This window comes from Hylobates moloch, unplaced genomic scaffold (assembly GCF_009828535.3).
Source record: "Hylobates moloch isolate HMO894 unplaced genomic scaffold, HMol_V3 SCAFFOLD_28, whole genome shotgun sequence".
Taxonomy (NCBI): Eukaryota; Metazoa; Chordata; class Mammalia; order Primates; family Hylobatidae; genus Hylobates; species Hylobates moloch.
Genome location: NW_026652303.1, coordinates 4,145,812 through 4,289,990, shown reverse-complemented (window position 1 = coordinate 4,289,990; position 144,179 = coordinate 4,145,812). Strand labels below are relative to the sequence as shown.

General features: G+C 38.2%; 1 protein-coding gene and 1 pseudogene across 5 annotated transcripts; both read left to right on the top strand.

Annotated features, from left to right (window-relative positions):
* The first annotated feature begins 34,415 nt into the window (after nucleotides 1-34,415).
* LOC116463159 (TGF-beta-activated kinase 1 and MAP3K7-binding protein 2) lies at nucleotides 34,416-127,987 on the top strand. Of its 5 annotated transcripts, none has more exons than XM_058434483.1 (7): nucleotides 34,416-34,498; nucleotides 86,689-86,879; nucleotides 94,628-96,128; nucleotides 114,184-114,344; nucleotides 114,550-114,643; nucleotides 115,680-115,760; nucleotides 126,038-127,987. In XM_058434483.1, the coding sequence occupies exons 2-7, from the start codon at nucleotides 86,778-86,780 to the stop codon at nucleotides 126,178-126,180; spliced, it is 2,082 nt and encodes a 693-aa protein (XP_058290466.1). In that variant the 5' UTR covers nucleotides 34,416-34,498; nucleotides 86,689-86,777; the 3' UTR covers nucleotides 126,181-127,987. The 5 variants fall into 5 exon arrangements, with proteins under 5 accessions (XP_058290466.1, XP_058290467.1, XP_032002020.1 ...); XM_058434484.1 differs by lacking the exon at nucleotides 34,416-34,498 and adding an exon at nucleotides 59,178-59,230; XM_032146129.2 differs by lacking the exon at nucleotides 34,416-34,498 and adding an exon at nucleotides 82,992-83,018.
* On the top strand, nucleotides 116,183-117,253 carry LOC116463160 (small ubiquitin-related modifier 4-like; annotated as a pseudogene).
* Nucleotides 127,988-144,179: the final 16,192 nt, after the last annotated feature.

Genomic DNA, 144,179 nt, shown 5'->3' with positions numbered 1-144,179 from the left:
ATACCTATAACTAATAAATCACAAAGTAGGGACAGAAAATGTCATTTGACGGTATAGAAGAAACTACAAGAAGGGCCAGGCACGGTGGCTCACGCCTCTAATCCCAGCACTTTGGGAGGCTGAGGTAGGTGGATCACCTGAAGTCAGGAGTTGGAGACCAGCCTGGACAACATGGTGAAGCACTGTCTTTACTAAAAATACAAAAATTAGCCAGGCATGGTGGTGCCTGCCTGTAATCTCAGCTATTCAGGAGGCTGAGGCAGGAGAATCACTTGAACCTGGGAGGCGGAGGTTACAGTGAGCCGAGATCACTCCATTGTATTCCAGCCCAGGCGACAACAGCGGAATTCTGTCTAAAAAATAAACAAACAAAAAACAAACAAACAAAAAAACAAGCATACTACAAGAAGAAACAAGGAGAAGTGGTGACTTTTGGGAACAATACAGAGTTGAATAGGGCTGGGTAGGGGACTCTGGTTTATAATTACATGTGTGTATTACTTTAATTTTTTAAAAACATTTTTAAAGTATAATAAAAATCACTAAAATCAATGAGGTGAATAGTTCAAGATTTCAGGACACAAGTTATGACAATCTTGTAGGTGTATTAACAGTAGGCTCTAACCACCAATGATTAACTGCAACATCCTTCCCTCCCATTTGGTTTCCTCGAACTTACACTCCTTTGCCAGAGCATATACCTAAATTGCAAATTGACCTATGTATCTTCTCCTTTTAGAGCATTTAGTAGACTCCTATGGCCCAAAGCAGAAAACCAATGCTCTTAGACACAGGGTTTAAAAGTATCATACCTCTCCAGTGAAGTTTCTCACCACTCTGCATCCCCACCGGCTTTGTGCTGCAGCAACACCAAAAATGCTTTGTCCCCCACATACCCAGCCTGAGTGCCTCTTGCCAACCTCTCCCCGCTGACCTGTATCCATTTTTCAAGACTAAACCAATGGGTGACTTCCACCACCAGGAAACCATCCCAGACTTTCCCCAAGGTAGGCAACGTACCTCTCCTGTCTTTCTCATATTTCCCTGTGAATATTTCCATCAAGGTCCCAACAATGTTATAGTGTTCTGTCTCTAGAACCCCCACTAAATGGTGAGTTTCTTGAAGTCAATCTTTGTATCCACAGTGCCTATCACGAGCATATATTTAAGGTGCTCAATAAGAGTTTTTTTAGTTTTGAGGATGCTTTCAGGACTAAGAGGAGGTCACATCTAATAAAAAATTAGATCTAATTTTCACTCTGGGTAAATTCATATCTACCACAGAATGATCTCTTTACACACACACACACACACAAGAATATAAACAATCTATCCCAACTCATGGCAGTTGCCTGAAGGGCAACTTATCCATCTAGCTGCTATACTGCTAGAAAAACTACCCTAAATTAACATCTAAAGAACTGCCTCTTTAAGCCTTTATTTTTTTAAATAGAAGTAGCCCGGAGATTGGTTAAGTTGAATTATTGTCACTCTCCCTTTGGTGTGATTTCGCCACGTCCATCATTCCCACGCCCTAATGCCCACAGAGCCAGCAACCTCGAGGATGACAACCTCAGAGGTGCTGCAATGAGCAGGAGAGCGCTGTTTTGGAATCTGGGGCACTGTCACATAGAAATGAAAGATGCGCCTGCTACATACACATGTTTTGGGATCCCATGGTCTGGTTTCTGTTCAGCCACTGACTCATATCTCTGTGACACTGGGCAGGTTATTTGACCTCTCTAAGTCATGTTTTTAAGAGGCTACATTCTCCTGGTTTGTTGGAGGATTAAATGATGTCATCTCCACTGAGCTCTTCAACAGGGTATGCGGTAGTCTCCCAGGAAATATTAGTTACTACCAACAGTACCCTAATGGGCAGACCAAAAGCAGGGGACCCCTGGGGATAAAGCGAGAAAGCTAGAAGGCACCAAAGACAGCCCTCAAATACTTCACAATTGTGCCTGGAGGCTGGAGTTTTGTACATTTAACTCAGCTTTTCCTTAGAGGGGAGTGGTCTCCCATATCACCCAGAGGTAGGACTAAGCCCTTCCTCTGCAAAGTGATCTACCTCCTCCTCAGCTTTTTATACATTTCCACTTATTGCCCCTACTGACTCTGCATAATCTGGAAGCAACGAGGAATCCTTCCACCACATAAGGTGTGAAAGAGGGAGATAGTTCTGAAACTTGTGTGATAGTTACATACCCTCTTTGTCACATATGGCCATGTACTAGGTACACTGAGTGACTTCTCCAAACATGAGGATAAGGAAGGCTCGTAAGACAGAAAAACCCCTTCTATACCTCAACCTGGTTGCCAATGGCTTCAGGTGAAAGTGGCTGGGGTAGGTGGACAAACTGACTTGCTTGTAAATCTTAAATCAATGGTTTTCAAACAAGCATGCATCAGAAGCACCTGGAGGACTTGTTAAACATGGATTGCTGGCACCTCCCTGGAGTTTCTGATTCATGAGGCCACGGGGCCCGAGAATTTGCATTTCTAGCAAGTTCCCAGGTAATGCATCTACTGCCGCTCTGAGAACGCACGTTGAGAACCACTGCTCTAAAGAATACACTACAAAGTTCAAAACGACTAAATTTTACTTTTATTTTCAGGGAAAGAAAGGGACCACAAATATATTTTATAAATTATTTTAGTGTTTCTTTAAAATAATTTATTCTTTTTTAAAAATGAGGTATACACTACCAAAAAAAGTATCTTTTTATCAAGTAAGTAGTTCCAATCAAGTTTTTCAAACTTAATTACACACTGCTATTTAATAGTTACTAATGTCATGGTCTTTAGATTTGAGAGTTAGAAGAAATTCCAGTTGGTATCAATGGACTTCCATATGCAGTATATGCACAGAATAGGAAAAACTATTTTCAAATATTATTGATATGGTGCACATCTCCATGCAAGTTGTTTCTGTAGATCTAAGACAACTATTTTCTTTCTATGGTAATTTAATTTTTCTAGGTTACTAGTAATACTTGATATTATTCTACTTTGCTTCTTCAAACAGGATGAGGAAAGCATTTTATAAATCCCTTTAAAATTAAAGCCAGAGAGCCATTCATCTTTTGAAGCACTTCCACAGGTGCGAACTGGTTCAACCTTTTTGGAGAGAACTTTACCAATAGGTATCACAACCCCTAAAAGATTTCAAATGCTTTGACTCATTAATTCATCTTCCAGAAACCAGTCTGGAGGGAATAATCTGACAGAAGGTTTATGCACAAAAACGTTCATCACTGCATTATCTATAATAACAAAACCTGTAGACTCAGTTATCACAATAGGGGATTCATTGAGTATCAAGCTATGATTCGAATATACATTGGCGTATTTAGCAGCTGTTAAAAATGAAGAATTATTAGCAGCATGAGAAAATACTTATAATATTAAGGGGAAAAAAGGAGACAAAAAATTTAGATACTGGCTGGGCGCAGTAGCTCACACCTGTAATCCTAGCACTTTGGGAGGCTGAGGAGGGTGGATCACCTGAGGTCAGGAGTTCAAGCCTCGCCTGGCCAACATGGCAAAACCCCGTTCCTACTGAAAAATAAAAAAATTAGCCAAGAGTGGTGGTAAGCACCTGTAATCTCAGCTACTCGGGAGGCTCAGAGAGGAGAATCACTTGAACCTGGGAGGAAGAGGTTGCAGTGAGCCGAGACGGAGCCACTGCACTCCAGCCTGAGTGACAGAGCAAGACTCCATCTCAAAAACAAAACAAAAACAAAAAAATTTAGATATTGTTTACCTTCAACTCTGTAACCACAAAAAGTGTATACTGAAAAAAGACTGAAAGCAGAACAAAATATTGACATGAGTCAACAGGTGAAAGGATTATAGGTGAGTTTTGTTTGCTTCTTTATGTTTTTCCATATTGAGCATATATTACTTTTATAATAGAGAAACAATAAGCACTGTTTTAAAAACAAATAGATAAAGCTGGAGAAAGCCCTGAACTGTGTACATTTATGCCCAAACTAGAAATGCTCCCAGAAATATTAAATGGGTAGAAATAATAAGCTTCCCCTACACATAAAGTTACAAGGGAATATAACAAGCAAATTTTGTTTTCTGTGTTTTTTTTTTTTTTAAAGAAAGTATTAGAAAATTGTGACTTTTTCAAATGGTCAATAAATTCTGCTTTTTAAAAGTTGTTGTAAAGGCATTTCTTTGAATCCAAACTGCTGATGTATATATTAACTTCCTAGCCAGCAGACAAAACACAGGGCCGCTCTCAGTCAGTTTGTTACTGAACTTGTTTTCAATGTGGTACTGTGCCTAGTTTTATTTTTTACATGCGTTAAAAATAAAGACATTGTGCATGCTTAAACTGCCACATATCGCTATTCCCTGTGGAGAGAAATTCAGGAAAAGGCAGGTTAGTACTGAATATTTGCTCAAGTGGATTCATAAATAAAAGCCCTAAGCACCTATGCATGGAGCATGTTATTTATAAGGAGGTCTTAAGCATTAATCTCAATATGGCAAAGCTTCACTAAATCGTTTCTCACGATATAGTATTTGGAGCTTTGATTCACTCCTAAAAATGTGAAATGTTTAAATTCGATCATAAAATTATGTTAAGCAAAGAATTAAATTATGCTTATGATTTGTTAGTTAAATTTTTAAACACACAAGCAATAAAGAAATAGCATGATAACAGTAAATATTGTTAAGCCTTTACTATGGGCCTAGTACTATGCAAACTACCATATGCGGACCATCTTCTCAATGCTCAAGACACTTTACAAAGTGGTACTATCATCTCCAGATGATGAACCTGAGGTGCAAATATCCCAGTAAAATGGTCCTTATGTCACTCAGTCCCCACACCAGGATGTGCTTAGTAGAGTAGATGTTATCGTGGTTGCCTCTGCCTTTCCATTCACTTCAATGCAAAATAGCAGAGCACAGAGTTACAAGTTCACAGAGACTATGGGACTCCTGCCCCATTGTAGACTCTGCACCCCTCCAGGAGACGGCAGCAAGCAGACATCGCTCTTCTGTGGCCCCATCATCTGTCACCAGGTCCTTTTTCTCTGGTCCTGCCCATCTCCCAGACCCCTGAGATGTGAATGATAAGGGAGAGGGATGTGGCACTGCCACAACATCAGGAAAAGGGCCTTTTTCTCTTTGTTCCCCAAAACCTCACCAACTCCAACTACTGCAGAAAAAGTAAGTCCAATTAGTGAAAAGCTTAACTCCAGAACACTTCTCAAATACTGCAATTGTACTACGCATGAAGGAACTTGAAATACACTTTATAAGTACTAAGCAATAATTGATAGCAGGACTTACAGGATGTCTTATAATCATATTCTGCTGAGTCACTTGAACTAACATTAGTTCTTTGTAAGACTGCACACAAATAGCTTTATTTTAAAGCAATGGCTTCCCTGCTTCTGCTCTTGCCCCTCAACACATGACCAGGGTAATTTTTTTTTAATTTTTAATTTTTTTTGTTTTTTGAGACAGAGTCTCGCTCTGTCTCCCAGGCTGGAGTACAGTGGTGCAATCTCAGCTCACTGCAACCTCTGTCTCCTGGGTTCAAGCAATTCTCATGCCACCACCTCCAGAATAGCTGGGATTACAGGTACATGCTACCATGCCCAGCTAATTTTTTGTATTTTTAGTAGAGATGGGGTTTCGCTATGTTGGAAAGACTGCTCTCAAACTCCTGGCCTCAAGTGATCCACCCACCTCAGTCTCCCAAAGTGCTGAGATTACAGGTGTGAGCCACCATGCCTGGTCAATGTGATTCTTTTTAAAAGATAGATCATGTATCTGCTCAAAACCATCCAATGGCCTCCATCTAGCTCAAAATAAAAGGCAAAATCAGGCAGAGTGCAGTGGCTCATGCCTGTAATCCCAGCATTTTGGGAGGCAAGGGCAGGAGGATTGCTTGAGCCCAAGAGGAACAAGGTCATAGTGAGCTATGTTCATGCCACTGCACTCCAGCCTGAGTGACACAGCAAGACCCTGTCTCTAACAAAAAAAAAAAAAAAAAAAAGGGCCAAAGTCCTTACCATGGCCTAAAGTCCCTTGTAGATCACCAGGGAGACCTTTAAAGCCAGAGACTGTGAGTCAGGGCCTGGGCTAGAGTCCTTTAAAAGCTCCACAGGTGTTTCCTACGTGCAGCCATGTGAAGACTCACAGTCCTGCCTGATCTGACCTCATTTTCCAACTCTCTCTTTACCCAGTCCACTCCAGCCACTGGGCCCCTTGCTGGGCCTATGCCCGGAAACTACACACCTCGCTGCTGTTGATGAAAAGAGTCAAACTCCGTAAAATATTTGAAAAGATTTATTCTGAGCCAGATATGAGTAACCAATGGCCTGTGACACAACTCTCAGGAGGTCCTGAGAACATGTGCCTGAGTTGGTCGGGCTACAACTTGGTTGTATACATTTTAGGAAGACATAAGACATCAATCAATACATGTAAGATGGACATTGGTTCTGTCCAGAAAGAAGGAACAACTGGAAGCATGTGGGGTGTGGGCGTGGGGGGCACAGTGGCGGCAGGGAGTTCCAGGTCATAGGTGGTTGGCAGTTGGTTATTATCTAAAGGCCTAGAATCAAGAGAAAGGAATGTCTGGTTATGATAAGGGGTTATGGAGACCAAGATTTTATCATGCAGATGAAGCCTCCAGGTAGCAGGTTTCAGAGAGAAAAGATTGTAAATGTTTCTTATTAGACTTAAAAAGAGACTGTTCTGTCAGTCTTAAGTTCTCTGTGTTGATGTTAATGCTGGTCAGCTATGAGGCATGTCCAACTTCCACTTCCCACCATGGCCTGAACTAGTTTTTCAGGTTAACTTTGGAATTCCCTTGTCTGAGAGGAGAAGTCCATTCAGATGGTGGAGGGGCTTAACACTGCTTTTGCAGGAACCCATGGCTCATCCCTCACTCTTGCAGGTCTTTGCTCAAACGTCGTCTTTTCAGAGGATGCATACCTAACCACCTTCTGCACCCTTCACCCCGCATATTCTCTATTTTCCCTGTTTTTCTCAATAACAATTATCACCATCCTATAGATTTACTAATTTTTAATTACATTTCCTGCCCCACTCCACTAGAATGTAAACTCCACAAAGGCAGAAATCTTTGTCCCTTCTGCTTTCCTATATATCCCAAGAGTCTAGAAGAGCGTGTGGTATTTAGGCTGGGCATGGTGGCTCACGCCTGTAATACCAGCACTTTGGGAGGCCAAGGTGGGTGGATTGCTTGAGCACAGGAATTTGAGACCAGCCTGGACAACATGGCAAGATCCCGTCTCTACTAAAAATACAAAACAATAGCCAGGTGGCGTTGTGCACACCTGTGGTCCCAGCTACTCGGGAGGCTCAGGCGGGAGGATGGCTTGAACCTGGGAGGCAGAGGTTGCAGTGAGCTAAGATTGTGCCACTGCACTCCAGCCTGGGCAACAGGAGTGAAACCCTGTCTCAAAAATAAAAATAAAGAAGAAGAGTATATGGTAGTTAGTAGGGGCTAAATAACTGGCTGTTGAACGAATGAATTAAGTTTCTTCACCTTTACATTAAAAATTTACAGGGTAAACCCTATTTTCATAGCTAAAACAAAGTTATACTTCAGCCTACTCCCTGTTTGACAGTTTATCACAAAGTACAAAATAATGGGATGTAAATTGAAAAGTTTTTCTTCTATTTGGGGTTTTGTTCCAATTTGTTAAAATCAAACACAAGCCCTGAGTTCCTGCTTTAGGCAGAACACCACATAGTGAACTCTTGTTTATTTGGAATGACTGGGGAGAACATAATCTGGGATCTGAAAATGAGGACATACATTTATAATTCAAGATTGTTGAATTTCAAAAAATTGGACTACAGCATGAAACTCAGTTCACATTTTCTTTGATTATTCAGAAAACACTTCAGAATTTTACTGTGACTGGATGTTATCGGTAGAAATATTATTTTAAGCCGGGCACAGTGGTGCCTGCCTGTAGTCCCAGCTACTCCAGAGGCTAAGGTGAGAGGATCACTTGAGCACAAGAGATCTGGGCCATAGTGCTCTAAGCCAGTCAGGTGTCTGCACTAAGTTTGGCATCCATGTGGTGACCTCCCTGGAGCAGAGAACCACCAGGTTGCCTAAGGAGGAGTGAACCTGCCCAGGCTGGAAATGAAGCAGGTCAAAATTCTCACACCAGCCTGGGTGCAGTGGCTCACGCCTGTAATCCCAGCACTTTGGGAGGCCGAGGAGGGGAGATCACTTGAGGTCAGGAGTTCGAGATCAGCCTGGCCAACATGGCAAAACCCCGTCTCTACTAAAAATACAAAAATTAGCCAGGCGTGGTGGTGGGCACCTGTAATCCCAGCTACTCAGGTGGCTGAGGCAGGAGAATCACTTGAAGTGGGGAGGTGGAGGTTGCAGTGAGCCAAGATCACAGCACTGCACTCCAGCCTGGGTGACAATGTGTGACCCTGTCTCCAAAAGAAAAATAATAATAATAATCTATATATATTATTTTAGATTTCTAGGTGAATGAGTACTAATCACAGTGATGTTGCTGGTCACATAAATAGTAGAAGACATGCTGCCAACCCTTGAAAGTTTATAGTCTAGCTATGAAGACAGATCATAAGAACTAAATAATTAGAAAAGTTATAAAACAACATACCAATGAACATTCATTAAACTTCTTGCAAATTAAGACCTAAATGAGAAACTTTATAAAGGAGTAATCTTAGAAGCCTTCCAGAGATGTGATCAGGGACTGGGTTTGCAGAATGTAAGTATAAGAATGTTAAGCAGATTGATTCACTAGACAGAGGCATAATGCCTCTGATTAGTACAATGCTCTGTAAAGAGTAAATGGTTTAGTACATATTTTACAACAAAAACTGACTCCCCTCATTTTCCAGTGACTTGGAGCACCAGAAAAAAACTCTTTCATAATCAGGAGTGCATGTGAACTGAACAAGTCAAGATAAAAAGCACAATTTTAGAATGAGTGATTGATGCAATTAAAATTATTAGTAAGCAACAGACTGGCTGTAAAGTAACAAGTTTAAACAGCGAGACTACGCCAGCAAGCATTTCTAGAATTTCTCCTTACTTTGAAAAAGAGAATAAAATAAACTTTGAAAAAGGGAATAAAAGAAATTGTTTTAAATGGAAGAAGAACCAGTCATTAAATTTTATTTTTGAAAAAACACTGAACTATGTTGTTGACAGTATTCAAATAGGTAAATTAAGGAGCATAAAAATGACATATAAAGAAATCCAGCATATTTTTGATTTGGAACAAAAGCACCCCTGAAGTTTCTAAAATTAATATACTCTTAAGCAACAATGAGCTTTCTCGGGAGTTTTTTCATAGCTAACCGTATGACCAATTTCTTTAATGTTCTTAATCTTAATTAAATTCCTTTGTCTTTCATTAATAAAAGTACCATATAACCTAATCTAATTATAAAATTTTTTCATTGTTACTCAATATATGAGGACTGAATAAAAATTCTTTGGCCAGATGAATAAATTAACTTCTCTAGGTACATATCTTCACTAGTTTTCCTGATTGAAATGTTGGCAAGTTGGGAGTTTCCCATTGAGCTTTGCTTCCCGTGAAAACAACCATGAGAACTCCAGAAATGGCCTTCTCAGGCCAGGCTTCGTGACTTCGGGCCTTTGGTTAGAGGGGCCCAATAATGGCAATACATTAGAAAACTTCTGATTTCTTCCTCTTTTTGGAATTGTTGACAGAGAAATGTGGGGGGAAGTGTAAATGGAATTATTTCATTTAGAAAAAAATCATTGAGTATAAAATGTTCTGAAATTTTTTATTCTTTGTGATATAGTATAAATTTGTTTTATATAAATCTACCATCTGATTCAGGATGATTAGTAATCTACTTCTTTTTATCCTTGAGAGAAGGCTGGAAAGTGCAATTGAAATTTTTCTCTTTTTGAGTCATCTCCAGTAAGCTGTCATTAATTCACTTCTTATGTGTGTTGCTATTGTTTATTTGCATGGGTTTTCTGGTTTCAAAATAGAACTGGTCTCAGATGCAGCTGTCCTGGCTTGTTGTTTGAATCTTTGCACATTCCAATAGCATTTTCCGCTGGAATGTTGAATTTAATGAATGAAAGACCAAATGTTCCAGGTACATTCAGCCTGGGTAGAGAAGGGCACAAATGACAGGGTCCCAGTGCCTTTTCAGATAGTTAATAAATTAGCATTTATGTTAACTCTTCAAAAATATGTCCCCCTAAATGTAAGCTTAACATGTTCTGTTAAAGTGAAATTTATAATATCTTCCAAAATGGTGTTGGATCACTTCACAGATAATACAACCTCATTTACATCATCTGATAATATGAAAAGAACCATCATAGAAGTGGCTATTCTGCTATAACATAATAATTTAATTACTATGAAACCTCAATTGATCCAATATATAATGTTATAAAAAATTTGTTTCAATGGTGAAAAGGCAGATAGAGACTAGAGAGTATCAAAAACTCAGTAGCAAAGTTATTTTCCCTGAAAAAAAAATTAATAGGAGGTTTTTAAAGTTATAAGTGAAGAGCTAAAAAAAAAAAAAAAAAAAACCTAAGAATTGCTGTATAAATCCAGTATCTGATTATATCTGACTTTGCTAGAGAGTAATGGCCTTTCTTTTGTTTTAGTCAGTAGCTATGTTAGTTTGCTAGGGCTGCCATAACAGTACCACAGACTGGAATCACTTAAACAACAGAAATGTATTTTCTCACAGTCCTGGAGGCTGGAAGTCTGAGATCAGGGTATTGGTAGGATTGGTTCCTACTGAAGGCTTTGAGGAAAGGATGTGTTCCAGACCTCCTTCCTTGGCTTGTAGATGGCGTCTTCTCCCTGTATCTTCACTGGGTCTTCCCTCTGTGCCCATTTGTGTTCAAATTTTTTCTTCTCAGGACACCAATTATATGGATTAGGGTCTATTCTAATGGCCTCATTTTAATTTCACCTCTTTGAAAAGACCCTATCTTTAAGTATAGTCACATTCTGAGATACTGAAGGTTAGGACTTCAATCTATGAATTTTGGAGGAACACAATTTAGCCTATAACACCAGCGCTATAAATGGCTTCTAATATACTTTGAGCATCTGCTCTTTTCATAAGCAAAGTAAAACAGCTGCTTTGGTTAAGTTATAGTCTTCCTCCTATCTAATTCCACGGTCATGAATAGTTTTGTGTCACTTTATAACCAATAGCACATCACATAATGTAAATTATGTTCCCAAACAAATGGATTACTTTATGAACAACTGTCATTACATTGAATGCCATAGAAAGATACCTACAAATTGGAAAGGCACAGTAGACCTGGGTTCTGGTGCAAATTCTCCCACTGGCCAGCTTTGTGACTCAACTTCTTTGAACTTTAGTTCTCCTCACAGAATTGTGGCAATCAAATAAGATCATTATTGTAAGAGTGTCTTGAAAAACCGTAAAATGTTGTGAAAATATAAGGCTGTTAAAACATTTTTAGAGTGAAATATAACACACAGGTAAAGAAAAAGATACAGTCATATCATGTAAATTACAGTTTTGTTTCTTCTTTCCAGTCATTATACTTTTCTGTTTCCTTCTCACCTTCTGTACTGCCAAAACCTCCCAAACAAAGTTGAATAGAGTTTTCATCTTGAGTGGAGGTTAAAACAGGGTCAAGATTCTCTGGAAGAATTTGTGAGAGACCTGATTTCTTTCATAAATGTTTAGTAGAGCTGCCAGTGAGGCTATCTAGGCCTTTACTTGGCCCCATTATCTCTCCTTTGAAGATAATCTGTCTTTTTTTCTGTACTAAGACTTTTTTTGTCATTGGTTTTCTACTGTTTCACTACAGTGGGTTCTAAGTAAGGATTTCTTTTTTTCTTTTTTTTTTTTAATTTACCCAGCTTGAGATTTACTGGTCATCTGTAATCTGTGAATTGTTATCATTCATGGCTGGAAAATTCTCAGCCATTATCTCTTCAAATATTACTTTTTCCCTTGTCTCTGTCCCCTCCTTCTGGAACTCCAGTTAAACCTATGTTAGATCTTCACACAGTATCCTTTATGTTTATAATCCTCTTTCATATTGTTTCTATATGTTGTTTTCAGGATAATTTCTTCTGATATACTTTATAGTTCACTGATTTCATCTTTAGTTGCCTCTAATGTTAAAACTATCTGCTAAGTTCAAAACTTTTAGTTATGCTTTTAATTTGCTTTTGGTAGTTACATTTGATTATTTGAAATGTGTCATATTTACTCTTCTCAGTTATACTTATCTTTGTGCCTGGTTATCTTTTTTTCTCCTTCTTTTTTGAGACGGAGTCTTGCTCTGTTGCTTAGGCTGGAGTGCAGTGGCACGATCTCAGCTCACTGCAACCTCCGCTTCCTGGTTCAACCAATTCTCCTGCCTCCTGAGTAGCTGGAACTACAGGCGCATGCTACTACACCCGGCTAATTTTTGTGTTTTTAGTGGAAACGGGGTTTCACCATGTTGACCAGGCTTGTCTTGAACTCCTGACCTTGTGATCTGCCCACCTAGGCCTCCCAAAGTGCTGGATTACAGGCATAAGGCATTGCACCAGGCCATGCCTGGTTATCTTTGATGCATTACACATGCGTTTTTAAAAGGATTTATAGGAATAATTTGAGGCTTACAGTGAAGGAACTTTGCTCAAGAAAGGATCTGTGCTTGCTCCTGCCCATGAGGGTCAGACGCAATTCAAACTGACTAGGGGATTTGAACAGAGCTGGTTGTCTTGCTTGTGGTTGACCCCCAGGTTGTAGCCCTTTGAAGTCTCAGCTTACTGTGAGAGGCATCACTGGTTCAAACTCCACTCCGAGCAAGCTCTGGACTTTGATTTTTGTCTTCCAGGTCCTCAAGCCTGTCAAATGAGGGTTCTAATATTAAAGAATTATAAAATGACGTCAACACAAAAGTGACTTCTTTCTTGCTTTTCTCTGTGGGTTCTCATTTTCCTTCCATGTTTGGCCTAAAAATGTCTTACTGTCTTGTCATCTCTTCAATATTTCAAGAAATGTTTTAAAATGTTATATCCAGCCTTTTTAGTTGTCTTCAGCTGGGGGAAGGAGAGGAGAAATTGATTTGAATAATTTAGATTAACATTACTGTAAACAGAAAGTTCTCACATAAGTTATTATTAAAGAAAATGGGTGTTAGTTTAGAGGAAAGGAGAACCAATATGTATTGAGAATATTGTAGGTCAGGACTTCTTTCACACAATTCTTAAAAGAATGCTTCAAGGTAGATAGTACTTTTATTTTAAGGAGGTAAAGCTGAATTATTCAGAGGTTAACTAGCTAGGCCAAGGTCACCTGACTATTAAGTAATCCGTAGCCTGGAATTGAAGACAGATATTTCTAGCACCAAATAGCTATTTTCATTATAGCACATTGTTATGATATCTTCTATTTTTTTCCCTCTTGTTCTTTTTATTTTGAAAAATTTCAGACCATCAGAGAAGCTTCAAGAATAATACAATAAAATGTAGATATTCTTTACTTAGATTCACTAATTGGTAAAATTTCCACAGTTACTTTTTCCCTCATTCATCCTCTCTATCTCTCTCTCTCTCTCTTCTCCTCCTCCCTCTTTCCTTCTCTTCTTCTTTTCCTTTTTCCATCCCTTCCTCCTCCATTTGATGGTTAGACACAGACACCTTGACAGTTCAACCCAATACTTTATCACATATCTTCTAAAAACAAGGCTGTTCTTCTACATCACAATACAATTATCACTCTGAAGAAAGTGAATATTGATACAATGCCATTATCAATATAGAATCAATTTTAAATTCAGGATCCAATCCAGGATCACGCATTTCATTTATTAGTCATATCTGTGACTTCTCATTTTAAAAATGAATGATTAGAAAGATTTGACAAGATACATACACACAAATAATGATTTGGGTGAGAAGAGGATCTCAAACTTTTTAGTTCATACCCTGCGCCATTGTTTTAATTTTTTTCAATTAGCATGTTCAATTCATGTAATTTTTAAATACATATTTATGCACACTTTTTTTTCTCTTTTTGAGATTGGGTTTTGCTCTATTGTCTAACCTGGAGTGCAGTGACATGATCATAGCTCACTGCATCCTTGAACTCCTAGGCTCAAATGATCCTCCCAGTTCAGTCTGCTGAGTAGCTAGGACTACAGGGGTATGCCGCTACACTTGGATACTTTTTTTTATTTTTATTTTTTTGTAGAGACAAGGTCTCACTATGTTGCCCAGGCTGATCTCGAACTCCTGGCCTCAAGTGGTCCTCCCACCTCGGCCTCCCAAAGTGCTGGGATTACAAGGGTGAGCCACCATGCCTGGCCTTAAACCAATATATGTTTTAATGAAGGATCACTTTTAAAAATAATTTATGATGTTCATGAAATACTGATATTTCTGCTTAGTGTTTTTTCTGATTATACTGCAGGTTCCCTATTTGCTAAAAAATATTTTATTTTCTGGGACAATACATTGGATTATGAAAATTCTGAAAACAATTACTTTATATTTCACAATGTCATTATAAATTTAGTCTGTTTTGCCTAAAAAGTAGAGTCACCAACTTAAAATACTCAAAGAACCCATTAGTACTAAATCACAATTTAATTGAAAAAAAATTAAGCAATCTTAAAGGATTTCAGGAGATTATATTCAAAGCTACGATGGCATTTTGTAGTAAAGTGGCACTAGTCTAGGTATATGAAAATATGCATGCTATTCCTCAGAATGGCATTCTTTGGGAAAAGACATTTAGTTTTTAAATCATTAGAAGAAAAGGAGAAAGAAAAAAATAAAAATAAAATCAGAAAACATTATTTCAAATTAAGACTCCACTATTGGCCCAGCCCATGGCTCAGCCACATGTAATTCCAGCAATGGGGAGACCAAGGTGGGCAATGGCTTGAGCCTAGAGTTTGAGACCAGCCTGGCCAATATAGGGAGACCCCATCTCTACAAAAAATACAAAAACTTAACCAGGTGTGGTAGCGCACACCTGTAGCCCCAGCTACCCCAGAGGCTGAGGTGGGAGACTTGCTTGATCCCGGGAGGTCAAGGCTGTGTTGATCACACCACGATGACAGAGAGGGACCCTGTCTCAACAACCACAAAAAAAGACTCCACTATTTACTACACCTGTAACCTAAAACAGTCATTTAACCTTTTTGAGCTTCAGGTTTTTTTTCATTTATAAATTGGAGATTATAGTATTTACTCTTTAAGTTTATTCTAAGGAAGAATTAGAATGTGGAAGATATTTTACAAAATCTAAGACACACACACATGCACACGCACAAAGAAATGTTAATTTTTCTTATTTCAGACACTAATTCTACAAAATGATATTATATTCTCCCACTTGACAGAACCTGTTTGAAAATTTTGAAGATAATCTCAGCTAGAGGGATTAATTCCATAACTGGCAAAGTACATTCCTTCTGCTTATGTTAATTTTGAATTAAAAACATGCTTATCTCTATTATTACTATCAATCATAACTTTTGACTGGGGATTTGCTTAAAGAATCTTTTCATGCTAAATGAATATGGGAGTTATTTTTCTTCCTTGACTGCACAACTATTAACCTTTTTATGTATTTCATATATAGCAGAAAATGAAAGCATTACAGTGGAAGAGAAAAACTGTGTTAAGAATCTATCTGATTTTAGTAGAAAATTGTCATGGTATAGCATTGGCTTGAAATGTTTAATTCTGGTCAAGAGACTATAGTAATTACATTAGTGTCTATTGGCCGCTGGTTTTACCAGCAGCCATTATAATTCACATCAGAGGCCGGGTGCAATGGCTCACGCCTGTAATCCCAGCACTTTGGGAGGCTGAGGCGGGCAGATCACTTGAGGCCGGGAGATCAAAACCATCCTGGCCAACATGGTGAAACTCAGTCTCTACTAAAAACACAAAAATTAGCCAGGCGTGGTGGTGCAGGCCTGGAGTCCCAGCTACTCAGGAGGCTGAAGCAAGAGAATCACTTGAACCCTGGAGGGGGAGGTTGCAGTGAACTGAGATCGCTCCACTGCACTCCAGCCTGGGTGACAGAGAGAGATTCTGTCTCAAAAAATAATAACAATAATAATTCACATCAGAAAGAAAGTGAATACACCTGATAATGTGGTATAAATTAGGGCAAACCTATTCTATCCTGTACTCAGGTATTTGTTAGATTAAAATGAAGCTAAATAAAGCTAGATAAACTAGATAACATTTTCACTGCACCAGGGGCAGGGCTCACACCTGTAATCCCAACACTGGGAGGCAGGGGCAGGAGAATCACTTGAGACTAGGAGTTCGAGACTGACCTGGGCAACACAGCACAGTTCTACAGTTTTGTTTTGTTTTTTTTTTTTTTTTACTTAGCTGGCATGGCGGTTCGTACCTGTAGCCCCAGCTACTCTGGAGGTTGAAGCAGGAGGATCACTTGAGCCCAGGAATTTGAGGTTACAATGAGCTATGATTGTGCCACTGCACTCTGGGCAACAGAACTAGAACATGTCTCTAAAAAAGAAAAATTTTTTTAAATGTTGCTAGATAAAAGCTTCTGGATAAAGGTAGAAATATACATTTTTTCTTAGTATTTTTGAAGAATTTTTGTCTCTATGTATTAACAATATAGCAACAGTATCTTGTGTAGGACTGGGAAGATGGAAAACTAAAAATAGATCCCTGTAATCCTGCTGAATCCAGGTAAGGGATCCATCCTAAAATATCTATACATTGTTAACAGTTATTCTGATTTTAAAAATTTTTAAAGCTCTTGTTTGTATGTTTGATTCTAATAAAAGTAAGACTAGAACAGAGTGGTTTTGATTAATAAGATGTGTTTGCTGAATTTTGGGTGCGAGGTTGACAGGGTCAGATAATTTTGGTTATAGAACTGGTTCTGTCAATAACTCTGACCTTGAGCAAGTCACAACAGTTTCTGCACAGATGGAATAAGGGAGTTGGATGAAAAAGTCTTTAAAATCCCTTCCAGTTGTAAAATTACACAATTCTGTAAGGTATTTTAAAATTTAATATTGGACTGAAAATGACCCTTCGGGATCATTCTCTTTCCTTCAGCCTTTACCTGATTCAGTGTTAATCCTTGAGTATAGCTTAGTGTTATGCAACATAACCTTTTGTCAGTCATCAGTTAGGAACCATCTTTTTCCCCACCTTCACCTTCACCCTCCTCCCCAACACACACCTTCCACTGTGGTTAAAAGAAAGACCCAATGTCAGACTCAGGAAATTCATCCTAAGGAGGCAATGGCAGGGAAGAGTGGGCAGAAGGTCAGGAGAGCACTGGGGGGTGAAAGGAGTCCATACCATTGGTTCTTAGCTTCAAGACCTAAATCATGGAATTAAAGTATCCCAGTCTCTGCATCCTGCTTCCTGGAAAGAGAGAATCCTGACTCAGCTACTCAAGCGTATTGGATGCAACTTGGCAAAAATGAACCTATAGGCAAGTTGAAATTGCTATATCAGGTGCTATGCCATTCAAAGCTTGGGGAGTTTTGCTGTGGGAGAACCCTGGTAGAATTTGGATGACGACAAGAGGCCATCTTCCTTCTCACCCTTGGAATTATCATGAACTAGGCTAATAGGCAGAGGTCCACATTGGGATGGCTGGAGCCACATCTCTGCAGGAGAGTAAAGGCTCTTGGCAGGGTGGTCAGCAACAACTGAACATTACCAGGGACAAATCCCTCGCACTTAGGACAACCAAAACCAGAAGGCACAACAAGAAGCCAGCAGTTATCGAATTTAGCCTCAAGGGACATTTGAGTTCTTTTTCCACCAGCAGACGGTAACAGGGGAACTAAACAATGCTAAAAGAAAGCTGGAAAGCCTACCAGTCAAGCGGTGGGTGCTTGGGGCCATTATAAACTGGAGTATTAAGGGAATTATAATCTTATCTATACATTGAGGTTGTTGAAGCCTGCATATATATAGATTACATTTTCTACTATGAAAATTTCTTAAAGTGAAGGCCAGCAGGAAGTTAATAAGGGAATGAAATGGTCATTTCTGTACATTACACATATGCATTCATCAAGAAAGCTTGGTGGGGAGAAATAAGAACCCATCATTGTAGGTGCTAACCCAATGAATACCAGTTCACGTTTTCAAATCTTTTTGTTTATTTCATTTATGTAAAAGTTGTTTCATATCACAAGAACTGTATCTTCATTTGAATGTTTCCACACAACATTTCTTCTTTAGTCATGTGCATTGTGACTAAGAAGAGCTCCATGTATTTAACCACTACTTTTCAACAAACACTATTTACTGAACATGTTACAACCTTTAAAATCTTATTTTTATAATTTCAAAATAAATCACTTTTATAAAGCTATTGGCTTAGTCACTAAGCTACTACTTTGGAAAATAGAAGTAGACTTTGAAAGATTATGGCACATTTGCTCATTACATTCTTATATCATTTAATACAAAACTATATATACAATTTGTAAAATAACTTCGGTGAAGAGGTATAAAATTAAGCCTATCTCCAAAATCCAAGCAGAAAATCACTTCGGCAGATACAATGTCTTATCGCTGTATATGTTAAAAATCTCTCAATCAGCTTCTACGAACTTACAGCCTGTTCCGTTTCATATAGGTATTCAAAAATATGCCCAAGATAGACTAAAGAGTAGATACTGTCATTTTCCCAAATGCTAGAAAATTATGAACATATATATGTATTTATATTTTGTATTTATACAAATATATAAGCATATAACATTACATATATACACTTTAACCTGAAAAGGCACATATCGAAATGTTAACAGTGGGTAATTCTCGACTTAGACTTACTATAAATTTTATCTTCTTTCAGTTCATTTTCCAGGTTTTCTAAAATATCTATGTATTATTTTTGAAGCATAAATATTTATTGAAACCCTATATATGAATATTTTATGGCTTGGAAACATGGCCCTAATCAAAGGTAGTTAATTGGTAGTGCACTTCCAGCTACAGGGAGTATAATTGCCCAAAGGCCTCCGCTGCTGTTCTCCGAAAATCTGTCTCTGCATTCGTGCCAAGGCCACAGTGATTGAACCTGACAGAGTTACTATTGCAGTCTCCTTCATGGGAATTGTAGACTCTTCTGATAGCGGAGGAGTCCACGTCTCCCAGCTCCTCTACTAAAGTACTCCTCAAGGTCTTGCTGAACTTTCTCTGCACTACATGGCAGTCTAGGATATTACCACTCACCTTCCCATCTTTCTTTGCTTCACTTGGGGTCAGACTTATTTCCTCTATCTATCTATCTATCTATCTACCTATCTATCTATCTATCTATCTATCTCCCAGCTTCTCCCCATTTTTTCTCACAGATTCTTATCTTATCAGGGTCCCCAACTCCCAGGCCATGGACCAGTACTGATCTGGGGGCTGTTAGGAACTGGGCCACACAGCAGGAGGTGAGCAGCAGGTGAGCCAGTGAAGCTTCATCTGTATTTACAGCCACTCTCCATCGCTCCTATTACCTCCGGAGCTCTGCCTCCTGTCAGGTCAGTGGTAGCATTAAATTCTAATAGTAGCATGAACCCTATTGTGAACTGCACATGCAAGGGATCTAGGTTGTGTGCTCCTTACAAGAATCTAATGCCTTATGATCTGTCACTGTCTCCTACCAACCCCAGACAGGATTATCTAGGGTTGATAAGAGATTGTCTACTTGCAGAAAAACAAGCTCAGGGCTCCCACTGATTCTACATTATGGTGAGTTGTATAATTATTTCATTATATATTACAATGTAATAATAATAGAAATAAATGTAATGTTCTTGTGGCCTTGGCACAATAAATGTAATGCTCTTGAATCATCCCAGAACCATCCTTTCCACTGCCCCATAGTCTGTGGAAAAACTGTCTTCCACAAAACTGGTCCCTAGTGCTAAAAATGTTGGGGACTGTTGCATCTAATCATGTCTTGATGTCTGCTTGTCACAGAAGCTGAAATAACACAGGCTACAAAGCAGGATACCCCATTATTATATTTTGGTTGGAAAAATGTATGTGTGTGTTTGTGTTCACGTAATATATGTATGCGTATAAATATAAGCATACATGTATCTATGTATGTTTACAAATAGAAGAAAATACAGAAGAGTGGCTTTCTCTTGATAGAATAATTATATGTAATTTTTTACTGGCCTGTATTTTCTTAAAGTTCTGTAATAAATACATATTATTGTGCAATAAAAAAGTAAACTTTTACATGTATTGATTTCGTTCAATCCAAAAGAGATTTATTTGTACCTAACTTTGCATTTGGCTGGTATATTTAAAGAATCAATATATTCATTTACTTCTTCACTGAAATATTTGCTATGCCTACTATGGACGAGGTCCTGTGCAAGGAGCAATGGCAGATGGAAACGTAAAGGTGAATCAGTGAAGTCAGGGAAGTGGGGATCTAAATGGCAATGAGTGGTGAGTGCCACGAGGGAGGCGCAAAGCAAATGCTGAAGGTTCAAAAGATGAAAAAAGAGCATCTATCTGGAGGACTGGGAAGAGTGAGTACAGAGGTGGCATTTCAGCTGGACACTGAAGGAATGGGAAATTTTCTTTTTAATTTGGAATTTTGTTTAAACAACCTCTGCAGTTTGGATCACAGCTTAGGAGTCCTCAGGAGTTTGAGACTGAATGTGTTCATTCTCTCCCCTATATCTGAGCACAGGTAATATTGCTCACGGCACTTTCCACCCCCATCTTCTCACTCACCAACTTTCTCCCAGTGAGGTCTCCTTGTGATCCCAGTTCTGAACCTGAATGAGGGAGTCATTATCTAAGGTTACGGTACTCTTGATTTTATGGCCACCTGGTGTGGTTTCCTCACACTTATCTAGGTTTAAAAGCAATCTCATTATTTTTAAAGATGCTTTTCATTTTTATAGTGATCACATCTCCATTTCTACTGACGGTCACCGTGGGTTTTGCCAGGCAGCCCAGTTTCCTGCTGGCTCTCCTTATTCCTTCAGTAACAAAAGTCTGTGAATTCCATCTGAAAGTGCCTGCTTTAATTGGATCAGCTCTGTTTCTGGAGTTTCAGAAGTGGGACATGTCCGGGCTCACCAGAAGAAGACATGTTATGGAGCAGGTCCTATACTGATGGGTAAAAACAGAAGAAACGGCAGACACAACAGCAAAAGCCTAGGTCCCGACACACTGCCTTCACTTCACAAAGCAGTTGGCTTTACAAATATGCAACACATCCGATTTCTCTATGGAAAACAGCATAGGTACACCAGTATCAGGATTGCCTCTCATTTTATCTAAAGGACTAGAATCATTGGTTTAAAAGTGGCTTAGTACAGTCCTCCCACAGCATCCTGGGAGGATTGGTTCCAAGAATACCTCCACCTCCAGTCCCCATGGATACCAAAATCCTCAAATGCTCAAGTCCCTTATATAAAATGACATAGTATCTTCATGTCACACACATCCTCTCATATACTTTAATCATCTCTAGATTATTTATAATCTATGATTTATGATACCAAATACAATGTAAATGCTACCTACTGTATTTCTACTTGTATTAGTTTTTGTTATTATATTGTTACTTTTCATTGTTTTGTTATTGTTATTTTTATTATATATTTTCCATCTACAATTGGTTGGATCTGTGGATGTGGAACCCACAGATACAGAGGGCCAACTGTACTGCAGTCTTTCCAAGTTTGGAAACATCACTCAGAAAATGTTTTCAATTGTTTTGTCATGGATAGAATGTCTTTCTTCCTGTTCATATGCCTGTCTGATATACTGATTATTAGTATAAATGGGATAGAGTTGGGGTAGGAGTGTGCCTTATTAATATAATCTAATGTCAAATTCTGCTACATGAACCTATGTTACTGGGCTCACCACAAGCTTAAAATCCAAATCCTGCATTAGCTTTTCACTTTGAATGCATTTCCTTTTTCAAAGGGTCCTATCCAAATCTCACAAGACTGTTCAGACTAGGAACCATTAAATACATAAAAGCACCTCCTAATTACTTCCTTATCTCAAATGTCCTGCCTGTTCTTTGCTGTTAATAGATGAGTTGTTAGAAACTAAAAATCCTGACATTATCACATGGAAAGAAAAGTAGTTCAAAGGAAAAAAAAAAACAATAGAACACAAAGTTCTTTGGTGAAATGCTGACTTTGAGAGTAACATAGACAAAGCAGTTATTCATAAATCTGAGGTAATATTCTTTTCACTTTTATTAAAAGAAATGCTATAGTAGCTGAAACTGGAGTCTACAAATGTTTCCTTCACATGTCATTTTTTCCTCCAATTCAGATACACAGACTTATGATTATAAAGTTCTTCAGAATGCATAAGGTTTTCCATTTTACAATAGCAAGCATTTCCACATTTATTTTGGAAAAGAAATGTTTAGAAAATTTTGTGAATTCTTCTAGTCGGTAAAGCAATAATGAGGCCTAGGAACATGAAGATGACCAATGCCTCTCCTTCGCCCACCTTTAAGTACCACCACAATCAGTTTGTTTCCCTTTTTCTGTAATTCATGTGCGAATTTTGCTCTGAGAGAAACAAGATAAAGGGAAAGAAGTGGGTGGGCTGTTCTAAAGGGCTATACGATTTGGACTAAACAGTCTTGTTGAAAACTTGATTATGTGGCCAGACATGGTAGCTCACGCCTGTAATTCCAGCACTTTGGGAGGCCAAAGCGGGAGAGTCACTTGAGGTCAAGAGTTCGAGACCAGCCTGGCCAACACAGCAAAACCCCATCTCTACCAAAAATACAAAAATTGGCCCGGTGCGGTGGCTCACGCCTGTAATCCCAGCACTTTTGGAGGCCAAGGTGGGCGGATCACGAGGTCAGGAGATCGAGACCACCCTGGCTAACACGGTGAAACCCCATCTCTACTAAAAAATAGAAAAAATTAGCCGGGCATGGTGGCGGGCACCTGTAGTCCCAGCTACTTGGGAGGCTGAGGCAGGAGAATGGCATGAACCAGGAAGCAGAGCCTGCAGTGAGCCAAGATAGCGCCACTGCACTCCAACCTGAGCAACAGAGTAAGACTCCGTCTCAAAAATATATATATATATATACAAAAATTAGCTGGGTGTGGTGGCGCAGGCCTGTAGTCCCAGCTACTTGGGAAGCTGAGGCAGGAGAATCGCTTGAACCTGGGAGGCGGAGGTTGCAGTGAGCAGAGATCACACCACTGAACACCAGCCTGGGTGACAGAGTGAGACTTCGTCTCAAAAAAGAAAACTTTCTGTGTGCTGGGCATCCTGTCCCTGCTGGGTTCAGCAGGGCAGGAAAGTTGGGGGTGGGGATGGGGAGAGGGAAACTGCATGTACAGAGATACAAATATAGGAAAGACCATGCAGAGTTTATTTTCTTAATTTGTAGTTTGTAAACTTTTGAAAATAAGAACTCCTTTTTAATCTGTGTTTCAAAATGTAGGTCCCCACATGACAGTAATTGTCTTTTTGTCGATTTCGTTTTCTAAACTTGGGACCTATATGAAATCACAGATTCCTTACAATCACCCCATAGTCCCCAAAGGCTGCCCCTACTCCAGCCCCAAGATCTGGGGCTGAGACATCCTTGTTGTCTGTTCATGGATGGGTAGTGTTGTGAGTCACAGAGCAATTCTGTTGCAGATATGATCAGCATTAGGCCCCGAGTCTCACAAAAGACTGGGTTGAATTGGGAAATTTTTCTGCCACCTTAGCACAGTTGCAAAGCCAAGAGAACTCTATATCCAGATAATAAGGCAAATAAGATGAAATTCAACCAAGATGGGAGAAGAGTGACATGGACAAGGGGAGTAGTTCTCTTGCACCCTAAAGGCTACTATTTGGGAAAATTTATGAAGTTTGGGGAACAATAAGGCCAATAGCAAACCAAGGAAGACATGAAATCCTCATTTATCTTCCATTCCACCACACCCCCATCCCTGCCAAGGAACCGATTTCAGAGAAGTCAATGCTGCTCAGATTTTTTTGTCTGCTGCCCTCTCAAGATTTCTTTTTCTTCAATACTTTTAACCGTTGTGGAAATGAGGTCAGTACTCTGTGATTGTCATTTTGTTCCAAATTCTTGAAATATTTTATTATTTACAAAGGTTTCCCTACTGACTTAGGACAGGAAAAAATATAAATGTGCAAAACCTGAGAGTCTGAATAATAAAAATTTCAGTTATCATGGCTTTGGTTAAACCAAAGTTATTCCCAAAGAGTTTTTCAGAAATATTTAAGGAACAATTTTGAATAATTTTATTTTGACATATTAGTAATCTAGTCATTGCTAAAAATTCAGAAAATACGACCCAAAAGGTACAAAGAATAAAACAAAGATCACTCCTTATTTTACCACCCCAAAGCACTCTGTTATATTTTAGAATCTATCTTTCCAGACTTTTTTCTGTACATACCCACATTCAGACATACATCCACATTTTTTAAATGGGATCGTACTATTTTTGACAATGTCATGAAATCTACCTCCTTCCCGTAATATTATATTACGACATCTTTTCATGTCAATGTATATAGATCTACATTCTTTTTAACCACTACATCTTATTTTATTGTACCAATGCACCATAATTTAACTCATTACTTAGTAAGATGTATTAGGGTTGTTTTCTATTTTTTTACTATTATAAGGAAGGTTGAGGTAAGCATCCTTTGACACACATCTTCAAATATACATCCAGTTATTTCTTCCTAGGAGTAGAAGAGGTCAAACAGTTTGCATATTTAAAATTCCAATACATGTTGTCAAACAGCCTTGCAGGAAGCTTACACTGATTATACTCCCACTCCCAGGAATCAAGAATGCCTCTGTCTCCACCGTGCCAACACTGGAGTTTGGCTTTTTAAAAAAATCTTTACCATTAATAAACAAATGAAGAAAGAAATGTATATTATTTGTTTTGTTAGAGTAAAATTGACTATAGAGATTGAATTTATTTTCCTATATTTTTAACCATTAGTGATATTTTCTATTTATTTATTTATTTATTTATTTTTGAGATGGAGTCTCACTCTGTCACCCAGGCTGGAGTGCAGTGGTGCAATCTCAGCTCACTGTAACCTCCACCTCCCAGGTTCAAGCAATTCTCCTGCCTCAGCCTCCCGAGTAGCTGGGATTACAGGCATATGCCACCATGCCTGGCTAATTTTGTATTTTTAGTAGAGACAGGGTTTCACCACGTTGACCAGGATGGTCTTGAACTCCTGACCTCGTGATTCGCCCGCCTCAGCCTCCCAAAGTGCTAGGATTACAGGGGTAAGCCACCATGCCCAGCCGATATTTTCCTTTTAAAAAATTCTCTGTGCTCTATGGGGTTTTTCTCTCTTATGATTTTTAATAACCTTTTGCATATTAAGAATATTAACTCTTAGTTTCTGTAGACTATAAGTTCCATGAGGGCCAGGCCATCTTCTTAATCACCATGTATATAGCCAGCCTCTAGTGTAATGCCTGACCCAGGATAGATACTAAAAAAAATTTGTGGAATGACTGACCTTGCTCATCATATATGTTCTAAGTTTATTTTCCCCGTTTGCTGTGTTTCAGCTTATTTTTTTATTTTTTCCCTTCCAAAAGTTTTTAAACTTCATATAGTAAAAATCTATTGATATATTCCTTCATGATAGATGGCATTTAAGTCATATAGTACACATATCAAGATTATGACAATAATAGCAACAAATATTAGTGTGACACTTCATGTGCAAAGCCTTTACATATGCTGCTTTACATATACTTTACATATGCTTTACATATACTTTACATATGCTTTACATATACTTTTGCAAGCCCTTTACATACGTTCATTCATTTAATCCTTGTAACAAGTCTTTTGTGTGGTCAAGTATGTCATACCAATGCCTCCCCACCCCAACACCAATAATTCCTCTTTTTTTTTTTTTTTTTTTTTTGAGACAGAGTCTTGCTCTGTCACCCAGGCTGGAGTGCAGTGGCACGATCTCCGTTCACTGCAAGCTTCACCTCCCAGGTTCACACCTTTCTCCTGACTCAGCCTCCCAAGTAGCTGGGACTACAGGCGCCTGCCACCGCACCCGGCTAATTTTTTTGTATTTTTAGTAGAAATGGGGTTTCACCATGTTAGCCAGGATGGTCTGGATCTCCTGACTTCATGATCCACCTGCCTCGGCCTCCCAAAGTGCTGTGATTACAGGCGTGAGCCACGGCGCCTGGCCTCAATTATTCCTCTTTAAAAAAAATGGTCTAGCTATTCTTCATTGATTTCATTAATTTTGATATATAATGCGTTTACATTTTCAAATTCAGAAATAGGAAAGGGGACGAAATGAGATGTCTCTCCTTTAGTTGCCCATTTCCCTTCCCAGGACACACTCTGTGTGTGTGTGTGTGTGTGTGTGTGTGTGTGTGTGATTTTTCCTTTCTTTACAGCAATCATAGCATGCTATCTATACACATTGTTCTGCAACCTGGTTATTTTATTTCACTTAATAAAATATCCAGGTGCTTTTAAACTCATTTTGTCAACTTTTGATTGTGACTGAGTTAAGTTTATAATCATGGAGTGGGGCGCAGTGCCTCGTACCTGAAATCCCAGCACTTTAGGAGGCTGAGATGGGCCGACTGCTTGAGCCCAGGAGTTTGAGAACAGTCTGGGCAACATGGTGAAACCCCGTCTCTACCACAAATACAAAAAAATTAGCCAGGCATGACAGCACGTACCTGTGGTCCCAGCTACTCAGGAGGCCAAGGTGGGAGGATCACTTGAGCCTGGGAGGCAGAGGTTGCAGTAAAGGGAGATCATGCCACTGCACTCCAGCTTGGGTGAGAGTGAGGCCCCATCTCAAAACAAAAACAAAAACAAAAAACATAAATGTGGGGGCAATTTTCATTTTTAAAATATTAAAACTTTCTATTCAAGTATATGTTATTTCTATTTATCTCCAGCTTTGTCTTTCAATAGACTTTTTAGATTTCTTCTTACAAATCCCATATTTTTCTTAAATTTATTTCCGAGTAGTTTGTCTAATTTGTTTTCTCAACCTTATGTAATAGGCTGGAAAATAATATATTCTTTTAAAAAAAAAAAAAACCTGCATTTACATGATTACCAATGAGGCTGAAGTCTTTTGTACGTTGATTGACCATTTGCATTCTCTGTAAGTTTGGCCTCTCATCCTTTTACATCTGAATGACAGAGAAGGCTCAAGAAGGCCCCCAGGAGAACTAAAATTACTGTTCAATACATGAAAAAATCTAACTCATTATTCCCATCAAAAGCAATATCTCTACGTTACCTCACTGTTTTTGTTAATAGAGTAACAATTCTCCATTATTCAGTCTCAAAATCACATAGTCTTCTTTGATACCTTTCTCCCTCACTCCGTATTTTCCTTCATTTGTCTAAAGTGATAAAAAGGAAAAATCTACCATGGAAATTTATCTTGCTTCTCACTCTTCCTTTTATTGCCACAAGTGTGTTTGCGTTCCCCATACCTTTGCCGAGTGATGACTGACTCCATGGTCTCCCTACTTCCTCTCTCTTCCTTCTCCACCTGAATTGAGGGTAGATCAAGCATAGATCTAATTATGATCTAATTATGTTCCATCGTTCACTAAACTTGAATGGTACACCTCCACCTACCAAATTTAGTTCACATTGCTACCTGCTTTGTCTTGTCTCCCACCACTATCCTACATTTTTCCTACAGTTCTGCAAAATCAGCTACTTCATGTTCCCTAAATATGCTCTATCTTTTCTGACTCTCTGGTCTTTTCTCCAGCTGTCACAGACACCTGAAATGCCCTCAGGTTTTTTCTGTCAATTGAAATTTCAACTCTTGTTCAAGGTTCATCTGGAATATCACCTCCAATAACCCTCTCCTGTGGTCTTCTCCTCTCGAAACTCCCAGAGTAACTTAGTTCCTCTTAAACTGTCTACCTGTTTTATTATTGCCATTAATAGTTGTTTGAAAATTGTTAAAGCACAGAGAATATGTCTTGCATGGTGGTATGGTGAAGGGACCCACTGTATGGGGTCAGAAGATCTATTCAAAGCCCCACTGTTCATTTACTAGTTGTTTTAGATTATGTAAGTTATTTAACCTCTTAAACCTCCCTGTCTTTAGTTGTGAATTGGTAGTAGTAATAGTAATGGTACCACTATCAATGCTAGTGGTAGTAACTGGCTTATAATTAGTAAATTTTTTATGCCCCAAATTCCTATCACATTTGGGCTTTACATCCACGTATCAATATGCCATGTTCTACATTTAGCAATATTTTCTAATATCTTATATTGGAACCTAGTCTCAAAAATGGAAACCATCATTGTTGGCCAGTTGGGAAGATAACAGAATTTTTAAATAACAGTTTGATAGCTATCCAAAGGTGAAGAAGAATCTTAAATGTATTGAGCACCCAAGTTCAGCTTAAAGATAGGTGATGTTATGACAGATTGTAAATAATTGCCAATTATGCTGACCAACACCATTCTGATTTTTATGAAAGAGACTACAATATGTCATGAAAGGAAGGGAGAGATGAGAAGATTAGCTCATTCTAATTCCTTCTGTTTTCAAGTCTAGTCCTGGTTCAAAGGGTAACTGAGTAGATGAACAGGACTGCTGATTTCTCATGGACCCCACTGTTAGTATTCTCTGAAATAAAATTTTTAATTGTTCATAACAACTTCGGGTGCTTCCTCCCACAGTGGCATCACACAACACATACATACCACATTTTGTGCACATAAGAGCATGCACACATAAATTACCTCATTTATGTTAAAGAAATAAGATAAAAATGAATGAATGATGCACTTCCTTCACATCACATCAGTTGATATCTCCTTTCCATGTGTGTTTTTTTTTGTATTTATTTATTTATTGAGACGGAGTCTCACTTGTCACCCAGGCTGGAGTACAGTGGCACAATCTCAGCTCACTGCAACCTCAGCCTCCCGGGTTCAAGCGATTCTCATGCCTCAGCCTCCTGAGTAGCTGGGATTACAGGTGTGTGCCACCACACCTGACTAATTTTTGTACTTTTAGTAGAGATGGCGTTTCTCCATGTTGGCCAGGCTGGCCTCAAACTTCTGACCTTAAGTGATCCACCTGCCTCAGCCTCCCAAAGTGCTAGAATTACAGGCATGAGCCACTGTGCCCTGCCTCCATGTGTTTTGAAACCCCTAAAATTCTTTGCTTTTCACATATTTGAGAGGATGGAGGCCACCACAACCTCTCTACTGCTGTGTGAAAAATTCTATATATTGATCATGTACAACACGATATCTTGTACAACACAAGCTTGTGAAATGGCTGAATTGTGCTAATTAACATATCACCTTACATAGTTATTTTTTGTGGTGAGAACACTTAAAATCTAGTCTCTGATTTTCAAGAGTACAATATTGTAGTCACCATGTTGCACAATAAATCTCTTGAACTTATTCCTCTTATTTAACTGAAATTTTGTATCCATTATCTCATCCTTTTGTACTCGTAATCTTTCACCTTTGAATTTTACTCTCAGCCTAAAAACATGGCCGTGGCTTCTTATTTCCTGCCTAAACAGACGTTTTTTAACCTTACACTTCCATCAGATTACCATCCTCAATCTTTGCCACCTAATATTTTAAAATACATGCAGATATATTTTAATTATTATTTTTATTTATTTATTTATTTATTTTGAGACAGGGTCTCACTCTGTCACCCAGGCTGGAATGCAGTGGTGCAATCATGGCTCACTGTAGCCTTAAATTCCCACACTCAAGAGATCCTCCCACCTCAGCCTCTCTCTCCACAGCTCCTAACACTGTTGGCCTTCCTGAAACTCTATCTGTTGCCCCTGATTTCTGTACAATACATGGCCCAGGTTTGCCTAGCTTGCTGACCATGCCTTCCCTGTTTGCACCTCTCCCTCCAGGGTTGCTTTGTGGGCCCTGGTCACCCTTCCTCTCCTTTGGCAATCTCATGGCTTTATTTATTCTCTTTCTGCAGATGACTTCCAATGTACATCCTCAACTTTGATCGTCATTCTCAGCTTCAGTGCCATGTTTTCACCTGCTGGTCACATGCAGCTGGACATTTCTTTAGCATCTCAAACTGAGGACTGTTACAAAAATCATCTTCTTTCCTCCCATAACTTGTTCCCTAGTCATTTGGCTCAAACCCTCAGAGTCATCTTTAACTCTTACTTCTCCATCTTTGACTCCCTGACACTTGTTCCACCATGTAGACCAGGGACTGATTCAGGAATGAGCATGCGATCCAACTAACGCCTAGGAGATGCGAGAGGAAGGGAAGGGAATTTAGTCAGGAGGTATGGGGAGCAGTTCTGGGAAACATTTTCCCTCTCTTAAGATGATCTCTCTTCTTCTGGACATTATGGCTTGGATGCTTGGAATGACCACTACCATCTTCCATCTTACTATTAACCAGACAATGATGCCTGCACCCAAGATAGCAAAGCAGAAATGGAAAGGACCTGGTCCTTGATGATATCATTGAGTTTCTCAGTCTTTCAGACCTGAAGTCTATGCTACTTTGGAATTTCCAAATTTGTGAGATATCAAATTCTTCATTACTTAAGCCATTACAGATTGGGATTTAACTTTAAAGTTAAACACATGCAATAGACCACACTATATCAACTCTCCATTATCTCTCATTTGGGCTATTACAGTGCTATCTGGTCTTTGTGCCTTCGAACCGAATCTATTTCATGTACCTGCTAGATTATCCTTCCTAAGGAATCATTTGTTCATGTTGTCTTGTCCAAAGACCTTTATAAACTTCCTATTGCCTAGAGAACAGTCCAGGCTCAGCAGCTCAGCATTTGTGGTTTCATACAGCCCTACCCTCCCTCCTCTACCTACCTTCTGTTAACAGATACACAGAATGAAGTGCTCTCACAGATATCCGTCCCTTTTCTGCTACGTGCACGTTTTCTCTGCCTGGAATACTCTTGCTTTTTGCTTCACTTTCAACTGTTTATATGCAATCTTCTTGTAACTTTCCCTGATATCTCTTCCACTTCCACCCTGTGCAAAGTAATCCCTCTTCCCCTAAGTTTCAATGGTATTTATTGCTAGCTACCTTGCATCAATGCTATTTATATAGTGCAGTCTGTTCTACTACAAGCCCTGTTCGACAGAACAGATGGAACACATGGTTTATTGAGCACTTGAAATGTGGCTAGTGCAACTGGAGGTCTGAATTTTAATTTTGTTTAACTAATTTAAATTCAAACAGCCCCAGGTAGCAAGTGGCTACTGTATCAGGACCATACTAGACTAAAAAGCTCTTGAACGTAGTCCAGGATCTTTTTTTTTCCTGTAATGACTACAGAGAGCACCTGAAAGCCACAGTCTTGTTTTTTCCTTTTTATTTTCTCCAGTCTTGAGGATAAAAGCCATCGAATATTTACTGAATCAATAAATACAGAAATCACATTTACCAAATACACAAAGATTCCTAACTATTTTTGTCCCAAATTCAAATAGATTAAATAAGGAAGAAGAAAAGGTTGAATGACCAAAATTCTGGTTACTCAGAACAGACGGACAGTTCCATTTAAAAGGATCTATCATCTCTCCATCTCATAACAGTCCTCCTCTTAGTGAGATAAAGGAACTCTCTGAAGTTTAAAGCTCTTGGGCTTTAAAAACTATTTACTTAGCGATAATTTCACGCTTATCAAAAATTGCAAGAACGGTACAAATACATCCGGATTCACCAATTTTTTATTTTAAAAATAACCCAGATTCACCAACAAGGTTTAAATTGTATCAATCTCTTCTTTCTGTATATGTGTATAACAGAGATGTGTGTATGTGTGTATATGTATGTACCTTATTTTTTTCTGAACCATTTGGGAGAAAATCATATATATCATGTTATTTTACCCCTTAATATATCAGTGTGTTTGCTTATAAACAAGGATATTCTCATGCAAAGATGTTCAGGAAATTTAACATTGATACAATTCTTTAATCTACAGCCCATATTCCAATTTCACCAATTATCCCAATAATGTCCTATATAACATTTTTCTCCTCCAGTAAAGGATCCAGTTCAGGGTCACATGTTGCATTTCGTTACCATGTCTTTAGTTTCTTCTAGTCTGCAGTCTTTGTCTTTTATGACATTGGTCATGATTTAAAATACAGGCTAGTTATTTTATATTTTATTTTCCTCTACTTGGGTTTGTCTGATGCTTCCTCATGACTAGATAGATCACTGCTGGTGCAAGGATGTATTTGTTATACATACCTTCTTTGCCCCCCACTGGTTTTTAGACTTGACCTACTCACACCTATAATCTATAAAGCATTATATTTCTATTAAAATACGTACATGTACATTCCATAAAATTTTTTAAAAATTTGCGTAAAATACATTATCCTACCATTTCAAAAGCAATTGTTGGCTCTGTACTTTCTAATGGTTTCAAAGACAAGTGAAATTTACTTAATGGATTCAGTTAATCTAAAATTATTTAATCAATTATTTTATCATTGAGTATGGAAATAATTCCTCAGAGAACTGCTATAAAGTATTAATGATTTCTTCTCGCCAGTAAAACTAGAATCTTTCCAATTTTGTAAATCCTAATTTTACTTTTGCTTCTCTTAATGATATCACCAATGGAGAATAATTAAATTCCGATATTGTAAATCCTAAGTTCTTTCAGCTTTTGAAGTGGCAAAGTATTTGAATTGGTGCTATAGCCCAGACTTCAGGTATTTTTAAAGGATGAATGAGGAAAAAGGAACTGGGGAGAAAGAACTTTAACTGTGAGGAAGGCTCTACTATTTAAAAGATGCTTTAAAAAAATTCTCACTGTAGCTACAGTGCTCACACTGGAAATAAAAGTATAAAAATGGTCCTTTAGGATTTTTCTCGGGAGTAAGAATTGTTTCAAGGAAGAAACTGGCAGGGATATGGACATTTTGGACAGGGACAGAAAAATGCCCTAGTGTTTTGGACACCATGGAAGCGTTAGAATTTTTAAATAAATATTTTACATTGTGAGAAACGTCGGAGTGTTAAACACGCTTTTTTTTTTCCCTAGGGGGACACTAAACAAATATTTATTTAAGGAGATAGAAACTTGAAAGCCCCCCCTCTCCCCGCAAAGCTAGTCTTTGGCTCTGCTTCTAGGACTTCTAGGAACGTGCAATTAAAATAAAATCTAAACAACGAAACCCTCGCAGCATTTAGATTTCTTTTCTCCCCCTCAACTGCTCAAGAAAAGTCAGAAGCCGACACTTTTTTCAAGTCTCGAAGTTGCCAGTTGTGAGGCTCCCAAGACGTCTCCCGCACACTCCAGGGACGATTCCGCACGGGTCCCTCCCGTTAGCCAGCGGCCTCGGTGCGGTCGGGCTCCAAGGGGGTGTGTCCCGGCCCGCAGCGACCCGGCGCCCGCCTCCGCCTCCGCCTCCGCCGCGGGCCCACCTGCTCCTCTCGGCCGCCGCAGCGCCCCGGGGTCCAGCCGGGCCCCCGGACCCCACCCGCGCGGCGCCGCCGGCAGCCCCGCAAGTCCCGCCACCCGCTTCCGGACCCGGCCAGCCCCTCCGCGAGGTGCAGCTGGGACGCGAGCTCAGTTCCTTTCTTCCCTCAGCCCAAACTGCTAGCGGCCCCCGTGGCGGGAGGTGGAACCCGCACCCTACCCCCAAGGATGGGGGGCCCAGGCCGAGAAAGGGGTTCCCAGCCCTCCCCGGGCTGCCCGCACCGGCGCCCCCCTCGCACGGCCCCAGCGGCGGCCCGCGTCCTCCCTCCAGCCCTTGCCAGACGGGCGTAGAGAGTGCGAGTGTCGGGGGAGGGGTACAGGGCGGAGGAAGAGCATCCCCGGGCCGCCACCGCCGCCGCCGGCTGCTCCCCCGCCGTTCGGCTAGGGGAGGCCTCGTCACAGCCGCCGCCTCAGCCGCGGCTGCAGATCTCGCGGTGTTTGCCGGCCGCTGCGCCGCCATATTGTGTGACAGTATTTTGATTCGGACTGGGCTGGCGGAGCCGCGGCTAGAGCGAGCGAGAGCTGGGGGGGTGGGGGGAGGGCAGGCGAGCGCAAGGGGGGTGGGGGCAGAGGGAGGTGGGGAGGCCGAGCGATCCGGAGCCGAGGATCGGGGAGCGGCGACGCCGCCCAGCCGTCGTTTTTGATCTGCTGCAGCCGCCGGCGGGGCGACCCAGCCCGACCCCCTCCCCTCCCCCTCAGCCAGGAGTGGTGGCGGCGGCGGCGGCGGCCGGAGGGAGTTGGCGGCGGCGGGCGAGCGGAGGGGGCTGAGCGGGGAGGGAGGGAGGGCTGAGGTGTCCCCCCTGCCGGGTGGAACCGGAGGCGGCGGCGGCGCTGGCGGCGGCCGTGGTGGCGGAGGCGGCGGCGGCGACGGTGGAGACGGCTGCCCTAGTGGGAGAGGCGGCGGCGGCGGCCGAGGAGGAGGAGGGGGAAGCGGCGGCGGCAAAGGGTAAGCCGACAGCGCTGCCGGGCCTCGGCGGGATCCCCAACCGGGCTCTCCCCTCATCGCCCCGCACCCCCCTCCGTCTGGAAGGGGCTCTGCCGCCTCGCGAGGCCCGTGCGGGGCGTCCGCTTCTAACTTGCACTCTTCCTCCCTCCGCCTCTTTCCTTCCCCCAGTGGCGAGGCGGAGAGGGAGGCCCCCCGAGTCCCCCGGTCCGGTGGGGGGGTGGGGAGCATCGGGCCGGGCCTGGGCTCCGGGGCGTCCGTGCGGGGGGGAGGGGGAGCTTCATTGGAATCAAGCGCCTGGGAGAGCCCCGGGTGGGGGAGGGCGCAAGGGGCTCGGGAGGGCCCCTCCCTGCGTCGGCGCCCCCGACCTGCCCCCAGGCATGTGTGAGGTGGGGGCGGGGGAGGAAAAATCTCCTTTTGGGGAGCCGAGGTCTAGTTAAAGATGACTTAAGGGCGGGGGTTTTGGGGAGAGACACGGGGCAGTTATGTGGGGGGTCGGGCGTGGGGGAGAACATCGTTCCCTTGCCGATCTTGGTTTTCTGCAGCCGTCTTTGAAGTGGGGGGCAAGCCCTGCTATGAATATGTGGCCCCTTAGATCTCACTGGATGTTTCTAGTTTTCGGTCCCATCAACCTCAAACCCTGCGATTGTGGTTGAGTCAGGGAGGCTGCAAGGGTCTCTTGGCGGTGCTGAACAGGTGACAGGTGGATCTGTTGCTGATGCTGTGAGATGTTCAGGCAGAGTTGTACACCAAAGTGTCAGAGACTGTGTGAGTTTGTATTTATGTGTTTGGCCATGTTTCATTCCATATATAGTATATTTGAGATGTTAGGTTTCCATTCTTCAAGTCAGCTTAATTGTTGTGGATAAATTCTTCAAATGTTTCTGATAAGAGGGGTTTCCAGGAGAGTGGAGGGAATTTGCGGCTTCACAGAGGTTTCTCCGTAGTTCACGAAATTCAGGCCCCCAGTGCAGGCTGTTGAGTGCCCTTATTCATTGGAAAGTTCTTGAACGCTAAGATCGTATTCAGAGCAACTGTACGGCAATATAATTTTGCATCCATTTTGTCTGTTTTAGGTAAGTTTGTAAAGTGTCTAATTTTGGGGTCAGATTGATTCACATTTTAGAAAAGGAATTTCGTTTCCGCTTTAGCATACTCTAAAGATTATATGATCATTATGCAATTCCAGATTTGGCCGGGAATTTTGGTGGGCATGGAGTAGAATATTTGCTTTCAGTTTTTTCACTTCTGCTTACCACATTCTTCATACGGTAGCAGAGTATTGACACCTTTTAAAAAATATCTTTACATTCTTTGTAACAATGAAATCACGATTTTAAACTTTGACGGTTTGACACTTTAAATTTTGAAACCATGGCAGTTTCTAATGAAGACTTGCTCTTCTTTTGTTGTAGGCTTTGGCTGAGCATTTTAATTAGAAACAATGGGAAGAATTGTTAGATACATGAGCTATAGGCTAAATTAGGGTACAGTTAGTTTAAGGATTCTGCTGCTTTTAAAAAACATGTATGGAACGAATATGATGTACTATCAATGTGTTAACAGGAAATAGAACAAAAATTCCAGTGATTCAGAACTTCTGTTTGGGTTTTTCCCCCATAAGTCTAATCAGTTTCTAATAGAGGGTGCTTAAGTTTTAAATCTTTCAAGAATCAAACTGAAAGTTGAATACGTCAATTATAGATGAATAAGTTATCCCCTGAATATACTCCATTATTTCTTCTCTTGTGTGCATCGAATAACTTTTCCTGAGTTTAAAAGTATTCTCTTAAGGACGCTGATGAAATGCTACTATTGAACCCCCTTTAGTTAACTATTTCATAGTAGAACGTGTGCTTTAGTGACTCATTAAGAAGTTGATAAAATGATCAGAACCTCATCAAATACATGTTTTCTGAAAAATAAATTTTAACTTAATCCCGTTTGATTGAAATCACACCTACGCTTGGTCCTCTAGTGGAAAAAAGCACTTGCCTTCAGCTAAGGGTATTGCTAAGACTGGGAAACGATTTTTTTTTAAATTTTGTTTTTGTTTCCTTTGTTTTTTGTTTTGAGACAGTCTCGTTCTGTCACCCAGGCTATAGTGCAGTAGTATGATCTTGACTAATTGCAACCTCCACCTCCCGGGTTCAAGCGATTCTCCCGCCTCAGCCTCCCCAGTAGCTGGGATTACAGGCGCCCGCCACCACGCCCGGCTAATTTTTGTACTTTTAGTAGAGATGGGGTTTCACCATGACGGCCTGGCTGGTCTCGAACTCCTGACCTCAGGTGATCCACCCACCTCAGCCTCCCAAATGCCTAATGAAATGAGGTTTTTAAACTCCGCAGTTATGTGGGCAGATCCCCACTTAGGTCAATATTGAGAATTGCTTCTTCAGTATTAACAGCTTACACTTGGGTAAATGTCTTATTACATTTGTGTCTTGGCAGAAATAGAAGTTTATTCTACATCCGTAGTTTTCCCAGTAAGGAAAATTTCTTTTCACAAAATACTGTTTAGAGTGAAATGTACATATGTGTATCTGTGAACTTACTGCATTTTGAAAAATAAGTATAATGTAGGCTGTTTTACTCTATGAGTTACTTGCAAAAAAAGTCCTTGAGGAATGTGTATTTTCTAAAACAGCATTTTTTTGAGTTATATAAACAGATCAAGACTAAAAGTTTATTTTTTATCATCATACTTCAGAATTTTTGCCTTCTTGTAGATATTTTGGGGAAAAGTTCCTGATAATCTTTACAATATATAAAGTTCATAAATTAAACTGTAATTGAAAAATCGAAATTATAATTCCATTATATCTCTCTCTGGCCAGGTTCCCATGACCCAGAGAACACTAGTAGCACTTTTCCTTTGTTTCACTTATGTCATCTTTATTTGATCTAATATTGGGTCTCTCTAGAATAGAAGGATTATGAGGTAATAACAGAGGCACATGTGAAGATTGGGCAAAACAGTAATAAGGAGGAGAGACAGAGGATAAGATGCTAGCAGAGAATTAGATGAAAAGTTTTAGGCAGCTAGGAATGTGGACATGTGGGTAGTGGTGGCTGCCAAGCACAGGAAAACGATCATGCTGAACTCTACGAAGGAGATTGTCTCTGAACCTTTTCATAGGTTCTGACGCTCTATATATGTCATCTTATTTAAAACCCTCTGTATTAAAATGATAAGAATTTGGAGACATTGAAATCATATAGAATTTAAATGTATGCATGTTCATATGTTTTTGCCTCTGGCTCATATTTCCAGAATACTTAACAGTATTTTAACATTTTGTTTCATATGATTCTGGTCCTAAAAAATCAAGGACGCTCCTTACTCAGAAAGCTAAAAAACCTGAGTAAGTACTCTTAGGAGTTATACTTTTTATGTTTTCTTTAGTTAATCACTAAACTTGACTGATCTTGATAAAACTAAGGAATTAGAGATTGCTAAGAGGGTGCTATCTTTTTCTAAGTATCCCATCTCTCAAAACAGCCTGTTTACTAGTAAGTGGTACTTAACCTACGTTCATTCAGCCTCCTAGGAAAAGAAAAAGATGCCAGAATAATGATCGCACAGCTCCTACATTGAGGTTATGCGTTTCACTTGGATTTTCACTTGGATTTTTATTGACTCATTTTACAGAATATGTTTACTTTATTTCCTATTCCTTAGAAAAGGAGTGAGCACAGTGAGAAGTGTCAGCTGACAAGTGATGTTTCAGGACATCCAAGTCAGAATTATCACCAAGTAAAATTGTGTATGTTTATATGAATAAAAGATGTCTATGAAAATTGATTAAAGTTTTGGCACTTAAAAGTGCATTTATTCAAAATTTAATTTACATACACCCCCTTACCTTTATGCTTCATAAGTGAGGTTTTGCTGAATGTGACTTTTTGATTTGCCTTACTCATGTGTAATGTAAAACTTTAATAAGAAATTTTATTTCATTTCTAATCATGTATTCCAGTTCAGAATATGGTACCCAGGGAGTGATATCCTGCATAATAAAGAGAAAGGAACTAATATTTGTTGAATGCCTACTGTGTGCCAAGCTTTTCTTCATTTCAGAAATATTTATTGAGCACTTATTATATGCTAGGGACTCTTCCAGATGCTGGAGGTGCCGTATTGAAGAACAGACAAAAATAGCTGTTTTCATATAGTTTACATTTAGTGGTAAAAGACTTAATAAATGAGTACAGTGTAATATGCCTGGGACAAAACAGTACTGTGCAGGAAAATAAAACAGAAAAGGGAGTTAGGGAATGAACATTGCTTATTGATCTTTTTAAAAACTGTGTAATGGGTATTATCCTTGATTTCAAAAAGCAAAACCTATCCCATCCATAAAATTTTTCCTTTAAGAATACACTTCAAATTTCAGAACACAATTGTATTTGTACTTCAAAGTCACAGAGTTTCAACAGCGATTTCCTATTGTTAGTATTTCAGAAAGCTGTTTTATGGCTGGATAGAAAATTGGAGTTTTGAATCCTGGTTTCGCCACTTAGTAGCTTTGCCACTAGATTTGGGACCAGCTACAATTCGTTAGCTTCTCTGAGCTTGTTTTCTTCTGTGTAAAATGGATACGATACCTTTCTTTTTCTGGTGAAGGAACATCGTGTCATATCTTGTTGAATAGGTTGATGAGCTGGATCTCAGCATTTTAACAAGGAAACAACAAATTGTGTATAAAATTCCAATTCATGTAAATACTTTTAAAATATTTAGTACAGTGCCTGGCACATAGTAAGTATAGAGTAAATGTTTGCTTTTTGTCATTATTTTGCTTGTTAATTCAAAGAATCTGTCATACAAATTATTAAGAGAAGTTTTTGCAAAGATAAAATAACTCAAATTGTGAATGGGATTTTTAAGGGAAAAGTGGAATAACCATGCAAGTTGCAATACTTATTTTCATTTTTAGACTGGGAGATCACGAAACAGCACCTCAAGGGCAGAACATGTCTTCCTTTCAGTCTTTACTTCACATTATTTTCAGTGGTTGGCCTGTAGTTAAGAGCTCAAGAAATACTGTGTGTTAAATGTCGAATAGTTCTTAATGATATTTTTCTGTAAATTACAGCTCTTTTTGTAGTAAACTCCTGAGTCTGAAAGGTGACTGCACTGGAATCTCTACTTTTAATTTTAAGCACTGAATAAGATATCATTATGCAAAGTCTTTTAAATGCTATTTTTTGAATCTAGCCAAAAGTTCAAAAAAATTCTAGAAATTGAGAGGAAGAAATCAATTATTTGTAGCTAGATTAGTCTTCATTAACCTATTTCTATGACGTTGTTGGCATCAAAGTGAAAAAGTAATATAGCAGTTTTTAAAAGTAGAAGAAAATTTATGAATAATTATTTGCTCTTAACTGTTAAAGAACAAGTTTACCTTATCTTTTTAAGATAATTTCAATGAAAGTGTAGGTTTGTCCTGGTTTTATGGATTAAATAGCTTGGTCATTTACTTACATTTCTGTGATACAGGAAATACTGGTGTTTTCACTGAAAAGTGAAAACATCCCACCAGCATCCCACCTCCCATCTTCACAGTAACTATTCTTCAAATGCTTAAATCTTAGTACCAGTCAACTCTTTCCTGTTCTGTTGTAAGTTATCCTGTACCTAAAGAATAATAATTTTAGCTTTCCCCAAGCTTAAGACTTCTGTCAGGTTATGAGGCTTTCAGTCATTTATCCAAAATATTTCTTGGATTTTTAAAAAGTTCTCCACAAAGCATGTATTGTGTGCTTTATATTCAAATATGAACAAATAGGAGGAAAAGTATTTCATTTTAGTATTTGGTGTGCCACAGTACTACTTTAGAAATGAGATAGAAATACATACAACTGAATATTTTATACTCTTGTAATTTTTTTGTTTCTTTGCTTGTTTTGAACAATAACTGTCTACTACAGGACAGAAATAATTCCTGCAAGGTGTCAGTTTGAGTAGCTTCAGAAAGGAAGTCTGATTTACCTACAAACAAGTACAAGAGACAAGAGCAGTATAAGAATTTGTAGTATTTTAATTGCCTTGTTAAAAGAAAATGGAATTCTTGTTTCACTTAAGAAGAAAAACAAAAACCGGCCTAGTACCAGTGCTCCTAGTACAAGTCACAGAAGCCAGATAATAAAGTAGAGGTTGGAAAGGTCCTGCAGAGAGAGAGAGAGAAGCAGCAAGAGTATAGGAATGGAGATTTTAGCAGAGATTCTGGTAGAAATATGTGAATGCCGATTGTTAATAATAGACTTGTCTAAAATAATCCATTAAAGTGTATGGGAAAGAGTAATTTTTGATCTATAAATTTTTATTCCCCAGTTTATTAACCATCATCTGAATCATTAAATAATATTAATATTATTTTGAATTTTAGCTTAAAGTTTTACTCTCACATTGATATTAAGGAAAATTATTTTTGACCTTTAATATCTTAATGTTTACCTTTTTAATGTTAGCAAAATTGACCACATCACAAGTTTGCTTCCTGTCAGTTTGCCAGTGAAGCAGGCCAGAGATATTGCTTGGCTCATCAGTATAGAGCCAGTGGCAGTTCAGGGCAGTGACTTTCCATTCCTCATCAATGAGAGAAAATACTTGCCAATGCAGATGAAAACTTGAACTCAGCAACTTGACCTTGCAGAACATTGTCCTCAGGCTAGGCAACTTTTGTTTAGTCAGAGAAATCAACGAAAGCAGTAATTCTGATATGAACTGGGGCCATAGGGGTAGAAGAGACTTTACCTGGCTTTAAACTGTGGAAAATATTACTTTTTTTTTTTTTTTTTTTTTTTTGGAGTGCAGTGACAATCATAGCTCACTGCAACCTCAAACTCCTGGGCACAAGCCTTCCTCCCACCTCAGCCTCCTGAATAGCTGGGACTACAAGTGTGCGTAACTACATCCAGCTGATTTCTAAAAATTTTTTGTAGAGACAGGATCTCCCTTTATTGCCCAGGCTAGGAAAATACTGCTTTTGATTTTGAGTTGATCTCTTTGTTAATTTTTCAGCTTCTCAGCCCCCACCTCTTTAACTAAATATCTTAATTTTACCATGTTGGGAGTCAATGAAGTATAATAAGAAAAGTTCTGGGCTTTAAAATCAGATGAGCCCAAGTTCAAATCTGAGTTCTGTTGCTGACTGTAGCTATGTGGTTTTAGACATCATTCACACTCTCTGAGCCAAGGAGTTTTCTTCAGAAAAATGGATATAGTAATACCTACCTTACATAGAACAGGTGAATTCTTGTTCTAGTTACATTAGGATATGTAGCTTAAATAATGGGAAGTAATTTTACATTTGGAATTTTGCTTTGTTAGGTTTTTTCTTCAAGGTATCTGTCCACTTCATTTTTCCTCAACAAATAGAATGAAAAAGAATTTCTATACTTTTTAATTTACTGTAACTCCTTAGACCAAGATGAAACAAACAAAACATCATCATTTTTTTAACTACAAAATAAACATACGGATTATTAATTCTTTGTATTTTTCTTGCCTGTTCCTGTGGGAAAAGCTGCATTTTCAATTTGAAATTAGTCCACAAATCTATAATAATAGTTCTTTTGTAGGAAAAGCATTAGAAAATTGGCATGGATAAGATTTTGAAAACACCTTAAATATGAGGTTTAATATAATACTACAAAACTTGTGCCACTTTATCTGTGTAAAATGATCTTTGTACTTTTCTATTATGTTTATGTTTTAAGACAGTGTCTCGCTGTGTTGAACAGGCTGGAATGCGGTGGCACAACCACAGCTCACTGAAGCCTTGACCTCCCAGGCTCAAGCGATCCTCCCACCTCAGCCTTCCATACTTGGAAGCTGGGATTACAGATGCGCACCACAACGCTCAGCTTACTTTTTATTTTTCGTAGAGAAGGGTTCTTCCTATTTTGCTTAGGCTGGTATTGAGCTCCTAGGTTCAAGCAATCATCTTGCCTTGGCCTCCCACCTAAGTGTTGGGATTATAGGTGTGAGCTACCACACCCAGCCTGTTTTCACAGAAGCTATAGCAATGGTTTTGTATTTCGTTAATAAGTTATCTGTATTGCTATAGTACCAGGAAGAGTAAACAAATGGTATTATTATGTTAAAATATTAGTTATACAAATAGCATTCAATACTAATTATTACAGCAAAATATTCTACAATAGTTACACTGGTTTACTCGGTAGATTAAGACAAAAATTTTTAGCCTGGGTGACAAAGCAAGACCCCATCTCAAAAAAAAAAAAAAGACAGTTTAAAAAACTCATTGCATTTTATTAAGTTCATAGGCTTAGAACATTCTGTAGTGTATATACATGAGATCTCTTAGCCTAGAGGTAATAAATATGCTTTAATCTTACACGTGTGCAGTTTTTGTGCAATCTGTAAAATAAAACCAGAAGCACAAATAGGAGATTGAAACATTAATCATTGGATAAATGACATGTTATCATGGCAGAAGGAATTATAAGGTACATGTTGGCCTTTTCAGCCCTGTGTTTTTGTTGTTGTTGTTGTTGTTGTTGTTGTTGTTGTTGTTTTGAGACGGGGTCTTGCTCTGTTGTCCAGGCTAGAGTGTAGTGGCGCAATCTCAGCTCACTGCAACCTCCACCTCCTGGGTTCAAGCAGTTCTCCTGCCTCAGCCTCCTGAATAGCTGGGATTACAGGCACCCACCACCCTGCCTGGCTAATTTTTGTATTTTTAGTAAAGATGGGGTTTCACCATGTTGGCCAGGCTGGTCTCGAACTCCTGACCTCAGGTGATCCACCTATCCTCAGCCTTGTTTTTTAAAGCGGTTTTTAGCTTTTGCTGTTGGAAAAGTCAACATGTAGAGTGAAGTATTATGCACAGAAATTTGATTTTTGTTTTGATCAAATGCCATTATTTAGAAAACCTAACATTTTCAAATCCTTTTGAATAGGTCACTTAATATCAGTAATAATTAGGTCAGCAAATTAATTTTGCTTTTTTGTAGTTTGCAATAGTTTATCTTGTGTTCAGCAAAGCTAATAATTGCATAAAAATGTAAGTGGGAGAAACTGCCCTTTAAATATTAATATTCAGATCTGTGGTATAAAGCCTATTATATAGATATTTGCTTCCACATTCTTGTTCTCCTATGGACTATTTTGTCTTTTACGCTTTTCTTTTATACTAGCATTTCCTGATTATAGGTTTCTATTAGGGTTGTCATCATTATAATATATAGGCAAGATGGTTGTTTTTTAAAAATTTAAGGCAGATCAAATGTTCCATTTAATTGTTGAGCACAAATTATGGCATAGTTGCTTGGTTAATTTTATTGATTTATTATTTGTTTATTTAGAAATGGGGGTTTCGTTACGTTGCCTAGGCCAGTCTCGATTCCTAGGCCCAAGCCATCCTCTTGCTTCAGCTTCCCAAGTAGCTAGGACTATGTATGGCATGCCACTGAGCCTGGCAACTTGGTTAATTTTTAAAAGGCAATTAGTGACCTGATAAACAGCGTCTGCTCTTCAGAAGTTAAGCAGCTGTATGTTGCAGATGTATGTAGGTGTCACAGTTAAGTAGTTACTAGAATTGTGAGAAAATGTGCTCAAGGAAGCATCCAAGGGATCCGTGTCAAATAAAAGTTGCTAGAAATACAGATATTTTATAATTTGCATTGAGAGTGACTACTGTTTACCCCATGATTAGCATGTACCTGAATTGTACTTGGCTAAAGTACTGTTTGCCACTCTTAGGATGATTTTATAGGAAATGGAAAAATAAGCACATGGAAATGGGGATTTCAGAAGAAAATTCCCACTTCCGCATATGGCGATTCTGCTTTTTTGCATGTAAAAGTGCATTGACACATGTTGAATGCCCTTTGAGATTTGTCTAGCTAAGGTAATTGTTTGGCCTGCATGAGACATACTCGTTCTCTTCATGAGATTTTTCCCCTCATGAACAATGCCATACATTTAAAGGATGACAGAGCCATTGCTGTAATTTTGCAAGTGGAACAAGAAGTGCTCTTGTTGAAGGTAATTAGTTCATTACCTAATTGAAGTTAGTTCATTACCTAGTTGAAGTAATTAGGTAGAAGATTGAAGTGGTGATCTTAACCAAACCAAGCTATCTATCAGTATATCAACTTTTGTAGAATATCACATAATCGAAAGAACAGAAACTCCATAGAGCATATTTCATATGTCCTGTATGACATGCTTGTGCAGAATAGCTGGCTAACCCAAGAAATCTTGCCTTACTCATTCTTCTATTGTGTCTCATCCCTACATTCTGTTTGTTTTGTTTGAGATGGAGTCTGCCCTGTCCCCCAGGGTGGAGTACAGTGGTGCAATCTCAGCTCACTGCAACCTCCACCTCCCAGGTTCAAGCAATTCTCCTGCCTCAGCCTCCCAAGTAGCTGGGACTGTGGGCGCGTGCCACCACGCCTGGCTAATTTTTTGTATGTTTAGTAGAGACGGGGTTTCACCGTATTAGCCAGGATGGTCTCAATCTCCTGACCTCGTGATCGGCCCACCTCGGCCTACCAAAGTGCTGGGATTACAGGCATGAGCCACCGCACCCAGCCTCTACATTCTTTATTATTCAAACTACCTTACTTATCCAATAGTTTTGAGTTCCTGCTGTGTGCCTGTACTTTGCTAGGTCAAAGGGATGGACAGATATGTAAGATAGAGTTCTTGTCCTTAAGAGACATATATACAAACACATGTGATATACCGTGACAAATGCTGTGACGGGGTTAAACATAAAATACTTTAGGAATCTATAGGAGGTAGTGTCTCCTATGGATAAGGATTAGGCAGTATCTCCTATTCAGTAAGGGATGAAAGGTTATGACAGGGAAATCTAGGAAAGGTGACAAGGCAAGGAAGAGAGTTACAGGCTGCAGATAGGTCTTTTTAGACAGAAACACCATGCATGGAAGATGGAGGTAGGAAAGTCCCCATGTACACAGTAACTGTGAGTAGTTCTGCAGTGCGTTGGGTACCAGTGGTGGGTTAGCTGGAAGTTGAGGTGGAAAATTAGAAAAAAGAGCATCAAGATACCTGTATACTCCATAAAGGAGATTTAACTTCATCCTTCAAATGATGGAAGACAAGTTCTTAAATTAACATTCTAGAAAGATTCTCTGGCTGTAGTGCACAAAATACTTTTGAAAAGAGCCAGGCTTGGGAGGAAGAGGCAGGCATATAAGTATCTATTTGAGAATTGATTAGGACCCAAATTAAGGCACTGATGATGGGGTAATTAAGAATAGGTAATGTGTTTGAGAAGGAAATATTGAATGTGACGTAAAGCAGTGAAGATCACACATGCCCTGGGTGCATAGTTGTGATGGTGATGTTCACCAATACAGAACAGACCAGGGTTGCAACAGATGAGGAAGACATTTGAGTTCTGTTTGTTGATTTTAAGATTCTATGGAGGGAGAAAGAGGAAGACTTCACTTTATATGGAGGAGATGGAGAAGGCTTGTCTGATTAGATAACATTTGAGCAGGTACATGAATGAAAATGGAGGCAGTAGCAACTGCAGTGGCCTTTAAGTGGGATGTGCTTGCCATCTTCTAAGAGCAGGAAGACCAATATAATTGGAGCTGAGGGGGGTTGGGGGGTGGAAGTAGGATAGATGATATCCAACTGTATGCTGTTCATGTAGGGTGTTTAGACTGTGATAAGGACTTTAGATTTTACTCAGGATGGGGTAGGAAGTCACCAAAGGGCTTTAAGATAAAATCTAATTTGTATTTTCACCCCTCACTTCTTAGAACATTATTTATTTATTGGCATTTGTATGTGTGTGGTTCTGTAACATTATTATGTATATGTATAAATTCATGTGACTTTCACAATTAGGTTATAAAACTGTTTCATCATCATAAAGAGACTCCCTCGTTTTACCCCTTAAGTTTCACCTTTCCTTCCTGGCAACCACTTATCTGCTTCTGTTCTCTATCACTATAATTGTCACTTCAAGAATGTTACATAAATGAAATCAGACATGATGTTACCTTTGGAGATGGGCTTTTTTTTTTTTTCACCCAGTATAATCCCCTGGAGATCCTTCCAAATTGTTGCATTTATCAATAGTTTATTCCTTTTTAATGCTAAAGAGTTTACCATTGTATGGATATACCACAGTTTGACTTTGGAATTTCCACCTTTGGGTTGTAAAAATAAAACTGCTGTGAACAGGTTTTACAGGATTTTATGTGAAAATACGTTTTCATCTCTGTAGGATAAATTCCCAAAAGTGCAGTTGTTGGGTTGCGTGATAAATGTATGTTTAAATAAGAAACTGCCAGACTTTTCCAGAGTAGCTGTACCATTTTACATTCCCACCAGCAATATGTGAGAAACCTACAGTTTCTCTGCATCCTCCCCCGTATTAGTATTGTATTTCTTATTTCACCCAGTCTAATAGCATGTAGTGACCATTAATTTGCATATCCCTAATGGCTAATGATGTTGAACATATTTTCATGTGCTTCTTTGCTGTCTACATATCCTCTGTGGCAAAATGTGTTCAAGTCTTTTGCTCATATTCTAATTGAATTGTTTTGTTTTCTTGTTGAGTTTAGAGAGTTCTTTACAAATTCTGTATCCAAGTCCTTTGTTGAATACGTGATTTACAAATACTTTCTCCTAGTATGTGGCATGTCTTTATATTCTCTTAACAGGGTCTTTTGCAGAGCAAAAAATTAGCTTTAATGAAGTTCATTTTATGCATTTTTTCTTTTATGGATTGTGCCTTTCTTGTCAAGTCTGAGAACACTGGCTAACCTTAGGTCCCAAAGAAAAAAGACTGTCCTTCCTTTATTGAATTGCTTTTGTACCTTTGTCAAAAATCAGATAGCCGTAATTGTGAGGATCTGTTTCTGGATTCTCTGTTCTGTTCCATTGATCTTTGTGCCTGTCCCTTCACCACTACCACACTGTTTGATTGCTATTGCTATATAGTAAGTCTTAAAATTAGATAGTGAAATTCCTCCAACTTCATTCTCCTTTTTCAGAATTGCTTTAGCTATTCTAGTTCCTTTCCATGTAAAATTTAGAATCTATAAAAATGTCAGTTTTGGGGAAATTGACATTTTTATTTTGTTGAGTCTTCAATCCATGAACATGGTATGTCTCTTATTTAATTCTTTTATTTCTTTTGTCAGCATTTTTTAGTTTCTAGCATAAAAATCCCGTGCATGTTTTGTTAGATTTATACCTAGATATATATTTTTTAGAACAATTGTAAGTGATACTGTGTGTTTAATTCTGATTTCCAATTGTTCATGTCTAATATGTGGCAGTATGGTTGGTTGATTTCTGTGAGTGAATCTTATATTTTGAGACTTTGCTAAATTATCAGTTTTAGGAGGTTTATTTTGTAGATTCATTGGGTTTTCTGATGTGGCTGTGCATAGAGACAGTTATTTACATTTTTTTCTTCCCAGTCTGTATGCTTTTTATTTCCTTTTCTTGCTCTGCTACTTGCAATGCTGTTTCATAATAGTGGTGGTTGCTGACAAGCTTGTTTCTGATCTTAGTGGAAAAGCATTCAGTCTTTCACCATTAAGTATATGTTAGCTGTAGGTTTTTTGTAGATGCTGTTTATCAAGTTGAGAAAGTTCCCTTTTTATTTGTACTTTGTTAAGTGTTTTTATCATGAGTAGGTCTTCAGTTTTGTCAAATGCTTTTTTGTACATCAATTGATATGGTCATATGGCTTTTCTTTAAGGTGGTAGCTAGTATTAACTTACCTTTTTAAATATTCACTCTGCTGTGTGTGGAGTAGACTTTGGAGATAGAGCAAAGATTTAAACAGGGAAAATACATTAGAAATTATTGTCATACTTAAAGAGATGATGGTGGCTGGCACCAGGACAGTAATAGGAAAGGGTGAGAACAGATCAGATTTTGGATATGTTTCAAACTCTGTGTGGGAAGGAATTGCTGATGAATTGGATCTGAGGCATAAAAGAGAATTCAAGGATGACAAGGGATTTTTGGCACAAGCCATTGGAAGTATGGAGTTGCTATTGACTCAGTTTGGGACCGTGGTAAAGTAGCAAGTTTAGACTGAGCAATCAGGAGCCTTTTTTTTGGACGTGTTAACTTTGAAATGCCTTTTAGACATATAACCAGTGATATCAGCTAGGCAATTCATTCAATATAATGGAATTCAGGCAAGAGATTCAGAATAGAAATATGAATTTGGGAGTATCAGTGGAGTTGATGTGAAAGAAGTTATAGTGGCATTTGTTTAAAACTATACCCGTGACTGCTTTCTAGTTACTGTAATTTCAGATTTATTAGCAAAAAGCCAGACTCTTCTAACATGTGAAAGAGCTTTGTGAAAATTTGGATTAATTCTGCTGTGTATGTGACATGAAATGCAACAGAAATTTTGTGATTGGGAGGTGATTTGGGGATGGATATTTAATATGTACTTAATCATACTTATTTGATAGGTAAATGGCTGTTAACAGTGGTCATCTAATAGTGTCTTACTAATTTTTAGAGCTTTGCTCTAAATCTTTATAAAATGAAGTAACTACATGTTGTGGAAAGGGTTTGACACAGATATTAAGTGCCCGAATGACTTTCTGTGGCAACATTTATCTTACAGATAAAAACAGCCAGAGAGATAAGTGAAAAATAAAGATGAAAAACAGGAATGTAAAATAGCTAGCAAGGAGAGGCTTAGAGCCAGAAATACATCAGTAAAGGGAGCAGGTCACTCTTAGTCACAGAGAATTTGTAGAAAGACATATCTTCTCAGTCCCACTCTGATCATGTTTACTTTAAATTCATGTAATTTGGAAAATTTTTTAAATGCTACAAGTTTTTTCTGTCGTAACTGATTATTAGCTCCAATAATATTTCCTTATTGATAATTTATATCTTTCTAGCACTTTGTTTTATTTACCCCCATTGCAAGATTACCATGTTGTCTTATAATTATCTGTTTACTTTTCAGTTTCTCCCACCAAATGTCAGTTTTTATAGCATGAGTACGATACCTTGGCACTTGAGTGCTCAGTAAATATTTGTGAATGAATGGACACAGACTATTAGAGTTTAAAGCTAGTAAACTTGATTGTTTTAGAAAGTAAATGAGCTTTTGGGATTCTGGAGTACAGGTTGTGGTTGAATGTCTTTCTGATGCTTCCAAACAAGCATTCTAGCCCTAGAGATTGCACCCGTACGTAGCATTGTCACCAACCCAAGGTTAGTGAGGCGTACCTTTTGCCTCCTTTTTTCTCTTTTCCCTATGGATTTCTGCAAATTCGTCTAAACTTTGGCCCAGACTTCTTGTGTTGAATGGAGTACACATTGCAAATGGTAGGCTAGGTTTAGAGTTGGGTCCATAATAGCATGTCTCCTAGGAAATTTCTTGTGCACATTTTAAAAGAAAGGAATGTTAATCTGTCTATCTTCTACGCAGTCCTTCTGCCCATTTTCAGGTAGATGGTAGATGTATAGGCCAAGTTTCTGTTCAGTATTTTTATATACCTTTCCACTTTTGAGCTTTACAAGACAAAAATACCCTTAGCCCTTACTATTCCAATGCAGATTTAAATATTAGGAGATTGGGTATTTTTAAAACCATATATTCTTTTATTTCCAGATTCATTGTGTGTGTGTGTGTGTGTGTGTGTGTGTGTGTGTGTCCATATGTCTGTATGTGTGTACAGATACATATATTGTGTTAGTCCATGGCAAATTAGTAAAGTTTGTAAGAAGAATGTCTTTCTCTGGTATTATTGACACCAACATAGTAAGAATGTTTAAGTGCTTTGCATTAAGCATCTCAGGGAATAAGGAAAGGGAGCTGTATAAAATAATTCTTTGTCTAGTAGGACAGAACTGTGTAGTTAACTGTGTCTCATATAGAGGTACCTGCCCCACATGATTATTGGGAGCGTTAAATGAGTTTATGCATTATAAGTCATTTGACCTAGTGCCTAGCACTTAGTAAATGTAAGCTATTAATAGAAAATTTATTGCTATAAAATTATAAAAATAATAAACTTTAAACTTTATAATCATTTTTGTTACAACTCTTCACTTGGCTTTCTTGATACCATTCTTCCCAACATTTTCTCTGCCTGATTTTTCTGACTTATTCTAAATTCTTCATCCTCAGGTCTCCTCTCTCTTGCCTTTTTTTCATTATTCCCTACGTCAGTGTCAGCACCTTCTGCTGAAACTCACTACAGCATATCTCTACAAAATCTCTTCCCTTTCTTAGGGAGGAAAGTGACATGATTCAGCCAGTTTTTAGGAAGCTAGCCAAGTTTGTTACCACTGTATAATACAGTTTAGAAAGGCTTAGCCAGGCATGAGGCCTGTAATACCAGTGCCTTGAGAGGCCGAGGCAAGAGGATTGCTGAAGCCAGGAGTTTGAGACCAGCCTGGGCAACATAGCAAGACCCCATCTCTAATAAAAATAAAAAACTAGCTGGGCAGGTAAAGTGCACCTGTAGTCCTGCCTGCTCAAGAGGCTGAGTTGAGAGGATCACTTGAGCCCAGGAGTTTGAGGCTGCATATCTATGATTACACGACAGCACTCCAGCCTGGAAAACAGAGCAAGACCTTGTCTCTTAAAAAAAAAAAAAAGAAAACCTTAAGAGTAGAACAAGCAGTCAAACTAGAGGTCATGGTGTTAGGTGATTGCCCAGATAACACATACTTGAACAAGGACATTGTGGTGGAATAGAGAAATTTTTGTGAGAGTAATCAGTGAAACTTTGCCATTGATTATATGTGGAGAGGAAAAGAATTGAGAACTCTGAGGTTTCTAGCTTCAGAAGCATGTCATTTATAATTAACAGAGAAATACATTAGTGAGTAGGAGGCAGTGAGTTGAGTTTTGGACAAGGTGACTTTAGGTTGCCAGCATGGTATTGTCAGGCTATTAGTTTACTTGTTCCAGTCCCACCCCTCCCTTCCGCCTCCCTCCTTCCCTCACTCGCTCACTGAATTCCATTGCTATTAGTCTAAGAACTTCCCTTTAGGAAAATTAATTTTTTTTTAGTCACAGTCAGCAGTAGAGCTTGAAATTTGTGGAGACCAATTCCCCATTTCCTACCCGCATTCTCATTATCCTCTTTTGGTCTGTTTCCCCAGGGAAAAAGATTAAGATTATTTAGAATAATATCTACTACCATCATTACTACCACCCCACCCTACCTCGCCTCCAGGAGATTGGTAGAAAAGTTTATATATAGATATGTATGTATGTATTATATATATAAAATATATATGTGTATATACATAACATATATGTTTACATACATATATTTGAGACAGGGTATTACTCTGTCACCCAGGCTGGAGGGCAGTGGTACAGTCATAGCTCACTGCAGCCTTAACTTCCTGGGCTCAGTTTACCTCCCATCTTAGCCTCCCAAGTAGCTGGGACTATAGGCACCAGCCACCATGCCTGGCTAATTTTTTTTTTCTAATTTTTCGTAGAGGCAGGGTTTTGCTGTGTTGCACAGGCTAGTCTCGAACTCCTTGGCTCAAGTGATCCTCTTGCTTTGGCCTCCCAAAGTACTGGGATTACAGGTATGAGCCACTATACCTGGCCTAGTTTTTTATTTTTATATCAAATAAATGAAGCAACTTGGCAGGGCTCTTTGAAGAAAAATACAATTTTATGAAGTGTTTGTGATTAAAATACTAATAAGCAGAGTAACACCTCATTCATCTAGTAGTCTTAGGTAGTAAGTACATAAAATGATTGAAACTTACTCCTAAATCTATTTTAGAGATTTTATAGAGATTTTACAATATATCATATATATCGTGTGTAGATAAATGTAGATATTCATACCTCCAAATCTATTTCTTTATAATGTTTCACATACTTTGCTGCTTTCTGAAATAGTAAGACCTCCTCCCCTCCCCCACTTTTACCTTGCATACTAAACCTTTTCTGGAAGATAGAAATAACTTTTTGTTTCAGAGCTTTAGAATGAGTCAGGAACCCCAGGTTCTAGTCCAAGGCCTGGCACTAAGTTGCTATATGAGAACTGAATCATAGACTCTAGAACAGTGCCTGGCATGTAGTAGTGCTTAACCAATATGTTTGGAATGAATCATTGTCTTGTGCTGACTTTAGTGCTCCTTCCTTAATTTATTACTTGGAATTCATTGCTGCCTAGTAAATAAGCTTCTGGGTTCTTAATTAAATAGGAGTATCTAGGTTCTGATAGAGGTGAACTATAAGCCTAATTTATGTCTGTTTTAACTCCTTAGTGGAACTTTGGCTTATCTTGATGTATTTTCTGGTACTCGAAGTTGCCAAACAGATGATCTTCTGTGCTTGATTTATTGGGGGCACTTGCTGAGTAGTTTATATGTGCCTATATTATGTATACGCAGTGTTCTATGTGTAAGCACATAGCACATGTCTCCAGGGATCTTATAACTTAGATGAAGAGACACAGAAGTAGACTATGTAAGAGAATAATTAAATGTTGAATCATAAAGCATTGACCTACAGCTACATTAGTAGTTCTAGGAAAAGGTCATGTGGGCTGAAGCAGGATAAAAAGAATTCAAGTAGAAGGTGAAATTGGAATTGGTTTTGAAGAGGTAGTTAAGATTTTGATAAGCCTCAAGGTGAAGACAACATTCTAAGCAAGGGCAGTAGTGTAGTAAGCAAAGAAAGGAAAGTGTGGGTTGAACATGTTCAGACAGGCCTGCCCAGATTCCTAAGGGTGTGGGGACTGCTGGGAAATAGAAGCAGGTGAATTTAATAGAGTAGTTTTAATCTGCATGACCCTGAAGGGATCCAGGGATAGAATTTAGAGGGCTACATGCATTTAGATTAAAAAAAAAAAGTGACATCTTTATATTTTTATGAACTTTGAACTGAAATTTAGCATTTCCTTTTAATAAGATTTTAAGCGGCAGACTACAGTAGTATCAGCAGTACCTGTATCTTTTATTACTAATAGAAAAAGCACAGATATTTCAGATTACAGTTGTCGATATCTCTATAATTTATGCATATTACTACTTCAGAATTATGGTTTTTATTAGACTCCCACTAGATTTTATTATATTATTACTAAAGAAGCATATGTATGAATATATCACACAAGGTTTTTAAAAACACTTGATAACTGTTTCAGTATAATTGGTTTTCTTGGTAATGTGTATTTTATGCATTTAAAACCATATTTTCAAAAACAATTAACTATATTTTAGTAAAACTGGCCTTTTTTATAATCCTACATATTGTATTTTATGCATTTAAAACCACTCTGAGGGGGGGACTCTGTAGCTTTCTGCAGACTGCCAGAGGGATTCATGACCCCTGATCTAGTGGAACCAAACTGGAGAAGGCATTGAAAACCGCACTGAGGGGTTTTAGCCGAAGTGATAAACAGGAAAGGAGACTTGCCAATTTTGTTCATTTGTTTGTTTTGTTTCAGTTACAGAATAGATATGTTAATATAGAAAATTTCAAAGTTTCAACCAGTTTAGAAAAAAGGGTCAAACTCTTCTTAGCTCACAATTGTAGATAAACTGTTTAAAAAGATAACAGAAACTCAACTTGTAATACCACAGTCACTATCCTTTCTCTTTATTATTTATCTGTTTCAGTTTATTAAATTCCTCTGCAATTGAGTGAAATATTTAAAGTGGTTATATAGGAAACTTTCTTAATCTCTTATACTATACTTACACAGAGGGTGGGAAGACTGGCAGGGAGCTAAGCAGTGGGTCTGGTCATTTATATGTTAGATGATAGGGATAGGGTGGTAAGCAGTTAGAGACAGTAGAATTGCAGGAGACACTGGAAAGAAAAATAATAGAACTTGGTGGTATGGGAGCTGAGATGCATGGAGTCAGGTAAGAGAGAGTATCAGGAAGAAAGTTAAGTACAGGATGCCTAAATTAGGATTCCTAGAATAATATTATACAGGTCCACAATGCCTTATCTGAAACTCTGAGGCCAGCTGTGTTTTTGGGATTCAAACATTTTTGGATTTGGGAAAGGTAACGTGTATATTGTATATTACATAACTCTCCCAGCAAGGTCTGAGGTATCATCCTGTAACTAGACACTAATATCTCTGCAGTGAAGGTGAAAATATTCACAGTAAGTGGGCTAAATCAAGCCTGTAAATAACCTTACATCAGTTCAACTCAGATTTTTGCCACCACCAAATGAGTTTCCATATGAAGCTTCATGGAAAAATCTTGTCCTAACATTTTATTTCAGAACTATGGAAGTAATTGTGGACTGTATTGACTGTAATAACCATTGAGGAGAGTCTTAGAAGTTGTATTTTAAGGAATGTTAATTACAAAATGGATGAGATTTCAAGGAGTTGGATAAAGGTAAAGAAAGAGAAGAGAGAAGAGTTAAGGTAACTTCACTTTTCAGGCTGAAAAGAAATTGCTACTTCTGACAAAAATGGAAAGTTGAGGAAGGAAACTAGTTTTGGAAGAGTTTAAGTTTAAACATAAGTACAATTAAGAAGAAACAACATATTTTTGCTTCACATGAAAGCTTGGAAGTTGTTGGAGTGTAAAATTTCCTTTTAAAATGAAACCTAGAAGGAGCTTAACAGCAACCTACAAGGAGCCTAACAGACTGATGTTGAGATCTTGAAGTGTTTCTGAATTGATAACAGAAATTATCAATTGGAAAGGTGTGCCTAAATAAGTGAGGGTTGTGATCCTACTCATGGAACCAAACCTGGAAAACAGAATAAAAGGGGTAGAGTGAGATAATTCACCTTGTAGCAGGATTCTTTTCTGTATGGTTGAATCATTCCTATGGCTATATTTATTATAATGTGAATATATTTAGAGTAGTAATTGTTTAGCAGCAATGGGAGCTGCCATGTGCCAGGCACTGTTCTAAGTGCTGTAGCAAGCAGTCCATGCTGTTTCTGTCTTTTGGACTGGGTCAAGACATCAACTCACGTGGGAAGCACAGATAACGTAATTTTGTTAGTAAATCTAGGATATGGCCAGGCGCGGTGGCTCACGCCTGTAAGCCCAGCCCTTTGGGAGGCCGAGACGGGTGGATCACGAGATCAGGAGATCAAGATCATCCTGGCCAACATGGTGAAACTTGGCTCTACTAAAAATACAAAACTTAGCTGGGTGTGGTGGCACGCACCTGTAGTCCCAGCTACTTGGGAGGCTGAGGCAGGAGAATCACTTGAAGTGGGGTTGCAGAAGCGGAGGTTGCAGTGAGCCAAGATCACACCACTGCACTCCAGCTGGGTGACAGAGTGAGACTCCATTTCAAAAAAAAATGAAAAGAAAAAAAAGAAAATCTAGGATATAATTAATGCATAAATATGTAGGATTAAGTAGGTTTTAACTTTTTTTGTCTGCCATTCTGTAATTTTTAAATCCACTTTAATAAATGGACTCATACATTGACACTGTCATATAAGTAAAGTCTCTTAGAAGTAGGAATAAGTATTTTTTAACAGGAAAGAAGCATGGCCCAATAATTAATCTTTTTTTTTTTTTTTTTTGAGACGTAATCTCTGTTGCCCAGGCCAGAGTGTAGTGGTGCAATCTCGGCCCACTGCAACCTCCACCTCCCAGGTTCAAGCGATTCTTCTGCCTCAGCCTCCCTAGTAGCTGGGACTACAGGTGTGCACCACCATGCCTAGCTAATTTTTGTACTTTTTAGTAGAGACGGGGTTTTACCATGTTGGCCAAGCTGGTCTCAAACTCCTGACCTCAGGTGATCCACCCGCCTCGGCCTCCCAAAGTGCTGGGATTATAGGCGTGAGCCACCATGCCCGGCCTCAATAATGACTCTTGAAATTTGTTTAATTGCTTTGTTTATATTTATTGTATGTAAATGTGGGCATTTACTTTACGATTCATAAGTAATTGCTAATTTTTTTCTGTGTTAAACTTTTATTCAGATTCTACTGACATATTATTTGAACTTTATGTTTTTCTTCTATTAAATAAGGGTGTTGGACTAGATAATCTATAAGGCTCCTTTCAACATCAAATCTGTGATTCAGAATCTTTTAAGTTTCATCAAGTAGAATAAAAGCTTAAACTACAATTTAAAGGAGATTCTCCTTAGATTATGCTGTGAGTGTAAATAAGATGCCAGAGGAACAAGAGAGAGAATGAATGTTATAACTTTACACCTACATCCTTTTGGCAAACATTAATAAGAGGCATAGAAATAAGAATTCTAAGAAACTAGAATGCACAGTGTTGACCGGAAAAGAAGTTTTCAGAAAGAAAATTATTAGTAGTGTCAAGCTAGTACAATAAAGAAGGAACCTCGGACATGAGATTAGACAGCTACAGATACATTTCTGGTTTTAACTCTGCTGCTTATTGGAGTTTTGATAATAAGTAAAAATTACTTAATATGTTTTTTTAAAAGAGTAAAAGCAAATTCATTATAATTTGTAAATAACATTGTATACCTGGAAAAGCCAAGAGAATCAACTGAAATATACTATAAGTAATGAGATTTCAGTATGATGACTAGTTAAAAAATTTAAAAAGTAGTGGTTTATCTGAAGTGGTTTTTTTTATTTGATGGTCTTTAAACTGAAAGCCTATTCATATGGGTTACTGAATGGAAATCCTCAAACTTAAATACCCTTTCCCCTTCTTTCTGAAGAATACAGTAATTCAGTGTTATCATCTAAGTTTTAGTATATTTTGAATAAGACACTTCCATGTTAACTTTTTAAAACTATTTTAAAATAAAGTTGTGGTAGAGAATACACTTAAAACGACTATAAGGAAATCATTTTTTAAAATTCCTTGTGGCTTGTGATACTTGCTCTATTACTTGGTAATTTTAGAGAGGGTGTAATCTGATCTTTGAGCCATATTTGGTAAATAATAATTTTGTGTGGAACCCACTGTTCTATCAGTAAGAGGAAAATTATTGCCCATATATACGGCTTTTCTTTACCCTGAAAACATTTCCTAACTTAAGGACCAAATTATATCATGCATTGATTGCTCTTATGTTTTTTTAAAAAGCATTATACCAGATCTATATATAACTTTTTAACAAGAGATGTGTTGACAGAAGTGTTTTATACTTAGAGAAGAATTACATGTCTTCTTGTTTACTAATTCTTTTTATATCCTAAATATAAATTGTTATATTTTTATTTATCATCAGCTCTCAAAATTGACCTCTCTCATATACTCAATTTGTGGCTATTCAGGAAGATAATTAGTTACATGTCTTAGAATGCGATTATGGTTGAATTATTTAAACCGAAAGCCTGCTACCTAGTTGTTGCTTTAGCATTTGTGAAAATGAAAACTTAAGTATACCCACGTTTGGAACAAGAAAATGTGTTACATTCTTTAATAATGCAGAAAAATATATTGAATGCCTACATGTGCCACACTGTTAGGTGCTTTACATACACTTTAGCTAAATCTCATGGACAGTACATCAGGGTGGGTAGTGATATTCCATTTAATAAAAGGGAGATTTCTGCAGTTTAAATTCAAGGCCATACTGAAGTCAGATCTGAACTTAGACTTCTCTCTCACAGAATTCTTTGTCCTACAATGTGCCATCACAATAGATGGAAAATTTACATTTTTCGCAAAAACTACTTTTACTCTGTTTTGCTGTTTATATTGCTAGTTACTGGAAATGCAGGGAATTCAGTTTTTGGATCTTCGTCTTCACTACTTTTTTTTGTCCTATTACAATTTTCACAATATCTATGATAATTTCAGAGCAGCAGAAAATTCTATTTATTTTGACTCCTGTGGGATTAGTTTCTTAGAGAAATTCCTAAGGGTACCGGCCTACCAAGCATAAGGACATCATTTCCAGGTTTTAGTAATCAAAATAGTACAACATTCTACCATTCATAATATCCTATTATTTCTGTAACCTTCGTAGTTGCAAGTTTGTTTTTGGTTTTTGTTTTATATGGCCCTAACAAAAATTTTTTTTTTTTAAATCATTGAATCTATTTTGGTAATGGAAAAAAAGATTTTCCAGTGTGGTTAAGAACCACATCTTATGAGCTGTTCTTTGCCTCCCTCTTTAAGAATTACCAAGTATTTTTAAAAATTGGAACTTAACATTCAGTTCATTGCTTGGATATATCTAAAGCATTTCTTAAGAAACCCTTGGGAATTGATCATAGGAAATTAGGGGAGCGTTTAGAAGATGATTGGAAATATGATAGTGAAAGGGAAGAGCAAAATGACCTGAAAATGAGGACTTTACATTTCCAATTTTGGATTTTGTTGTTGTTTTTCTCTTTCTGTTAGAGTTACTCTGTGGTCTCCTGTTGGACCGTCTGTTGCTAAAAGACATTAGAGATTTCATAAAAACTACTGTGTTGAGTTCCTGGAATTGACAGTCCAGAATAGTGTTGGGTAGGTTAAAAGAATGACTTAACCAAAGTAAACAGCATCCTTTGGTTACTTGCAATTTAAGAGACCCATTTTCCCTTCAGAATATTTTATGTGAGAGACTTTGGGCACTACCTTACTGCTATTACATCTCATAATGTTATCTGGTCACATTTCTTGTTCTGCCTACCTCTAGTTTACTCTAGTTTCTCTTCTGCTTTCAAGGCTCCAGACCCAGTTCCTGGACCTGCCCTGGAAAAGAAGTATCCTGTAGAGATGAGCTCACTGCAGTTACTTAATTAACAATTTGTAAGCTGCAGAAATGGCAATGGGCCAACCAAGAACAGCTACAATTTGAATTTTTCTATTTCCAGGTATGCTAAAGTCCATGGCACCAGTCAAGCTTAGCCTGTGTAACTGCCTTATTATTAAATCTATAGTAACTAAAACTTGACTTTCAAAACTTATAGTCATCTTGCTTTAAAGTATAGTAACACTAACATCTAGGTAACATGCAGCTAGTATTGAGTTTAACATACCTTTTGCCTGAATATTTCTAATTTAACTTGTTTGCTAGTAGTAGCAAACTAATGCAAAAACATAAACATTAATTTGAAATGCTATTGAGTGAAGCCCTATAAACATACAAAAAAAAATTGAAAAACAAACATCAACAACAACAAAACTGCCTTCCTTTAAAAGGTTTATATTGAGTACAAGCAGTATAGGGAATTCAATTAATGAAACTACTTCCCTCTTCCTGAGATCCTCAACTATTCTACACTACTAATGCCTTTACCTAAAAAGTTGATATATTCGTACATGGCAAAACCCTGCCTCCACTAAAAATGCAAAAAAATTAGGCAGGCATGATGGCGTGTGCCTGTAGTCCCAGCTGCTTGGGAGCCTGAAGCACGAGAATCACTTGAACTCAGGGAGTCGGAGGTTGCAGTGAGCTGAGATTGCGCCACTGCACTCCAGCCTGGGCAACAGAGTGAGACTCCGTCTCAAAAAAAAAAAAAGGATAATATATTCTTCAGTAATTGGAAATTAGACGTATTATTTCTGGATAGAACCGAGCAATGTATTATAGTACTTTACCTGAAGAATTTAGTTATATTTTTAAACTAAGTGTGTAACTAATATTTGCTATTTTTTTTACTTGATTACCCAAAAGAAACCAGCCAAGGAAGTTACAAATAGTCGGAGTCATCCTGGAGTGTAACAGCAAAACCAAAAACTGAGGTTTCCTAATGCCTTAGATTTTAACCAAGAGAAAGCTACTCATGAATGGTTAGAGGGCCAAGATCAATTGGCTTTTAAGGATATTTGTTCCTTTTACCAATTTATATAGATGTAGAAACAGAATTAATCCCTGAAAGATGAGTTTATTTACTAAATGGGTAGATAATCATACATGTCTTTTGATTTTAAAGTTCAGTTCATCTAGGTTAGAGATTACCCAAAACTGAAGAGGAATTTTGTGTCCCAATTGTGAATTTAAAAGGCAATCCTAATACTCTAGCATGTGCTTAACTCCTTCCTTACATCCCTTCCTGCGGTATTAATGCATAATGAATTTAATGTCTGGCAATTTAGTCAGCATTAGGTCACTGATTATGTGCCACATTATTTGATTGGTGTTTAAAGAATTATGTGTCACTGAGTGTTGAATTAGAGCTGGAAAGGGAGCTACCAGTTAGGGTCATTACCACTGTTACGTGAATTGAAGTAGAAATTAAAGAAGGAATTACATATGAATATCAAATCTTAGTTATTTTCAGTGGTGCTATTAATGGTGAAATTTTTCTCCATTATTCAATGTAAATGGACACAGCAGGGATGTAGAAATTAATAAACCTTGTTTTACTGAGCTTACAGACAAGTAATATGAAAGTATCATAATAGAGATGCATACAACACACTTAAGAGTACTGGAGAGAATCAGCTTTGTGGAGAAGGTAATGTTTCTACTGAACCATGAAGGATAGATAGAATTCTTTAGAGAAAGCAGCAAGAGTATTTCTAAGTTATGGAGATGTAAATATTTAATATAGAAATTGTGAGCAGTCCAGTGTGCATAGAGAATAGTTGGATAGGGAGGGGTGTGATGGGAGATGGAGCTATGTCATGTTTTTTTGAATGTCAGATGAAGGAGTTTGGACTTTATTAGGCAATGAGAATCTGTTCAAGATTTCTCAGAACTGGTATGTGTTAAGTCAGTGAATCTTTTGAAAAGCTGACTACCGTAGAGTGAGGGTTGAATTGATGAAGTTAGAGGTTAGGCAGTAGTAATCCCTGATAAGGGACATTTACTCTGTCAGGCATTGTGTAAAGAGTTTTACCTGCAATTTCTCACTTAATCCTCACTACAGGAATATTATAAAAAGTAACTGAAATAATACATGTTTAAGGCATTTAGCACAGGACTTGGCTCATAGTGTTGAACCAAAGTGATTATATACTCTAGGCTCAGAGAAAACAGTGTGTCTTGTCCACCTTTGTGTATGATAGTCCAATAACTTTCCATAAAGATATTTGTTTATTGGGAGACTCTTACATTTAATAGTAACAATAAGCCTACTTCTTTTTCTATCACCCCTTACCTCTTTCCTTTAATTAATTAAACCATCTCGTTGGTAGATGTGTAATACTTAGTCAGTTTGAGTGCTTGAGTAATAAATAGTTCACCTTGAGTTAGCCTTTAGGTAAAAAAAAAAAAAAAAAAAGTCACCTGGCTTCGTTTTAACCAAGTATTACAAATTATGACACTAAGCTTAGACATGGTTAATCATGGATGGACCTACATATATAAATTCATAAGTAACATTTAAGTTAGAAAGTAACTGTAAATCTCATCTATCAAGCATCCTGATAATTGGTCAGTGCTGCAGCTGTGAACTGCACATCCATAACAGTTTCAGCATAGACAACACAGGCTTTGAGTTATTTGAAAGTACCTGTGGTTGGCTAATACAGGTACTTTCAAATAACTCATTCTGTTCTATTCTTACTCCATCTACATATCAGAATACAAGTAATGTTATGGAGAAATATATAAGGAATAACTTTATAGTAATGCATGAATATGTGTTATTATAAAAATTGGGACAGATGACTAAACCTCCTTGGAATACCTTCCATCCATGTGTGCTTCTACTCAGCCCCCTCTCCAGAATAATTAGTGTGTGTATACTTCCAGAATCTTTCCCATACAATCATATAAAAATATCCGTTTAAAATACGTCTGTTTTCAGCATCATAGGAAAGGACAAAACATTTTTTAACAGCTTTTTAATATAATGCATCTTTTGTGTATCTTTATTTTTACACAAAAGCTATTATACATGGAATCTGCATCTTGATTTTTTTTCAATCAGTAATGTCTTATAGGTCCATATAATTATTTGGATATATTTGTCCATATAATTATTTTGATATATTCCACTAAACAACAACAACAACAAAAAGCTGCATGGTGTTCCTTAGTGTGGCTATGCAATAATGTACTTATTTATTCCTCCTAGATGGCCACTGAGGTTGTTTTTAGAAGCACACGCTGGGGTGACCATTCTTGTTTATACCACTTTAAACACATGTGTGTTTTTTCTAGATTAGATGCTTTAATTCATATAGCTGGATAGAAGAAGAGAGGGAGGAAGGGGTGGATGGATAGATGGATAGAAAGCTAGAACTCTGGTACTTTATTAGTAGTAGCAAATATCCGTGTACAGTTTGTCTAACTTGTGAACTTAATTATCATACTCCTAGTGCACACACACACACACACACACACACACACACACACACCCCTCTCCCTTAGCAGCTGGCCAGTAGTCCCCTATGGGAAAAAGTCAGCTGAGGGCCATGACATTAGAAAGAACATGAGCAGAGTTATATGAGATCAACAGGAAAAACCATGGGACCGAGTAAGGGATTGAAACTGCATGGGGATCAGATCAGTTGGTGAAACTTTTTTTTTTTTGAGACAGAGTTTTACTCTTGTTGCCCAGGCTGGAGTGCAATGGTGCGATCTCAGCTCATTGCAACCTCCGCCTCCTGAGTTGAAGCGATTCTCCTGCCTCACCCTCCCGAATAGCTGGGATTACAGGTGCCTGCCACCACGCCCAGCTAATTTTTGTATTTTTAGTAGAGATGGGGTTTCACCATATTGGTCAGGCTGGTCTTGAACTCCTGACCTCAGGTGATTCGCCTGCCTCGACCTCCCAAAGTGCTGGGATTATAGACGTAAGCCACCATGCCCAGCCAGTGATACTTCTTATAACTTTCTCTGAATATTAAGGTGCCATTTAAAATTAATATTTAACCAACTTACTAAAATTTCTACACATCATTCAGTGAATTGGTTTGTTATAAATGTTTATGGTTGGTGTAAGATGAAAATTGGTTCCTTAAGTGCTTTTATTCTCTTTTATCCTCTTTCCCTTTTACCCATAAATAGGAACTTATTATCATACTTAGCTCTTGTTTTCTTTTGTAGATGATATTTATGCACAGGATAGATTATCCAAAAATTAGAGTGAAAGAGGGCAGTGAATGATAATGTATTGCAAAACAATAGGTATAAATTATAAAATGCACAAAAGGTAGTCAGTTATATAATATGTTTTGATGAAGTATAACCATTCCGTCTTAGATTTATTGCACTTTTCTCGATCCTTAGAAAATGTAGTACCTACCACAAAACCACAGTACATAAATTGCCAAGTGTGGCCGACTTGCACATTCCTTTTAGAAGAACTTATAACTGGTAAGCCTGTTAACCATCAGAAATTGTCAGCATTCATGGCCTTGAGGCAGTGCATTAAATGACAAAATGGGAAATTTTCTCTTTAAGAGGAAGTAGTGTGGATTATTATGCTACTTTATTTATTAATGTTTATTGTTATTCTTTAGAAAGTAAATTATTGTAGGCTTATAAAATTAAGAAATCTAGTTTTTAGTAACATAATCATTTGCTCCCTTTAAATTTTAAATCACTCTAAATCTGAACATAATAGCTAACTTAAAATAAGTAGCATTTGGATTATATTATTTTTGCAGATAACTGGTTATCTGTGTGAAATGATTTAGTATTATAACTGTTTTGTGATAAAGTTTATGGTAAAAATTGATTATAGTTATCTCATTTTTATCTTAAATGGAGATTAAGTTTGCTTTGCCTAGATAGAGTTGTAACATCATGCTCCAAGAAATATAATTCCAGTAATTTACTATAAAAAGTAAACTTTAAAACTTTATGTTAAATTAACATTTATAAATTCTTTTAAAGTTAATTAAATCTGAAGTGCACCAAGTATTACCTAACTGGTATATGATATGATACTTGTATAATATGTCAATAACGTAAAAGGTATTTAAATAGTGTATGTACTTAGGTAATATGATTCTTATTTTATGTTTAATTTTGAAATGTTCATTGAGGTCAAAAGGTTTTAAAATTTGCTTTAATTTTTAAAATTATAGCATCATCCAGCTATTCTGACTGCATTATCAACACTTCTTTCTGTGGTAAAGATATTATTTAAGAGTAATTCATGGCAGTGTGATAATGTCAGCCAATTCACAGGAGAGAGAAATTGTAATTAGTAATAAGAATCTGGGCCAGGCACAGTGGCTCACACCTGTAATCCCAGCACTTTGGGAGGCCAAGGTGGGAGGATCACTTGAGTCCAGGAGTTCAAGACCAGCCTTGGCAATATAGGGAGATCCTACCAAAAAATATATAATAATTAGCCAGTTGTGGGGTTGCACACCAGTAGTCCCTGCTACTCAGGAAGCTCAGGAGGGAAGATCCTTTGAGCCCAGGAGATTGAGGCTGCAATGAGCCATGATTGTGCCATTGCACTCCAACCTGGGTGACAGAACAAGACCCTGTCTCAGAAAGAGAGAGAAGGAAAGAGAAGGAGAAAGAAGGAAAGAAAGAAAAGGAAACTGTTAGCATCATATTGACAACTAAATAGGTCGAAACATTCTGCCATCCCATTTGGCATCCTGGAGAGGTTAATGTTAATAGTCAGTTGTTGAGCCAGAGGCATGTTCCTAAATATCACCATGCTATGCAAAGTCACACAAAAAAACACACAGGGCTTATGGGAAAAAAAAGGAATTATGGCTGTAACACTTGGAAACATCACCTGTGAACATTAAAAAAAAGATAAGGCCAGGCATGGTGGCTCATGCTTGTAATCCCAGCACTTTGGAAGGACGAGGCAGGTGGATCACCTGAGGTCAGGAGTTCGAGACCAGCCTAGCCAACATGATGAAACCCTGTCTCTACTAAAAATACAAAAAAATTAGCTGGGGGCGGTGGCAGGCACCTGTAATCCCAGCTTACTCAGGAGGCTGAGGCAGGAGAATCGCTTCAATCTGGGAGGCGGAGGTTGCAGTGAGCCGAGATCACACCATTGCACTCCAGCCTGGACAACAAGAGCAAAACTCCATCTCAAAAAAAAAAAAAAAAAATCTTAAAGATAACAATTTTATTCATGTTAAATAAATTAAGAAATATGTAAAATAAGAAATATGTAAATACTACAATGAATATTGTACTTTTCCCTGAATGAGACCTAAAGTTTGCTTATGGGAGGGAGCACAGGAAGAGTTGCAGCTTGTGAGTTATTGTAAAGTAGTTGAGGCCGGGCGCCATGTCTTACGCCTGTAATCCCAGTGCTTTGGGAGACCAAGGCGGGGTGATCACGAGGCCAGGAGATTGAGATGATCCTGGCTAACACAGTGAAACCCCATCTCTACTAAAAATACAAAAACTTAGCCAGGCATGGTGGCACGTGCCTGTAATCCTAGCTACTCGGGAGGCCGAGGCAGGAGAATCGCTTGAACCCACGAGGCGGAGGTTGCAGTGAGCTGAGATCGCGCCACTGCACTCCAGCCTGGGTGACAGAGCGATACTCCATCTCACAAAAAAAAAAAAAGTAGTAAAGAAAGAGTTTTCTGAAATCAGTAATGTGACTGGGTGTGATTAATGACGTGCAGATCTGTTAAGCTGTGATAGCTGGTAAATGTTTCAGGTATGTTCTTGTTTACTTTTTGTATATTCATATGCTGCTTGTTTTAGCTCAATATGGCTTTCCGTGTTCACCTAGTGTTTCTTACAAATGAAATTACAGCGAAATTCACTTAATGTTCAAATTGTTCTCTCATATCAATTGTGATGGAACATATTTACGTTTTCAAAACAGATACAGCAGCACTGACACATCTGAGGTTAAGGGAAACGCTTGAGTTTGGGGAGATAGATAACCACTTTTTACAGTAGTCTTTAAAAGCTATATGTATTCTGATGTTTATTTAGAGACTTACGGCAACAAATATTTACTGAGCATCCACTTGACATACACCAAGTAGTTAGGATACACCAGTGAAAAATAGTCTCTCTGCTTGGGAGCTAACATACATGCATGCATGCATTCATTCAGAGATGGAGTCTCACTCTGTCGCCCAGGCAAGAGTGCAGTGGCACAATCTCAGCTCACTGCAACCTCCGCCTCCTGGGTTCAAGCGATTCTCTTGCCTCAGCCTCCCAAGTAGCTGGGATTACAGGCGCCTGCCACCACGCCTGGCTAATTTTTGTATTTTTAGTAGAGACAGGGTTTCACCATGTTGGCTGGGCTGGTCTCAAACCCCTGACCTTAGGTGATCCACCCACCTCGGCCTCCCAAAGTGCTAGGATTACAGGCGTAGGCCACTGCACCCAGCTGGGAACTAGTATTTCTCACGTGAAGAATTTTCTTTGTGACCAGGGCTTGTTTTTAAGAGGTAAATAGGATTGGCTGGGAGAAGAGGGAGTCTAACAAGGAGACGACTGTGCAACAAGGCATTTTTCAGATCTCTTAAATTACACTTTTACAAGATAACTTCCTAGAATTCTGTCCAATTCAGGATTTTATGATTTACAGAAAAAATTATTACCTCTAGTGGTTACTTTGGAAACTGGAATTTGCTTTTAGCATATGCTGAAATGGAAAAATCTTCTCTTACATTCTTGTACACAAGCTGAGGAAGAATCCTAATGCGTTTGAGAAGTGAACTTTATGTATTTCTTCCTACTACTGTTTGATATTCGGCATGAACCATATTTTATGTCTTTTCTTTTTTTTTTTTAAGATCTCAGTCACCCAGGCTGGAGTGCAGTGGCACAATCATAGCTCACTGCATCCTTGAACTCCTGGGCTCAATGGATCCTCCTTCTTTAGCCTCCTGAGTAGCTGGGACTACAGGCATGTGCCACCATGCCCAGCTTACTTTGTTAACATAATTAAATTTGTTCCAGCAAAACTCATAATTATGTAAGAACAGGGCAAAGGTAAAATGATGTTTATATATATAGTTTGACATATATTAAAACCTTATTAGCATTAGCGTATCTCAAGGTCTTCTCGGATAAAGACCACTATATCTTGAAACCTTCATTCATCTTCTCGTCTTCTCCTGTAACTACCCCCCATCCTGAGTACCTTCTTCATAATCACCTTCTTTCTTCTTTGTCCCTCCTTTCTTCCTCCTGCAAGACAGGTGACACAATCCCCAGAATCTGCCTTACTTCTTTTATACTTTAAGTTGCTATGCTTCAGTACTTTCCCACTTCCTCCTCAGCCAAGAGAGATCCCTTTAAACACCTATTATAACACAGTTTATGCCACTTATCTAGCACTTTGCACAACCTAGTACTATTGAGTTTGTCATGTAGCTTTGTCAGATTTTCCCAACTGCAAGTTTTTTGTCCCATATACATTGAAAAAGAAGGCCTTAAAGGCTCAATCCACTCCTACAATATTCTGCAACCAGGGTAATATGCAGCCCTGTAAGGTTTTGTTCCTTTGCGCTTCGTGGAAGTTCATGATATTTAGAATAAATAATTACTACTACTACCAGTTTGTACTTTTTGCTGTAGGCAGGACAGATATAATGCAATTGGCTTTAATTATGTTGTCACTAATCCTTGAAGCTCTTTAAGTTGTTTTCTCCATTTTACGAAGAATGAAATGATAGTATTGATATTTTATTTACATGTGTACTTACTATGTGCTCTTTTTATTATCTTACATGGATTACTCATTTAATTCTCCTAACAATCCTATGAAGTAGCTACTCTATCATCACTATTTTATAGTTGAGGAAACTGAGGCACAGAAATTAAATGATTTGCCCAAGAAGTTACTGCAAGTAAGTAGCATATTAAACTTCATAAATGAACCCATGGAATCCTAGAATTTATACTTAACCAGCTATCACTATGTATCAAATACTGTTTTATATACATTATATCATAATTGTCTCATCTAGTTAGATAAGACAGTGTGCACTTATGGAACTGAGGTTGAATATTTAGGTTATCTCTGTTTTAAACTAGTAACATGTTCTTTCACCAGAAAATTTTAGAAGCATGCATGGCTAGGGTAGAATACTGGTTCTTTTAGTTCTACTCTTAAGAAACTACTCTTCAGGAAAGTTTATGCCTGTCTCAGAGTAACATTTTATTTAGTCATTGGTTCCTTTTCTTTGTTAAGATTTTAATAGTAAAGGCAATACTTTGTCAAGTTTAAATTATGTAAATTGAGTAGTTTATGTGAGATACATTACTAGTTATTCCTTTTATTTTTAAAAGTTAGATCTCTGGGAATTTAGCTTTGCTCCACCATTTACTTTGTATGGCACCTTCTTGATAGTAAAAGATTTTTCAGAAATTTACCTGCCCAAAAACAGCTTTTATTTTATAATAAGCTTCATTTTTAGCTGACCTATGGTGATCCATATGTGTTTATTGTACAACTGCATTTTCCTACACTCTTAAATATATAGTAGCTGCAGAACCTGTTTGTGTATACTTAATAGAGGTAATTTTTTCTTCCCCCAGTTATTTATTTCCCATTGAATCAAGTTACATACAAGTTTCTAACCATTCCTGTTACAGGCTTGTTGGTAATTGACTTCATTTTAATAATCTTTTTATTTCATTGCCTTTCACCCAGTTTTTTAAACTGATGAAATTCCACACCCCCTTCGTCTCTATTTTCCTTCCTTAAATCAGTACTTTACTATAAGCACCTCTTATATGTGATCCTTTGACCATAGTCATCTTGGTTTTTTATTAGTCCCTTCCCTGCCTTTCATTTACTGTGTTATCAACTAGAAGTCTTGTAGGAACTGGAGTAAACTTTACTTGAAGAAACATTCAGATAAGCAGTTGTCATGAGAGGGCTCATCACAGTGGATTCAAAGAGGAATCAGTGAACATACTTGGCCTTTATACTTAGGGACTTTGATTCCATAGGTCCAGGATGAAGCCCAGTGATTTTGTTTCAGGTGGTCCACAGACCAAACTAAAAAATGCTGGTCTAGGAAACACACCCTTTTCTTGATGAGGAAAGTTGCCGTTTTTGTACCATATCTTAAATCTTAAGGAGCTTTTAAGGTTTGGGCACCTTTTTTCCCTCCTGCTTACATACTGAACTTTGTTTGCTCTAAGATTTACCTGTTTTGAACATCATCAGCCTTGTAAAATGAAATTATTGATTCCATGGTTCTCTACCTTGACTTCCCATCACAGTTACTGGTGGAGTATCTTGTTTTTACTTTGAGTAACAGAGATGCGTGTGTAGGCCCTACATCCAGAAATTCTAAAACTCATTATCAGGTTTGAGTTACCTCCCCAACTTTGGACTGTGCGTTTCAAAGCTCTGTAGGTGCTGCTACTGCTGCTGGGTTGCTTTTGCTGCTGATGATGCTTTCTCCACCTTACTCCTTCCCCTTACTTCCCTCTTTTACTAGGTAACACAGGAATATAATACAGAATTCAACAAGCACAAAAAGATGTACAGTGAAGAGAAAGTCTCCTGTCTTCCTCCGCAGCCCCTATTCTCCCAGATTCCCTCTTCTTCCTCAGATAATCATTGTTATCAGTTTCTTCCCCAAGTGATTTAGATGTGCATCCAGAATGGAGAAACACTAATTTAGTGCTAGCAAGCAGGATATTACATAGGCATTAGGAAAAAATCAAGTGGGGAACGACCCCTTTAAGTCTTTGTAAAATAAAGATAAAATCTAAAGGCTAACCTTCATATTGTTGCCTTGACATTGTGAATATAAAGTCATATTCTGAGGAAATAATTTAAATATGGAAATGGTCCACGTACAAAAAACTGTGTAGCTTTCTAGAGAAAAATTCGAAACAACTTAGTTATTTGTTTACAAGACTGGCTAAATAGTGATATATTGACCTGATGGACTGTTATGCAGTCATTTAAAACAATGCTTATTTTCTAACTTTTCTTCAGGTGTATATTTTATTTCTCTATATATAAAGAGTGAGAGATTAAATATATATATTTATATATTTGTGTGTGTATACATATGTAAAAAGACATACATACACGTATATGTTTTTTAACCCCAAAATTTTTAACCCACTAAAACTTTGGAGTCCAAATTACATTTATGCATAAAAGTTAAATCCTGCTTCTCTATTTGCTTGCTTCTCAGTGTTGACAGATGTCTAGGTAAAATTTAACTAAATTTCTCTACAGTGTCCTTTACTGGATATTGGTTTCTTTATAACATTCATCAAAACCTCAATTACATGCATCTAATTGGTCCCAGCTTCTGCTATCCAAAGTGGAATCATGCCCTTTGAACACAAACACCTGCTTACCTTAATTAGTACATCTGTATGCCTTCTTATGTTACCACATCAGTTTATTTGATCCTGAAATCGAAAGAGAATTAGGTAAACAAGCACTCTGTAGAGCCTCATTTTGGATTGTGCAAATCTCAAAACTTTTTTTTTTTTTTTTTTTTTTTTTTTTTGAGATGGAGTCTCGCTGTCGCCCAGGCTGAAGTGCAGTGGCGCGATCTCGGCTCACTGCAGGCTCCGCCCCCCGGGGTTCACGCCATTCTCCTGCCTCAGCCTCCCGAGTAGCTGGGACTATAGGCGCGCGCCACCTCGCCTGGCTAATTTTTTTGTATTTTTAGTAGAGACGGGGTTTCACCGTGTTAGCCAGGATGGTCTCGATCTCCTGACCTCGTGATCCGCCCGCCTCGGCCTCCCAAAGTGCTAGGATTACAGGCGTGAGCCACCGCGCCCGGCCAAATCTCAAAACTTTTGATTAAGTCCTTAATATGTTAGAAAGGTAGATCATGTCACAAAATCATGTCATAAAATGTAATCTCAATTTTAGAACTTCAGGTAGTCTCGGACTACATGACACTTTGAAGCATCTTCATTTCCCCAAGTCTAAATTGTAAGATGAAATATAAAACACATTATTTTCACTTTTTATTGAATATTTTTTATTAGAGAAACAATATATTAAATAAAATAGGTTTTTAAAAATTTGTGTGTTTTCTATGAGATCAAGAAGGTGTATAATGAAGAGTAAATCTCCCTTAGTTGCGTTCCCTAGAGGCAGCCAGCGTTACCAGTTCTTGTGTATCCTTCCAAAGATATTCTGTGCATGTAAAAGTGTGTGCGTTCTTGTATGTAAGAGAATACAGAACACTGTTCTGCACTTAGTGGTGGTAGTTTGTTAACTGAGTATTGTATCTTGGGGATTATTCCATATTAGCATCTCATTCTTTTTAATGGCTATATAGTACATTATACTCTTGTGAATGACCATAGTTTACACATCACTATTAACAGATACTTAAGTAGTTTTTGGTTGTTTATCATTAGAAACATGCTTTGGTAAATATATATAGTTTTCTGTGTGACTGTATCTGCAAACAGATTCATAAAAATAGAATTGTGAAGTCAAAAAATAAATGCAGTTTTAATTTTGATAGAGATTGCCAAATTGACATCTATAGAGACTGCACTCTGAGGTGAGGATTCCCCTCACCAGGTGATGTGTTAACAGACATTTGGATGTTAATTAAAGATCATTATTGTTTAATAAATTAAAGCTCCCATGATGCGCCACCCCTATACTTTTTTGTTTGGTCTCCAATTTAAAATTTTCCCCAGTGAAAATTATTTACATGATAATGTCTTTCTGTTTTTGCCAAATATTACATGACTATTTCCTTGCATTTTCTGAGGTTTTAATAAGTGTTAATGTCTGCATAATAGTCAAGTATTAATAAATTACAGTTTGAAAAGCTGCTTTCCAAAAGTTAAGCTATTTGGTTCTTTTTTGTTTTTTACTGTTAGAAAACTATTTTAAACTTAGGCCAGGAGTGGTGGCTAACACCTGTAATCCCAGCACTTTGGGAGGCCGAGGTGGGTGGATCACCTGAGGTCAGGAGTTTGAGACCAGCCTGGCCAACGTGGAGAAACCCCCGTCTCTACTAAAAATGCAAAAATTAGCCGGGCATGGTGGCAGGGACATGTAATCCCAGCTTCACAGGAGGCTCAGACAGGAGAATCGCTTGAACCCAGGAGGTGGAGGTTGCAATGAGTCGAGATCACACCATTGCACTCCATCCTGGGTGACAAGAGCAAAACTCCATCTCAAAAAAAAAAAAAAAAAGCTATGTTAAACTTACGTTGAATTACTTCCTTAGCATAAATTCCTAAGAGAGAAAGGTACTGCTGTCTTTTGATTACGTTACTTACGTGACACTGTTTACCTGTGTGCTTCCTACCTCAAGATGCTTATGGATAAATAGGATCATGCCCAACTAAATTTGAGAAATATTGCATCTGCTGCCGCTACCCAAAGATTCACAGTGCATATTAAAGTCCAGAAATAAAGAAACCTCCTTAACTTTAAGTAACAGCATTTTTCAAACGTATTGCCACAAAAAAAAAAAAAAAACTTATTTTTCCATGTAACACTTAACAAATGCTATTGAAAGGCTCTTTGAGAAGTGATAAATGACAAAGTGATATATTGGGTTTTCAAATAGATTTCTTAAAATTTGAATTATTGAATCTGTTCTGATACCTCCTAACTTAATCGTATTTCCTAATGTCCTAGAGAATTCCAAATGCTTATTTCCTTCTAACTAAAGGTAATGGTAGTTCTACTTTAGCACATAGAAATGTAGGAGACTGCCATTCAACAGGTATTTGTAGAAAACTTAGTATGGCCTTATTAAAGGCAAGATTTCACAGTGCTTCTGTGACTAAAATTGGGGGTTAACTGAAAGTGAGACTCAACTTCATTTTATACACATAGATGTGGATTGTCAAAATGAGCAACCATTAAACAAGGTTACAGAAATAAGATGATAATCTTAGTTTATTCAGGCTGCTTTAACAAAATACTGTAAACTGGGTAGCTTATAAACAACAGAAGTTTATTTCTTACAGTTCTGGAGGCTAGGAAGTCCAAGATCAAGGCACCAGCAGACTGAATGTCTGGTGAGTTCCCACTCTCTGGTTCGTAGGTGGCACCTTTTAGCTATGTCCTCGCATGGTGGAAGGGGCAGCTCAGCTCCCTCGGGCCTCTTTTATAAGGCCACTAATCCCATTCATGTAGGTTCCACACTCAAACCTGATCACCTCCCAATACTGTCATCTTGGGGGATAGGATGTCACATATGAATTTTGAGGGGACCTGACCATTCACACCATAGCAGGTGAGGATGAATCTAAAGCAAAAAAATCTTCCCAGACTTCGTCTGTAGATCTTGACATCAGGTGTTGAGTATTCACTCTTGTAGTGTGGAATTTAGGAGTTTGTTTTTGTTTGGTTTGAAATGAATTACAGCATTAAAATCTCTTATATGATTAATTTACTACAAACAGACTTTCACCTATCCATAGAATTTTTTTACAGTAATTTATAAAAATGCACCTGTCATTTCAAAACAGCATATAGTATTTTTTACAGATACCTTGACTATTCAATTATTTCATTCACCAGCATTATGACATTTGTAACCGTCTAATGGCTGAAAACTGAAATAACCACTTCTTTATTATTTACTTTTAATTTATTTTTACTTTTTAAAAGTAGTGTGTTTTCAGTGTAAAACGTTTTAGCCGGGTGCAGTGGCTCATGCCTGTAATCCCAGCACTTTGGGAGGCTGAGGCAGGCAGATCACAAGGTCAGGAGTTCGAGAGCAGCCTGGCCAATATAGTGAAGCCCCATCTCTACTAAAAATACAAAAACTAACCAGGCGTGGTGGCACGCACCTGTAGTCCCAGCTACTCAGGAGGCTGAGGCAGGAGAATCACTTGAACTCAGGAGGCAGAGGTTGCAGTAAGCCAAGATTGTGCCACTACACTCCAGCCTGGACAATGGAGGGAGACTCCGTCTCAAGAAAACACACACACACACACACACACACATTTTAGCCTTGATGGGTGTAAAGTAATAGTAAAGACTCTGTATCAATATATAAATAGATTACATTATACATTGTTTAGTCATATGCTTCTACACCCTTGAACAGTGTTAATGAACATCTGTCCATGTCAGTACATTTAGATGAACTTAATACTTTACAACATTTAACTTGTTTCTAAATTTGTCATGTTATAAATTATATTCTAATAAACATCTTTTCATATGTATCTTTTCTTTTTCTTTTTTTTTTTTTGAGACAGAGTCTCGCTCTGTCACCCAGGCTGGAGTGCAATGGTGCGATCTTGGCTCACTGCAACCTCCGTCTCCCGGGTTCAAGTGATTCTCCTGTCTCAGCCTCCCAAGTAGCTAGAATTACAGGTTTCCACCCCTACACCCGGCTGATTTTTTGTATTTTTAGTAGAGACGAGGTTTCACCATGTTGGCCAGATAGGTTTCGAACTCCTGACCTCAAGTGATCCACCTGCCTTGGCTTCCCCAAGTGCTAGGATTACAGGCGTGAGCCACCATGCCCGGCCTTTTCATATATGTCTTTACATGATTGTCTGTTTTCTCAAGTTCCTAGAAGTGAAATTGCTGGGTCATAGGGTCTGCAAATTAAATTAGATCTGCAGTTATGTTCTCTCAGAAATGTGTATATATAAGTTGAGTATCCCTTATTAGAAATGCTTGGGACCAAAAGTGTTTCAGATTTTGGATTTTTTCAGATTTGGGGATATTTGTATATATATAATATCTTCAGGATGGGACCCACGTCTAAACACGATACTGATTTATATTTCATATCCACCTTAATACCCATAGCCTGAAGGTAATTTTATACAGTATTTTACATTATTCTGCACATGAAGCAAGTTTGTCTTAAGTACTTATGTGAAATTTTCCACTCATGGCATCCTGTTGAACTCAAAAATTGTTTCCAGTTTTGGAGTGTTTCATATCTTCAGATTAGGGATGCTCAACTTGTATTATTCTGTCTTCTGGCATCTACTGTGACTATTAGAAGTTCATCAATCTAGTTATTCCTTTGTAGATTATGGTTCTTTTCTCTCTGATTGTTTTAAAGATAAAATCTTTGTCTTTGGTACTCTGCAGTTTCACTACAATATATCTAGGTGCAGATTTCTTTTTATTTTTCTCTTCAGAACTCTGTGTGTGTGTGTGTTTTCAGTATATTATAAAGAAACATATTGTCAGCATCTCAACCATTATTTCTTTGAATTTTGCCTTTCCCTTATTCTTTCACATCATTCTTCAAGTCCTCTATTAGATGCAGTACGTATTTTCATTCTGTTTCTCATTTTCTCTTCCGTATATTCCATTGCTTTATAAGCTCTGCTGCTTTCTCGTTGCTATTCTCTTATCCATCTTCCAATTCACCTTTCTCTGTGGTCTCAAGTACCTTCTGCTGTTTAACCTATTCATTGATTGTTACATTTTATGATGGTATATTTTCTAGAAGTCTTAATTGATTCTTTTTCAAATTTTGCCTTTTCATTTTATATCTTGTGATTTCCTTTTATCTCCACAGTCATTTTAAATATTTTTATTTTATAGCTTCTTTCAGGTTCTGTTCTCTTACATTCTTAGATATTAATCATCTAATTCGTGTTCCTGATCTTTACTCATGGTGGATTATTTCTTCGTGCTTTTGAATTTTATTTAACACAAGCTCATTTTCAACATGATGTTATTTGTTTTTCATTTTTTACCTCTAGAAATCCTTTGCTTCCTGGGTTAAAGAAATAAGATTCCATAGCAGTTTTGCTTTTGTTTCTGCCAGGAATCCTATGGTATCACCAGCCTCAGACCAATTTTTTTGTTAATTTCTATTTTAAGTTTCTTTTCTACACCTGTAGTGTAAATTTGGATTCCACACCTGTGCATGGTGCAGGCTCGTGTCTTTAATTTTGTAAGGGAGATGTTTCCTTCCCATTCGTGGCTCTAGTGAATTTCAGTTCTTGTGGCTTCTATGTGGCAATGGATAGAGGTTTAGCTGCTTTTTTCTAGTAAGGAAGGACCTTCCAGAATCTAGGCTTTATGCAACTATTTCATTTAAATAAAATGTCTTTCTGGTGTGGTCCTATAATGTGTCTTCTTTCCACATAGCATTAAACAGCTCCAGTATGTCTAGTTCTGATAACTATCTCTCTCTCCTTCCAAACTCTTCTCCCCCACATATCACCACAGTATTTTAACTTAAACACTTATTATAGTGGCTTTTAATTCTGTCTTTGTTTCTGGCACCAGGGAATTTTTTTCTTGCAAGCTCTGCTGTTACAAAAGAAAGTCAATCATTTTTTCATTATTTCTGGTTTTTCATAACAGAAGAGGTTCTGAACTAGCTCAGTACACTATCATTCTGGAACTGAAGCCAAGTTTTTTTCTCCCAAAAGTCAGACTTAGATTTTCCTAAATGTGCTTTTGGTATCTATTGAGATAATAGTATAAGTAGTCTCCATTAACTATTAATATAATGGAAGTACATTAATAAGTTTATTTTAAACTGAGATACCAGTAATAAATCCAGCTCTATAGTTTGTACACTGGGTTTCCTAATCTTTTATTCAAAATTTTTGTGCCAGTTTTTTTAAAGTAAATACTCTTGGTATATAGGTATTTTGTTTGCTTTATTTGCATGTTAGATTTTTACATCAGATAATGATAGCCTTTTTTTTCTGAATTTTTTTTTATGTTAGCTTGTGTTAGTTTGTTCTTGCATTGGTATAAAGAAATACCCAAGACTGGGTAATTCAGAAAGAATAAGGGTTTAATTGGCTCCTAGTTCTGCAGGCTGTACAAGAAGTATGTTGCCAAGCATCTGCTCGCCTTTTGGCAAGACTTCAGGAAGCTTACAATCATGGCCGAAGGCACAGGGGAAGCCAGTGTGTCACATGGCAAGAGCAGAAGCAAGGGAGGAGGAAGTTTTAAACAGCCAGATCTCATGACAACTCAATCGTAAGAACAGTGCCAAGGCAGGTGGCACTAAACCATTCATAAGAAATCCACCCTCATGGTCCAGTCGCCTCCCACCAGGTCCCATCTCCAACACTGGGGATCATAATTCAACATGAGATTTAGAGAAGACAGCATCCAAACTATATTATTCCGCCCCACCTCTCAAAATCTCATGTTCTTCTCACATTTCAAAATATTCCTTCCTAATAGTCCTCCAAAAGTTTCAGCTCATTTCAGCCTCATTCAAAAGTCCAAAGTATCATCTGAGATAAGCTAAGTCCCCTTTACCTATGAGTCTGTAAAATCAAAACAAGTTATTCACTTTCAAGATACAGTGGGGGTACAGGCATGGGGTAAACATTCCCATTCCAGAAGGGAGAAATTGGCCAAAAGAAAGGGGCTACAGGCTTCATACAGGTTTAAAACCCAATAGGGCAGTCATTAAAGCTCCAAAATAATCTCCTTTGACTCCATGTCCCGCATACAGGCCTTTGAGCAGCCCTGCCTGTGTCTGCAGGGTTCAGCCACCACAGGTGTTCTCATGGGTTGGAGTTGAGTGTCTGCAGCTTTTTCTAGCACAAGATGTAAGCTGCTGGTGGACCTAACATTCTAGCATCTGGAGGACGGGGGTCCCTTTCCCCAGCCCTACTAGGCAGTGCCCCCATGGAGACTCTGTGGGGCCTCCAACTCCACATTTTCCTTCCATACAGCCCTAGTAGAGGTTTTTTGTGAGGGCCCTGCCCTGCTGCAGGCTTCTACCTGGCCACCCAGACTTTCTCATACTTCCTCTGAAATCTAGGTGGAGGCTGCCAAGCCTCCTTCACTCTTGCACTGTGCACACCTGTAGGCTTAACACCATAGACGCTGCCAAGGTTTAAGGTGGCATACATTCTCCAAAGCAGCAGCAGCCCAAGTTGTTCTTGGGGCCCTTTGAGCCACAGCTGGAGCGGCCTGGATTCAGGGAGCAGTGTCCTGAGCTGTGCAGGGCTGGGCCTGGCCACCTGAACCATTATTTCCTCCTGGTTTCTGAGCCTGTGATGGGAGGGGCTGCTGCAAAAATCTCTGAAATACCTTCGAGGCCTTTTTCCCATTGTCTTGGCTGTTCGCACTTGGCTCCTTTTCAGTTGGGCCAATCTCTAGCAAGTGGTTAGTCCACAGCCTGCTTGAATTCCTGTCCCGAAAAAGCCTTTTCTTTCTCTGCCACATGGCCAGACTGCATGTTTTCCAAACTTTTATAGTTCTACTTCCCCTTTAAATATAACTTCCAACATTAAGTCATTTCTTTGCTCCAACATCTGAGTATAGGTTGTTAGAAACATCCAGGCCACATCAGAAATTTCTTCTGTCAGATGCCCTAAATCATCACTCTTAAGTTGAAACTTCCACAGATCCCTAGGGCATGAACACAATACAGCCAAGCTCTTTGCTAAGGCATGACAAGGTTGACTTTGCTCTGGTTCCTATAAGTTCTTCATTTCCATCTTAGTTTTTATCACCTTGGCCTTCCCTGTCCATATCACTATCAAGATTTTGATTATAACCATTTAACCAGTCTCTAAGAATTTTCAGATTTTCCCTCATTTTCCTGTCTTCCTCTGAGTCCTGCAAACTCTTCTAACCTCTGCCTGTTACCCAGTTCCCAAGTTGCTTCCACATTTTCAAGTATCGTTATAGTAGTGCCCCATTCCGAGTACCAGTTTTCTGTGTTAGACCATTCTTGCATTGCTGTAAAGACATACCCGAGATTAGGTAATTCAGAAAGAAAAGAGGTTTAATCAGCTCATGGTTCTGCAGGCTGTATAGGAAGCATGGTGCTGGGCATCTGCTTCGCTTCTGGCGGGACCTCAGGAAGCTTACAGCTATGGCAGAAGGCAACGGGGGAACCTGGATATCACATAGAGCGGGTGCAAGAGACAGGAGGTGCCACACACTTTTGAAGAGCCATGTCTCACAAGAACTCACTATCGTGAGGACAGTGCTAAGGGGATGGCACTAAACCACTTACGAGAAATCCGCCTCCATGATTCATTCACCATCAGGCCCCACCTCCAACACTGGGGATCACAGTTCAGAATGAGATTTAAAGGAGATAATACCCAAACTATATTATAACCTTTTAAAGTAAATTGAAAACTGAAATTTGTCTGGACTTTGGAGCAATTTAAATTACACAAAAATTACCTTTTTTTGGAAAGTTTTAGAAAACTATTCCATCTGGCTTGGTGTACTGGGGAAGGGGAGACTAGTCAAGAGCAGTTAACTTCAATCTTTGACAGACTTTGCCATATTTTTATAGTCATTGTTTTGAGGTTTTGTTTTGTTTTTAATATCAAGGCAGCTTGTTTTCTAGAAAATAATTCATCTAATCTAAATCTACAACTTAAGCACAATAGTAATGTTTCTCCCTTGTCCCCTCCCTCCCATTTCTCCCCATTTTCCCTAGTGTTAGAATTGCAAGAGCTTTGTTATTTTATCAGACTTGGTTGAATACCGGCTTTGGTCACATATGATTAATATTCTACAGTTTTTTTAATTAAAATTATACTTTTCTTCCCTAAATACCACTACAGGAAGGAACCTTGGAGATTTAGTCCATCCCTCGTTATTGACTAAGTATCTAGGCTAACAGTATTTATAGGGGGGAGATGTAATATAAACATTGAATATTGATTAAACAAAAATTGTAAAATAAGTAACTGGGCAGAGGAGTATAGCAGTGGAGAAGTATGGTATATATATATATGGGGTAGGCACTGAGTTCTAAAGCTAAATCTTTATTTTCTCATAAATGGCACTAAACCATTTATGAGAAATTTGCCCCCATGATTCATTCACCACCAGGCCCCACCTCCAACAATAGGTAGGAATGTGGAAAAACAGCTCAGTCTTGACCATGGTTACCTCTACAGAGTAGGACTCAAAGATGTAGAGCCATGAGGCAGGGAAAGTTTCCCTAATGAGCTTCATAGCACTTGCTGGCTTTTTAAACTGTTTACATGTTTTCTTTCTTAAACATTTTTTAAAGTTTCATTACAGGATAATGCCACAGTAAAATATTTTCTGAACAAAAAATTCGTTAAGATGTTTGAAAATCCATCTTTAAACATGCTCTTCAGTTTTTTTGAGGATAGAAAGAATGTTGACCATTGTGAAAAAATAATTACTATATAATATTTTATCCATAATATAACTAATGATATATTTAAATTATATGGTAGGATTATCTCATTCACACTCAGGTTTTAATTAATGCCAGTACCACAGATGCCTCTCACATTTTTCTCTGCAGTTCAGATCTGTCCTTTGAGCGCTAGACCCATATATCACAACTCCCTGTATGATATCTCTATTTGGATGTTTTAAAGGTACCCTAGATTCCACAGGTTCAGAAACAAACCTGTCATCCTTCTCTTTGTTTCTACTCTTTGACTTTTCCCATTGTTTCCTAATTCAGAGATGAGACCACTATCCAGTTGAGCAAATCAGAAATCAACTTTGACACCTCCTTCGCTTTTGCCCCAATTTCTAATCCATCACCAAATTTCTATACATTTTTACTTCCTAAATATCCCTTAAGGTCTTCCACTTCTCTCTACCTAGTCTCCATTGCTATTCACCGTACAGGCTATTACCATTTCCTGGCTGAACTACAGCAGTGGTTTTCTGACTGGTCTTCTCATATATTCTTTTACCCTTTTTCCTTACAATAGCCGTTTTTTATGCACACATGATTTCTTGATCATGTCACCTTTCCTACCTCTGAGCTTTAAATCCTTCAGTGGCTTCCCATTGTTCTTAAGATAAAATCCCCAAATTTTAATGGGCTATAAGGCACTTCATGATTTGGGCCCTACCTATTTTGCTTGATCTTTCCTCTCTACAGTTTTTTCTAATGTTCCATGCTCCCATGCTCTGCTTTGGAATGATGTGAAAGAGATAAAAACAGTGGCTGTGATAGCCACAAGAGAGATGGCAGACAGCAGACCCAGTGCAGAAGAAAGCAGACAGAAGATAAAATAATGAGCAAGTTAAAATAGTTATCTAAATTATAAATGTGTATTTTTTGAGGATAGAAAGAATGTTGACCATTGTGAACCTAGCAGTTTCTGTGATCTGCAGGGCAAAAACATTGACTCTAATACTTGTACTATCTCCAGCATGGTATCTCCTGCATACTAGGCACTCATTAAATGTATGGTTGGTAGATAAATAGATGATGATAGTCCCAGTTTTAAATACTCTTATCTAGTTGCCTCATAAATGCCCAAATTTTCATAAGACCTATATATCCAGTTACATTCTTTGTTTTTGTTTGTTTTTTTAATCTGGAGATGTGGTCTCGTGTTAAACAGTTAGCTTTTGTATACTCTTATAGTCCTAGAAACATCCACTATGGTAAACTGCACTGAATATGAAGCATAACTTGCAGTCTGAGTGAGCCATTAACCAGTGCCTAGTACTCTTCACTGTAATAGTTACTAAGAAATCAAAAATTGTTTACATAATCTTTAAGAAAGGAAAGAATATGGCACATTTTATAAACCTTTCCAATATGTTTACTTATGTTTTGTGGTACTGTATATACTCTGCTACTATTTAGAAGGAATTAACCCTCCTAGATCATTTTAGCTGGTGGAAGTTTAGATGCCAGAACTTTATACCTATTGCTTCAAACATTTCATAAAGTATGATTTCTTTATTATTTTTCTCAGGAGAGGGTTTATTTTGCATCTTACCATAGGAAATGTGTCTCTGTTTATTATGAGAAATAATTTTACAGAGTAAATTTACAAGATATTTCTTGGTTTTTGTTTTGAAATTAAGTAAATACCAGTTGTTTCAGTAATATGTTTGGGTTGTGCTTACAAATGACTTACTGCTCTACAAAGGCTACATTTTCAAATAGTTATATTGCTTTCACTCTTAAAGTTTACTTTTGCTGGATATAGTATGTGGGTTGATTGACAGTTTGGTTTTTTCATCTTTCAGCACTTATGTCATTTCACTATCCTCTGATGCCTCCATTGTTTCTGATGAGAAGTCATCATTTAAATTATTGTCATTCTTATTGTTCATCCTCCTTTAAATAATAAAAATGTGTCTCCATCAGACTATTTGCCTCGCCCTCAAATTGTGTATAAATTATTTTTTTTCAAATCTAGATCATTTGAAATATGTTTTGGAAGCCTTATAGAAGGAAACTATAAAGAAACCTTATAATAAAATATTCACTTTGGCTGTTTTCAAGATTTTCTTTTTGGTTTTCAGCAGTTTGACTAACTCGTGCCTATGTATCGTCTGTTTCTTTCTATTCAGGATTTGCTGATATTTTAAATCTGTAAATTTATATATTTTACTAACAAAATTTTTAGCCATAATTTCTTCAGATATTTTTTCTACCTCATTCTTTCTCCCCTTTCCTTCTGAATCTCCAGTTACAAGTATGTTATGATACCTTGCCACAGGTCCCTAAGGTTCTATTTCTCTCCTCCCCCTTGCCCACAGTCACTTTTCTATTCATCCTTCAGATTGGATAATTTCTATTGCTGTGTCTTCAAGTTCACTGACTCTGTCATTTCCTATCCACAGTTAAGTCTGCCCAGTGAATTTTTTTCAGATATTTTATTTTTTAGTTCTTAAATTTTTATTTGCTTTATATATGTATAATTTCCATTTCTTTGCTGAGAGTTCCAAGCATATTTGCACTTAAATCCTTCAGCATAGTTAAAATAGCTGCTTTAAAATACTTATGTGCTAATTCTAGCAGCTGGCTCATCTTGGGCTTGGTCTCCATTGGTTGCCTTTTCTCTTGAGTATGGGTCAGTTTTTTTCTGTTTATGTGTAACAATTTTGGATTTTATTTAGGACATTATGAATGCCATGTGGAGACTCTGGATTCTATATTGCTCCAGTGAGTATTGATGTTTGGTTCGTTATCTGTTTCAAGCCAGATAACTTGACTACACTTAAAGTATAAGCTCTGAAATCTCAGTTCAGTTATTTTAACCTTAGCCTTGCTGCTTGAATGGAATCTGTCGCACATATGTATAGTTCCGAGATCAAAGATAAATACAGAGTTTATACACAGAATTTAGGGCTTCCTCTCTGTGGTTCTCTCCTTCCTGTGATTTACTCACTAAGCTTTCAGCTGTTGTGATCATGCCATCATCTGTCCTTTGGTTCCTCAAGCAAGTAAGACTGCAGGTTTTTTATCTGAGTTTTAGCTACCCAAACTAACTGGGACCTGCTCTCTGAGTAAAAGCCATTAAAAAATGGGAAGTTACCCTTGCTGTTTCCTTCTTCCAAGTGCTGACCCCTTTTTCTTCCTTCCCCCAATTTGTTTCTGCCTTCAGGTAGTTTTTTATGCATTTCTACTGTTTATAGTTGTTATTCATGAAAGATTTGGTCTGGTAGGCGTTACTCAGCCATTACAGGAAGTAGAACCCATAAAATAAAATTGTACAATTGAAGAATGTTATCATTTGTGTAGGTGATAGTCTTTATTAGAAAAGCAGGCAAGTATGGTGAGAGATTTCAGTATCTGTTTTAAGAATGAAATATGTTGAAATTTGTTTTCATGGTTCATCCTCCTTTAAATAATAAAAATGTGTCTCAATCAGACTATTTGCCTCTCCCTCAAATTGTGTATAAATTATTTTTTTTCAAATCTAGATCATTTGAAATATGTTTTGGAAGCCTTGTAGAAGGAAACTATAAAGAAACCTTATAATAAAATATTCACTTTATTCAACAAATGTGTTGCATCTTCTGTGAGCCAGGAATGATCTAGATCCTGGAGATAGAACCGTGAACTTCAGAGTCCTTGATCCCGTGGGGCTAATGTTTTGGGGATGGAGAGATAATAAAATGTATCTCAGGTGTTGATACATGTTATGAAGTAAAAGCAGTATGAGGGTGCAATGGTGGGAGATGGGGAAGAGTTATGGCATTATTTAGATAGAGGGATTGGTCAGGGAAACTGTCTCTGAAGAAGTGACATTTGATCAACATTCTTAATGATGTAAGAGAAGGGAACCATGCAGGTGGATCTAAGGGAAAACTATTCCAGTAGTAAAGGAGCAGCAAATTGGATAGTCCTAAGGGAAGAACAAGAGTGGCTTCTTTGAGAAATCACCAGACTGCCATTTTGAATTGAGGGAACAAGGAGAGGGTAGAAGATGAAGTTAGAGGGGTGGTAGATAGTCAGAGGCTTTGTTACGTTGCATTTTGAACAGGGAAAGTGAGGACTCTGATTTACTTTTCACAAAGATCACGCTGCTCAGTAAAGAAAATACTGGGGACGGGAAGAAGTGGTATGTTGGCAAAAAGAATGAAGGTGGGGAGACCTATTGAGGCCTTTGCAGTAGTAGTCTAGATGAATTATGATGGTGGCTTGGACAAGAGCAGTAACAAGTGGGAAAAATTGGTTAGATTCAGAATGCTTTTTATATATAAGCCAAGAAGTCTTGATGGTAGATTAGATGTGGGATGAGAGAAAGAACAACTGGATGAATGGTGGTACCATTTACTGACATGGAAAAGACTGGGAAAGGATTGATTTGGATGGGGGAGGAATTAAGAGTTTGATTTTGGACATACTGAGCTTGAAATAAGTTGATACACAAAAGGAGATGTCAGCCAGTTGGATATGTTAGTCTCAAGGAAGAGATTGGAGTTGGAGATAATAATTTGCCAAGCACCACTATATAGATATTATTTAAAGCAATACATTTGAATGAAATTACCTTGAAGACGAATGTAGATATAGTTGAAAGGAAACCATAGATCTGAACTCTACCAGCCACCAACATTCAGATGTCCAGAAAAGGAAAAGGATCCAGCAAAGTAAACTGAGAAGAATCTGCCAGTAAGTAGAAGGAAAGCCAGAGGAGTATAAACCTCAGAAGCCACATGAAGAAATTGTTTAAAGAATGAGGGAGTAGTGGTTGAATGGGTCCTGAGCTACAGAGAGATCTAGTAAGTTGAGGACTGAGAACTCACCACTGGGTTTCTTAAACTGAAAGTGTATAGTGGCTTTGATAAGTGTAGTTTCAGTGGAGAAAAACTATGAAAACCTGACTGGGGTAGGTTAAAAGAGATTAGAAAGGAGGGAGGCAGTGAAGACACTTACATATAAACAACCCTTTCCAGGAGTTTTAGCCCAAAATTGGGGGAAGGGGGAGAAATGAGCTGATAGGAGTCAAGGAAGACTTCCTTAAAATGAGCAGTTCTATAGCATGATTATCGCCACTTAAGTTATTTAAAATGTCCTTTACTAATTTCTAGTACTTTCTCTCCTGCAACCCATTTATAGAAACACTACTTTTGAATGCGAAAATTTGTGTGTGTGTGTATTTACATAGAAATACTTTTGGAAAATCTACAATGCAAATAACTTGATGTGGCAGTAATTTTATCCATGAGATGTAGCTAAGCTAAAGCCACATAAACAAAATAATTAAGTACAATTTAATCAAGTGATGATAAAAAACTAAAAGGCTTATTACTATATAAGTGAGCACTTATTTTATTGAGCACTGAGGAGTTCTATAAATCTCAAAACTATTTTAAATATCTACTGTTATGCTGAAGACTGTTTATAAAACGCTAGATACACAATAATAAAAGAGACCAAATTTCTGCATTCATGGAATATATAGACCTGTATTTTTAGGCTTATGTTAACGAGGTTAAAAAGAGAAATACCGCAGATAAGAAATTAGTTTTAAAGAGATTGTCTTCTTATGAAATTTGTCCTAATGAAAGGTATTTTCAAATAGCATGATTTTAAATGTCTTAATATTTTATTTAGGCTGATGTACTTATCTCCTATTTATATCCCCAAAAGATTTTTCAACATTAAACATGGTTTACATTAGAAACAATAGGAATAAAAATAAGGTGGGTAGTTTTCAACTTCGACCACACATTAGAATCACCTTGGGATCTTATAAAACTCCATATGCCCAGGCTGCTCACTCCTCAGCCAATTAAATCAAACCCCTTGGGAAATACTAGTATTTTAAAAATACTGATTTAATAGAAGCAGAGGGAATAAAATGCTACTCAGCTCCTGAGAATGAATTGATTGTGCATTTAAGGATTAAGTATATTTGAAAGATAAAGCAAAATATTGAATGCATTGGGTTTTGAATCATTAAGTTTTAGACAAAACAGAGTCATTTGTAGTACCAAATTTTTTCACTATCCAAACTTTAAGAATTTAGATTACTCACCTTGGGGTAATCATTAAGAAAAAAAATCAGTGATACTATTTCTTCTCCCTTTTTAAAAGAATCCGGGAAGACAACTTTGACAGTAATTTCTTACTTGAATGCTTTTTGGCTCAGCCATTATAGAGCATATAAATACATAGGAGTTAGACAATATAAAAGTTTACCATCAGAGTTTATACTAAAAAGATAGTATAACTATATGGAAAGCATTTTAGGTCTAAATATTTTTATAGTTTATAATGTTAAGTGCTAAAGCACATATTCTTTTGTACTGAAATTTTAAATCCACAACAATATTCCTTCTATAATCAGTTCTCATTAAAATTTTTTTTCTTTCTTTCACAGAAAATGCTTGGACAGAAGAGATGAGTACTATTTCCACTAAGGCCTAGAATTGCCTACTGTACAAATAGTCCTGATCAGGCAATATACGAATGGCCCAAGGAAGCCACCAAATTGATTTTCAGGTTTTACATGACCTGCGACAAAAATTCCCTGAAGTACCTGAAGTTGTTGTATCCAGGTGCATGTTACAGGTCAGTGTTCGATGATTTCTGAATTTGTTAATACAAACCTGGTATTTTTTTAAACATTGGAAGAAAAACTCTTTTAGGTTATCTTCTTGTTGGTGTTAGCGTATTATGATGAAAAGAGATAAGCTTTGGTGTCTGATAGTCATGTGGCCTTTAGCAAGATGGAGCTTTCTGTACCCATCTGTAGTATGGATAATACTTGACTTGTAGAGTAGATGTGTGAGTTAAATGAGATCTGAATATAAAGCATTGATAATATCTGTACTTACTAGATATGAGCTTTCTTAACTTTTCTCCCACCTGTTCTGCCAGGAGAGCTAATTTCAGATCTTAGTATGGAAGTGAGAAAAATGATTAAGGAGTCAGGAAACTTGGGTTATAATCCTAAATGGGCACCCCAATCATATCTCATAAAGAATATACCCTCTGTGCTTTAGGTTTTTTTAAGTTGTAAAATAAGAGTTTGACTAGACAATGCCTAAGGTCCCAATCCCAAAGGGGGGGAAAAAGTCTGTTCTTATATTTTTAAATTTAATTTGTAAGTTTTCCAATTAGTATCACTAATCCTCTAATTTGTACATTGTTCTTAGTATACACAATTTTAGAAATTCACAATTCCAAATATTGAGTGATAGTTGTGCCTTCCTATTTTATTAAACTGGAAATCTTTGTATCAGAAATGTATTTGGGGCCATGTGCTGTGGCTCACTCCTATAATCCCAGCACTTTGGGAGGTTGAGGCGGGTAGATTGCTTAAGGCCAGGAGTTCAAGAGCAGCCTGGCCAACATGGCAAAACCCTGTCTCTACTGAAAATACCCAAATTAGCCAGGTGTGGCGGCCCACACCTGTGGTCCCAGCTACTCCGGAGACTGAAGCACAAGAATTGCTTGAACCCAGGAGGCAGAGTTTGCAGTGAGCTGGGATCGCGCCACTGCACTCCAGCCTGGGAAACAGGAGAGACCCTATCTCAAAACAAAACAAAAAAAAAAGTGTCTGGGGCTCAGTCAAGCATACTTACTCTTGAAGTGATTTTTAAAGTTTGAAATTATATGAAATTTTTATCAAATCTATAATTTATAATAATGACTACATTTTGTTCACACCCTTATCACCATTATCACCTTTTAATTGGTCTACCTGCCTTTACCTAACCCAGTTTTGGTCTCTCCAATCTATCCTCTTCTGCCAGAGTGCAGAGCTGTTCACACACTTAAAACCTGTTGATTGTTCCCTGTGCCCTTCTGAATGAAGCTCATATAGCTTGACTAGGGCATACAAGGTCTGTGATCTGGAATCCTGGCTGTTTCTACACCCTGATCTTTGTCTGGTCCTTCCTGTTCATACCCTATGCTCTAGTCATCCTGAGCTGCATGGAATTCTCCCACCAGCAATGCCTTTTCTTATAGTATAATGGTTAAGAGCATATCTTTTGGTGATAAACCAAACTGAGTTCAAGTTTTGGCAGTTACTAGCAGTAACTTAATTGACTTCTCTGACCCTCATTTTCTGACCTTCATTTCCTCCACTGTACAGTGGGAATAAAAAAACTACACAGAGAGTTAAATTTGACAATGTAGATAAAACAAGCAATAGGGTAACTGATTCATAATGAGTATTCAATAAATGTTAGCAGCCAATACTAAAAGGAATAACAACAGCAGAAGACCCATAAGGTATATTTGGTAAATGAATTAGTAGTTTACATTTGTTAATATAGAATGTGAAAAAAATGAGAGAATAAAAACATGTAATAAAGATGGAGTCAGAAGTTAAAGTGTGGGAAAGGAGCAGAGATAGTGGGGAAAAATAATCTCAAGTAACTTCTCCCTAACTTTTCAAATAAAAGAGAATTTTGTGGTAAAATAAAGCTATGCTGTTCAGTAGGTTATTAAAAAACTAACAGAAAGATACTGTAAGTTCTTTGATAAATTTCTGTCGACTTCGTATTGAAAGAACTGTCCAGAGCATTTCCCTACATATAGTACAGATATAGAGATTTTGAAATACTCTAACTGGGAGTAAAACATAGAGCCTTTTGTAGAATTACTTTAAAATATTTTCAAAAAAAATAGAGCACTCTAATGTACTCTTAAAGTATAATCTCCAGTATGTGTTAAGAAAAACAAGATGCAGTGCAGAGTATATAGACAGAGCAAAGCAAATAAATATCTACGCATCCATGTTATTTGTCCCTGTTTGCATAAAGAAATACTGGAAGAATTAAAAACAAAATTAATAAAAGATGGTTATCCATAGTAGGCTAGAGGGAACAGGCCTGATGGAACAGAGTTAGGACTCAGACTTCTCAACAGGTATCTTTTTTTATTGTTTTAATCTGTGTCAATAAATTACCTGTTTAAAAATAAAATAATTGAGCTTTAACCCAAAATTTAAAAATGAATGGTTTTCCATTTCCTTTGGGCATCTAGTAATATCACCTTCCCTATGTTAATCTGGCTTTACAAAAGCAAACTCCTCTACTTAGCATGCTTTCCAACACCTGGTATTAACTAAAATGAAATATTTTGCTTGCCTGAAACAGACCACACTTTTTAAAAGTGAGTTGATAATAATTTAGGGTATCCAGGTAATGTGCTTTTTAGCTGATATAACAAGAAATCTGACAAGAAAGGAATAGGAAGAGCTCCTTCCTCTGTGGTTTCAAGTGGGGTGCAAGTTTTCCCAAATTTAGAGCAGTATTTTTAAACGGGCAAATTAAGCTACCTCTAAATGACAGCGTCTCTTTTGGGGCTGCTCTTCGTTTCTCAGTTGGGTGGGTTTCTGTACTTTCAACAGATCCTTCCTACAGTATACTGGTTCAGAACTTTTTTTTGTTTTGTTTTGTTCGTTTTTTTGTTTGTTTGTTTTTTGAGACAGAGTCTCGCTCTTTCGCCCAGGCCAGACTGCAGTGGCGGGATCTCGGCTCACTGCCAGCTCTGCCTCCCGGGTTGACGCCATTCTCCTGCCTCAGCCTCCCAAGTAGCTGGGACTATAGGCGCCTGTCACCGCGCCCGGCTAATTTTTTGTATTTTTTTAGTAGAGACGGAGTTTCACCATGTTAGCCGAGATGGTCTTGATCTCCTGATCTCGTGATCCACCCGCGTCGGCCTCCCAAAGTGCCAGGATTACAGGCGTGAGCCACTGCGCCCGGCCCAGAACTTTTTAAAATTAGTAAAGGGTCATGCCATGCTACCAATTCTGTGTACGTGTTCTTTTTAAACATCTTGCTTGTCAGGGAGAGAACAAAAGTGTCTATCGTCTGTTGTTCTCTTATCTGTTGCACAGTTCCCTCTTTTTGGAACTCATATCTTTTCCTTCTGCTGTGAATTCTGTAAGATAACTTAATAGCCAGCAGGTGTAATTTAAAGTTGATTTTTATATTTGGTAATTAAATCTTAAAACTTAGAAGAATATGAAAATATTGCGTAGTTTTCACTTTGATTTTTTAACTTAATTTTTTACTGTTTTTAAATTCTCAACATGACGATTGAATCTAAGTTTAAAATTGGTATTTCCTTTCAAAGTACTGCATTAAGTATTGTTCATTCAATATATGCAACACTTAATATTTAAGTGCCATGTACTTAGTAGAACCTTCTCAGATGACCTTCACCCATTGTCCTTATCCATATTTCTATGATAACACCTACCATGCTGCATTTCATTTGTGTTCACGTTATTCTCCTCCACTAGACTGTGAGATTCTTGCAATCAGCGATCATATTCCTTTCTCCTTGCCTAATGGATGCTCAGTAAATGTTGGTTAAAGGAGTGAATGAATGCCATAGGGTATCTGTAATTTCTGTGTCTGTGCAGGAATTTGGAGAAAAATGAAAGAGGAACTGGAATTCATGATTCGGACGTTTTTATAGCTTTGAGGAGAATGCAGATTTGTGGCTGTATACCAAAAAGCAGCGATTTTCCACCTTTTAAAAACTCACATCCCACCCCTTTTGATACACTTCAAGAGAGTCCTCTACCCTTTCTCACTAAAAGTAACCAGGGCTGCTTTGAGAAATGGCTGATTGCAAGTCTGGAGTAGATGTACATGATAAGCTGGAATATCTTGTCATACCAGAAAGCAGAGAAGCTTTGAAAAACTACTGGATTCATGTCATATACCGAGGAGCCAACTTGAAGCTGTTCCCAGTAACTTGAAGAGGGGACATAATGACCAAAACTGATTGAAACACATCAAAATATTAAAGATACATGAGTTTATAATGATACTAAAAATAAATCATAGTCACCTTTGGAGGTTGCTAGGGACCAAATTTATTATTCTGAAAACTGGTGAAAAGAATTTTTTTATCCTGCCTCTTCTGTGCAGAATGTAACCAAATAGTTGAAGAGAGCAAGTGTTCAAGGAAGAATTGCTGCTAAGAATGAAGATGAAATCCTTTTTATGTTTTTTGGAGACTGGGTCTTGCTCTCACCTAGGCTGGAATGCAGCAGTGGGATGATCATGGCTCACTGCAGTTCCTGGGTTCAAGTGATCCTGCTACTTAAGCCTTCTGAGTAGCTGGGGCTGCAGGTGTACTACTATACCTGGCTAATTAAAAACAAGATTTTTTTTTTAGAGACAGGGTCTCACTATGTTGCCCAGACTGGTGTCAAACTCCTGGGCCCAGCGATCATCCCGCCTTGGCCTCCCAAAATGCTGGGATTACAGGTGTGAGCCACTGCACCTGGCCAAAATCTTATAATTGGGACATTCCAGTATTACTGTTTAGCACCCCTAATGAAATAGTGTTTCTAAGCAGTGATCATCAATAGCTGCTAAAAATCATTAGTTGGATCAAGCTGACAACATCTGAATCTACCAGTCAGTTTTAAAATCACAAAAAGACAGGCAAACATCGCTGTGTCTCCTTGTATGATTTGACAGTGGACGTCTATGATGGTCACCAAAAATTCAAACATGGACTTGATCACATCCCTAGATATAGCTACTAGTTTACAATGAAATGCAGGGGAGATTGATTGACCACGGGGTGCAGTCCAGAATAGGGGAAATTCTACTACACAAATACCAAGTTTTCTCAACAAACAAATGGCTAGAAAAAATTTTAAAAGAGGGGAGGGGCTGCTTATTAGAAGAAACCTAAAAGGCTTATCAGCCAAATGAAATATGTAGGCCTTATTTAGATCCTGATTTAAACTAACTGTACAAAGACATTTTTATGCTTTAATTTAGTGCTATTTGCATATTAGGTGATGCTAAGAATTATTGATAATTTTAAGGTATGATCATGGCATTGTGGTTATGTTTTTAAGTCCCTGTCTCTTACAGTACATATTGAAGTATTTACAAATGAAAACGAGTTAATGTCTGAGACCTCATCTGGTTTGGTAGGGGGAGTAACTGAGGCATATACATCAGACGAACAAAGATGGGCGATAAGTATGTGGGAGTTTATCATATTTCCTCTCTCTTTTGTATATATATAAATTTTCTAAAATAAAAATTTTAATAAAAAGTACATTTCCTTTTGTCCTAATGTAACCTTATAAAACCCCTGTAAGTTCTTTTATGTTTTGCTGTTAAGAAAGTAATGTCTGTAGAGTGTAAATAATTTGAGTGCACATAAATTATGGCATAGCTGATCTAGAATATTGCTTTTTAATATGAACATATTGAATAATTACAGAGATTACAGAGGATTAAAGGAATTTTTGAGCACTCAAGAGAATTAAAGAGGAAGGCTAAATATGAGTATCAAGCTTTTACAAAGGAAATGTGGAATTGGATTTGGTAGGGAATGTAAATTTTAAATTCAGAATGATGACAGAGAGGAGGTGAGAGGAAGATAAAGTCTCCGGGCTTTGGCTTAGAAGGAAGAAGAATTTACTTGGAATGACAATAAATTTAACTTAAAGCAAAAAGCGCCAATCAGGTTTGGCAAAAGATAAGATCTAATTATAATAGGAATCGTTGATAAAGATTGTGATCAGTTTTTCAAGTTTATTTGAAAAATTAATATGTATCAATTCAGAGTTATTAGTAGGATAAAAGGATTTTTCTACCATGAGAGATTTAAGTTGTTGGTTTTAGGAAGGGGGAAGTCAAACCTTGCTCACTATCCTTTTATATTACCTGTTGAAACAATGTGAACTGTCATTTCCTTAACAAGGCATCAAGATGCCTTTTTAGTCCACTTCTTTCTTAATATGATTTTATCTCATATCAAACTGCCTGTGGACATTTTAACTTGGTTATTCATCTTTCTTAAGTCTAAAACTCTCCTTTCTGTCAGATTCTTAATCTTCCAGGCTTATTTGAATTATTTCTCTCTTGTGGCCAAATTGTGTTAACAATTTGTATTATTTTAAAATTTATTTCCATTATCAAACTCTCGTTACTTTATGCCTTCTAACTGGTCATCTTGCCAAAGGTTTTTCATCTTTTTATTCATCTTAAGTATCAATAGACTTCTCTTCCCTGAATACCCTTTGTCTTTACTTCTCTGTTCATCCACTTTCAGTAGCTCTCCTCATTGCTTATAATACAGTCAAACTCTAGCGTGACTCGTTTTTCAAAACTCCTTCGTTATTTAATTCCAATCTGCTTTTGCAACAATTTGTTCAACAATATTTTCAATACAAATCTTTAGCTCCAGCCAGATCTGTTCCAGCCATCTTGTTTGGAACATGCTTTTACTTAACTCTCACCTTTATGTTCTTCTTTACTCGTGCCATTGTCTTCACCAAGAATTGTTGTTGTTGTTGTTGTTGTTGTTGTTCAAGTTCTACATATTCTATGAAAACCATCAGGCCATACCTTCCTTATTAACCCAGTCCTTTCTTCAGTAGTCTACTATATTAATTCTCTGTTGAACTTCATTACCACTTAATATTTGGCATGTACTCATGTTACCTTTTCAGAAATCTGTGGTTTGTCTCCCTTTCTAGGGGAAAAGTTTGGTTTTATATGTCTTTGATTCTTCCACAGGCTCACAGTGCTATGCATATAGTATGTGTTTGGCAAACATTTTTGTGGATGATTTATGACTACTGGTTAGTCAGTGTCTTTTGAGAATTCTTTAAAAACAATCTGAGGGTTTTTTTTTCCCCCGCTCCGAAGTAAATTTTTATGATGTTATCTAAAGGCAGAGATAGGAACTAGTTCTTCTGGAGGCTACCTTGAGCCTCCAGAGAGAGAGAGAGAGAGAGAGAGATTACACAAGTTAAGAGGAAGCATGTGAAGGATTGAGATGACTGGCATGAATTTCAGAACTTTAAATGTTACAAATGTAACTTTTTAAACATTTATTAGTTTAAACAAATGTGTATAGCACTTGATACATTGTGCTATATATCAATCAAACAGTGATAGAATATTTTTCCATTTAGCTTTTTAAAAAATGTTTAGTACAGTATTATATACTTAATTAAACTTAATTATAAACTTGAATAATTATATTTTGTTCAACATTAAAATTGCCTTTTTAATTAGGTTATAATTTTACTATATCTGTCTGAATCCATTTTACTCCTTTTATCCATTGTAGCTGCTAAAGTGAAACAATGATTTGATTCACTTTGTTAGTCAGGGAGAGCTTTTCCATTACATTAGTAGTGAGGATTTTTAATTCAATCATTTGCATAAAAATACTTCTCAAATTTAAATATCCAAATATATGTTATAATTGTATTAGCCAGTCACTTGTTAATCATGTATTTGTAGAGATGCAGATATAAGCATTAGCTTCTGATTGTTAATATCAATCAATTTATTTTGTTTTCATAGAATAATAATAACCTGGATGCCTGCTGTGCTGTTCTCTCTCAGGAGAGTACAAGATATCTTTATGGTGAAGGAGACTTGAATTTTTCAGATGATTCTGGAATTTCTGGTCTACGCAATCACATGACTTCTCTCAACTTGGACTTGCAATCACAGAACATTTATCACCATGGAAGAGAAGGAAGTAGGATGAATGGAAGTAGGACTCTAACGCACAGCATTAGTGATGGACAACTTCAAGGTGGCCAGTCCAATAGTGAACTATTTCAGCAGGAGCCACAGACAGCACCAGCTCAAGTTCCTCAAGGCTTTAATGTTTTTGGAATGTCCAGTTCTTCTGGCGCTTCAAATTCAGCACCACATCTTGGATTTCACTTAGGCAGCAAAGGAACATCTAGCCTTTCTCAACAAACTCCCAGATTTAATCCCATTATGGTAACTTTAGCCCCAAATATCCAGACTGGTCGTAATACTCCTACATCTTTGCACATACATGGTGTACCTCCACCTGTACTTAACAGTCCACAGGGAAATTCTATCTATATTAGGCCTTACATTACAACTCCTGGTGGTACAACTCGACAGACACAACAGCATTCTGGCTGGGTATCTCAGTTTAATCCCATGAACCCTCAGCAAGTTTATCAACCTTCACAGCCTGGTCCCTGGACTACTTGTCCTGCATCTAATCCTCTGTCACATACCTCATCTCAACAGCCAAATCAGCAAGGCCACCAGACCTCTCATGTCTACATGCCAATCAGTTCACCTACTACTTCACAACCACCAACCATTCATTCATCTGGTAGCTCACAGTCTTCTGCCCATAGCCAATATAACATTCAGAATATTTCAACAGGACCTCGAAAAAACCAGATTGAAATCAAACTTGAACCCCCACAAAGAAATAATTCTTCAAAACTGCGTTCTTCTGGACCTCGAACCGCCAGCACTTCCTCTTCAGTCAACAGCCAGACCTTAAACAGAAATCAGCCCACTGTTTACATAGCTGCCAGCCCCCCAAATACGGATGAGCTGATGTCCCGTAGTCAACCTAAGGTCTATATTTCAGCTAATGCCACCACAGGAGATGAACAGGTCATGCGGAATCAGCCCACACTCTTCATATCCACAAACTCTGGAGCATCTGCTGCCTCTAGGAACATGTCTGGGCAAGTGAGCATGGGTCCTGCCTTTATTCATCACCATCCTCCCAAAAGTCGAGCAATAGGCACTAACTCTGCAACCTCTCCTCGAGTGGTAGTCACTCAGCCCAATACGAAATACACTTTCAAAATTACAGTTTCTCCCAATAAGCCCCCTGCAGTTTCACCAGGGGTGGTGTCCCCTACCTTTGAACTTACAAATCTTCTAAATCATCCTGATCATTATGTAGAAACCGAGAATATTCAGCACCTCACGGACCCTACGTTAGCACATGTGGATAGAATAAGTGAAACACGGAAACTGAGTATGGGATCTGATGATGCTGCCTACACACAAGGTAATATGAATACTAAAGGTGGGATGGTTTTCCATGCTGGGCTTGTTGGTGTACATTTGATTTCACAACAGAAATGGATGTTAGCATTATTATTTCATTGTTTAAATATTGCTCCAAATGATGTTATTGTAACATTTGAGAGTATTATATATATACATTTTAATTTTAATTTTATTTCATTATTATAAAACTGGAAGTTTGAGTAATTGGGTTATCACCTCTTCAGAGTAACCAGATCTGGTTTGTTGGTTTGTTAATGTTTATAACACTTTCTTTTCAGTTAATCTTATACCTGTGGTGATGCTGACTTTCTCTTTAAATTTTCTGTAAATAAAAATTCCTAGAAATACGTTTTAATAAGCGACTAGTTGACTCTCTTCACTAATATGGTAAATTTGCCTTCTTTGACCAGATATTTGAAGAATAAGTAATTCTTGGCCGGGATTGGTGGCTCACGCCTGTAATTCCAGTGCTTTGGGAGGCCAAGATGGGAGGATCATTTGAGCCCAGGAGTTTGAGACCAGCTGGGGCAACATAGGGAGACTCCGTCTCTACAAAAGGTTTTGAAATTATGCAGGCATGGTGGCACACACCTGTAGTCCCAGTTACTCGGTAGACTGAGGTAGGAGGATTGCTTGAGCCCAGGAGTTCAAAGGTTACAGTGAGCTATGACCATACCACTCTGCCCCAGCCTGGGCAACAGAGTGAGACCCTTCTCTGGGGTGGGGGGAAATTCTTCATTTTTCTAATACAACATTTTAGTCTTATTTTATATTAAGTCTATTGCTGCGTAAGTATTAGAATAATTTACCTCAAAGAGAAGTTTGAATCTTGTTCCTGATATTTGTCCCCTTCATTCTCCCTTAAATGTTGGTTAATATATTTCTTTTTATATGGAATTATAAGGACATTACTTTCAAATCTATTTCAATTGATTATCCTTTTCTGAAATAGACTATTTGATATTGGCATACTACATTATGTCTGTATTAATTCAAATAGAGAAATTTCTGTCATATGTTTTATCTAACCTCAAGTTATATAATTTTCGGTAGGACTGTTAAATAAATTCATTTAGATAAGAAGGTGGAGGTTATTCATTTTCTTGAATATTTATGCGGGTTTGTAGATGAACTGAGTCTTTTAGAGTAAGGGCATATCTTAGTCATATATGTATCTGCAGTGAATCATTTCATGTATCAGCTGTAGGTTGGAAAATACTATAACATCACCCTCAGGCAGCATGCAGCCCCTACTATCACTAATATCCTCATCCTTTTTTACATTTCTGGTATAGTGATTTTACTGCTGAGTCTCTTAGGGGGTCCTAATTGCTTTGCCTTATTTTATGTTTTAAACAGCTACACTAGTGATTCTTAATCCAAGCTGGGTTGTGGTCCTTTCAAATTCCATTATTTTTCATGGAGCTTTAAAAAATCAGCTGGGCGCAGTGGCACCCGCCTGTAGTCCTAGCTTCTCAGAAGCTAAAGTGGGAGGACTGCTTGAGCCCAGAAGTTTGAGGTTGCAGGGCACCACTGCACTCTAGCGTGGGCAACATATCGAGACCCCTATCTCAAAAATAAAGTACCCAGGGCTCTGCCCAGACTTAAGAAAGTGAATCCTAGGTGTGCGTGTGCATGTATCTGTGTGTGTGCATATTAGGGGTGCATGAGTGATTTCAATTGCCCTAGAAATTGTGTTAAAACTTTTATTTTCCATATATCTGTGATTAACTACAAACATTTTTGTTTAGTTTCAGCAGTTTATAAATGTTATATACTATTATTTTTTCCACTTATAACTTATTTCTCCTCTTCTCCCAAAGTTATCTTCTCTTCCAGTCCTTCCATCAAAACATCAGGTTTCCTATGGTTGGATAGTTGCTGATTCTTAAGTAGCAAATTTTAATGAAGATAATTTGATAAGGGAAATTTTCAAGTAAAGTAGGCATTCATATTTAGTGATATTAAAAAGATATTCATGTTTAACTAGAATGTGAAAATAAAGTGTTTCTTAAATTTGCTATCTTCAATTCCCCTCCTCCTATCCTTTTTTTTTTTTTTTTTTTTTTTTGAGACAGGGTCTCGCTCTTTCGTCCAAATTGGAGTGCAGTGGCATGTTCACGGCTCACTTCAGCCTCAACCTCCTGGGCTCAAGTGATCCTCCCACTTTAGCCTCCCTGGTAACTGGACTACAGGTACACACCACCACATCCAGCTAACTTTTTGTATTTTTTTGCAGACAAGGTCTCCCTATGTTGCCCAGGCTGGTCTTGAACCCCTGGGCTCAAGAGATCTGCCTGTCTCAGTCTCCCAAAGTGCTAGGATTACAGGCATGACCTCCACACCTGGCCTGTGACTTCTTACTTCCCCCATCATCACTACTATGGTCTCAACAATCATCACCTTTCGAATGGATTATTGCACTGACCTACCTGTTCTCGTCCTTGCCTCCTTGCAGTCTTCTTTCAACTCAGCATCCAGGGAGATACTGTTAAAAACATGCATCAGATCATATCACTTCTCTGCACATGATCACTATCTGTTGCACTCAGAGTAAAAGCTATGAAGCCCTACAGGATGAGCAGCTTCTCCCCCCAGCTCTTTTCCTTTTGCTTACCACCTGCTCACTGTGTTCCAGCCCTCCTGGCCTTCTTACTCTCTTCCTTAAACATAAAAGGCAAACCTTACGGCCCTTTTACTTGCACTAGTATTATTTTTTAGATTAAAACATTGAAGAACAGGTAGGTTAAGTAACTTGTCAAAGGACAAGCGGCAGAGTCAAAATTCTAACTAGAGGCTGGGCACGGTGGCTCACGCCTGTAGTCCCAGCACTTTGGGAGGCCGAGATGGGTGGATCACAAGGTCAGGAGTTCAAGACCAGCCTGGCCAACAGGGTGAAACCCCATCTCTACTAAAAATATAAAAATTAGCAGGGCGTGGTGGCAGACGCCTGTAATCCCAGCTGCTGGAGAGGCTGAGGCAGGAGAATCGCTTGAGCCCAGGAGGCAGAGGTTGCAGTGAGCCGAGATCACGCCATTGCACTCCAGCCTGGGCGACAGCAAGACTTTGTCTAAAGGAAAAAAAAAAATTCTAACTAGGAAGTTAGCGAAGCCCACGATCTTAACCCCTACGATATAATGTCTTTCTTTCCAGATTTTCATAATAAACCCTCTGAAAAGATATTTCAAGTGTATCTTGTAGCTTCACTTAGAGCCCATGGTACAACACTGTGGGGGCCACATGTGCCTCAATTTGAGAGGATGTAGCTAAAAAACCATTAATTTAAAAAAAAAGGCAACCATAGGGAAAGATAACACAGTAAATAGATAATAACAAGTAGAAATAACTTGAGGCTGGGCATGGTGGCTCACGCCTGAAATTCCAACACTTTGGAAGACCGAGACGGGTGGATCACAAGGTCAAAAGATCAAGACCATCCTGGCCAACATGGTGAAACAACATGGTCTGTATTAAAAATACAAAAATTAGCTGGGTGTGGTGGCATGCACCTGTAGTCCTAGCTTCTCAGGAGGCTGAGGCAGGAGAATTGCTTGAACCTGGGAGGCAGTGGTTGCAGTGAGCCAAGTTCGCACCACTGCACTTCAGCCTGGCAACACAGACTCCGTCTCAAAAAAAAAAAAACCTCCAAACAATAAAGTAACACCCTGGATAGAAGTAGAGAGCACTTTCGGAGGACACCTGAAAGTAAAAATAAAAAAACTTTCTGATGAGAAAAGTCTCTGGTTTGAGAGCTTAAATTAAAGCCTACCAAGAAAGCAGGTTTCTCCAGAATCTGCCACTCAAATTGCTTAACAGCCTTCAGACAGCTCTAACAACCTTGATAATCACCTCCTTTAAACATACCTATATACATACAGAATTTTATAACATTTGTTTGACTACATAGTTTTGCATTATCTGTGTGTGCACACTGTTTTGGGGTTGGTACTGTTCTCCAACTTTTCTTCTCCTTGTTTCTGTTTACTATGGAACTGGTATTGATCCAGATTGACCTATCACCCAGTGACAGTCTTTTTTTTCTGAGATGGAGTCTCACTGTCATCCAGGCTGGAGTGCAGTAGCGCAATCTCGGCTCACTGCAACCTTCACCTCCCGGATTCAAGCAATTCTCCTGCCACAGCCTCCTGGGTAGCTGGGATTACAGGCGCATGCCACCACACCCAGCTAGTTTTTGTATTTTTAGTAGAGACGTGGTTTCACCTTGTTGGCCAGGCTGGTCTCGAACTCCTGACCTCAGGCTATCCGCCCACCTCAGCCTCCCAAAGTGCTGGGGTTACAGACGTGAGCCACCGTGCCTGGCTCAGTGACACAATCTTGATCTAGTGTTTCATTCACTTAATTCAAGACAAAGGAGGCCTTTGCTGGAAAATGCATCTTTTCTGCTTTTACCCTACATAGTTCACAGACACTCTGTGCAGTTACTAAACGGGGTGGCCTGAGTAATCCTGATCTTTAAGCAAGGATCTTTTCTAAACTCTGAGTGGTATGGGTAAGAAAAAGAAAAGAAATATCTCTGTCTACTGCAGTGAAACTGATTTTTCTAATGCTCCTGGAAATACTGTTTTAGAGTAGAAAAATTAAGTGGAGCCAGGCACTAGAATCAATAGGAAAATATTTTTTCCAAATTGAGAAAGGAACATACATACATATATAAATTTGGTAACCAAAATGCATTTTTTCTTTTTTCTTTTAATCTACCATTTGAAATCTAAAATACTGTGATAAAAACTGTCAAAAGTGAAAATTTCTGTTTATGAAAGGTATATTGTTTGACACACCCTCTACTATAGAGTGATCAGAAACAAAAGAAGTAAATTAATGAAACATCAAACCCCACTCATCTCAGCACTAAGTCTGTCAGCACCACCATCCTTCCTAAAGGAAGTAAATTAAACTTGATTCCTTAAAGTACTACAGGAATCAGAGACAAAAGTGGAAAGAACAAATTAAGGTTGGAGAGAAATTTTCAGTTTAAAGTTTATAGGTATGAAGAAAATTCTTATTTTACCCATTAAAAACAAATACAGAAGTGAAATTTTCTTACTGGTAGTCAGTGGTCACATATAGCTACATTTTTTTCCCCTTAAGTCATACCACCCAACTCTAGCTTCCAAAAAATGTTGAAAACTATCATTCAGCATATTCTGAGACATTCTAGTGTCTTCATAGTGGTATACCTGCTATAACACTGGCAACTTTTATAGGTATGGAGGACAAAGCATTCCAACAAATTTTCATGGTGGAGAGAAAAAGGCCTACTTTCTTATTTTGTTACAGAAGCCAGAAACTCTTGAAAAACTAACATTGCTGCCAAATACAATTTCCACAGAACTCCATCTGTGGTATTGACTTAGCTGGTAAACTGTTTTTATTATTTAAAGAAAAAAAAATTACATATATAAAATCATAAATATCTTTAATGATACTTTAATATGGTTTTTCCTCAGTTATGTTTAAAGTCCTACCATAGTGTTAAGCAGTAGTCTTGACTTTGAACCTAAAATAGAAATACAAGTAAGAAAAATTATGAGTTGAAAATTAGCTTCTGGGACTTTGTGTTTCTCATTCCTTACCATTTTTCACTAGTACACCTATCCAAATCACAACGCATTTCTTTTTAATGAGGTTTAATAAAAAATGTTTATTGTGGGACAAATTCAGTGAGCAAGATACTCTTTTCAAAAGGAAGTATAATTTTACTTAGTTCAGATTCTAAAACTTGTACTTTGTTTAACTTTATGTATCTTTTGATTGGAAATGTCTTTTTGTTCTTTGTTGACATTGAAATCACATTATTAAATAAAAGCCTAGTGCAGTAGCATGTGCCTGTAGTTCCAGCTACTCGGGAGTCTGAGGCAGGAAGACTGCTTGAGTGCAGGAGTTCAAGACCAGCCAGGACAATGTAGCAAGACTTTGTCTCTAAAATAACAATAATAAACTCAGTAATTAAGATTAGTTGACATTGGACCACTCACAGAATATTTTTTTCAAATTAGCCCTACTACTTGTAGGTTCCTCCCAGTCTTAAGACTAAATACCTTTTTAATTTGGGTAAATGTCAGAATTGGAAGAGACTTTAAAGGGCATGAAGAATTCTACTCCAAAGGTTATCCAGTCCATGTACCCAGCCAGCCTATCAAGTGTAAATCCATTCTGTACTTTAAATTCTTATGAGACACAAACTGCCTCCTAAGGTAGCATATTCTGGTTTTGGAGAGCTCTACCTACTAGCTGGTTATTTCTTACATTAAATTAATACCTTTAAAAAGTATTATGAAAATAACACAGTAAAAGAAATTTTAAAAAACAGAAATGCAATAAAAATGTGTCTCCTTTCAACCTTTGACCTGTCACTTCCTCCAGCTTTTCCCTTATTTAACTGTGAGAGGTATTCTCCATTAGCAGTTACTTATCCCCTTCCCATTATATTCACTCAGTCCTCTTCCCATTATATTCCCCTTCCGATTACATTCATTTCCTTTATATTCACATACACATACGTGTGTGTATATATGTGTATACACACACTGTTCTTAAAGCAGGAACACACTATACACATGGGTCTATGAACACGTGGGATTATATAATATGTACATATTCTACAATATGTCTGACATTCACTAAATGTGAGAACAGTACACTTTTTAAAAATATATTAAGTTATGTAAATCTATTCTTTAAATTTTTTAAATGTTTAGTCATTATTTTAACAGCTTTATTGAGATATAGTTAATATACAGTGCAGTTGACTTATAGTGTACGTCAATTTTTAGTTTATTCACTGATATGTGCAACCATCACCCAGCCAGTAGAACACTTTCATCTCCTCTACAGGAAACCTCATATCCTGTAAGCTATCATCTCCCTATCCCATTACCCCCCACCCTCAGCACTAGGCAACCACTAATCTACTTTCTTTCTGGATAAATTTACATATTCTGGACACCTGATATAAAATGGAATCTGATCTTTCATGACTCATCTATGGTGTAGCAACATGTTCTTTCCTTTTTATGGCCAAATACACCATTATATAAATACACTGCATTTCGTTTATTCATTCATCAGTTAATAGACATTTTGTTTTTTTTCCGCCTTTTCAGCAGTGGAATTGTTGCCATACTGTTTTCCAAAGTGATTTGTATTCTCACCAGCTGTGTGTGAGGGTTTTCATTTCTCCACATTTTCAACAACGCTTTTATCTGACTTTGTGTTAGTTGCCATCCTAGTGGCTGCAAAGTATTTCATTGTGATTTTGATTTGCATTTCCCTATTGGCTAATGATGTCAAGCATCATTTCAATGTGCTTACTGGCCATTTGCATATTTTCTTTGGAGAAATGCCTATTCATATCCTTTGCCTACTTTTAAATTAGGTTATTCATCTTTATTGTTAAGTTGTATGAGTTCTCTATATATTCTAGAAATAAGTCCCTTTCATGATTTGCAATTTTCTCCCATTCTGTGTATTGTCTTTCACTTTCTTGATGGTGTCTTTTAAGCACAAGTTTTTTATTTGGCTGAAGTCCAAATTCTATGTATTTTTTCTTTTATTGCTCTTGCTTTTGGTGTCGTAAGAAACAGTTTCTAACTCTGAGGTGAGATCATGAAGATTTACCCCTAGCTTTTCTCCTAAGAGTTATATAATATTAGTTCTTATATTCTAGTCTTTGATCTTTCATCCATTCTGATGCAATTTCTATATCATGGCATGAAGTACGAATCCAACTTCATTCTTTTGCATGTGGCTATCCAAGTATCCCAGCACCATTTGTTGAAAAGACTTTTTCTCCTCATTGAGTGATTTTGGCACCCCTGTAAAAAACCAGTTGACCATAAACGTGTGGGTTCATTTCTGGACTCTCAGTTCTTTTCCATTGTTCTATATGATCTTTATGCCAATACCATATGGTCTTAATTACTATAATTATTTTATTATTAAATTGGGACATGTGAGTTCTCCTGCTTGGTTCTTTTTCAAGATAGGCTCTGCTGTTTAGAGTCTTTTGAAATTCTAAGTAAATTTTAGAATCAGTTTGTCAATTTCTACATAGAAGTCAACTGGAATTCTGATAGGAATTGCATTAAAATATTTTCCTACATAACTTGATTTTTTAAAAAACTGAAAACAGAATTAAAGGGTATATAATGAAAAATTCCCCTCACTAGAGATAACTAGTTTCTCAAACAGTTCATTTTGTATTCTTCTAGGATTATGTCTCTTTTTTTGTCTTTATCTCTTTGAGAGAATTCCATGTCAGCAGGATCTGCTTTTTAAGAAATGGCTGCATAGTATTGTGTACCATAATATCTAACCAGTCCATTCTTGATAGACCTTAAGTAGTTGCTAATCTTGTTTTTATGAACAGTGCTGCAATAAAAATCCTTGTGTACACATAGTTGTACCCATGTCCAAGTATCTTGGCAGACTGTGAGATTACTAGGAGTGAAACTGCTGTGTCCAAGGATATATGTGTTTTTAATTTTGATAGATGTATCATTTAGGCTTGGTTACGTTGCAGTAACAAACCATGTCTTAAAAACAACAAAGATTTATGTCTAGCTCACATTTCCTGTCCCATATAGATTAGCTGGTGGCCTCTGTTCTCCATCACCCTCACCAAGGGACCCAGGTTAAGGGAAGCTCCATCTCTGTGCTTCCATGACCAAGGAAACATAGCAGCGGCTCCTTAAGCCTCTGCCTCAACTTGAGCATGTTACTCTGTAGCTAAAACAAAGCACACAGCCACACCTTATTCGGCAGGAACAGGGAGGCACAGTTCTACCACACACCTGGGAGACAGAGAGCCAGAAGAATGTGGGGAAGGACACTAATGACTGCCAATAAATGTTACCAATTTCAGTTTTGAGGCTCTCTCTAAAGAGATTTTACCAGTTTATACTCCCATACTTATAAATGGGGAACATTTTGGGTAACATTTATAAGAATATTCTTTCCTCCTTCCCTTCCCCACTCATCATATTTTGTAGGTGGTTGAAAAAAGTATATCTAGTCAGTTTAATAGGTAAAAGTATATTGTTGCTTTGGGTTATTTAAATTTTCATCTTTTCTTGGGAGCTTAATTTGCATATTTAAATACGATTGAGGTTGAACATCTTTTCATGTGTTCTTTTTCCAGCCATTTGTATTTCTTACCTTATGAACTTGCCTATTTCTGTAAAATGCCTAGTCTATTCTTTCTACTTTGTTACTACCTTTTACTTAGTCAATAAAATTTTTCTGCCTTATAAATTTTTTACTTTTACATATTCAGACTTATCAGAATTTACTCTTATGGCTTCTGGGTTTTGTGTCTTATTTAGAAAGCCTTTCCATATTCCAAGATTTTGAAAAAAGAATAACAGAAATCTTTTTTTTTTTTTTTTTGAGATCGAGTCTCGCTCTGTCACCCAGGTTGGAGTGCAGTGGTGCAATCTCGGCTCACTGCAACCTCCACCTCCCGGATTCATGCAATTCCCCTGCCTCAGCCTCCCCAGTAGCTGGGACTACAGGCATGCGCCACCACGCCTGGCTAATTTTTGTATTTTTAGTAGAGACGGGGTTTCACCACGTTGGCCAGGATGGTCTCAATCTCTTGACCTTATAATCCACCTGCCTCGGCCTCCCAAAGTGCTGGGATTACAGCTGTGAGCCACTGCACCCAGCCCCAGAAATCTTACGGTATATTTTCTCTTTAGTATTACCTTGAAACCATATTGAACTGGTCTCATGGTATCCCTTCAAAACTTGAACATATCCTCTTTTAAAGTGTAAACCTGGCCAGGCATGGTGGCTCATGCCTGTAATCCCAGCACTTTGGGAGCCCAAGGCGGGTAGATCACCTGAGGTTGGGAGTTCGAGACCAGCCTGACCAACATGGAGAAACCCCGTCTTTACTAAAAATACAAAATTAGCTGGGCATGATGGCACATACCTGTAATCCCAGCTACTGGGGAGGCTGAGGCAGGAGAATCGCTTGAACCTGGGAGGTGGAGGTTTCGATGAGCCGAGATCATGCCATTGCACTCCAGCCTGGGCAACAAGAGTGAAACTCTGTGTCAAAAAAAAAAAAAAAAGATATAAACCTTTCTAAGCCATAAACGTTCCCACATCGCATAATGATTCATCCAGTTATATTGTTTTGAGGCTCTTTTGGTGCCTCTAGGCCTGTTTTCATTCTGTCTAAAAGTTTTAGATTATATCTTCATGCTGTAAGATTACATGCAGAATCTTAATTATGTAAAATAAAGGCCAGCAAATTATTATCTAGCAAGAGGTCTCACCAGTTATGCTAAAATGACTAAAATTCATCTCTTAGTAAGTTCTTAAAAATAATTATAGAGATTAAGCATCATTCCTCATACTTTTGTTTTACATCTATTGCCCAAATTATGGGCCCAATTGCAGCACTTTTACAAGATCTGATTTCAAATTGCCTTTAAAAATGACAAAATAGATTAAAAGTTTGCTTTAAAGTTATAATTGCCATCTTTGAATCTTTTATGACTCAGTCACCAAATAAGTGACTATGGTAATACAGTAATATATAAAACAGATGTGATTCCTGTTGTCAACAAAGTTACAGCCTAGAAAAATCTTGATTTATTTTAGAAGCTGACATTGTACTTTCCTAGGTACAATGACTTAAGTATGACTTAGGCTTGTACCTGATTTAGACATGTAAAATTGTCATTACAGACAAAAAACAAAAAGATACCAGAAGTAAGTAACTATTAGGTTTTTCAATAGCAAAATTTTTCTTTTTTCATTTAAACAAGCCTAAAATCTTTGTTATCTACAAGTCCCTAGTATATTTTCCAATGACATATGTCTTTTATCAGTAAGCAAATTCTCGTGTTTTTGTTTTTAAACTTCTGGAGAAATTTGACATTATTTACAGTAAAAAATAACTAAAATTAATAAAACTAACACCATCTGGAACTTAAGTGTGTTTTTTAAATTTCAAAATTGAGTAACGAAGAAATTTTCTCCATTGTTCATGAGCTGACAAAAGTTGGGTAAGTACTGAGCTTTCTGTATAAACCATTTTGAATGCTTATAGCAGTGGTTTAAAAGCCCTGGTGCTTGAATTCACTTAGTACTCACTTATTTTTAACAACAACCACAAGAGAGAGTTGCATGCTTAGATTACCTTTATCCATTAAAATTTAACTTTGAAAGAGGATTTAAAAGATACTGAATATTTTTTTCTTTACCTGTAATTCCTTCATCATCTGTTCACTGCAAAGCCCAGTCATTTATCTGTTTTCCTTGGAATTTTTAACTTTTGTTGCTGTTGTTCTCTGCGTTTATCATATCCTTTCAGCATCTCCAAGATACCATCTGTTCATTTTTCCTGGAGTCTTCTCTTCCCTGTTATAAATTAGAGTCACCATTCTTGGATCTTACATTATCTTCCTTCTTGGTTTGTGCCTTCAATTTGCTAAAACATGTCTTTAAGTATTTTCCTAATGAGACTTGGGAGGTAAATTCTCTTAAGTCCTTAAATATCTGGAAATCCCCTCATGTTTTTAGCTGGACATAGAATTCTTGGTTGAATATCATTTCTCCACAGAAAAATATAGTGATTTCCTTATCACTGAGGAAATCTGATGTCAGTATGATTCTTGTACCTTTGTATGTAATCTACTTTTTTTCTTTCTGGAAATTTTTAAGATCTTTCTTTGTCTTTAGTAGTCTGAAATGTTACAATGGTATAGGGGTTTTTTTTAATCATCCTGTCCCACATTTAGTGGACTCCTCCATTTTAGAGGCTAGTGTCTCCCTTCAGCCCTGGGAAATTCTTTTCTGATCCCCACTATGGTTTCTCCATTGTCTCTTTCTAGACCTCCTCTTGTTCAGCTATTTAATGTCCTGAACGAGCTTTCTATCTATCTCTCGTTACATCTTCAGTGTATTTCACGTCTCTGTCTTTCTTGGTTGTGTCAGTGTCAGGGGCAGGGTGTCACGGTTGCCCAGGCTGTGGAGTACAGTGGTGCTATCTCAGCTCACTGTAGCCTCGACCTCTCAGGCTCAAGTGATCCTCCCACCTCAGCGTCTCGAGTAGCTGAGACTACAGGCACGCGCCACCATGCCTGGCTAATTTTTTAGTTTTTTTGTAGAAACAGCATCTCCATTTGTTGCCCAGGCTGGTGAAACTCCTGGGCTGAAATGACTGTCCCTCCTAGGCCTCCAAAAGTGCTGGGATTACAGGCATGAGCTACCATACCCGGCCCCTCCTTGTCTTTCCATTCTACATTTTAGGAGATTTCCTTAAATTTTTTTCCAACTCAGATATGAAATTTTCATTTTGGCAGTGATGTTTTTAATTTCCGAGAGCTAGTTCTCTGATTCCTTTTCGAAGAAGATTGTTGTTTTATGGGTACAATAGTGTCTTAAATCTCTTAATGATATTAATCAGAATTTAAGTTCTGGTCTCTCCGCTATGTTGTCTTCACTTAATCTGGATTTAGTTTTTTTCTTTGTTTATGCAGACCTTTCACATTCATATCAGATTTTCTTCTTTTTTTGACAGGGGGCGGGGGGGGCGGGGGTGGACAGGGTCTCACTTTGTCACCCAGACTGGAGTGCAGTGGCGCGATGTCAGCTCACTGCTACATCCACCTCCCAGGTTCAAACGATTCTCCTGCCTCAGCCTCCTGAGTAGCTGAGATTACAGGCACGCGCCACTACCACCTGGCTGATTTTTGTATTTTTAGTAGAGATGGGGTTTCACCATGTTGGCCAGGCTGGTCTTGAACTCCTGACCTCAAATGATCCACCTGCCTTCATATCAGATTTTCTTCAACTATGAGGTGATCCTTAAACCTACAGCTACCTTTCCTTCAGGATGGGGAGAGGTTGACTCTTCCATATACAGATAGCTAATTAAGCCTCTGTGTTCTGGCCCTTTCCTAACTCCTGCCTTCTGTTGTTACCTGCATTTTCCGAAGTCAAGGTTTCTGCAGGGCTGATGAGCTGCCATTTTGTCTACAGCAGCCTCCTTGCCCATGAGGCTTCAGCTTTCTCCACTCCTTCATTCGGCTGTCATTTCATCTGCTTCTAGCCTTCCAGAAACGTGTTGACTTCTATTGTGAATTAATTGCCTTCTTTTTCTTAATTGTTGGTGGATTGTACCTTTTCCATTCAAACCTCATTTTTATGGGGTTTCAGGAGACAGAAGATGTTTTTATTTAGTAGAGGCTAATTAGAGCAAAAGTGTCTCTGCTATTTAATTATCTACTAACATTGTTTCATAATGAGTCTAATCACATTGTTTCATAATGGACAAATATTGGGTATTGTATACTCAAGGTTAAACTTGCAGACAAAACTCACAGCTAGAGAAGAATTTCGACTTTTGCTGAATTTTTACAGTGATTTTTAGAAATTCACTTTGACCCCTTTTTTCCCCTGTAATTCATCTTTCTCAGATTCCTATCTAAAAATCTCAAACCACAAATGAAAAGTGAACTAAACACATAAAAATTCAGCCACTTAGAAGAAAAAATTGCTAAGAAATAGAGAACCACTTTCCTAGTATATTCATAGCATTTTTAGCTTGTTTATAACAGCCATACCTAGACAAGTCAACCAACCAGGTATGTCATTTCTAAGTAATATAGTCATTATAACTCTAAAATTTTGTTTAAAGTGGAAAGAAATGCCTCATAAATAAGTTGTAAGTAATTGTAAATGGATTTGCAATATTTTACTTTAGAGCTTCAGACTAATCATAAGAGATACTTTGCCTTTACTCCCAAAGGTAAGCCACATCTTCAGCCATTGCAAAAACCCCTTTGTGAATTTCTAAGGATGCAATACTTATTCAGAAATATTATGAAGAATTTACTCTTTAACCTCAAAACACCTGACAACCATATGTGTAGCAACTGTGGCTCTTTCAAGTCTCCTAAATCATCATTGAATCAGATTTCTGCCTGCTGTTAAACTCTGTCTCCTACTAATATTGGCCTTCTGTGTATCTCTCAAACTCTATAATTTACTTTCTTGTTTTGATAGAAACATTAGGAATATGGGATTGGGGATTGCTGGTGGAGCTGTGACTGGGAGAATGCTCAACCTTATCCTGGAATGTATACTTTATGATGTATTCGTTGGAAAATAAATTAGATTTTTGTTTTTATTATGATGTAATAGATTTTATGATGTATTTGTTGGAAAATAAATTATTTTTATGATTTTCCATGCAGAGTTGTATACTAGCATTTTTTCCTTTTATCATTAAGTAAAGAACATCTTTATCTCGTATGTTTTGCCTTAAAGTCAGATTTTTTTTCTGAAATAATTATATGAAATTTTTCTAGCTGCCCTCAAGATTTTCTTTCTTTAGTTTTCAGCACTTTGACTGTGATGTGTCTAGGTGTTTTGTTTTAGCATTATTTGGTGATCTGTGGGCTTCTTAGATCTGTGATTTGTTGTATTTCATTAATGTTGGAAAATTTTTGGTCTTTATCGCCTCAGATATTTCTCCTGCCTTTTTTTCTCTTCTTTTGCCGATTACACATAGACTGTTTGATACTGTTCTGCAACTCTTAAGTTTATTTTGTTCTTTTTTTCACTTGTTTCTTGGTGTGTTCAGTTTGGGTAATTTTTGTTGTCAAGTTCACTGATTCTTCTATGTCCAGTGTGCTAAGTCTGTCCAAGGAATTCTTTATCTCTGATAAGAATTTTTTATTTCTAGCCACATTTTTTATTTCTAGCATTTGACCCTTTCATGATTTCCACCTCTCTCCTCAAATTGTGAATCTCTTTTTTGCATGCTGTCCACCTTTTAAACTAGATCCTTTAACATATTAATCATAGTTAAATCTTTAAGTTTTCTGTCAGGTAATTCCAGCTGCATCATCTTTGAGTATAGTTCTGTTGATCACTTTATCTCTTGATGATGAATTCCATTTTTCTCCTGCTTGTATGTCTCATAATTTTTTATTGAATGCCACACACTGTGTGTAAAGGAACAGAGGAGACTAAAGTAAATGGTATTTATATCCAGAAATGAGGACATCTCTTTTTCTTTCAGGTTATTATTATGAGGCATTGCATCAATTTAGTCAGGAGTGGAGCTGGGTTTGGGTTTTGTTGTTGCCTTCAGTGCACCACAGTCTTCAGATACTTCCAGCAATTGACTGCTATTACCTTATGCTTCTTAGAGTAGTGCCTGAAGTGCAAGATATTTATTTTACTTGAATCCTTTTATTTTGAACCTGTCTGTGCTATGATAGATCCCCATTTTATTCAGAGTCCTTAATATGGTCAGCAAGGCTCTACATGATCTGGTAGAGGGCCAGATAGTAAATCATTTAGGATTTTGTAGGCCACATAATCTGTCACAACTATTTAATTCTGCTGTTGTAAAATGGAAACAGCCATAGACAACAAGTAAACAAATGAGCAAGGCTGTATCCAGTAAAACTTTAATGACGAAACAGGCAGTGGGCTAGATTTGGCCCATGGACCATAGTTTGCCTACCTGTTTACCCTTTGTTTAGAGTCTTTCTCTTGCCCTACTCCCTGGCCCCAATCTCTGCTACCACGGTAATGTGAGCTCCGCAAGGGCAAGGATTTTTTCCTATTTTGTTCATGGACTTCCAAAATGCCTACAACAACATCTAACACATAGACCCTCAACTTATTAAAATAATAGATAAGTTAATTATGTTTTGACTGTTTTTTTATAAGCAGCATATAGCTGAGGTTTTACAATTCAGTCTACTGATCTCATCTCAACAGATACCTTTAATTAGGTTGCATTCATTGTGATTTCTAGTATATTTGGAATTATCCCTGTCGGGTTTTTGTTTTGTATTTCTTTCCTTTGTCCCCTCCTTTCCTGCTATCTAGGTTTAATTAAATTTCCCTCATTTCTCCTTAGGTTCTGTCTTTTAATTTAGAAACTGCACATTCTGTTTTAACTTCCTTTAGTACAGATCCCTAAATACTGAACATGTATATTTGGCTTAGCAACATTTAAGTGTATTCTTAAATATCTTCAAGACCTTAGAATACTTCACCTCTGATTTTTGCACTTCCAGTGTCTTGTTATTCTTTTCCAATATTTTATTTTCACTTTGTTTTGGACAATGTCTGCTGCTCCCCTGCCCTGCCATAGGCTTTTCCTTTGTTTTATTGTCAGACCTTTTTTTTTTTTTAGATTTACCCATCTTATTCCATTCTTTTGTATTTAATTTCCTTCTTATCAAAACATATATTTAATAGTTATTTCAGCAGCTATCTGTGATTGTTGAATTTCCCCAGACTTTGTCTGGAAATACCTTTATTCATTTGTATTCTTGGATAATTTAATTAGGTGAACAAATTATTTTATCTTCTAAAATTTGTTACTTCCTTTTTTCCCTTCAATTTTGAAACATTTTCAGCCAATATCTCTTCACATCTTGCCTCTTGTCTATTCTCTCTGTTGTCTCCTTCTGGAATTCTTTTCTCTCTCTGTCTCCCCCTACCCCCCCTTGAGATGGAGTCTCACTCTGTCATCCAGGCTGGAGTGCAGTGGTGTGATCTTGGCTTAGCGCAACCTCTGCCTCCCAGGTTCAAGCAATTCTCCTGCCTCAGCCTCCCAAGTAGCTGGGATTACAGGCATCCACCACCACGCCCAGCTACTTTTTGTATTTTTAGTAGAAACGAGGTTTCACCATGTTGGCCAGTCTGGTCTCGAACTCCTGACCTCAGGTGATCCACCCTTCTCGGCCTCCCCAAAGTGCTGGGGTTACAGGTGTGAGCCACCGCGCCCAGCCTGGAATTTTTTTCTTAGATGTATGTGAGACCTTTCAACTCTTTCATGTTTTCTGTCACATTATCTGTGCATTCTGGGTAACATTCTTACATCTATCTGACAGGTCACCAACTGTCTTTGTATGTAATCTACTGTAATCTGTTTGGCTTTTTCACTTCAGTGACTTTTATTTCTAGAGGTTGTTTAAAGTTCTTTTCCAAATCTGCCTTATTTTTCTCAAGATAGAATCATCCCATGTTGTTTCTTTATAAAAAGTAGATTCAAGTATTTTCACTTCCAGTCCAGTATCCTAAAGGGTGAAATACATGTCCAGGGATAGATCACAAAAACATATACCAGTATTTGTAGTTTATTATGGTTTCCCAAGTAGTTCATTCATGCTGCAGGATTGATTGCTTATTTTGTTTCTTTAAAGATCTTGGAAGATATTTTCACAAAATATAATCTGAATATACAAAAATATAAGTGGCAATTGGGATAATTTAATGTTAACATTTATGTGCATACATCAAAATGGATTCAACCCATTCTACATTCCCTTCTAAAGTATCTATAACATTTTCATATTAGAATGCTTCATTCATAGACCAAACATGACAAACTCTGAAATAAGAGAGCTTGTCCTTTCCAAGGGTAGATATGAATTAGATACAGTAAGTAGGCTAATTAAAAAGATGAAAACCTTTAGAGAAGCTGTGGCCTGAAAATGCTGTCTTCATTCATAAAGGGAATTTCTCCAAATCCTAGAAAACATTTAAAAAGTGGCGTTTGTTTAAATAACAAAAACAATTTTTCAGTTAAAATTTTTGGAATTTGGCCAGGCATGGCGGCACAAGCCTCTAATCCAGCACTTTGGTAGGCCAAGGCAGGCGGATCACCTGGGGTCCAGAGTTCAAGACCAGCCTGACCAACATGGTGAAACCTCATCTCTACTAAAAATACAAAATTAGTGGGGTGTGGTAGCAATTTCCCATAATCCCAGCTACTTGGGAGGCTGAGGCAGGAGAATCACTTGAACCCGGGAGGCAGTGGTTGCAATGAGCCAAGATCGCACCGTTGCACTCCAGCCTGGGCAGCGAGAGCAAAACTCCGTGTCAAAAAAAAAAAAAAATTGAAATTTTAAATGCCTAAACTTACAATATTTTGTTTTAATGTAGCTTTGGGATTTTTGACAAATTCTTGTTTGTTTTTCCAAGTCTGCTTAAAGGTTAGTTGATTAAAGTGGGTGGGTCCTCATGTTTACTAATATGTGTTGCAGCTCTTTTGGTACACCAGAAGGCCAGAATGGAACGACTTCAAAGAGAACTTGAGATTCAAAAGAAAAAGCTGGATAAATTAAAATCTGAGGTTAATGAAATGGAAAATAATCTAACTCGAAGGCGCCTGAAAAGATCAAATTCTATATCCCAGATACCTTCTGTAAGTCTTATGTAACTATTGTGATCTCTGTGCTTGAACATGAGTGTAGGCCATCTAACATAAGTGTAATATCTCTATCTAGTTTTCTTCAGATGTTCTTAACTCTTGTTTTTCCGTCCTTACTTTCTCCTGCCAAACTCCATTCTTTATTAACTAATGACTAAGAATTCAGTGCAAATCTTACTTACATAGAATTATTTTTCAGCTTGAAGAAATGCAGCAGTTGAGAAGTTGTAATAGACAACTCCAGATTGACATTGACTGCTTAACCAAAGAAATTGATCTTTTTCAAGCCCGAGGTAAAGTTCAGTGTATTCGTAGCTGAAATTCATCGTATTTAATTCACCAGCAGTTTTCCTGTGGCTAAAAACAGACTTATCAATCATAATCTTACTGTCTCAGAATATGTGGCTTTGGAGCCAGATAGACTTTTAAGAATATATTTAAAAAGTCACCCCCATCTCAATGGCACTATCTTAACTGATAAAATATAGAAGATAATAAAAATAAGGTTTATACATTCTTTAGACAATGATAGTTTCTTATACTTGAGCTATTAATGACAAGCAATGATTTCTTATAGTAAATAATGTTTACAATTTAATTCAGTTCCATAGAGAACTAAAAGGAAATGTTATCACTTAAACCTAGTTCTGAAGTTGGATAAATAATAAAAAGATATAAAATGGAAAAGACAGGAAGGGGAAGGAATCTAACCAAAAGAGAAGTCTTTAATCACACTTGGGACTGTGTCCGAGAATCTGTTCAACTGGAAGATGATTATTTTTATTCTTTTTAAATGTTGATTAAGCTATTTATCTTTAAACATTCATAGAAAAATGCCATAATTTAACTCTAAAGAGAAAAAGTTGGTGCTGTTCTAGACACTACAATCCTTGAACTACTCTTTTTGTGTAAAATTTTAACCATTCTATTACATTAGTGCAAGGTTTTTAAATTTACTTGAGGTAAAGCTGTTTTAGTTGCTTAAATCCGTGTTTGATCATTTAAAATTACATTTTAATTTTAAGTTATTTTAACTTGCCACATAGAACAGGGGTCTACTTCTACTTCTGTTAATGTCTTACCAGCATTAATTTGACTTCTTTCACAATTTACCACTTACCCATGTTTATGAGTATTACATTATACCTAAGATAATATATTTGAAATATGCTTTGAAATCTTACGTGTAATTCGAGATTAGAGGGGCAAAATAAATGAAAAGCATTTCTTATAGTGTGTTTTTTTTTTTTAGAAAGAAATACTTGTTTTAAAAAGTAAAGTTGTTTTTGAGCTATAAGCATTGATGTATTTACTTTTTATATATTTCAGGACCACATTTTAATCCCAGCGCTATTCATAACTTTTATGACAATATTGGATTTGTAGGTCCTGTGCCACCAAAACCCAAAGGTTAGTGTATCCATTAAATGTGAAAACTGTTACTTTTGAAAAGCAAAATTTTAGAAAATTTTTCCTGTTCAGCAACCTTCCTCTCTAGAATTGCTTCAAACTTTGGCATTCTTAAATGAATTCATTAAGAAGATGTTTGTTTATTTTCATTTACATGCTTGGGGTTGGGAAGGATGCAAAGATGTAATATTCTTACCTTTTTTTAAGTAGTATGCACGAGCTTAGGAATCACTGTGTACTCCCAACCAATAATAGCAAGTCTTGGTTAAAAAACAATTACTAAGTACAAAAATTTGTATCATTTAAAACTTTAGACAAATGATAAGGAAGATACCTTAGGGAAGTCCCCCCCCCAACCCATGAATATTTAGTTTAATTTATATATAACTTTAAGTAGTCAAAATACCCTAAATTCCAGATGAATAGTTTTCTACCTTCTATCATTTTACATCATTGATATTCTCAGAATATATGCACACCAAACTAAGACATGTCAAAGTATATCTGTGTGTTTTGATCCAGGCATTAAAATGTGTGTAGAAATGGAAACAGGTACATAAATATCACTGCTGAAGGTAAAAATATAGACATATTTACAGATTAACACTTAACTGTGGTATATAATTTACTTTCAAATCTAATAAGAAAGTTAAAAGGTAAAAATGTGTTATTGGATACATAATATTAAAAGAAGAAAACTGCAAGAGCACAAAAGTGTGGGAGGGTGGAGGTTGTGAAGATGCAGTAGTATTTTTGTATGCAATTGAAGTTAAGTTGTTATCAACTTAGAAGAGTATAACCAAATATAATCAAAGTAAATCACGATTAAACGTCATCGAATAACAAAGGAAGACAATAAGAGGAAAAGAGGAGCAAAACAGTTGTCAAATAGACAGGAAGCAACAAACTGGCAATATTAAGTCCTCACTTATTAGTAATTACTTTAACTGTAAATGGATTAAACTCACCACTCACAAGGAGTTGTATGAATGGATTTTAAAAACAGGATCTGGCAGCAGCCAATGGGAGGCCGCAGCAGCTCGTGCTGGCGCACACAGTGGGAGGGGAGGGAGCCCATTATGTGCACGCACCCTCTCCCTCATCCACCGCTGTCACCTCCTGCTGCTCCTCCTGCTGCTTGTGTACTCGTTAGGTGCGGACCCGCCACCTCTTTTGTGAAGCAGCAGCTGAGGAGACTGGTGCTCGCCATGGCCAACGAAAAGCCCGCAGAAGGAGTCAAGACTGAGAACAAGAATCATAATAATTTGAAGGTGGTGGGGACAGGATGATTCTGTGGTGCAGTTTAAGATTAAGAGGCAGACACCACTTAGTAAACTAATGAAAGCCTATTGTGAACAACGGGGATTGTCAGGCAGATCAGATTCCGATGTGATGGGCAACCAATCAGTGGAACAGACACACCTGCACAGTTGGAAATGGAAGATGAAGATACAATTGATGTGTTTCAACAGCCTGCGGGAGGTGTCTACTGAAAAAGGAACCTGCTTCTTTACTCCAGAACGCTGTTCTTTAAAGACCGAGATTATTACATTCTCAATTAGAAAACTGCAATTTGGTTCCACCACATTCTGACTACTACAGTATAGTTTTCTCTATTCTTTTGTTTCCCCCTTCCACATTCGTTTGTTATACGTGAAGTAACTGGTATATGTGCACAAGCATACTGCTTTTTTCTTCAAACCGAACAGCCAATGGTGTGTTTTGATTGACAGCAAGTGGAGACAGGATGCGAAAAAAATACTGATTCTGTGAAAATACCCCCTTTCTCCATTAGTGGCATGTTCATTCAGCTCTTTATATTCTAGTAAGTTATTTTGCTCTCACTGTTTTAACAACAAAAAAAAAATTACCACATACCTTGTTCAATTGGAGGATTTTCATGTTTTTCATTTATCACTGTAAAGCCAAGGACAATTTTATAACTTTTGTGTACATAGCCGTTACATGTAGGGCAATCTGTCTTTAAGTAGGGATAAATTACTCTAAAAAAAAGGAATCCTAGAAAGTTTTCCCTTCAAGTCAGGCTTCTTATTTAAATAAACTTTTTGTTTAAAATGAAATAAGAAAAATAAAAACAGGATCCAATAATACATTATCTACAAGAGACTCATGTTTAAAGACACACATAGGCAGAAAGTGAAGGGATGGAAAAAGATTTTATATAAATGGTAGCTAAAAGAAATCAAAAGTGGCTATAATTATATCAGAAACAATAGATTTTTAAGTCAAACTGTTGAGACAAAGGTTATTGTATAATGGTAAAAGGATCAATTCCACAGAAAAATATAAAAATTATAAATATATACACACCCCACATCAGACTACATTAATATGTAAAGCAAATATTGACAGATCTGAAGACAGAAATTGACAGCAATAGTAGGAGACTTCAATACCCTCCTTACAATAATAGAATATCCAGGCAGAAAATGAATAAAGAAGCAGCTGATTTGAACAAAATGTTAAACCAAGTGGATATAGCAAACACAGAACTCTCTCAACAGCAAAAAAATATACGTTCTTCCCAGGCACACACGGAACATTCTGTAGGATAGATCATATGTTAGTTCACAAAATGAGTTTAAACAAACCTAAGAAGATAAGAATCATTCCACGTATTTTTTCTAACCACAGTGGAATAAAACTAGAAATCAGTAACAGCAAGAAAACCATAAAATTTGTGGAAACTTAAACACAGTCTTGAATAATCATTGAGTCAAGAAGGAAATCAAAAGGGAATCTTAACAGTATCTTCAGACAAAAATGAAAACATAACATACTAGAACCTATGGGATGAAACAAAAGCAGTACTAAGAGAGAAGTTTGTAGAGATAATACATACATTAAAAAAGAAAAAGAAAGATCTCAGTTATACCTCAGGGTATCAGTAGAAGAACAACAAGCTAAGCCTAATGTTAGCATAGTGAAGAAAATAATAAGGATTAGAGCAAAAATAGAGAATTTAAAAACAACAGAAAAAAATAGTAAAACTAAGAGGTTTTTTTAAAAAATCAACAGGATTGACAAACCCTTAGCTAGATAAATTGAGAAAAAAAGACAAAATCAGAAATGAAGACAACAGATGCCTCAGAAATAAAAGGATCATAAGGGAATATTAGGAACAATTTTATGCCAACAGTCTAGATAGCCTAGAAAAAAATTGATACATTCCTATCCAAAAAATATCCACAAAAAATTGATACCACCTATTAAAGCTGAATCAAGAAGAATTAGAAAGCCTGAATAGGCCAATAACAAATAAGGAGGTTGAATCAGTAATCAAAAATCTCCCAACAAATATCCAGCATGGATTTAGAAATTTAAAAAAAAATTCCCAACAAAGAAAAGTCCAGAACCGGATGGCTTCATGAGTGAATTCTGTCAAATACTAAAACAAGAATTAATACCAACCCTTCTTAAGCTCTTCCAAAAATGAGAAAGGGGAACACTTCCAAACTCATCCTGAGGCCAGCCTCACCCTGGTACCAAAACCAGACAAAGACACTACAACTAAAGAAAACTACAGACCAATATTACTGATGAACATAGACGCAAAAAATCCTAAGTAAAATACTGGCAGACCAAACGGAGCACATTAAAAGGACCATACACCATGACCAAGTGGGGTTTATCTCTGGCACTTAAGGATGGTTCAACATACACAAATCAGTTAATGTGATACAGCACACACATTGAAGTAAAATGAAAGGAGTAACCATGTAGTCATCTTAATAGATGTATAAAAGGCATTTGAAAAAGTTCAGCATTTATTCATAATTAAAACTCTCAGGCTGGGCACAGTGGTTCACACCTGTAATCCCAGCACTTTGGGAGGCCGAGGCGGGTGGATCACCTGAGGTCGGGAGTTTGAGACCAGCCTGACCAACATGGAGAAACCCCATCTCTACTAAAAATACAAAATTAGCCTGGCTTAGCGGCCCATGCCTGTAATCCCAGGTACTCAGGAGGCTGAGGCAGGAGAATCGCTTGAATCCGGGAGGCAGAGGTTGCGGTAAGCCAAGATCACACCATTGCACTCCAGCCTGGGCAACAGGAGCGAAACTCTTGTCTAAAAAAAAAAATATATATATACACACACACACACACACACACACACACACACACACACACACATAGAAGGAACTTAACACAATAAAGGCCATATATAAAAACCCCATGGGTAATATAATCAATGGAGAAAACCGAAAGCTTTCCCACTAAGATCTGGCACAAGCAAGGGTGCCATTCTTGCCACTTATTTTCAACGTAGTACGGGAAGTTCTAATGTAGTATCCATTTTTGTGTTGCTGTAAAGGAATTCCTGAGGCTTGGTAATTTATAAAGAAAAAAGGTTTAATTGGCTCACAGTTCTGCAGAAAGCATGTCACCGATATCCACATGCTTTCTGTACAGGAAGCGTGTCACTGACATCTGCTCAGCTTCTGGAGAGGCTTCAGGGAACTTTTATTCATGGCAGAAAGTGAAGCAAGCAAGCAGAGGCATGTCACATGGTGAGCGAGACCGTGGAAAGTGCCAAACCTTTTAAAAAGCTAGATCTTGCATGAACTCAGAGCAATATCTCACTCATTATTGAGAAACCTGCACCAAGGTATTCATGAAGGATCCACCCCCATGACCCAAACACCTCCCACCAAGCCCCACTTCTAACACTGGGGATTACATTTCAATATAAGATTTGGAGAGGACAAACATCCAAACTATATCACTCAGCCAGAGCAATTAGACAAGAAAAATAAAGGTATCCAAATCAGAAAGGAGGAAGTAAAATTGTCTCTGTTTGCTGGTGACATGATCATATATGTTGAAAACCCTGAAGACTCCACCAAAAACTGCTAAAAGTAATAAATGAATTTAGTAAAATTGCAAGACACAAAAACAATGTACAAAAGTCAATTGTGTTTCTATACACAAGGAACTATCAAAAAAGGAGATCAAGAAAACAATCCCATTCACAATGGCAAGAAGAAGAGTACTTAGGAATACACTGAAAATTATAAAACATTGATGAAAGAAATTAAGACAGATAAATAGAAACATAGCCTGTGTTTATGGATTGGAAGACTTAATATTATTAAAATATCCTTATTACCCAAATTAGTCTACAGATTCAATGTAATCCCTGTCAAAATACCAGTGACATTCTTTACAGAAACAGAAAAAAATCCTAAAATTATATGGAACCAGAAAAGACCCTGAATAGCCAAAGCAATCTTGAGTAAGAACAACAGAGCTGGAGACATCACATTCCCTGATTTTTAAAAATATTACAAAGTTATAGTAAAACAGTATGGTACTGACATAAAAACAGACATATTGACCAGTGGAACAGAATAGAGAGCCAGAAATAAATCCATGCATCTATGGTCAACTTATCTTTGACAAGGGTGCCAAGAACACACAATGGGGAAAGGATAGTCTCTTCAGTAAATGGATATTCACATGCAGATGAATGAAATTGAATCATTACCTCACACTGTGTACAAAAATAAACTCAATGGATTAAAAATGTAAACATAAGACCTGAAACCATAAAATTCCTAGAAGAAAACATAGGTGAAAAGCTCCTTGACCTGGTCTGGGCAGTGATAGTTTTGATATGACACCAAAAGTACAGGTAACAAAAGCAAAAATAGGCAAGTGGGATTACATTAAACTAAAATGCATCTACACAGCAAAGGAAATAATCAGCAGTGAAAAGGCAACCTTCAGAAAGGGAGAAAATATTCACAAACTGTCTAACTCCTAAAGGGTTTATATTCAAAATGTATAAGGAACTCATGCAAATCAATAGTAATAGAAACCAATAACCAGATTTTAAAATGGGCAAAGGACCAGAATAGACATTTCTCAAAGTATACAGATAGCCAACAGGTATATTGAAAGGTACTCAACCTCACTAATCATCAGGGAAATGCACATTAAAACCCAGTGAGATACCACCTTACAAACTTATTGGAATGGTTACTGTGAGAAAGGTGAAAGATTACAAGCATTGATGAGGACATAGAGAAAAGAGAACCCTTGTACACTTTCATGGGAATGTAAGTTGGTGCAGCTATTATGAAAAACAGTGTGCAAGTTCAAAAACTTTAAAATTGTATGATCTCACAATCCCACTACTGAGCATATATCCAAAGGAAATGCAGTAAGTATCTCAAAGAGATATCTGCACTCATTTTCCTTTCAGTATTATTCACAATAGCCAAAATATGAAAACAACATAAATGTCTGTATATGGATAAAGAAAACGTGAGAGGTACACACACAGTGGAATATTATTCAGCCTTAAGAAAGAAGGAAATCCTGTCATTTGTGATAACATGGGTGAACCTGGAGGATGTCATGCTAAGTGACATAAGCCAGAGAAAGACAAATACTGCATAATCTCACCTGGAAACAGAAGAACGGTGGTTACCAGGGGCTGGGAGAAGAGGGTATGGGAAGATTATGGTCGAAGGGGCACAGAGTTTCAACTATATAAGATACACTCTGGAGATCTAGTGTACAACAATGTGACTGTAGTTAACAGTAGTTTATTATATAACTGAAATTTGCTAAAGGAGATCTTAAGTGTTCTCACCACAGTGGGGGGCAGGGAGATAAGCCATATGACATGGTGCTGAATATGTTAATTACTTGATTGTAGTAAGTTTTTCACAGTATATACATAAATCATCAAGTTGTACAGCTTATAATTTTTAACTGTCAACTATGTATCAATAAAGTTGTGGGGGAAACAAAACAAAGACAGCAAAACAAGTTTTCATTCACACAAATTCTGGAAGTCAGTGAACACGTGGTGAATCAGGTCAGCACTCATAGTGTTACATCATCCTCACTAGTGTGCTGCAACAAATACTCCAGACTTACAGTTTGTTCTACATATGTTTGTATTTTCAAATGTCTTCAGAGATAAAAATTATTTGGGTTACTTCTTCCTTCATAAGAAACATTAAGGTTTGTAGGACTAGGAAAGTATGAATTATGGATAGGAAAATGTACATTTTTCCTGTGAAGCTGAACAGGACACCCTAAAAAAAGTATGGTTATTAGTCATTGAGAAATTCAGTGCCTTACGTAGGGGAGGAAAAGGAGAGGTTGAGAAAAACAAAATTAAAACATTTTATGAATCAGGCAATTGTTCACATGCTTACATACTGGTAGGAATACCATGTTAAATTGGGTTTTAGACGAGCGGCTGGCAAACAGTGACCCATGGACCAAATCCAGCCTGCCATCTGTTTTTGTCAATAAAGTTTTATTGCAGGAAAAGAAAAAGAAATGGGAACAAAGAAGAACTAGTATATTACTGGTCTTCAGTTTGTTATAAGAATTTTCACATTCTCTTTTCACATTCTAATTTTTGTGCTCTCCTTCATTTTTGTTCGTTTGTTTATTTTTTTTTTTTTTTTTGAGACAGAGTTTCGCTGTTGTTGCCCAGGCTGGAGTGCAATGGCACAATCTCGGCTCACCGCAACCTCTGCCTCCCAGGTTCAAGCCATTCTCCTGCCTCAGCTTCCCGAGTAGATGGGATTACAGGCATGTGCCACCACACCCAGCTAATTTTGTATTTTTAGTGCAGACGGGGTTTCTCCATGTTGGTCAAGCTGATCTCGAACTCCTGACCTAAGATAATCCACCTGCCTCGGCCTCCCAAAGTGCTGGGATTACAGGTGTGAGCCACTGTGCCCAGCCTCCTTCATTTTTATGTATAATTAGGCGTAGCTCTGTCCTCATATTTTATTTAAATGTTTTTAAATATAGGTGGAATACAATGAAAAGTTACTACAGAGGATCAGAGTGAGATTAGGGTATTTGACACAGTAAGCAAATGTTCAGAGACTAGATGCTATTTGGATGTTAATTGAATAAAGCAATAGAGATGACAGCGGTATAAGCACTATTTAAAATATGCAAGATGTGTTTTTCAGACACTGAGTGAGTTTCCTTAATCTTCCGACTCTTTGAAAAATAAGAATTTTTTCTTATGAAAACGTTCTTCTTTTGCTTCAACGTAATCTGTTACGTCAGAATAATCTGTTATTTCACATAAGTGAAATAAAATTGGTCTTGACGGTTGTTGAAGCGGGATGAGTACATGAAAGTTCATTTTGCTGTCCTCTCTACTTTTATGTATGTTTGAAATTTTCCATAATAAGTAAGAAAGGTCCAATAAAAACATCCATTACTTAAAAGTTTTTACATGAAAGATAGAAGTTTGTATGCTGGCTGTTTTGGGAGAAATAAGGAATCAGTAATTTTTTGCAATAAGGCTAAAATACACATTAACTTCATGAATAGAAATTTAGTCCTTGAAGTCAGTTCTGCTTCACAATGTAGAGATTTTTTTAACAGCTAAAATTAAATGTGTTTAGACCGTTCTTTGTGATCTAATTTCCTCTTTTTTCCAATTTTGGTTATTTAGTTTCTGAACACCTCTAATTAAAAAAAAAATCATAATTCTAAGTACCAAGTGAGATTATTAAAAAACCACTGGAGATTTTTCATTAAAAAAAATTTTATAGCTCCTTTATTGATTGCCTTAGATATTACTTAAATAATCAAAAAGATGCTGGCATTTAATAATACATTGAAGTGTAAAAAGGTACTTCCTTATGGTCACTCTTCCTAAAATTTTAACCTTTGCAGTTAAACAGAATCAACAAGGTTTTACTAAAAACGTGTCAGGTGAAAATGTTTTCTAATGCCTGAGACCAAAATTCTAGTAAGTAGGATGGATCCCCAGATTAAAACAATTATTCTAGAAAATGTTTCCCAGATGTGGAATGTGAAATGATTTTACGTGGTAAAAAGTCAAAGTTTTTTAAACTGTATTTCTTTTCAGTTGTTTCAGGGCGTAGTAACTGGTATTGTCAGACCCTTGATTTTTTTTAGGTATTTTTACTTAGGATAAGACTTAATTCAATGTTTGTTTTAAAATTATTCAGTTTGGGGAAAATACTGTATAAACACTATTCAAGTTGGTTGTGCATGTGGCAAAAATTGTGACGATGGAAAGCCAACACCTAAAGTTGAGGACTTAGCAAGAAAATTTCTGTATAATGAGTAAGCAAGGTGCTGCTAAAGGGGTACAAAGTACCAAATATCACTTTATTATTTAAAATTTGTCATAAAATTTGACTTACATATTTTTATCTACTTGTTACAATAGTCTCTCTTTTAAAATAGAAAAGTTATCAGTAGGGTAGGTGGAATTTGCATATTAATATACATTGTTTTAACATAGGTTTGATTCTTCAAATTAATAACCTTGACAGGAAAAATTCAACAATGCATGCTCCTTTTACTTTAAACCTCCCAAAATTAATTTGTAGGAATACTGTTCTAATTTCATTATGGGACCCACATTTTTTAAAGTAGTTTTATAAATGTAATTGCTTGTTAGAGATAACCTTTGAGGAATATAATTATTCTCTGTGTTTAAGATACCACTATCCATATAAACATTCTAGAACATTGGTCTCTTAGAGTTCCAGTAACCTTTATTTTATAAGTAAGAAACAAAGAGACTAGAATGTATATGATTTATCTGAGATCACAGAGCAAAATATTCAGGAATTAGTAGCAGAGCCTGGAACAGAACTCCATTCTCACAACTCTCAATTCTGGTGTTCTTTCTACTCTACCATACCAAATGTGATTTTTAAAAATAAAGTATGGTAAAATTTTTACATAGATTTACTTCTCCAGAGTCTGTGAATAAGACGTTAGATACTAGTTTATATTTTATTTGTGTCATCCAAGGCTTACATTTTTGGCAGATAGAGAACATGAATTAACAAAAAAACTGCCCTTTCTGGTAGAAAACAAATATAAATACTACTGCAGTGGGAAACAAAACTCTAATGAGACTTACGTACACTGACAGTATTGTTTTGCAGTAGGACAGCTTTTTACAATCTTGAGTGGTATTATGGGAATCTTTGCTATTAGATACCCTTTATTCTACTATAAATTGTAGGTAATGATGCTGTTTTCTCCTTTAAGGAGATTGGAGGTGATTACATCATGTTCATGTTGTATTTCCCAGAGGGAGAAGTGCCAACTAGATAGAGGTTGGTAGTGATCAACCATGTGTGTCAGTGTCAGCTAGATGCTTCATTTGGGGAGCAAGCTGCTTCAGGCTGTGCACTACAAATGGTGTTTAAAGTTGCCTGTAATTTTTTAGACTTTGTGATTTTTTACTTATAAAATAATTTTTTTCTTTCTTACAGATCAAAGGTCCATCATCAAAACACCAAAGACTCAAGACACAGAAGATGATGAGGGAGCTCAGTGGAATTGTACTGCCTGTACTTTTTTGAACCATCCAGCCTTAATTCGCTGTGAACAGTGTGAGATGCCAAGGCATTTCTGAGCCAAATGGCCCTGTATCTTCTCTAAAACCACATCTAAAGTTCAAGAAACTAGTCTGTCATCGGGAAAAAGTTTCACTGCTACATAGGATTTTGTCAAATTGAAGGTGTGAGAAGATGGTGTTGTGCTAATGTTAAATGTCAGCCCACAGAGCTAATAATACCTCAGTATAATGTCATGAGCAGTTGAAATTCATCACATGAAAAGTAATCTGCTGAAAGACTTGGTTGTCCACTGCCTAACTGTGTACAGTGTTACCAGTGTCCCATTATGGATAATTCTCAATATGTTAACACCTAGGTGTTCCCAATACCTTTTTCCTCTCATGTCACTACTGAATTTTGACAGGAGGAAGGAATAGAATGATAGCTTGTTTTATTTGTAAAGCTTTCAGTGAAACACTACATACACGAAGAAAAGGAACAAGGTTTAACTATTTAAGAACTGTTTGCTGCCGCATAGTGCCATTGGATAGGGGAAGAACTTCAGAAATCTGTGGTACTCTTGGCCTTGTCTTTGTCTTCCCTGAACATGTCTGCACTCTGTGAAGCCAGCATCTAGGGGCTAAAGATGCAACGGAAAGCAGCATGCATTGTCTGTACAAATGTGCAGTGAAATACCCCAAAGCTTTTCCTACTGTACAGATCTCTTGAGTCTGCTTTAAGTGATTTTTCTTCTTGATTATTTTCTTATATTTCTATATGTATAGTGTAATAGCCTTTTGTTAACTAATTTTCTTTTTTCCTTTTAGTAATTAAGCACGATCATGTCCCTTTTTAAGCCTTACCTGAGAGGAGCAATGCCTTAAAATAAAAAAGCATTAATGAGATGAAACTATGCACAGAATAACTTTCCTCTACTTATTCTGTACTTTGCCCTCATGAGTTCCAATGTTGTGTGAAGACAGGCAGATGCTGCACAGTGAATTGCAGATGATATTACAGAAGTGATGTCTGTAGGTCACATTAAATATTGACTTGAGCAGTGGGTGACACAACACAGTGTTTTGTCTTCCACAGGGAAGCTTAAAAGATACTTTTAACCCACTGACAGAACAACAAGGTTAAGCTTCATCTGCTTGGTGTCCCACAGAACTTGTACAAGCGATTGTTATTGGGAAAGTACAGTCTCAAAACCAGCAACAGCAGCAGTACCTACAGCCCTTTTTTTGGAGAGAAGTTTAAATGCTTTACTGTTGGGGCAGTCCATTTCTAATCCTGACTTGGTGACAGTATCATGTGTATTTATAAAACAAGGCTAGCCATATTTAGGACAACTGAAGAAAAGCTGGAAAAAAAGAAAAACAAGCAAACTTGAACACTGAAGCAACCTCAAGCATCTCTTTATTTTGATGATATATTTTTGTAAGGAAAATAAATATTCAGATGATCAGGAATGTATATAACTAAATGAAATCAAGAAAAAGAAATAACAGTATGCATTTAAAAAGACAGAATTATGAAATTATATGAGTGCTTAGAATGGGGCTAAGGGAAGTGCTGAAATAGAGCAAAGGATGGAAGATAATATAGACTATCACCCACTGTAAATGTTTGCAAGTGGCTGTGTTTTAAATGGGATTATTACAGTTGATCTCTATGAATGTCAGAGCCTTAACTTTCAGGTTTTGCATTTTGTATATGGGAAGAAATATGACAATCCTAGGTAATTAAACCATAAACCCAAAGCCCTTACGTTTGATGCAATTTATTTTTAAAATAGGCCTTGTTTTTCAGCTTCATCTGCAGTTCTATGTGAAGATTGATAAATCAGTTTTTACTTGTTTTATTAATAAAACGTAATTTGGATATCTTGAGTTGATGGTTTTGTGATTTAGCTGGGTAAACTATCTTTGTAACAGATAAGTTATTTATAAAAATTAAAAAACTTATATTCTAATGTGGATTTTGTGACTTGTTTTCAGTTTGTGGGACAGGAGATAATTTATACATCAGCAGATCATTTAAGCATTAATGGAAATCAGGGAAAACTTCTCTAGAGTCTCCTTGTGACATTATGACATTCAGCTGCATTTCTTGGACTGTTTTTATCAATTTCCCTAGACTTCTTTTTTCATAGTTTGTGATAGTTTTCCCTTTTATTTCCTTTGGATTTTTCAAAATTTACCCCATTGTTAAAGGCAAATGTGATTTATTGGACCATTTAACCTGAAGTAAACATTTAGTTAATATTTGTTCTGTCCCTTGATGTGTAATGCAGGTCATGAGGATGGTGGTGCTTCTCTTGAAGAGAACTTTTATATTTACAGTTTTCAAAAAATTACGAAAACTCAGGTGTTTTTCTCAGCCTGAAAAGAACAAAGTAGTATTTGCTGATCTCCCCGTGATGCAGTTGTAGAAAGATCTGCCTTGCGTGGTCTTTTAAACTTAGTAGAAGGGAAATACTCTTTGCCCATGAATATGAGGACTGGACCTGTTGGGCATCTGGAGACCACTTTTGGGAACTTTATTGCCCTAAAACAGAATTACAAGTGTAAGAACCTCCAATCGAAAGATGGACTTCTAAGTATTTTTTTTGACACAAATTATCCTTTATCTGTATGTTTAAAGGGGTTCGGGGGTAGAGGAATTGGCAGTTCATGTAAACTAGACTTCTCAGGAAAATTTTTATATTAAATTGTCAGCCAAATGTCTCCTGTGACAACTAATACGTTAGACAAAGATGTGTTACATTGCAGACATTTGTCGGAAAAAAATTGAAATTTTATTTTTCTTTTAAAATCTTGTGTCATCTTTGGTCTAATATTAATTAACTTTATATTGGGGAAGTTATGCAGAAAATCAGCTCCACAGGTAGTCCAAAACTACTTGTTAGCTTTAAACCTATTTAATCAAAGCAGCTATAAATAGCAAAACTAGCTGATGTGTCACCAGTTTTCTCTATCCCGATGTAATGTTGACAGGCAATTCTAGTGAGCAGAGCTAGATTTAAGAGGTAAACAGTATAAGATAAAATATTCAGACTGGGCACAGTGGCTCACACCTGTAATCCCAGCACTTTGGGAGGCCAAGGTGGGTGGATCACTTGAGGCCAGGAGTTTGAGACCAGCCTGGCCAAAATGGGGAAACCTCATCTACTAAAAATACAAAAATTAGACGGGCATGGCAGCACACGCCTGTAGTCCCAGATTCTCCAGAGGCTGAGCCATGAGAATCACTTGAACCCAGGAGGTAGAGGTTGCAGTGAGCCAAGATCGCACCACTGCACTCCAGCCTGGGCAACAGAGCACAACTCTGTCTCAAAAAAAAAACAAAAGATAAAATATTCAGCCCATGAGGAATGGAAGTTGGCCATATTGCCCTAGAAAATAATGTAGTGGCACCAGAGACTACTCCAGATTTATTATCTCTATGCTGGGTATCGGCATAGCTTCCCATATAACATCACAAAGTACTACTCCTGTATGGCAAATGAAGATATTTTTGGCTTCAGCTTTTTTGGTGCTACAACTTTATATCCATTTTACTTGAAATGGCTCAGCTGCGTTTTAATTTGTATTGCTTCCATCTGAAAATACAATTAGACAACTGAGAGAAAAGGCCTGAGAAAACAATTTTGTAGTGTAGTTTTTGTATTTGTTATGACCTCTCAACTTTTTTTTTTTTGCGGGGGGGTGAGACAGAGTCTCACTCTATCACCCAGGCTGTAGTCCAGTGGAGCAATCTCGGCTCGCTGCAACCTCTGCCTCCCAGGTTCAAGTGATTCTCCTGCCTCAGCCTCCCCAGTAGCTGAGTTTACAGGCACACGCCATCACTCCTGGCTAATTTTTTTGTATTTTTAGTAGAGACAGGGTTTCGACGTGTTGGCCAGGCTGGCCTCGAACTCCCAACCTCAAGTGATCGGCTCACAGCCTCCCAAAATGCTGTGATTTCAGATGTCTTCATTAGATTTACTCTAATCCTGGGACAGTTCCTTGCTTGTATTGCCTCTCGTTGTCGAACGAAGGTAATTAGATTAATGCTAAACCCACCTCACAGGAGTGTTGTAAGGATTAATGTGAAACTATTATCTGAGCCAACCCCTTCTCTCTGAATAGGAACTGCATCGTCCTAAAAGTGGGTCGTGTTTTTACATAAATGGGTTTTGAAGTATTTTTCTCTCAACAGTATTAACAGGTAAGTTTGTATTTATCTGAATTGGTCTAGGGACATCTCAATGGATCAGAATTTGATGTTTCAATCACTGAGATTGAATTTTTCCCTCTTAATGTCAAAGGTTGGTAGCTTTGCAAATATTATAAAACTTTGGAAGGCTGACCTGAAGATCGGGTATGTTTATATTTCTATTATATGTTCAGCTCTCTAAAGAATGTACATTTTATGATGGAGTATAACAAATTATTTCTCCAGGAAAAACACTTAAAGAACTTACTCTAGTGTTTGCATGTCTGCATATTTGTTTTAAGCCTAAAATGGACCCAAAGCACACTTCTCTCTAGTGCCTCGCTCTTCACGGATTCCCTTCTTTACTCCGTTCTTCCTCTTCTGAGGGCAACCTTCCTCTGACGTGATGCGGAACCAATACACCTTACTGATCTTATTCCAGAAGTGTTTACTGGTCCTCATAGCCGTGAACAAAGACTGCGATATCTTCACCATGGAAATGCTTTCCAGTGGTTTTTGGTTTTGTTCTTTAGAGACAAGGTCTTGCTGTGTTACCTGGGCTGGCCTCTTCCTGAGTTCAAGCTATCCTCCCACCTTGGCCTTCCAAGTAGCTGGGACTACAGATGCATGCCACTGCACCTGGCTCCAGATATATATATATATATATTTTTTTTTTTTTTTTAATTTTCACGTTTGAACTCATCCATGGATTGTTGGTAGGTTTCGTCCCTTTCACACTGTGACCTAATTGATTCCAAGTTCTTAGTCTTTCCTTGCACACTGCAGCTAGATTACAGTATATTACAGAAATAACACTATGCCCACACAGTCCTGTTCAGAAATCTTTATTATTTCCCCATTGTTCATTGGGCTTACTTGTAAGACTTGTGTGTTCCTTACCCGTCTCTTCAGGGTCATTACTTTCCAACAGAGTCCTCTTACAACTAAATTGGTCTAATCACTTCCCTTGATAGGCCTTGCACATCCCCACCAGTGTACTTTTGTCCATGCCATTTGCCTTGTCTCTGTACTTAAATTTAACTTTCCAGTCATCAGATCAAGGGTCACCATCATGAGGCCTTTCCGAACTGCACCTTTTCTCATAGCACTTGCTATATTTTCTGCCTACTTGGCATTCATTGCTACTTTGACTTCTCCACCTAGATACAGACATAACATTGTTTTATTGTGTGTCACTTTATTGCACCTCACAGGTGTGTTTTTTACAGATTGAAGGCTTGTGGTAACCCTGCATTAAGCAAATGTATTGGTGCCATTTTTTTCAACAGCATGTACCTCTGTGTCTTTTGTATTACGTTTTGATGAGTCTCACAATATTTCAAACTCTCATTACTATTATATTCGTTATGATTTGTGATCCGTGATCTTTGATGTTGTAATTGTTTTGGGGCACCATGAAGCATATCCATCTAAGGCTTAAGTGATGTTTGAACCATGTCTGTGTGAGACTTAACCGATACTTGATAATATATGGTTTTGTGTGTCTGTGTGTGTGTGTGGTTTTGTTTGTTTTTGAGATGGAGTCTCACTCTGTTGCCAGGCTGGAGTGCAGTGGTGCAATCTCGGAGCACTGCAACCTCCGTCTCCTGGGTTCCAGTGATTGTCCTGCCTTGGCCTCCCAAGTAGCTGGGATTACAGACGTGTGCCACCACGCCCGGCTGAGTTTTTGTATTTTTAGTAGAGACAGGGTTTCACTGTGTTAGCCAGGATGGTCTTGATCTCCTGACCTCATGATCCGCCCACCTCGGCCTCCCAAAGTGCTGGGATTACAGGTGTGAGCCACCGCACCCAGCCAATGTGTGCGTTCTGACTGTTCGCCAACCAGTCATTCCCATCTTTCTCCCTCTTCTTGGGCCTCCTATTCCCTGAGACACAACAATATTGAAATTAGGCCAATTAATCCTACAGTGGCTTCTAACCTTAAGTGAAAGGAAAAGTCACACATCTCTCACATTAAATAAAAAACTAGAAATGGGTAAGCTTGGTGTGGAAGGCATGTTGAAAGCCAAGATAGCCTGAAAGCTAGTCCTCTTGCACCGAACAGCCATGTTATGAATACAAAGGGAAAGTTCTCAAAGGAAATTAGTAGTGCTACTTCAGTGAACACAAGTAATAAGAAAGTGAAGCAGCCTATTGCTGATACGAAGAGTTTTAATCGTCTGGATAGAAAGTCAAACCAGCCACAACATTCCCTTAGGCCAAGGCTTAATCCAGAGGAAGGCCTTAACTCTCTTCAATTCTATGAGAGAAGTGAGGAAGCTGCAGAAGAAAAGTTTGACAATAACAGAAGTTGGTTCATGAGATTTACAGAAAGAAGCCATCATCATAAAAGTGCCACGTGAAGCAGTAAGTGTCAATATAGAAGCTGCATCAAGTTATCCAGAAGATCAAACTAAGATAATGTGGCTACATGAAACAGATTTTCCATGTAGATGAAACAGCCTTCAAGTGGAAGAAGGCGTCAAGATGCCATCCAGGACTTTCATAGATAGAGAAGAGAGATCAATGCCTGGCTTCAAAGGACAGGCTGACTGTCTTGTTAGGGGCTAATGCAGCTGGTGACTTCAAGTTGAAGCCAATGCACATTGACCATTCCAAAAATCCTAGGGCTCTTAAGAGTTATGCTAAATATACGCTGTCCGTGCTCTAGAAATGAAACAACAGAGCCTGGATGGCAGCACATCTGTTTATAGCATGGTTTACTGAATATTTTAAGCCCACTGTTGAGACTTACTGCTCAGAAAAAAAAAAAGAGATTTCTTTCAAAATATTACTGTTCATTGACAATGCACTTGGTCACCCAAGAGCTCTGATGGAGATGTACAAGGAGATTACTGTTTTCATGCCTGCTAATATATCCATTTTGCAGCCTGTGGATGAAGGAATAATTTAGACTTTGAAGTCTTATCACTTAAGAAATACATTTCATAAGGCTATAGCTGCCATTGATAGTGATTCCTCTAATGGATCTGGGTAGAGAAAACTGAAAACCTGGAAAGAATTCACCATTTTAGATGACATTAAGAACACTCGTGATTCATGGGAGGAGGTCAAAATATCAACACTAATAGGAGTTTGAAAGAAGTTGATTTCAACCCTCGTGGATGACTTTGAGGGGTTCAAGACTTGTCACCGCAAATGTGGAAGTAGCAAGAGAACTAGAATTAACAGTGGAGCGTGAAGATGGGACTGAATTGCTGCACTCTCATGATCAAACTTGAACAAATAAGGAGTTGGTGTTTATGGACAAGAAAAAGTGGTATCTTGAAATGGAATCTCCTCCTGGCGAAGATGCTGTGAACATTATTGAAATGACAACAAAGGATTTAGGATATTACATAAACTTAGTTGATAAGCAGCCACAGGGTTTGAGAGGATTGATTCCACGTTACTGTGGGTAAAATGCTACCAAACAGCACCACATTCTACAGAGAAATCTTTCATGAAAGAGTCAGTCGATGCAGCAAGCTTCATTGTTGTCTTATTTTAAGAAATTGCCCGTCACCCCATCCTTCAGCAGCCACCACCCTGATCAGTCAGCAGCCATCACCGTGATCGATCAGCAGCCATCAAGACCCTCCACCAGCAAGAAGATTATGACCTGCTGAAGGCCCAGATGATTGTTAACATTTCTTAGCAATAAAGTATTTTTAATTAAGGAATGTACATTTTGTTTTTAGACACAATGCTATTGCACACTTAATAGGCTGCAGAATAGTGTAAACAATTTTATGTGCACTGGGAAACCAAAAAATTCATGTGACTGACTGTATTGTGATACTCACCTTATTATGGTGGTCTGGAACCAAACCTGCAATATCTCCAAGGTATGACTGTTAGGACAGGTGTGTCTTTGTGTCCCCATAGCAAATACCTTCATACATGGCAAAAGGTCAGTAGTTGATGACGATTCTTTTTTTATTTAAGATAGGGTATCACTATGTTGCCCATCCTGGACTTGAACTCCTAGGCTCAAGCTATTCTCCCACCTCAGCCTCCCAAGTAGCTGGGACTACAATCGTGCCCCACCGCACCCAGACTTGATGATAATGACTCTTAACATGAAGGCCAAGTTAATTTCTAACATTTATTCAAGTTAACCAATGGTTACAGCCATTTTGAATGTAGTATGTATTTTCCCCTAGAACTAGTATTAGAAGCAGTAGGTTCCCAGGCCAGCCCACTAATTAGCCGGAACGCTTTGCATTTGGAAAACTGAAATAAGGCACAGTCATACTATTGGGATAGATAAATGTAACAATGAAACTCAAAAATAATGTTTCTGGTATCTTCTGTGTGGTCCCAGAGGGGGATGAAGAAGTAGAGATCTTAGTGGATATTCTGGAAAATTCAGAAATTGACATTTCAGCTTGAGGCCTCTGTTACATCCAACTTTACTTCAAATTTTAAAGTTTGCTTTTTCCTGGACCTAAGTGTTTGAGTGGCTTCTTCTTAGACACAATGAATGTCCTTTTTTTTTCCTCAAAAATGAAGCAGAGGGACATGGGAGAATATTTTTCTGGAGAATACTGGTCAAGAGAAAAGGAAAGAAAGAAGAAAATTAAATGCAAAGTATGTAAAAATCCTGTCTTCTTCTTTCCCAAGAAAGGTGAAGAGACAGGCTTCTGACTAAAGGATGAGCAGAGGAGGGCAGGGACTCTCACTGGTTAAACTCCATTGGATCTGATAGCCAACACATTGCCTGAGAGTGAGTGACATGAAACAAGCCCACATTTTATTCATCTGAATTGAAGTCTTAACTACTACCTTTTGGTTTTTAACAGAAGTCTTTCACATGCCCTTTTGCTGAACTGCCAAATTCTTTTTGTAATAAAAGAGCATACACATCTTAGAACACCAATTTGCTAACCCAGACAACCAAGCTCTGCTAAGGTAATGAATGAGAAGCAATATATGCAATTTCCATTCCAGTGAATGATAATAGGTGATTTTTGTTATGAAGTATCTCAAAACATGATTATATTCAATATCAAATGACAAAAACACACAGCAAAGATTTTTAAACTTCCACCTGTATTGCTTTCTTTATTAACCACAATCTCTTTCTTTTCTACTGTTTGTTATGTTTTGTTTTGTTTTTGTTTTGAGACAGAATCTAGCTCAGCCACCCAGGCTGGAGTGCAGTGGCGCGATCTCGGCTCACTGCAACCACTGTCTTCTGGGTTCAAGCGATTCTCCCGTCTCAGCCTCTTGAGTAGCTGGGATTACAGGCACCTGCCATCATTTTTGTATTTTAGTAGAGACGGGGTTTCACCATGTTGGCCAGGCTGATCTTGAACACCTGACCTTAGGTGATCCGCCCGCCTCGGCCTCCCAAAGTGCTGGGATTACAGGTGTGAGCCACTGCGCCTGGCCTCCACTGTTTATTATTAATATGCTAACAGTTAACAGGTAACTACTGGCTTCACATTACAAGAAACAAGGGGCTCCCAAATTTGGAAACAAGTAAAGAATAAGTAGTACTCACTGAAAACCTTAGGCCAACTGTCATTTTGTCCTTTTGATTCCAGTTTGTTCTAAGGTAGCGATAGTAATTTTTCAGTTCTCAATCTGCAGAATCATCTTTATATTTCAAAAATTTCACATTTTGACTTTGCTACTTCTTCCTTTTGCTAGTCTTCATAATCTTATCCACATTCTCTCATTTTCTTCACTGCTTTATAGCCTGCTTCCAGCTTAGATCTGGCACATAGTAGGTGGGCAACAAATTTTATGTTACGTTATAAATTTGATGACAGGGTCTAGCTTAATTTTTCTATGATTTTCCCCAAATGCTTTTCAGTATCACATTCCTGCCATAGGTCAGGCAGTGTGTTTGATGACATCAGAGACAGTCACCACCTTAGAGCTTATAAAGGAGAAATAAGCATGCAAGTACAGTCAATCATTATCTGTGGATTCGTTTGTGAATTTCCCTATTCACTAAAAATGGTCATGGCACTTTCATAGTCTTTTGCAGACATGGGTAGAACAGTGACAAACTTGAGTCACCCAATGCTCATATTCCCATCTCAGGTCAAGCCACACAACAGTCTGCCTCTTGTGTCAGCTCCTGTACTGTGAACCAAGTGTCCTTTCTGCAGTCTATTTAGGGATATGTTTTTTGCATTCGTATTGGTGATTTTGCCGTTTAAAATGCCCTCAACATTGTGCTGAAATGCTGTCAACTGTTCTAAGCCCAAGAATGCCAGGATGGGCCTTAGCGAGAAAATACATGTGCTAGAGAGCTTTGTTCATGCGCAAGTTGCAGCCCTGTTGGTTATGAGTTCAATGTTCATGAATAAAGTGTCTTTAAACAGAAACACGTAAAACAAGGTCATGTATTGATGGGCTGGTGAAAATATCGTGGGCAGAGACTCGTAGGAACCTAACCCTGCATTTCCCCTAGGAGCAAGTCACTGTTCGCTCTTTGCTAAATCAGTGTTTGTGGAGACTTTATAGAATGTAACTACCACTTATTAATAATGAGATTAACTGTGGACAGGTGCTGTACAAAAAGCTACAAAATTCAGTGAAGAGAGACAATTTCTTGTGGTTGAGTCAGGGACAATTAATGAAAACAAGGCTTTTGAGATGAGACTGAAATGGTGGGTGAGATTCTGACAGAGGGGGAGACATTCCAGACACAGGAAACAGTGTGAGCCACGGTGGAGTTTAGAAACTCTAGGTTTGGTATAGGGATCTGCAGGTAACCATGTTTGGCTAAAAGCTGGAGAAGATAAGATGGAAAATATACATTCTGTGGAGGACAAGTAAGAGTGTACTTAATGAAATGGGCAGAAATTAGCCATGAAAAGTTTGGGGATAATCTCCCCAAGAGGAATGAAGAAATAAGTCCATATAAAGACTTAAATGTTGAGAGAAGCTTTATTCATAGTGGCCAAAAACTGGAAACCACCCAAATGTTCATCAATAGTGGATGCAGAAACAGATGCTGGTGTGTCTACAGACTGGAATGCTACTCAGCAGTAAAAAGGAACAAATACCAGCCTGGGCCATATAGTGGGACCTCATCTCTACAAAAAAAAAAGAAAGAAAAGAAAAAAAATTAGCCAGGCATGGTGTACCTGACAGCTGTAGTCCCAGCTACTCAGGAGGCTTAGGCAGGAGGATTGCTTAAGAACAGGGAGGTCAAGGCTGCAGTGAGCTGAGATTGCACCATTGCACTCCAGCCTGGGCGACAGAGTGAGACCCTGTCTCAAAAAAATTAATAAAAATAATGTTTTTAAAAATCTTTAGGAGAAGAAACATTTACTGTGTTTACCTCCATGAGAAAGACAAACGAGGGGAAAAGCAGAACACAAAACAAGCTACCCACGAGGTGCTCCCTTAGTAATGATCAGATGTGAAACAGAACCTCGTCGTATCTAAAGCCAGAGCTACGAGACGCCCTCCTGTGTGATAGTTTCCATTACCCATACTGTTGCTAACTTCGGTTTTATTTAAAACTCACTTTATACTAGTAACATATATGCCAATTCCTCTATAATATATCACCACATATCTGCATGGTTTTCTTCTCCAACCATAACACTACTGAATTAATGCTAAGAAAGATAACTGCCTGTGGTCACCCCGTGTTAGCATTGTGTTGTCATCATTTTCTCCCAGGGAGCTCAGTGTGACCCACTGACAGTGTCCAAGTGAATGTTGCCATATGTACACCAAGATCCGTGCCATCCTGGTAGTTTGGTCTTCCGGTCCTTGCTGAGGATCACTCTTTTGAGGTAGAAAAGAGCTGCCTTGTCCTAATGGTGCCCACACTCCCATGCAACCACCATTTGATAGTCGATAAAGGGACACCAGCGTCAGGGATGGACGTCCTGCAGGCATGGCCTCTGGCCTCCTCACAGCTTGGATTAAAGAGATGTTCTCCAGGGAGCTGCCCACCTCTAGTTCTATTTTCAAGTATCTTTTCCATTAAAATATTCACTCATCCCTCGGAATCCACAGAGGTTTTTCTCTAGGACCTCCATGGATACCAAACTCTCGGATGCTCAAGTTCCTGATATAAAATGGTGGTGTATTTGCATACAACCTATGCCCATCCTCCCTTGCGCTTTAAATCAGCTCTAGACTATCTAGAATACATAATACAATGGAAATGCTCTGTAAATAGTTGTTATACTGTATTGGTCTTTATTTGTTTTGTTTTGTTTTGTGAAATGGGGTCTTGCTCTGTCACCCGGGCTGCAGTGCAGTAGCATGATCATGGCTCCCTGCAGCTTCGATTTCCCCAGCTCAAGTGATCCTCCCTCCTCAGCCTCCCAAGTAGCTGGGACCACAGGTGCATGCTACCACACCGGCTAATTTTTTAAATTTTTTGCAGTGGTGCAGTCTCCCTGTGCTGCCCTGGCTGGTCTCGAACTCCTGGCCTCAAGCAATCCTCCCACCTCAGCCTCCCCCAAAGTGCTGGAATTACAGGCGTGAGTCACCACACCCAGCTTTTTTTCTATTATTGTATTTTTTTCCTAATATGTTTGTCTTCCTAATATGTTTGATCCACAGATGCAGAACCGGTAGATCCAGAGGGCTGACTGACTGTATGTCCAGTGATTCTCTTTTATATAAAACTAACTCTGGTCACATTCACTATGTAGCATCTTATGCTGCCTAACAAATCCCAGACAACTATCAGACACCTCTGCTTTCCAGAGTTAAGCCTTGATTTAGAAATCTTATTTTTATTTGCTTCACTCAGAGTGCTGTCCCATGTGCCAAGCACGGCCTGGGTTCTGGGGATACCGCAGTGAACAAGACACCAAGAACCCTGTGTTCACCTACTGTTCTGGCTGCCCTGGGCCTGGACTAGCTGTGAGGCCTTCTGCGCACTGAAGACCCTGCTGCATGTGCTGCCATGTGCTTTGAGAGTGGTCTTGCTTTATTTTCATTGTAGACTCCCTCTTTAGTAGCATGTGCTCAAATCCCAGAAGAATAAATAAAATTCTGAAATGAGAGGGAGGCAGGTGTGTTGGCTTATGCCTATAATCGCAACACTGAGAGGCCAAGGAGGGAGGATTGCTTGAGGCCAGGAGTTTGAGACCAGCGTTGGCAGCACACCGTCTGTAAAAAAAAAAAAAAATTAATTAGCCAGGTGTGGTGGTGCACCTGTCATCCCAGCTGCTCAGGAGGCTGAACGTGGGAGGATCCCTTGAGCCTGGGAGTTTGAGGCTGCAGTGAGCCATGATCATGCCACTGCACTCCAGCCTGAGTGATAGACTGAGACCCTGTCTCAATAACAAACAAATAAAAAATAAATGCAAGGGAACGTTACTTAAAAACTATACACCTAAAACCTTAATGCTTTCCTGGCTTCTGCTTTTTGTGATATAATAAACTCATTAGTCAAGGGATGTTGCTAAATGCTAAAAAAAAAAAAAAAAAAAAAAAATAGCTTTTTAGCACTCGGTACTGATTTTGCCTGTGATGTTGCCGCTGTTGTTGAGGTGGGGTGGAAAGGGAAATGGGAAGTAACAGCTTTGGGCCACGACTCCCCGAAGGCCAGTGGCTTCTGCTCCAGATACTGCACTAGCAGCGTCTTGCAGTTGTGGTACCTCAGCCGCATCTGATGAGTTCTTTTTTCTTTTTTTTAGGTTGGATGGATTCCTAAATCTGATCATCTGATCTCTTTCTCTCTCTCTCTCTCCTCCACCCCCCCCCCGCCCCCCCGCTCATCTTTAACAGGGAAAGGAGAGTGGAGGGCATCTCAAAAAGATCATTCCTCTCCACGTTAACTGCTGTGTTGGGAGGGAAGCCGCGAGTCTGGTTTCTTTATTTGGGCTCCACTTTCTTGCTTTCTAAGCACATCACGAGGCTGTCCTTCGGTCAGCTGATCACTGTGGCATGGCCCTGAACTGCTGAATAAACAGAATGGAAGTCAAGCAAAAGAAAAGCACAAATACAGACAGAGGCGTAATTACAAGGGAACATTTTCAGTTGAAAGCATTGCTCACCGGGAAAAACTTTATAGAGAAAAGTTTAAGCTATTTTCAGCATTCCCTTCAGAAATATTTTCTTACAGGGCTGCTATTTCCATAGTTCAAAAGAAACTATTAGAGCAGAGGATTAAGATTTCAATTAATTCCAAAAGACAGCACAAACGAGATCCAGCCAACTTCAAAGCGCCTGATTATTGATCACAGGACATGAGTGCCAAGCAGAGGAAGCAACAGCTTCACTGTGGGGGCTTCTGGGCTGCAGGGAGCAGTCGGGGTCCAAGCCCTCCTGCTGTCCTCTCCCAACTGTCTCAGAAGAGGCTGTTTGAAAACCAGAATGAAGCCATCACCTTTGCTGCATGAGAATGAAGTTCTGCCTACAACAGGCACTTCCCCACCACCTCCATTTGCTGCGTTAGGGCATTTACACTTACGTGTGCCCATCTACAAAGCAGACACGGGAAAAATACACATCAACTACCACTATATAAGTGCAAACTTCCACCTGTGCTGGGGAAACCAGGAGTGCCCAGGGCGTTTTATACCTGCGGTTCTCAGAGGCCAGACTTCAAATCATCCCCAATCCAGAACTGATTTTTTTTTCAGTGATTTGTAGCAAAAATTAAAAAAAAAAAAAAGAACAATATACTGAATTCTCACAAAGCTAAATTGATTTTCTTTTTTTCTTTTCTTTTTTTTTTTTTTTCGAGGTGGAGTTTCACTTTTGTCACCCAGGTTGGAGTGCAGCAGCACAATCTCAGCTCACTGCAACTTCCACCTCCCGGGTTCAAGCGATTCTCCTGCCTCAGCCTCCTGAGTAGCTGGGATTACAGGCATGTGCCACCACACCAGGCTAATTTTTTTTTTTTTTTTTTTTTAGTAGAGACAGGGTTTTGCCATGTTGGCCAGGCTGGTCTCGAACTCCTGATCTCAGGTAATCTGCCCGCCTCAGCCTCCCAAAGTACTGGGATTGCAGGCATGAGCCACCTTGCCCGGCCAGCTAAATTGATTTTTTAAGGCTGCCTTTTATTTGAACATTTTCAGATTTTGTTATAGACCCATACCCCTTGAGAAATGGGCCAGCAATGGATCTTTTACATCCGAAAAACAGCTCAGCTGCAGCAGCCACCGAGGCCTGGTTAGAAGCACAGAGAGAAGGGGTACATGGGGAGTGGGAGAAGGAAAGACCAGACAGACAGACTCCCGGGCTGCTGTGCCAGGCTGAGAAAGGGCTGTGGGAGCCCTCGAGCCACAGCTGTCTGTCAGAGGAGGCCAGCATCTTCGTGGGTCACCTGCATCAGCACCCACTGTGCTGGTCCGTGGCTGGAAGCAGCCTGCAGGAATTCTGGGCACAGACATGGCGCTGTGTGCCCTACCCACAGGCACGGACACCCTCACTGCCCAGCAGGGGGTGGCATCCCCTTCACAGTGACTGCACAGGTCCTGTCCCACACTGCCCTGCCCAGCAGCAGAGATCGAGTACAGAAGGGGCTTCTACGGGCACATTTGCCCAGCTTAGCAGTCGCAGGGAGTGGTGCATAAGTAGACTGGACTGAATGGAGTCACGGGTGGCTGTCCTCGCAGAGCCGTCCCACCAAGAGGCTTGGCATTGGTGCTGGCAGGCTGGGAAGTCAGAGGCAGGAGCAGCTCGGTTGGCCTTGGTGAGTGAGGATCCATGCTGGGCGTAGATGTCACCTCCATCATTGCCCCCAGGGCCACACCATCCTTCATGACAGTTCCAGGGGGTCAGTAGCATAGTGTAACAAATGTCAAGTGGCCAAGGCATTTTGCCAGCTTGGCTGTTCCGTGCTTTCCATGCCGGACACTTTCTGATAGGCATACTCGTGCCCACTCCCATGTGCCCATGACATGCCCCTACCCGACACCTCCTCGTCTTCCATCTGCCAGGCCATTTATTTCCGGCCCCTGACCAGACAGCCAGGCCATCTGCCCAGGGATCCATATATAGTCTTGCCTTGAGCCACTTCTCTTTCCACTCAAAGTGGATGGCCAGGGACACTGCTCATTGTTCCACCCAGAGAGAAGGTTTTCCCTCCACTGACACGGCCACCCCATGTCACTGGAATGTAGTCACCATGCATTTTCAGCTTGCACCCCCATGCTGAGGTGACCCACCCTTAAACCAAGTTTGGGCTGTGTCCCCCTCCTTAACTGGTTGTATAGGACCCTCCTGATGGCCATAAGTGTGAGCTGAGGAAGGGATGCTGGGAGTGACAGGCGGTCGAGGCCCCCCGCTCATGCAGCCTTGTGCCATCTGATTCTGCTGAGCCTGATCCTGCCTGAACCATGCCCACCCTGAAATGGACTGATGGTAGTGCCATTCAACTTTATGACTTGTGAATCTGGCAGAACCCAGCTCATAGTAGACACTTCTGGATGCCTGGCCACTTGGTACCCTGTGATCAACGGCCTGTAACATGCCAGGAGCTACTTTTCAAAAGCAGGCTAATTCTTGGCTGTGGATAGCACCGCCTTCTCCAAAGTTCCGAGATCTGTGCCGGGATTCTCCCACTGAGCTTGCTGTAAGCTCTACCCAGCGTCTCTTTCTCCCACCTGCACCTTCAGCACCACGAGGTTGGCTGGGCCTTACAGTCCAAGCAGCAGGGCTGCTTAGTGGGAGCCTGGACCTGCAAGGGAGCCCCCTTCTGCTCCTAAGCCCACGTGAAGCTGACAGCTTTTCATGTCACCTGGTATGTGCGCTGCAGAAGTGTTCCTAGGTGTGGAATGTGTTGCCTCCAGAACCCAAAGAGGCCTACCAGGCACTTTGTTTTCTTCTGTGTGATCGTTGATGCAAGACACAGCAATTTGCCTTTAAATTTGGGGAGCAGATATGTGGGCATGCCCCTCACTGCTGGACCTCCAAACAGCTCGCTGAAGTGGCAGGTCCTTGAATCTTCACGGAGTTTGCTTCCCACCTGCTAGTGGGCCTGCGTCTTACCTGGGCTTTGCTCACTTGCCACCTTTAGCTCTTCCTACCTAATGGGCACGCGTGAAGTCATCGGTGCACTGGGCCCTGTGCTGTTCTGTGGGAAGGTCAGGCAGTTCAGACCACGCTGGCTTAGATTATAAGGGAGGGCAGGAGGATTAACATAGCCCTGAGGTGAACTGTAAATGAATATTGTTGTCCTTCCACGTGAATGCAAACTTTCTGATCCTGTCTTCCAGTTAGAATAGGAAAGGATACATTTGCCAACTCAAAGGCTACATACCATGTCCCTCAGGCCTTCTTATTTTGCTTTAACAACCCAGTACCTGACGCCGCAGTTGACGTCAGAGCTTTTATTGGGTTGAGCCTGCAGTAGTCCATGCTGTCTCTCCAGGATCTGTCCAGTTTCCACAGGGGCCAGGCCGGTCAGTGAAATGGAGGGGAATAGGACGGGACCACCACCTCTTTACCCATTACATCTTTCCTGGGGTTACTAATCTCCACCATTTCTCCTGGGGTGCAATGGTGTTTTTGATGTATGTTTTTGGCAGGGGATGGGGGTTGGGGAGAGTGGGGATAGACAGTCCCACAGGCCGAGGATCCCAGGTAGTGGCGACACCAGCTGCCAAATACATAAATTCCAATTGCGCACTCACGGAAGTGTCACAGGTCCTGTCCCACACTGCCCTGCACAGTGTGGGACAGGACCTGCAGAAATGGTCACAGGTGGGACTGCGGACTCAGCGGACTACTGAGAGCCAAACTGTAGCCGGGATTCCATCTATTACCCCAACCCCAGTAAGTCACCTCTCTAACAGTGGGGTACCAGGGATACTCGGGGCCATGTGTTGTCAGTGTCAGTGCAGACCGTGTGTCCACCAGTCCTCAAAATGTCTGGGCATTGCCCCTTCCCAGCGTCCAGCCACCTGAGTCAATGGCCACGGGTCCCTTT

Excerpts from the sequence above, each read along its gene's own strand:
- LOC116463159 (XM_058434483.1), top strand. The coding sequence starts at position 86,778 with ATGGCCCAAGGAAGCCACCAAATTGATTTTCAGGTTTTACATGACCTG. Across the intron at positions 86,880-94,627 it reads TATCCAGGTGCATGTTACAG|AATAATAATAACCTGGATGC; the intron begins GTCAGTGTTCGA and ends TTGTTTTCATAG. Across the intron at positions 96,129-114,183 it reads TGATGCTGCCTACACACAAG|CTCTTTTGGTACACCAGAAG; the intron begins GTAATATGAATA and ends TATGTGTTGCAG.